Raw genomic sequence first — 121,896 nt, forward strand, 5'->3', positions numbered from 1 at the left:
TGACCTAGAGGGCCCCCTGCCCTGAGCCTGTTCCCAACCCAGAGGAGCCTGGGTCCAGGCAGGAGGGGGAGGAGGCTCCACCCAGCCCACGGGCAGGACTAGGCTTCCCAGGGAGGGAGTGGAAGGACAGGTGCACTCCCAATTTGAGCCTCGCTCCCTAGTTGCTGTGGCTCTGAATTGCCGAGTCATCCTCCACTCCTGCCCCTCCTGCCACCCCCAGCCCCCGGCCTGCTCCACCTTAGGAGGAGTCTCCAGAAAGTCCACGGAAAAAGCTAAGCATGTGTTTCAAAATTTTTGCAACAAGATCAATTTATCTTTTAACCCATTTTTCCATGAACATTCTTGAAGTACCCTCATATTTCCTTTGCTTTTCTTTTTTTATATATATATATTTTCATTTGAGAGGTAGAGTCAGAGAGAGAGAGAGAGAGAGAGAGAGACATAGAGAAAGGTCTTCCTTCCGTTGGTTCACTCCCCAAATGACTGTCACGGCCGGAGCTACGCCCATCCAAAGCCAGGAGCCAGGTGCTTCCTCCTGGTCTCCCATGCGGGTGCAGGGCCCAAGCACTTGGGCCATCTTCCACTGCCTTCCTGGGCCATAGCAGAGAGCTGGCCTGGAAGAGGAGCAACCAGGACTAGTACCAGGTGCCCAAATGGGATGCCGGCACCTCAGGGGGAGGATTAACCAAGTGAGCCACAGCACTGGCCCCTCCTTTGATTTTCTACAGAGCTCCACTCTGGTCGGATGCCCCGTGCATTGGGCCACCTGACCCTTAGCTCATTCCTCCCTATTGAAGTTTTAATCCTTCTCCCCCTGCTCCGCCCCACTGGGACTTGTGTACTCAGCCAGCACCTCCTCCAGGGAGCCCTTCCTGACTGCCATGCTGTCTCCCCTCTTTGCAGTCCTGTTAGACTTACTTTGGGCTGGGCCAGCACTGGGTCTTGCTGTGACAGTTTTAAACCCTTTGAAATCAGTCAGCGTGTGTCTCTTAGGCCCTTACTGAGCCCAGCGCACAGCTCTCACCTGGTCTGACCACTCCCCATGAGCAGCATCAGGCACCAGATTCTGTTTTTTGTTTTTTTTTTTTTTTTAATATTTATTTATTTGAAAGGCAGAATGTCAGAGAGTGAGAGAGAGATTTTCCATCCACTGGTTCACTCTCCAAGTGATCGTAATAGCTGGGTAATGGCCAGGCCGAAGCCAGGAGCCTAGAACTCCGTCAGGGTCTCTCATGTGGCTGCAGAGGCCCAAGCACTTGGGCCATCTTCCCCTGCTTCCCCAGGTGCATGAGCAGGGAGCTGGATCAGAAGTGGAGCAACCAGGACTCGAACCAACTCCCATATGGGATGCTGGCATTGTAGGCAGTGGCTTAGCCTGCAGGGCCACAATGCTGGCCCCACAATGGGAAGAATTTGTACTAGACATGGTTTTTTAGCATTGAGCTCACTTGAGTGAGCCCTGCCTATCTGGAGCGCTGTGACACTGTGCTCTCCAGGACCTGGCTGAGGCCCTGCCGCCGGGTGCCAGCAGGATTGCAGGGGAGCATGTAGTTTGGAGCTGGGCGGACTGGTACAGGAAGCCCACCCTTGCTGGGCTGGGGGCTTCTCTGTCCAAAGACATTTCCCTTCTCTAGATTTGCACACATCGTGGAGAACATGGGCACAAAATGCATGCCACAGAATTGCTGTACGACTTGGAGACGCTGTTATAAAATGCCCACCTAGATGAAAGGGAGCTTTTCAACATATTTGTATTATGTTCCTGTTTTACTCATTTTTTTTAACTTGAGAGGCAAATGCAAAGATCTTTAGGACATTCTGTGGATTTTTAAATCAAAATGTCTGACATTCAGTAAAAAAGATCAAGGAGCACCAAGAGACAGGGTCAGAGATGACCTCAGTCAAGAGAAAAAACCTAATGCACAAACAGACCTACCAGTGACCCCGAGCCTAAAGATATTTAAATGTCTACGATTAATATGTACAAGAAACAAGAAGACGAAAAGCATTGTCAAACGTGACATTTTGTCAAATCACAATCTATAAAAAACAATCAGAGGTGGGCATTTGGCCTGGCAGTTAGGGTGCCCTGGTCTGGGTTGGGTGCCTGGCTCTGGCTCCCGGCTTCAGCTTCCTGCTAATCAGATCCCAGGCAGCACTGGTGATGGCTCAGCTGGGCTCCTGTCACTCATGTGGGAGGCCTGGATTGAATTCCTGCCTCCTGGCTTCAGCCCCAGGCCTAACCCTGGCTGCTGCAGGCATCTGGAGAGTGAAACAGTACATGAGAGCAAATAATTTCTAAAAAAGAATCAGATGGGAATTGTGCACGTGAAAGTAAAACTCCTGGAACCAAGAGCCGGGCATGTGGGCCTGCCAGCAGCCGGCCACCAACAGAACAGGACTGGGGGTTCTCCGTGGGAGCAATCGGCCTGCAGCAGGAGCCAGAGCCGGGGCCGGTACCAGCCACTTGCCTAGAGAAGCTTTGGAAGGATTTAGCGCGATGCCTGTGCACGCGAGGGGAGAGCGGGACGGGGCGCTTGGGATGGTGAGCGGACTTTCGCCGGCAAACCTGTCTGGGTCGCTCTGCGTTTTGAGTCAGGCGAATGAATCCCTACTCACGAGAAGCAAACGGAGGAAGAGCCTTGTGCTTATTTTCCCTACCGCGACAGCCAGTGTCATTCCTTTTGGAGACAGTGTATTTCGGTAGCGGCGGTAAAGCTAAGCCTCCCTGTCTGTAATTTGCATGCAGGTCGCGGCTCATTCCCACAGGATGGCGGCGATCTGTCCCCGTGACAGCTCACGTGGCTCCCAGCCGCGTCTCACGTGTTTAGGTCACACACCCTCCTCTGAGGCGACTTCCTGCTTCTTCTCGACCCCCAGTGCACTTCTTACTGACGCCAGCACGGAGCGTAAGGGGTGAGCTGGGTCCTTACAGCAGGGGGACTGTCACCTCCTGTCATCCCGTGGTTTTCTTTCTTTTAATATAACCTAAGATGGAGCAAGATTTTCCATCTCATCAAATGGTTAGCAACTGTGGCGCTTAGGGTCAGCCAGAACCAAGTCTTTTTCACACACACACACACACACACACACTTCTGTTGAACCTCACACCTTCACTCTCTTGCAAATGTATGCAGATCTTACACACAAGGCTATTTTCAGTCTTTTTCATCTTTCTATACTTCAACCCATCAAGGCCTTTCTCAAATGGAATCTGTCAGCTCTCGGGGGGCCCTGGTGAGCTGGACAAGAGCCCCGAAGGGCGGTGTCGGGGGTCACAGTGGAGGGGCTGGCACTGCACTCGTAGATGAGGTGCCCACGGTCTCTCTCGGATGTACACGGTTCTCTTTCCATGACCCAAATGAAAAGGGCCCAAGTCTTTCCTGCTCTCTCTTAGGTTAAACAAAAGTAACAGCTCTCATATATCATAAGATCCACCTTCAGGTATACAGTCCTGTAGTTCCTTAGTATATTCAAAGAGTGTGGAACCATCACCACCACCAATTCTAGAACATTCTATCACCCCTCAAAGAAACCCTGCACGCATTTGGACTCCCTCCCCATTCCAATCCCCACCCCTACCCCAACTCCTCAGCCCTAGGCAATCAGTAATTTACTTTCTGCCCCATAGATTGGCCTGCTCTGGACATTTTATGAAAACGGAACATATGGGGCTAGTGCTGTGGCGTAGTAGGCTAAGCCTCCACCTGCGGTGCCGGCATCTCATATGGGCATCAGTTTGTGTCCCAGCTGCTCCTCTTCCAATCCAGCTCCCTGCTAATAGCCTGGGAAAGCAGTGGAGGATGGCCCACTTGGGCCTCTGCACACACGTGGGAGACATGGAAGAAGCTCTTGGCTCCTGGCTTCGGATAGGCCCAGCTCCAGCTGTTGTGGCCATTTGGGGGGTGAACCAGCAGATGGAGGACCTGCCTCTCCATCTCTCCCTCTCTCTGTTTGTAACTCTGCCTCTCTGTTTGTAACTCTGCCTCTCAAATAAATAAATAAAAGCTTTCTAAAAATAAAGAAAAAAGAAAATGGAATATACAACATGTTGACTTCCGTGGCCGGCTGCTTTCTCTTCGTGTGTAATGAAAGATGCATAACGCTTTTAAAGTTCATCCACATTGCGGTCCCTCTCACACTGAGCCTTCCATTGTTGGCTGTACCATATCTATGTGCTCTTCAGTGATGGACGTTTGGGCCCACTTTTTGGCTACCATGAATAACGCTGCTGTGAGCATCCCTGTGTAGGCTTTTGTGTGGACGTATGTTTTCATTTCTCTTGGGTGTAGACCAGCAGTAGATTTTCGGGGCAGATGGCAACTGGGACTCTCAGAGGAGCTGCACAGGTAGCTGCTGCACCATTGTACGTTCCCATCGGCAGTGTATGAGGGTCCCAGTCTCTCCACATCCTTGCCAACACTTGCTATCAATCATCCTTTTGACGACAGCCGTGCCAGGGAGTGTGACATGGGGCTGTGACACACCAAGGGCTTTCTCCAAATCAGCTTTTCTCCCAGTCTTCTCCTGCACTACCTGGTCTCTTTGCATATTGTTTCTTTATGTAAAGATTTATTTATTAATTTGAAAAGCAGAGCATGAGAGAGAGAGCGAGCGAGAGAGAAAAATCTTCTATCCACTGGTTCCACTTGGCTTTATGGCCACAACTCCGTGCAGGTCTCCCATGTGAGTGACAAGGACTCAAGTACTTGAGCCATCATCTGCTGCCTTCCCAGGTGCATTGGCAGGAAGCTGGATCAGAAGCAGGGCAGCTGGACTTGAACTGCTGCTCCGATACGGGACGCCAGCGCCGCAGTCGTGGCTTCATCCAGGGTACTACAATGCCTGTGCAGTCCTGGCTGAGCGTGCTGAAAGTTATGAAGCTGGCTCTTGGACATTTCCTGGTCAGTTCTGTGTGTGAGATCTGCCTTTCAGTATTGCACCTCCATTGTACCTTGTTGACCCATACTGCAGCAATGGTTCAAAACCCAGCTGTTCTGCTTCTGACCCAGCGTCTGGGAAGGGCACGGGAGATGGCCCCAACACCTAGGTCCAGGCCATCCACGTGGGGGACCCAGAGGAGTTCTGGACTCCTGGCTTTGGCCTGGTCCAGTCCTAGCTATTTCAGCTCCCTGGGGAGTGAACTATTGGATGGAAGATCTCCCCCCCTGCCCTTTCAAATAAAATAAATATATCTTTAAAGAACAACCAGCCTCAGTGTTGAGGTGTGGCTGGATCTTTATAGGGGTCTCATCTCTCCCCAGTGGGCTCCTCTAGCCACTGATGAACACCTTCGTGAGGCCCATGTTCCCGCCCACACTGCTCCCTCTCGGGAGGTGTGGATACAGAGGGTCCATGTTGGAGGCCTGGCCACAGGCAGGGTGGGCCTCAGGGGTGTCTTTGTGGTGGCAAAATCAGAGAAGGGCAGGGGGCATGCATTTGACCTGGTAGCTAGGACACCTGTGTTCCATGCTAGGTTGAATAACTGGCTCTGGCTCCTGATTCCAGCTTCCTGCCAATGCACACATGGGAGCAGCAGGTGATGGCTCAAGTTCTTTGGTCCCTGTCATCCTCGTGGGACACCTGGGTGGAGTTCCCTGATCCCAGCTTTGGCCAGGCTCAGCCCTGGCCTTTGCAGATGTTTGGAGAGTGAACCAGAAGATATGAGCACTCATTTTCTTCCTCACCTCCCCTGTGTCTGTCTGTCTGTCTGTCTCTCCCCCCGCCCCCAAACACACACACAAATAAATAGAATAGCAGTCAGGACTCTTGGCTCTGCCACTCACTTACCGTGGGACCCAGAGAGAGCCACGTTTCCTCCCCGTGGCCACATTCACAAAGCCTCAGGGGAACTCTGGGGTTGCGGTGGAACATAAGGTTAGCTCCAAAATAAAATCCACTGCACTTACAGTCCCCGAGCAATAAAGGTCAGCTTGGCCCTTGCTGCCAGGGACTGCCTGGGCCTGCAAGAAATCCTGAACACAGTTATGGAGAGGAATGGGGTTCAGACAGGGCAGTGGAGAAAGGATGGAGAACCTCGAGTGACCGGAGCCTGGGGTCGGTGCTGCCCGTGGGTGGGGGTGGCTGCCTGCGGGGGCAGCTGTTCAGACCCTGCAGTGGCATAGCCCGTGAGCCCTCAGCCCCTCCACAGCACCCAGGGCTCCTGCCACCTACATGGGACATCCAAATGGAATCCCTGGCTCCCAGCTCCAGCCTGGTCCAGATCCGGCTGTTGTGGCCATTTGGGGAGTGAACCAGTAGTTGGAAGACCCCTTGTTCTCTGTCTCTACCTCCCTCTCTGATGCTTTGCCTTTCAAATAAAAATAAATCTTTTTCGAAAATTTTTTAAAAGAAAGCTAGTGGGGCTGGCGTTGTGGCGTAATGGGTAAAGCTGAGACCCGGCCGCTCCACTTCCGATCCAGCTTCCTGCTAATGCGCCTGGGAAAGTAGCAGAAGATGGCCCGAGCCCCTGGACCATTGCACCCACATGGGAGGCCCAGAAGAAGCTCCTGGCTTGGGCCTGGCCCAGCACTATCCAGTGTGGCCATTTGGGGAGTGAACCAGTTGATGGAAGACCTCTCTGTCTCTCTCACTCTGTAACTGTGCCTTTCAAATAAATAAAAAATAAATGTTAAAAAGAAAGAAAGCTAGTATCCATATGCTGTTTCCAGTGGGGAGACTGGGCTCAGGGATCTGAGGTTTTTACTGAGGCTCCCACCAGGTCAGGGGCCGAGCAGGGACGGGAAAGAGAGTCTCCAAATTCTGCCGTCTCTCTCCCCGGCCTCGCTGGTCACAAGCCCGTGCCAGATCACCACAGAAGCCTGAAGCTTAAACTAGCTCCTTCTAGAAGCCGAGCCTGCTGGCAGGTTTCACGCTCACTTGAGAACCTGGCAAGAGACGGGATAGAGCAGCTTAGGAAAGAGGGAGAGGCCGGGCCAGAGCAGTGCCACTGTTCGCGTGTGGTTTGTGTAAGTGCCATTTGAGGACACCAAGAGGGGGACAGCGTGGACCTTGGAGCGGTGACCAGAGGACTCATCCATGCCTGTGATTCGCGCATCCTGGCTGCCGGGCCATCTGCAGAGGGGGTGTGCTGTAGAAGCCGGCTTGGCGAGGTTTCCCCCAGGTACCCTGTCTCTCGCCATGTGCTGCCCTCCCTGTGCTGCCTCGGGACTCTGCCAGCAAGCAGGCCATCCCCTTGACCTTGGACCAGACTGTGAGACAAAGGATGCTTCTTTTCTGCAGAGCTTACCCAGCCTGTGGTATTGCATTATCAGCCAGACACAGTGCGACAGGGAGGTCTCAGTCGTGGTCCTAAGCTCAGCCTGGTTCCACAGGGAGCTGTAGAACACAGACCCCACCCCCGGGTGGGCCCTGCTGTGGTGTTCCCCGCCAGTCCCCGCCACGGTGGCCTGCACGTGTGTGTGCAGGGGGCAGGAACACAAGTACGTGGACACTTCCAGGTCTCTTTAGGGGTGAGGCGGCTCTGACGGCCCAGGGGAAGCTGCTGGAAAAGTCACAGTGCCACAGGTTGGCTGCTGAGTGCCAGGGAGCCAGGGGTGAACACGCAGAGCAGTTACAGCATCGGGAGGGGGCGGTGCCCCGCACTCAGCTTTGCCTGGGTCCTGCAGCCAAGTCTGTGTGGCCCCCTGTGAAGTGAGGGGCTGGAGGAATAGATAGATGAGGATGTGACACGGGGCACCCAGACTATGAACAAAAGCATTGGGTCTGGGGAGGTGAGAAGGGCTGGGTCAGGGCGCCGTCACACGTTCAGATGTGGTCATACAGGGTGAAGGGGGAGAGGGGACAAGCTCTGCAGATCCCAAAGGGGAGTAGCTTCCCAGGTGGGGGCAGCCAGTGCAAAGGCCCTGGGGTAGGATAGGGCTTGAGGAGCCATCGGGGAGAGAATGTAAAGCCAGAGGGGCAGTGAGACTTGGGTTGCAGTGAGCTTGGAGCCCCCTGGAGAGCGCATGCCTCCACTCAGAGTGCAGAGAGCAGAGGAGGGGTACTGCCTGCCCTGTGCTGAGAACAGACCACAGGCCCTGCAGGATGTGAGGAGCTAATGAAGACCACCAAGGGCCGGTGTGGACCCCAGGCCAGTGTCCACCACTGTAACAGGCCTGGGGGCCTCCTTTCCAGGGCCCAGACCCCAGCGTTCTCCCCAGTACTGCAGGAGATGCCTCCCTCCCCGCTCCCCCCGCCTCCAGCCCTTGCTCTGTCCCTGGGGTGAGGGTAAGTGCTGGGAGCTAATTCTGAGCCCTCACCTGTGCGTTCAAAATAGACCCACACTTGTTTACCCTCAGCCTGGACTCATGGCCCACACAGCGGCAGACCCCGCTCCTGCCCACCTCTCCCCAGCCACCCTGCCACTAGCCTGTGCCCCGGAAGCTTCCCTATCCTCCCCACCTCCCTCTCTCTCCCCCAGGAGATCTTGTGGGGTGAGGGGAGAAGGGGAGCAGCTCGCACAAAGCCCTGGGGTTGGTCAGTGAGACCCCTCCTCCCCCAGCCTTGGGCACCGTGATCTTCCCACGGCACTCAGCCTCTGTCCTGGTCCCGCTTTACCACTTACATAGGCACACGGGCTCAGGGTCAGAGCTGGGATCCAGGACCGGCTGTTCCATAACTGGGACGTGATTGCCTCCTCACAGCCTCCGTCTTCTCAGCTCTAAAATGGGCCTTTAAGATTCCCTTCCAATGGCAGGGGGTGGGAGAAACAGTTACTATTAGAGACCATATAGATTGCAAAGCAGCACTGGCCCAAATCTCAGCTGGCAGAACACTGACACATCCTAAAACAACACACCCATTACACCGGCAGAAAGAAGCTGAAAGGGTGCGGGCTTGTGCTGTGCCGGCCGGCGGGGAGACGGGACGCAGGCTTGTAGATCCTGCAGAGCCCTACAGCTTGGGTCCAGCGACACGGCCACAGCTACTGCCAGGGAGAAGGAGCTGCACCCTTCAACCTGGCAGGCTATTCCACATTTGGAAATAAATCTCAACAAAATAACACAGACCAAGAAAAGCAATTTGCACTAATGTGGTTACCTGGAATGTGAAAACAATTGGAAAAGGTCCAGCTCAGTTATTAAGCCATGGAACTTACACGGAAAGAAATAACACCCGACCAGAAACTACCAGGAGAGTTGCGTCCCCGGATCCATCTCTCTTCCTGCCTTAAAAACCTTAGCCGACTCCTCAGCTTCTCAGACACCCCGTCTCCCAGCTTCATCTATACTGGAGTGTGGCCTTGTGGCCAAATTCTAAATGGGATAGGAACAGAGCAGTCAGGGCTGGCGCTGTGGTGCAGTGGGTTAAGCTGTAGCCTACAGCTCCGGCATCCCATGTGGGCACCAGTTCGAGTCCCAGTTGCTCCACTTCTGATCCAGCTCTCTGCTAGTGTGTCTGGGAAAGCAGCAGAAGATGGCCAAGTGCTTGGGCCCCTGCACCCACGTGGGAGGCCCTGGAGAAGCTCTTGACTCCTGGCTTCTGGCTTCAGCCTGGCATAGTCCTAGCTGTTGTGGCCACACGTATCATTAGAGAGCAAGCCTTCCTTCTTCCCGCTGATGGGAGTGCAGGTGTGACTGCTTGAGTCCCAGCAGCTGTCTTGAGCCACTTATAAGCACCCACCTGTTGAGAAGGCAGAGCAAGAAGGAGCCTGGATCCCTCACAGTGTCAGCCCTGGACCGCCTACTAAGAGCTCGGTTCTTGGAGGATGGAAGTAACCTCAGGTGTGCAAGTCATTGTGTGTCTGTGTTTCTGCCATCCCCTGGGAAACTGAATCCAAACCCATCCGAATCAGCACATCCGAGGCTGCAGGGGCTTGGCTCATTTGAATGCCTTGGGGCATGGGCTGACGGGAGAGGCTGCAGACGGAAGGAGAGGGCTAGAGGGGCTTGCGGCCCCCCCCTGGCGGGGACACTCTCACTGTGTTCACAACTCTTGGGCCAGAACCAGTGCTGTGGAGTACGACTCCACCTGGGGCTCACGCTGGACACCCACGGCCCGAGGACGCTAGTGGTGCTCCCAGGTGCACTGCGCGGGGCGGAAGAGTTCCCAGCAGAAGCACCTGGGGGCAATGTTGAGGACTGTCTTTCTGGAAAAAGAAGTCCCTGTCCCTGCAAGCCTTTGGACTTCTGCGAACAAGCGGGGTCCCTCCTTCCCCAGGTGTCCCCCGGGACTGCTACAGGCTGGCCCACAGGAAGCAGGGGAACAGGGATGGTAGTCAGGATCCCGGCTGCTGCCTGTGGGCCACGGGCATCCGTGTCACAGCATTTAAGGAACTCGTCGGCAGTGGTTCTCCACGCCTTCCACGTTCACCCACTGAATCCTCGCAGAAGCCCTCTGAGTCAGTACTGTCACTATTCTGCTTTACCAATAACGAAGGTGAGGCACAGATGGACCAAGCGATGTGCCCAGGGTCACCACTAGGAAGAGGCAGAGCCAGGGGGCTGGAGCTGTGGCACAGCAGGTTGGGCTGCCACCTGCAATGCTGGCGCATCCCATATGGGCACCGGTTCCAGTCCTGGCTGCCCCACTTCCAATCCAGCTCCCTGCTAATGTGCCTGGGAAAGCAGTAGAAGATGGTCCAAGTGCTTGAGCCCCTGCACCCACGTGGGAGACCTGGAAGAAGCTCCTGGCTCCTGGCTTCAGCCTGGCTCTGCCCTACCTGTTATAGATGCTTGAGGAGTGAACCAGCAGATGGAAGATCTCTCTCTCGGCTGTCTCCCCTCTCTCTGTTACTCCATGTATCAGATAAATAAATCTTTAAAAACAAAAAGAAGAAAAAAATGAATGCAAATGCAGACGTCTCCAGAGCCCAGGGCACCCTGGGGTCCTGTACAAGCTCTTGGAGGCAGTGGCAGCAGGGAGAAAAGACACGACTGTGCCCTCCAGGGCCTTGCCATCTGGTGGAGGGCCCTGCGGGAGACCAAATAAAGCTCCCTGCACCCCCAAACACCCACATCCAAATCCCTGGAATCCGTGAACGTTACGGTATCTGGCAAAAATAACATTGCAGGTAAGGACCTGGAGACAGGGAGAGGACCCTGGATAAGAGCCCTCCTACACAGGCAAGAGACGCGGGAGGCTCAGAGACGTGACCGAGGAGGCAGGGACGGGAGCAGTGTGGCCCCAGGACGACCGTGCCGGCAGCCTCTGGAAGTTGGAAGAGGCACAGACTGGGCTGTCCCCTGGGCTCCGCCTCCAGCAGCCCGAGGTTAGCCCCATAAGACTCACTGTGGACTGCTGACCACTAAACTTGTGACCATTTGTTGCAGCCGCCACAAGGAAACTGGCCCCCCCATCCCTGCATGAGAGGCAGAACCTCCAGCACACCCCACGGCCCCAGGCCCCGTGAGGCCGAGAAAGGGTCAGGAAAGGGACAGGAAGAATTGTCCCATCCCGGTCCCCTGGGACACGACAACCCCTGTTCCTGGGGTCCTGGGCAAACCGTGGCTCCATCTCAAGAACAGGACTCCCCACCACCTTCCCCGGCCGGGGGCAGCCTTACCCCTGGGCCTGCCCTGGGGATCTTCGAGGCCTTGATGCCATAGGCCGGGTGCACCACCTGTGTCCACAATGAGGCCCTCGGCATTGTCTCTGCGGGGCTTCCTGCAGGTGGGGAAGGTGCGCCCAGAGAGAGGCAGGAGCAGGCAAGGGCAGAGGCAGTGGGAGTGAGGCGCAGCAGGAGGAAGCGGCCAGGGACACGCGGGCAGCAGGTGCCTGTTTCCGCTGGTCCTCAGTAGAAGCAGCTGTGCGTCTTCCTCCTGATGCCCCAGCCTGTGCGCCGTTCCTGGCAGGCGGAAGTAAGTGCAGAGCTGGGCTGGCCAGAGTCCGCTCAGGCCCAAGTCCTGGTCCAGCAGCTGTGGCAATGGCCACGGGCTTCACCGCACAGCAGAAAGCCCACACATCTCTCCGGGCCGGAAAGACCTGCCTAGCCTTTGCCCCCGGGTCCCCGGATAGCATTTCCTTCCCCCACCCCAGCCCCACGAGCCACGGCAGCCCCTTGGTTGCCCCAGGAGAGGCCTCCGCAATGCAGCCCCCTCCGCCTGGGGAGTCCTTGCTGGGTGTTGGGGGACCTGGAGTTCTCCCCGGCTTTCGCTTGGGCCTCGGTGCAGGTGGCCTGCTCACAGGGGCCTTTCTAGATTCTTCTCCATGGCGTTTATCACGGCCTGACACTAGGCCGCTGCATACCGGTGCAATGCCTGTCTCCTTCTGCGACTGGAACACAACATCTGGCTGTGTCCCAGGGTGTCCACCCTGCGCTCGGCTGGGGGGCCCAGGTGGCTATTTAAATTCGCATTTATATTAATATGAATTACAACGCCATAGAACTTGAAGTCCAGCTCCTCAGTTCTCACCACATTTCCAGCACCCAGGAGCATGGGTGGGGCAGTGGCCACCAGAGCAGCACACCGTAGCTGGGTGTCGAGATTCGAGTGATGTGAAACAGGGGAGAGCACTGTGTAGGGGGAACTGGCAGTTCGGGACTGCGCAGGTGTCATCAGTAGGCCCTTGTGCCCGCCCCTCTGGCCCCTCATCCAGTGCCTCCAGTGTCCCCTCCCTGCCCTCTCCCCGGCCTCTGCCCCAGGCTCCCCACTGTTCTCCCTCCCTCCCTCCCTGCGCAGGGCAGGTGTTTCGCCAATGCTCCCATTTCCTGTGCTCTACCCCCCCACACCTGCATTCACTAGGGCATGATGGCTTATTTGTTGTGCCTCTCCACAAGGGGGAGCACCTGAGGAATGGGGGTGGACCGCCCACCTTGACTCCTGGAGGGGCACAAAGGGCCTCAGATGATGCTGGCCTCCGTGGGGTTCCCGCCCTTCATTCTCCATGCTCCTGGCATCCACGGTGGTGCACCCCCATCTCCACGCCCCTCCCCCGGCTGTTAGAGCTGCTGACCTAAAGAGGGCATAGGAGGCCAGGAAAAGGTGGTGCCTTGGACACTCGCGTGGTCTTGTTTTCACTCGGCTTTCTCATGAAGTCCCGGCAACAGGGCATGGTAGTCTGATGTCTTTAAAATCGAGGAGTAACCTTGGTTGGTATTTTTTTAAGGAGCCAGGAACTCCATCCTGGTGTCCCACATGGGTGGCAGGGGTCCAGGCACTTGGGCCATCATCTGCTGCTTTCCCAAGCTCAGCAGCAGGAAGCTGGGTTGGGAGCGGGGCAGCCAGGACGGGAACTGGTGTTCTGATATGGGATGCTGGTGTCACAGCTGTGGCTTAACTGGCTGCACTACCATGTCCACTCCTGTATTTATCATCTTTCTGATGAATGTGCTCAGGGAGGCCCTTTGCTGCAGGGCAGGTGACCAGCTGGGTCCCAGCACAGCCTGCTGAGTCAGGATCTGAGCTATCCACCTGTGATCCCCTGCTCCATTCTCTGGGACTTCAGAGAGCCACCCTGGGGCGCCCCCACCTTGCCTTCAACTCCCCCAGAGCCCTTGGGATGTGGGCCCCTCCCACCAGCCCTTGGGACCTCCTACCCTAGGTGATTTCAGCAGGGAGTCCACACACACACACACACACACACATACACACACATACACACACACAGGAGGGCTGGGGAGCCCAGAGCCAGGGATGGGGTTCAAAGGCGCAGGTGCACACACACATCCACCCGAGCAGCTCTCCGGGCCTGCTGTCCAAGCTGAAGGACTAGGAATCGCCCATTTGCAGGGAGGCTCCAAGCTGGGAACCAGAGTGGGCTCCAGGTGTAGACACAGGCAGAATCGGTGGGGATTAGCACAGGCCGGGGGAGTACTTCAGGGGGTGGGATTCAGAGTTGGGGTGTATGAAGCCCCCTGTGAGAGGCCCTCCACTGCCCTTGGGGCATGTCTCGGGGGACACAGGCCCCATGGGCCTAGGCTTGAGGAAGCTACCGCACCTGCTACCTCCCTTACCGCCCCCCCTAAAAAACCGTCGGAGCCTGCACTACAGGGAGGGGGCCTGCCCAGATTGCATTCCTATTGGTGGGAGGGGTGTGGCCTCGTTTTGGCCAGAGCGTCCTCCTGTGGCAACAGCTGCTCCTCATCTGGGGACCCTGGGGCTTTCCTTGTGACGTCAGCAGGTGGTTTTCTCCACGCCCCTGCAGTGCAGGACGGTGGTAGGGACAAAGATGCACACCAGAAAGCCAGGCTTCCCGAGAGCCGGTTCATTCATTCTGCGGCTGCTTGCCCAACTCCACTGAGAGGTCCTTCATTCCACACAGAGGGTGGGTGGGGGGAACATTGGGGCACCTCAGGTCGCTGAGACGGCCCCGGTGGCTGGCTGGGGGCATCAGAACACGCCTTGGAGCCCTGGGCTGTGCCTTGCTCTGCGTTTACGTGCTGTCTGCAGGTGCATGTTGGAGTGGGCGCCAGCGTTGCCCCGTGTCCTCCGCATCAGGAACCTGCTGCTCCTCCAGGAGCTGTGGGTCTGGCTGAAGCGGAGGCCTTCGCGACGGCAGGCATCTCCCAAGCGCCCGCCTGTGCCCCTGTCGGCTGCTGCGCGTCTCAGGGGGCGAACCCGGCTGGGAGGCAGGGCCCAGCCCCTCCTGAAATCAAAGGGGTGCAGGGAGCTCTGGGCCCTGACTGGCAGCTGTGCGCCACTCGTCATCTTGGCCCAGAGCTTTATTTTCTAAATGAACAGACAGTCAAAGTGATGACCGGTGGGGGCCAGCCTGATGTGACGTTAGCACATGCCCAGGTTCGCGTCACTCAGCACTGCCACTGGCAGGACGACCACGGGCTCCATCACCCAACACGGGCACCGGTCCTGCCGGGAGTGAACGGGGACGTGGGAACTGTCACAAAGCCTCCTTCCCCGTGGACCACAGTCCAGAGGAGGCTGTGCCCTGCCAAGGCCCCCCCTGCCTCCTCCTCCTCCAGCCTTCTTGCTTCCGGCCAGTTTGCCGCCCTGATCCTGCTCCTGCACCCTCCCCATCAATTCCAATTCCACCTCGCGCCTTTCTTACCGGAGCTGGACAGAGGCTTTTTTTTTTTTTTAACAGTTTGCAGCCATCCCTCCTGGTGAATTCGAGGGGGGGTGGTGCTGGGAGGGAAACTCCCCAGAGATGAGCAGGACCAGAGACCAATGGGGTCTTGGGGGACATCCTGGGCCTTCCCTGGAGACACCCTGCCCCCCTTCCCAGCAGCCTTATTTCTCTCTTGCTGAGTACCCAGTGGCCCCGCATCTAGGCCCCAGTGCCACAGCCAAGCAGAGCTCCTACTGGGAAAACCTGGGGGAGGGGGATTATTTTCGACTTGGGGCCCCCTGCAGGCTGCAGCCGAGGCAGTGCGGGGGTGGTGGGGGCGGGGGCGGCTGTCCAGCTCCTCCTTCTGAAAGGTTGGCGGGGAAGGTTTCCATGGCAACAGCAGCTCCCGCATCTCCAGAGATTTGGGGGAAAATTGGCTTTAAAAATCACCATCTTCGTTTCTGGGGGACGGGGGAGGGAGCGTGGGGGGTGGGGTCCTGTGCGGCAGAGCTGTTGCCCCAGGGCCCACCACCCTCCTCCATTCACCCCCAAACCCCACAGGCATCACCAGCACCTCCTGGCTCAGCCCCCACCTTCTCCAGGTAGGGGCAGAAGGCCTTCCCCTCCTCCCCCCCCCAGCTCCCGCTCCACCCCTCCCCCAGCCCTCGGCTCACTGTCCCCCATCACAGCCTTGGAGAGGGAAGGAGACGCAGGCGTGGGGACTCTTGCTGGGGAGTTAATCAAAGTGTCTACAACTTCTCATGCTCCTGGCCTCTCCCTGGGGAAAGCCTGGCGGGGCGAGGACCGGTCTGCCTGTGACTGGAGGGGCGGGATGCAGCCGGCCAGCCTGCAGGCCTGCGCCAACAGGAGCGCATCCCCCGCACTCGCTTTTCCTGTGGCTTCCTCCCTGGCCAGGGCCCCTGTGGGGTCTCTGCCGCGAATCTTCCAAAATTCCTGGTGTGGCAGTGGCCCTGGCTGGCCAGTTCTGGGCAACAGAATTCATCCCTGGCTTTTTCCACCTTCGGGCCCCTCCCACACAGATACCCATTCATTCATTCATTCATTCAGCAGTGAATAACTGCACTTATTTTGTGCCAGACAGGGTCCTCAGTTCTGGCGACACCAACTGACAGGGCGTGGGCTGGGACGTGGTGGAGACGGAGGAGGCTCCCAGCCCCGGTGGAGCTTGTACTTCAGAGAGAGAGACAGAACAAATAGATAAGTCAGCCAGCTCATGTCAAATGTGGTGAGTGTTCTGCCGAGAAACCAGCAGGAAGAGAGCTAGAGAAGGGGTGTGTGGGGAGGGGCTGCATTTTAAACAAGGCTCTCAGGGAGGGTCCCCGCAGGAGGGGCTCTGGAGAGCTCTGCAGATTTCTGAGGAAAGGAGCTGCATGTGCAAAGGCCCTGGGGCGGGGTGTGCCTGGTTTGTGCAAGAAGACAGGTGGATGGAATGGGATGGGTAAAAGGGAGAGAGAAGCCAGAGAGAAAGTGAGTGGTGTGAGAGAGTGGGTGGGGCAGATGCCCTGGGCCTGTGGAGTGTGGTAGGGGCTTTCTGCTGGAGCAACGCTCTACCGTGTCACTGCTTTGTGCAGGTCGTGAGGCTGCTCGGGTGGGGAAGGATCACAGAGACATCCTTAGCCTTCCCACGGCCTGATCGCCCCCGATGAAGAAGCGGGGGCCTGCACTTGGGGTTTAGCTGTAGCTCTGCATGATTCTCTGTACCCCCTGCCCATGTGGAGCCGGACTCTGCAGGCTTACTAGGAGTGTCTGCTGGTCACACCCCAGAGAGGCCCCGTGGCTGTCCCCAGGCCACATGGGCGGGCCGCCCACCCGCCTGGGCCCCGCCCCCGCCTCCTCCCTCTCCCCGCCCCCACCGTCACCTGCGGCGCTGTGATGCCGCAGAGTCTGTATAATTACGGTGATGATTTCACAACATGCGGCTTTCCCTTCCCTTATCACCTCCCAGTGCGAAGTAAACCGTTCAATAATTAATTGACAGAGATGAACTTGTTGTCCTCCTCCGGGCGGGAGGGGGTGGGGTGGCCGCAGCCTCTACAGACACATGATGTGCGAAGTAATTGCCCTGGGAGAGGAGGCGAGAGGTATTAGGAGCAGATTTGCAAGGTCCCTTCCAGGAGCCCGTGGGCACCAGGCGATGGTGACTGCTGGGATTTGCGTGTTAATTCATCACTAATTAATGTTCCAAATTGGGCCCCGACAGGAGGAGCAATAGACGCCGAAGCATCTGTGGAGACAGAGAGGCAGAGGGACCGGGAGAGGAAGAGGTGAGGAGGGGAGAGCTCACGGGGTGCAGGAAGATGCCAGGACGAGAGCTTGGAGCAGAGGCACTGGGACTCATGCCGGCTCTGCTTCCCCCGCTGTGCGCTTGGCTTCCTGTCTCTGGGCCGCCATGTCTGTCAAAGGAGGATGAGGGGTGAGCTTCAGAATTCCTTCTGGATCCGACAGCGCCCTCTGCCCTTGATCTAGAACAATCTGGTGAGTGCACACATGCCACAGATTCCATTGCCAGCACCCTGGTCCAGGCCACGGCAGCCTCCTGCCCGGCGCCTGCTTCTCCCCTTGTCCCTCTGTAGTCTGTTCTCACGGCCGCCCCAGGGAGCTTTGAAGACAAGCTGGTGGCCAGGAGCTGTCCAGATCCTTCCCTCTCGCCCAGCGTCAAAGGCAGAGCTTCCAGGCAGGTCCAGAGTCCTGCCCGAGGCCCCCGCTGCCTCACCCACTCCAGCCGCACTCACCTCCGAGCTGTCTGGCCTGTCCCAGGGCCTTTGCACTCACTGTTCTCTTGGCCTGGAAAGTTCTTCCCGCATGGCCTCTTGATTCTCTTCTCTGTTCAGGTACCTGCAAGCCTCCTCCAAGAGGCCCTCCTGGCCCACCCCATTTGAATCACCAGCCCTCCTCCTACCCCTACCCACACCCTCACGGAGCTCATCTGTCCACTCTTTTTGGGGAAAGAATGAGGTGAGATGCACCAACAGACCCAGGGCTGGGGGGTGGGGCAGGGGAGGTGCAGCCGTGGCCAGGACAGCCCAGGACTTGCCAAGCCTCTCCCCAGCGGGCCTGGGATCGCAGCTGGGCTTCCGGGCCATGGTCCTGGCACCTCCCGCATATTTAGCAGGCGATGGGAAGCCATCCAATTGCTTCCCATTCGGGGCCCGTTAAGGAAACTGGAGTCAGCCAACAGAGTGGAAAATGATCGCGGCGTTTAGCAAGCTGACACGAGGGTCTGTGGATACTCTGAGCCGCGTAGGCAAAACGCTGGCGTGAGAGCCGGGGAGGCACTGCGTTGCCAGCACGTGTGGACTCGCTTCGCCCACCTGCATGTAGGGAGCCCCTGCTGTGTGCGTGACACCCTGCTCAGCCCTGGTGTAGGGTGGCATAAGGAAAGGGTTTGTTGACAGACGAAATCCGACAGGTGGGAGGGAAGGGAGGTAGGAGCAGCGAATCCCATTAGGGTGGGGAGTGGAGCTGACACCGGTGGCTGGGCGATGGGGCTTAGGACCGAAGCCCACTGTGCAGTGTGGCTATGAGGGCCAGAGCCCAAGATGGCGTCTGGGGCATAGATGGCACCACAAATGACAGCTCCATTTCACTAACACCCCGGGCATGGAGACCGGCATGACCGGCTTCTGCCCTGCCAGGCCCGCACACCTGCGTGGCCCAGCAGCGGAGTCTGTCTGTCCCTGCTCGCAGCACCCCAGAATGGACCCTGGTGAGCCCCGAGGCTGCGTGAGGTAAGGGCCCCACGAGTGCGCTGGTGCCACGGAGCTGCCGCCACACGGTCCTACCGACTGGGTGACTTCAGCACGGGCACTCATCTCACGGCTCTGGAGGCCGGGTCGCATGCCAGCAGGGTTGGTGAGGAGCACTCACAGGGCTGCTGTGGCTGGGTGGCAGTCGGGGTGTCTGGCCAAGGCTTGGTTTTAGGGTGGCGCTGTTGGGAGCTGGGGACCTTTAGGTGGGCCTGGTGGAGGTCCTCACGGACATGCCCTCAGGTCTCCTCAGGTTAGGAAGCCTGTGTCTGGGCCCAGCCCCGCTCGGCTCCCTGGCTGGCCCTTCCCTTGCACCGCCTTGGCCACTGCCACCTGCTGCCTTCACCAGAGGCCAGACCAATGGGGCTGCCCAGTCCTGACCTTGTGCCTACAGAACTGGGAGCCCACATAAACCTCTTTTCTTTATAAAGTTAGTTGCCTCAGGGTCCTTGTTGTAGTCCAAAGGCTATCGAATACTCCCTCTTGGAACTAACACTGTGGCACAGCAGGTTAAGCCTCTGCCTGCCACACCAGCATCCCATACAGGAGCAGGTTCGAGTCCCGGCTGCTCCACTTCCCATCCAGCTTTCTGCTATGGCCTGCAAATGCAGTGGAAGATGGCCCAAGTGCCTGGGCCCCTGCACCCACGTGGGAGACCAGGAAGAAGCTCCTGGCTTCAGCCTGGCCCAATCTCAGCCATTGCAGCCTTTTAGGGAATGAACCAGCAGATGGAAGATCTCTCTCTCTCTCTCTTTCAAATAAATAAATAAATAAATCTTTAAAAAGACCTCCCTCCTGGCTTCTGTGACTTTTCCTGGGGATAGTAGCTTCCCTTCATCTTCCACCGTGCCCGGCTCTTTTCTCTTCACATGATCACCATCACGTTCTAGGTGTTGGGGGATGGGGGGAAACCCAGAAACTGGGGGGGGGGGGGCGCAGGGCAACAGCTGTGGCTACTGAGGGCCCCCGAGGGAGAGCGCATCTGTCCAGGAAAGCCGGCGAGGCTGACCGGGGGAGGGCTGGAGGATGAGGAGGGTGCCTTGGCAAGGTGGGGGGGTGGGAGGCCACCCCGGCTGGGGTACAGGAAGCGGAGCCCTGACGGAACCCTGCTCTCAGGCGTCAGGCGGTGCTGTCGTGAACGGCTGGAAAGGTTATTTTCGTGCCGGGTTATTTTTGTGCTGTCTAAACATCAGGTGGACATTCGCGAAGCTCGTGATGAGGCTGCACCTGGCTCCCACATTAGTCTGAATGTGTTTCTGTCCGCATCCCACAGCGTCCGGTGGCCCTGGGAGTCAGGAGAGGGCGGGAGGTCAGGAGGAAAGAGGGAGGGTGGGCAGGACTGGGCGTCTGGGGGGCACTAGGGATGAGCCAAGCCCAGACTGGGAGGTCCTGTGAACTCTGCCCCCTACCCTACCTCTATTGCAGCTCCCAAAGTCGGAAAGGCCTTGGGTTTTCCTTGTGTGGCCGTGCTGTGATTGACTGGGGCGGGGAAAGGCTGTCGGCTTAGGTTTGGGGCCAGAGGCAGCAGTGGGAAGAGAGAGGGTGGAGGCTGTGCTTGCTCTGAGAGCCGGGACCCTGGAACTTGGCCCCCTGGGAAGGCTCCCTGTCCCTCTCATACCACCTCCACCTCCATCCCATACCAGGCCCAGGAGCTTGGATCCCAGATGGGGTCAGGAGAGCTGGGCGGAGCCCTGTCTGTGAGCCTGATGCGTCGGTGCGGTTGGATGGGCCACGCACTATGAAATGGTCCACTTGCCCAGCCGTGCAGTGGGTCAGCCTTCAGAGGAGGAAGGTTGGGCCGGGCACAGGTGGGCACGTGGCGAGGGCAGTGTTCTCTCTCTTCTTTGCTCCTCTCCCTCTATCTCTGCCTTTGAGGAGCCCACGGTCCTCACTGCCTCCATTCCAGCTCCACAGGAAAACCCTGGAGCGCCCAGGGCACGGTGAAGGGACAGCCAGTGCTGGTGCGGGCTCACAAAGTGTGCAGCCACCCTCTCTGCTGTGCCTGCTCGTCCCCCTCCGGTCCCCCCAGGAGAGCATCTGAGCCGCCACGGCTCAGCTTCCACATGTGGCGTGACGGCCCTGCCTCCGCCGTGCCAGCTGCTGCCCCGACTTGGGCCAGGAGCCCCCTGCCGGCTCAGCTCCCCAGCTGCCAAGTGCTAGGACCGCCCACCCTGCCCGCCACATGGTGGCTGTGCCTGGAGGTCCCATATGACCACTGCAGAAAAGCACCAGCTAACCCGGGGTAGGTGGGAGAGAGCCATCAGCAGTTCTCGCACACCTACTGCATCCGTGTGCTTTGAAATCCACCCGAAGTGTAGACTCTTAGAAACACTGCCCTCTGATTCCCCAACCAGGAGTTCACCACACCGCGTCAACTCTCCGCCTCTGACTGAGTCCCCCACAAACGGTCTCTGAGGCAGGGTTCCCTGGGCAGGTTCCCCGGGGGATGGGTGGGGGTGGTTGACAGGGAGGGAGGGAGCTGGGCTGAGGGAGGAGCTGAGTTGCAAGGCTGACCTCGAGGGAGCTCGGGGCTGGGATATCCCCACCCCCCACACACACCTGACGTTCCTGAAGAACTTTGCAACCTGATGTTGACCGGCCGCCAACACTCTGCTCCCCAGGGTTGGGGGAACGGGTGCCCCGGTCTGAGATGGGGTCTGAGCATGTGATGGCCACTCTCCCTGCCCCCACAAGGTAGACACAAGCACCAGGGCTTCACTATAGCGGAAGTCGGACAATCGGATGTCCATCCGCAGGGAACCTGGCTGCAACAGTGTGGCACATCCGTCCAGGGGGATTCTACGCAGCCGGAGAGACAGCAGAAGCTGTCGGAGGACTGATGGGGCTCGGTCCCCCGTCGGCCTGCTACACAGCCAGATACGGCTGGATATAGCGGACACAATCAGATACAGCCTCATACAGTCTGATACAGCCAGATACAGTGTGATGCGGTCAGACCCGGACACAGAAATGGTCTGATACAGTCAGATAAGCCCGATATAGCCTGAAGTGACAAAAAGAAGAGTAGAGTGGCAGAAATGCTATGCTGGCATTTGTACCAGAATGGGGGGGAGGCCACCAATGAACATACTTTCCTGTGCGGATAAAATGCCTCTGGGCGGGTTCCTAAAATACTGGCAATGGCACCTGTTTTCAAGCTGGGGCGTAGTGTTGGCAAAAAGGGAGACTCCAAAATTCATGGAAGACTGAAATTCATGCATATGAGGGATATTCAAAAAGGTATATTGTGAAAAAACTATGCATGCATTTCAAGGTTTTTTGAACCAAAATAAACTTTAAATTCCATTTCCATGAACTTTTTGAAGTACCCTTGGAGCTTTCATATCTCCGATATTTGTTATGTGAGTATGGAAACACACACTTGTATTTTCTATTAAAATAAACATGCAACTGTGCTATTTATTTATTTATTTATTTATTTATTTATTTATTATTTTTTTGACAGGCAGAGTGGATAGTGAGAGAGAGAGACAGAGAGAAAGGTCTTCCTTTTTGCCGTTGGTTCACCCTCCAATGGCTGCCGCAGTAGGCGCGCTGCGGCCGGCGCACCGCGCTGTTCCGATGGCAGGAGCCAGGTGCTTCTCCTGGTCTCCCATGGGGTGCAGGGCCCAAGCACTTGGGCCATCCTCCACTGCACTCCCTGGCCACAGCAGAGAGCTGGCCTGGAAGAGGGGCAACCGGGACAGGATCGGTGCCCCGACCGGGACTAGAACCCGGTGTGCCGTATATTGCCTAGTTAAATGTTAGATATTGTAAAAGCAATCCACCAAAGAGGTTTAGAAGAAGATAAGGTCTTCTTTATTTTAAAAAAGATTTATTTATTTGAAAGAGCATCAGAGAGAGGGGGAGAGTCAGATAGAGAAAGAACTCTCCAGTCCTGTGGTTCAACAGCCAGAGGTGGGCCGGGCCAAAGCCAGGGGCCGGGAACTCCATCCTGATCTCCAATGTGGGCGGCAGGGGCGCAGCACTTGGCCATCATCCTCTCTTCCTGAGAGCACTAGCAGGGAGCTGGATGGGAAGCGGAGCAGCTGGGAGTGAACCAATGCTGATGCAGGATGTGGTGTCGCAAGCAGAGATTTCACCTGCAGGCCCTCAGGGTGGGGCACCAGGGTAAGTCGTGACTGGGAGACCAGCAGAAGCCCAGGGAGACCGTTCCCTGGCCAGAAACAAGCAGGTATGGGGCCGGCGCTGTGGCGTAGTGGGTAAAGCCGCCACCTGTAGTGCCGGCATCCCATATGGGCACTAGTTCGAGTCCTGGCTGCTCCTCTTCCCATCCAGCTCTCTGCTATGGCCTGGGAAAGCAGTAGAAGATGGCCCAAGTCCTTGGGCCCCTGCACCCACATTGGAGACCTGGAAGAAGCTCATGGCTTTGGATCAGCCCAACTCTAGCTGTTGCGGCCAATTGGGGAGTGAACCAGTGGATGGAAGACCTTTCTCTCTCTCTCTCTGCCTCTTCTTCTCTCTCTGTGCAACTCTGAATTTCAAGTAAATAAATAAATCTTAAAAAAAAAAGAAGAAGAAGAAACAAGCAGGTGGATCCAGGGAGTCTGTTAGCAGAGGAAACAAGGGGCCCTCTTTCAAACCATGAAGGGACAGAGGCCTGCCGGGAAGGCTCCGACCAAAGCCAGCCTGTCACTGTCTGTGTGACCTTGGGCAAGGTCACGGAGGCTCTCTGAGCCTCTGTCACTTCCCCTGTGGATCGGGGACACTGGGTACCCTGGGGAATGCCACACAGCAATGAGAAGCCACGTGCCAGATGGACAGACCGACGGAGGGACTGCCATTAGCAAGATGGTGTTGAGTGGGGAAAAAGCGGAAGGCAAGTCAATAGCGCAGTGTCATTTATGGCAGTTATGGGAATTGGAAACACAGTCTCCCGTAAACTGACACCGCGTGTTTAACAAGGGCAGATGCCGGCAATCAAGGACCCAAATTAAGAGCATCAGCACGCGCGCGGTGGTGTTAGGAGAGGAGGAGGGAGGGGTCTGAGATAAACCAGGGGAAGGGAAATTGAGACAGAGGGAGCCTTGCACAGTGAGGAAGCACCTTGCGCTGGGGAGGGGCGGGTCTTCTCACACCCTGGCCCCCACGTCCCTCCCCCATGACGGCCACTGCGCAGGGGTGTTGCAAATATGGAGCACAGAGCAGGCACTCAGGCAAATGTCTCACAAACCAGAATCCCTACAAGGGCCTCTTCTCATCCTCCTCATTCTATTTATTTATTAGAGAGAGAGAGAGAGAGAGAGAGAGAGAGAGAGAGAGAGAGGGAGAAACACTCTCATATGCTGGTTCATTCCCGATGCCTGCAACTGGGCCAAAGCTGGGAGCTGGGACTCCACCCAGCTCTCCCATGTGAATGGCAGGGACCCAAGTACTTGCGCCATCACCGCTGCCTCCCAGGGTGTGCATCAGCAGGAAGCTGGAGTCAGGAGCCGGTGTTGGCGCTGGGAATTGCACACAGGCGTTCTGGTGCAGAACACAGGGGTCTGAACTGTCAAACACCAGCCTCCACCCTGCTCTTTGGTATGCTTCTTGTCTCTGTGAAACCACATTTGTAGTAAGACTCAGAGAATTCCCAGCCATGAAAGTTCATGAAAAAATAGAATTAAAAGATAAGCTTGGCCTATGATTCAGACACCTGCAGCCCCTAATGGAGTGCCTGGGTTTGAGTCTTAGCTCAGCCTATTACCAGTGTGCACCCCGGGAGGCAGCAGGTAATGGCTTAAATAATTGGGTTCCTGCCACTCATTGTGGGAGACGCGGATTGAGTTCCCAGCTCCCGGCTTCAGCCTGACCCAGCTTTAGCTGTTTCAGGTGAAGCAACACCTGGCAGAAGGGACTCAGTTCTGGGAATGTACCCCACCACCCCACACCACCATCGTGAGACTCTGGACAGGGTTCTTGGGTGCTGCCTTCCTTCAGCGAAGCCTGCAGTAGAGCTGAAATCGGCTTGCTCCTTCAGGGCTATGTTGGAGGTCCCTGGCTTTTCCCATACTCCGGTCCTTAAATATGGCTTATGAAGGATTTTGTGTATCGTAGAAGGTCTCTCGCCCAGCATGTAACGGGTGCAGCCTGACAGCTCTAGAGGAGTCTAAGGCCAGCATCTGCAGGCCCCTCGCGTGCACGTCCTGTGATGCTGCTGCTGCTACTGTGTCCACTTCTAGAAACTCTGGGCCCGTGGCCACCAAAACAGGCTTCGTGGAGAAACTGATTGGATCAGATTCTCAAAGGAGTTCAGCGGCAGGCAGTGGAGAGAAGGACCCAAAGTGGCCCAATGGGCCCAGCGTGCAGGATCCTGTCGGAGGTGCCCCAACAGGATCTGAGAGCTACAATTTGGGGCGGTCTCCAGGCCACAGAGAGCTCTGGGGGGGAGGGTAGGCGGTGACGAGCTCAGAGTGGGATTTTGGGAAACCAGGGAGCTGGGTGAGCTATCTTCCTACCGTTACTTATAAACCACGCTGTTACTTTAATAGTCACGTTGGTTTAGAAAGAGGAACAGGGCTTGGCTAACACTCAGTGTTTGGGCTGTCGCCTCCCGCAGGCTGGGGGAGAAGGCTGGGCAGGTGCAATGACGGGGCTTCCACAGGCCCCACAATCTGCCCACCAGGCCGCCCGCATTTTGTGGGTATGGGGCCCGGCTTGTCCTGCCTGGCTTTCTAAAGATGAGCCTTGGCTATTAAAGGGAACCCCTGGGTTGGGAATTGTCTTTCTGTATCGAGCCTGGGTCCCAGAGCACAGACATCATCCTGAGAGGGACCCTGGAGCCTGCCACCATGGCAAGGGCGTGGTAACAGCTCCTGGAAGCAGCCCACTGTGCTCATAGGACGGCCGCTTTCACTGTTTAACCCCACAGCAATGCCGGGAGGTGAGCGCTCTTCCTCCTTGATTGAGGAGGCACCGAGACGCAGAGAGGACCATGCCCGTGCCTGGAGTCACTCGGCAATCGGGAGCAGAGCTGGGGCTGGAGCCCAGGCATCCTGGGCAGGGGTTCTTGCGAGGTCCCATAGCTTGTTCTCAAGGACAGCGCTTCCTTACAGTAAGGAGGCTTTAGGGCCGGCGCCGCGGCTCACTAGGCTAATCCTCCGCCTTGTTCTAGTCCCAATCGGGGCGCCGGATTCTATCCCGGTTGCCCCTCTTCCAGGCCAGCTCTCTGCTATGGCCCAGGAGTGCAGTGGAGGATGGCCCAAGTGCTTGGGCCCTGCACCCGCATGGGAGAAGCACCTGGCTCCTGGCTTCGGATCAGTGCGATGAGCCGGCTGCAGCGGCCATTGGAGGGTGAACCAATGGCAAAAAGGGAGACCTTTCTCTCTGTCTCTCTCTCTCACTGTCCACTCTGCCTGTCAAAAAAAAAAAAAAAAAGAGGCTTTGAGGCGCCGGCATTGTGGCATGGTGGGTAAAGCCACCTCTGACATCGCTGATGCCAGCGCTGGTTCGAGTCCCCGCTGCTCCAATTCCAACCCAGCCCCTTGCTGACATACCTGTGAATGCAAGATGACCCAAGTCTTTGGACTCCTGCACCCATGTGGGAGACCTGGATGGAGTTCCTTGCTCCTGTCTTCCCTGGCCGTTGTGGCCATTTGGTGAGTGAACCAGTGGATGGAAAACCTCTCTCTCTGTCTCTGCCTCTCTATGTAACTCTGCCTTTTAGAAAAATAAATAAATTTTTAACAAAAAGAGGTTTCGAAAGGTGCTCCCCACCCAACCCCCATGATGGCTGTCACAAGCATTAAATGAGTGAGAGGGAGGCTACCATGTGGGCAGATCCTTGAGGTTCCCAGCCTTACCCATTTTCCATCGCCTGCACCTGTCACAGGTGGCAGACCTCCCTGCTTCGGCCTCTGGTCCTGCACTGTCCATGCAAACAAGAGTCGGCGGGTCCTCACTGCCACCCCGCTCTGCACAGGTGCTAGACGCTGGGCTCTCCCGTATCCCAGCGTGCACCTAGTGCAGAGCTGACAACCAGCCAAGCTAGGAGCTCCCCTCGGACTAAGAGGGGTGTGAGAGCAGGAGCTGTGCCTCCTCCCTCACACTGGGGGTCCCCAGCATTCTCTCCTCGGTCCCATCCACGGGGGGCTGGTAGAGCAGCAGCCTGTCTTGGTGCTGTCTCTCGGCCCTGGGGCCTGGGCTGCTTGCATTGTCTTCTGTGTAAGCCGGCTGGGCCCAGAGGGGGAGGTGGGAGACCGGCTGCACCAGCAAGGGGGCGGGTGACTTGACTCTGGAGGGGGTATCTGCACCTGAAGGCCCTCCCTCTTGCCTGTAGCAGGTTGGCTGAGCCTGGGACAGGATGGGATTGTAGGAACAGAGACAAGTCTGGGCTCTCTCGTCCCCTCCCAGCTCTAGGCCAGGTGCTCCCGACATGGTGCCCTATATGTAGAGCCCTGCCATCATGGAAGGTCTCGGTGGTCTCCCCTCATCGGGCCCGCCCTAGCCCTCCAGCACAGGCATGTCTGTATTCCCAGCTCTGCCATCCAGCAGGGGCTCCCAGACTCTCTTCCTGGGTGTAGCCACCCACCCTGGGCTGTGCAGTGTGTGCAGGTCAGAGCAGGGCCCATGGTCTAACTATCTGTGCAGCTTCAAGCCCAGCCCTTTGCCACCCTTCGCCCCTGAGTGTGGGGCACTGGATGACAGCCTCGCTCCTCAAACGTGGTTTAGCCACTGGTAGTTGCACTGATATCACCGGGGCTGGTGAGAAATGTGCGTTCCCAGCCACACCCCAAAACTCACTGGATCAGAGTCTGCATTTTAACAAGATCCCAGATGATTCGCCTGCACAGGCAGGCAAAGGCTTGATGTCCCTCCCATTAGAACATTCCAGAAGATGGCTTTAGGGATCATAACTAAAGAAAGCTCCTGGCTTTCAGAATCTGGTCTCAGATGGTGCGGTGTTAGGTAGGAAGCTGGAAATCAGCCCACGTGTGCGTGAGAGGGGCCTGCGGAAAACACAGCACCCGCAGAAGCCCACCTGGGAAGCAGCTCCGGATGTCACACTTCAAAGTCCTCCCAGACCCTGATAACTTTCCCGGTGGTCTCAGCCTCCCCCAAGGAAAGCTCCCAGGAGACTCCTCTCTCCTCAGCACCAAATGGGCCACCTGGCCTGGTAACAGAGAGCCCTGAAACCTCCCCAGCCTTCCTCCTGGGCAGACACCCTAGGGGACGCTCCTGTGCCGGTGCCAGGTGGGCCCCAGTCCTCAGCACTGAGCAGTGAGACCTGGGAAGGAATGTCACCCAGCTCACACTCAGCAAGCCCTTTGTCTTGGAGGAGGAGTGGAGGAGGGGAAGGAGAAACGGAAGGAAGAACAAGACCTTTTCCCTTATAAGCCCCAGTCTGAATACAGACTGCGCGCTCAGCTCTCAGCTCGCTCCTGAGCCACCCACCCCCTGGCTGTCAGCTGTATTCTCTCCACTAACAGTGATGGGGGACTAAACAGGAAGGGGCGACAAGGAACCCTCTAGGCCAGAAACTCCAGAGGCAGGGGGACCCCGACCCCATGCTGCTTTTCTCCAAGGCAGCTTCCTCCACTGTTCGGCTCCAACCCCGCCCCCGCTTCTACAGCCCAGCCCAGCAGTCAGAGAAGGGCCCCCAGTGCCTGGCTACAAGCAACCCCTGGTGGCCAGAGACCCAGATGGCAGGAGGCATTAACTATCCCCGAGGCCAGCTCAGAGTGCCCCGGGAGTGTGTGGCAGTAGGCAGCTGAGAGGAGGGGTGTGTGTGTGTGCGTGTGCACATGTGTAGGGGGACCCTCACCCCTGGGGGCGAGGTCCGTGTCCCCATGCCAGCAGGCCTGTGCTGCTCACAGCAGGGGGCCGGGCCCCGGAAGAAGTCTATGGGCTCAGAGGCTTTCTCCGTTCCTCTGGGGGAGGGACAGAGGACCGGACACCTTCACTCATGCTCTGTATCACCCCAAGGCCACCTCTGTCCCCCAGCCCCAGTGGTGTTTGCCTACCCTTCCCAGAAACCCATGGGAACCAGCGGCATATGCAGGGACAAGGCAAAGGGAGGCAGGACCCCTCCGAGGTCCCCATGAGAGTCTCCCTTCTCCCTCAGCAGCCCCGCAACAGCACACACCGAGTTCTTGCTGTGGGCTCCCGACTGCCTTAGGTGTACAAGGCGGGGCTGCAGAAATACAGGAGAAAGGACGATGGAAGAAACTAGACGTTGATGCGAGAGGACTGGAACCCACCTAGAGATGCACTGCAGTGTGATGCTCCCATAGGACGTGACGTCCCCGTCGCCACTATCTGTGGCTGTAATAAACCACTCAACGCTCAGCGGTGTCATATGACCACAGTCCTTGGTTCTTCCCACCTGTCTGCCATCTGGGCAGCTCTGGGCTCTGTGTGCTCCAGCTGGGACAGCTTGATTCAAGCTGGGCGGGTCACTTGAGGGCGACTGTCTCGCGCAGGTCGTGCTATGGCTCGATGGGAATTGTGCCCCAAGAGTTCATGCGCTGGGGCTTGGCCCCAGTGTAGTGGGACTGAAGGTGGTGGCGGTTGGTTCTGTGGGCCGGTGCTGTGCTGTAGTGCTTTAATCCTCTGCCTGTGATGCCAGCATCCCATATAGGTGCTGGTTCAAGTCCCGGCTGCTCCTCTTCCGATCCAGCTCTCTGCTATGGCCTGGGAAAGCAGTAGAAGATGACCCAAGTCCTTGGGCCCCTGCACCCATGTGGGAGACCGGGAAGAAGATCCTAGTTCCTGGCTTCGGATTGGTGCAGCTCTGGCCATTGCAGTCATCTGGGAGTGAACCAGCAGATGGAAGACCTCTCTACCTCTCTCTCCCTCTCCCTCTTTCTCTCTCTCTCTCTCTCTCTCTCTCTCTCTCTCTCTCTCTGCCTCTGCTTCTCTGCCTTTCAAATAAAATAGTTAAATCTTTAAAAAAAAAAAAAAAGAAAAAAAAAAAGGTGGTGGGGCCTTTAAGGGGTGGGGCCTTGTAGGAGGTGGGATCCCGACTGCTCTCAGGAAAGTATTTGTACGGGTCAGAGGCTGAGCTGGTTTTCCTGATTGACCACCAGCTGTAAGACTGAGCCTGGCTAATCCTCCACCTTGCGGCGCCGGCACACCAGGTTCTAGTCCCAGTTGGGGCGCTGGATTCTATCCCGGTTGCCCCTCTTCCAGACCAGCTCTCTGCTATGGCCCAGGAAGGCAGTGGAGGATGGCCCAAGTGCTTGGGCCCTGCACCCGCATGGGAGACCAGGAGAAGCACCTGGCTCCTGGCTTTGGATCAGCAAGATGCGTCAGCCGCAGCGGCCATTGGAGGGTGAACCAGCGGCAAAAAGGAAGACCTTTCTCTCTGTCTCTCTCTCTCACTATCCACTCTGCCTGTCAAAAAAAAAAAAAAAAAAAAAAAAAGAGTGAGCCTGGGCCCCCCTCATGGTCTCTTGGAGACCTCGGGGGCTTTCTGGCGGTGTGGCGGTTGGGTTCCAGGAGCAAGGGCTTCACGAGGACAGGGTGGGCTCTTCTCACCTAGCCTCAGGTCACCGAGTGTATAGTGGTGGGGGCAGTCACAAAGGCTGGCCCAGGCTTGGGGGAAGGGGACATAGACTGCTGGCTGATGTGGCACGGAAAGGTTCTAGAGATGGGAGAGCCCGTTGCAGCCTCCCTTGGAAAACACAACCTCCCATCACTCCTAATATGGAATACTGTGATCAAGCAGAGAGCTTTAGATGTCTGTTACCAGTGAAAAAACCAAGTTATTGAACATTTATGAGAAAGAGAAATGCATGTGCATTTTGATGAGGGAAAATTCTGGAAGCATATATCCTTTGTTGTTTTCACTTTTTTTTTTTTTTTGTATTCTGATACATTGCCTGTTCCTATTTGAAAACAAAACAAAACACAGGAGGAGCACCTAGCCTAGCGGTTAAAGTGGCTGTCAAGACACCTTTAACCCATATTGGAGTATCTGGGTTTGATACCCAACTCTAGCTCCTGACTCCAGCTTCCTGCTGATACACACCCTGGGAAGGAGCAGTGAGGGCTCAAGTATTGGGTGCTGGCCACCCATGAGGGAGACCTGGATGGAGTTCCAGCTTTTGGCTTTGACCTCAGCCCAGTCCCAGCCATTGTAGGCATTTGTGGAACGAAACAGATGTCACTCTGTCTTCAAAAAAAAAAAAAGAAAAAACCCAAATAAATAAATAATTTGACGAAAACACACACAAACGGTTGCTACTGTTGAAAACCAACACCAAGGACACAATTAGGAAGTAAATGATGTGAAACAATGAAGAGTCCTAAACAGATGGAAACGGGTTTGATAATCTGGTGTGCTCTGGGAATTCACAAGGCAGGATTAGACTCTTTTTTTTTTTTTTTTTTGACAGGCAGAGTGGACAGTGAGAGAGAGAGACAGAGAGAAAGGTCTCCTTTTGCCGTTGGTTCACCCTCCAATGGCCGCCGCGGTAGGCGTGCTGCGGCTGGCGCACCGCGCTGATCCGATGGCAGGAGCCAGGTGCTCATCCCGGTCTCCCATGGGGTGCAGGCCCAAGGACTTGGGCCATCCTCCACTGCACTCCCGGGCCACAGCAGAGAGCTGGCCTGGAAGAGGGGCAACCGGGACAGGATCGGTGCCCCGACCGGGACTAGAACCCGGTGTGCCAGCGCCGCAAGGCAGAGGATTAGCCTAGTGAGCCTCAGCGCCAGCTAGGATTAGACTCTTATCTGTCCATGGAAGACGGGGAGTTTTGTTTTGTTTTGTTTTAATAATTTTTTTTTAAAATTTTTGACAGGCAGAGTGGATAGTGAGAGAGAGAGAGACAGAGAGACAGAGAGAAAGACGGGGAGTTTTGTATGTGATGGGCACACATGGGTGTGGACATGTGTGTCTATTGTTGTGTACACATGTGTTTGTGTGTGTGTGTGCTTATTTATATACCAGAGCACTTCAAAAGTTTCAAGGAAAGTGGAATTAAGACATGTTCATTTTGGTGCACGTACACTAAGGCTCTTCAACAGGTTTGTGGGAAATGCAGACTATGTAAAATGTAAGCACGTGTTTTAAAAATGTTTATTCCAAAATAAAGTTATCATTTAAAAATTTTTATTTATAAAAATTTTATTTTTTTAGGTAGAAAGGCAGAGAGAGAGAGAGAGAGATCTTCCATGCATGGGTTTGCTCTCCAAATACCCACATCAGCCAGGGTTGGGCCAGCCTGAGGCCAGGAGCCAGAATTCCATTGAGGTCTCCATGTGGGGGGCAAGAACCCAAGTACCAGGGCCATCACTGCGGTCTCCCAGGGTGCACATCAGCAGGAAGCTGGAACCGGGAGCGGAGCCAGGACTTGAACTCAGGCCCTCCCCTATGGGATGGGGGCATCCCACGTGGTAACTTAAGCCGCTGTGCCAAATGCCTGCCCCCACACTAATCTTTTCATTCCATTTCCTGGGAACGTCTGGAAGTCCCCTAGTGTGTGTTTCTGAGCACACGGCGTGTGTGCTTGCTGATATGGGCCTGCGTGTGGTTGTGTATGTGTGCGTTGTGGCATCTGGGTACCTGTGTCGCTCACGCACACTTTGGGTACTGTAGGTCCAGAAAGAAAGGTGGCTGAGCTCTGCGGAGAAGGGGCTTCCCAGGTCAGACACGTCCAAGAAGGTCCCCAGCACCACTGTTCGTAAAAGCAACAAAACTGGAAGTGAATGAAATGTTTCTCAGTCAGATGAATAAGTAAATTGTAGCATTATCTTACCAGTGGTTACTGCTATATATTAATGTTAGCCGTCACAAAACACACGGAACACCGGAGTAAGGGAAAGGGTTTATTGGGGAAAACCCAGCAGACTGGAGGGGAGGGACAAAGAAGGATAAGAGAGAGAAAGTATACGAGAGAGAGAAAGCCAGAGGAGAGGAGCTAGTGAGGAGAGAAGATAGAGCAGAGACGAGAGGAGGAGGAGAGGAGCCAAGAGAGAGAGCCAAGAGATTCATGTGTTCAGGAACAGGTCCTTTTTTTTTTTTTTAATTTTTGACAGGCAGAGTGGACAGTGAGAGAGAGAGAGGTCTTCCTTTTGCCGTTAGTTCACCCAGGAACAGGTCCTTTTAAAACTTTGCCCAAGGGCGGGCAGGGAAGCAGGAGCAGCAAATCCCATTAGGATGGGGGTGGAGCTTGACAACAGAGGTTGGGCCATGTGGCCACCTGGCTTCCAGCAATGATGTGGGGGGGGGGGCTAGAACTTGGGATGTAAATCAGGGTGTAGATCGCACCATAGATAAAACTTCCCCAGTTTCCTAACAGTTACTACACAGCAGTAGGGATGAATGAGCAAGATCTATTCAGAGAGCATGGATGAATCTCACAATACAATATTTAGAGAAGAATAAAGACCAGAGGAATTGCACACAATGTGAGATCATTTGTGTAAACTACGCCATCTATGTAAAATAAACCCTAGGATTCAGAGGTATATGCATATGGAGTAAAAGTATAAAAATAGGGGCTGGCTTGGTGGCGCAGTAGGTTAATCCTCTGCCTGTGGTGCCAGTATCCCATTTGGGCACCAGTTCTAGTCCCGGTTGCTCCTCTTCCAATCCAGCTCTCTGCTTTGGACTGGGAAAACAGTAAGAAGATGGCTCAAGTCCTTGGACCACTGCATCCGTGTGGGAGATGGGAAGAAGCTCCTGGCTCCTGGCTTCAGATCGGCACAGCTCCAGCCGTTGCAGCCACTTGAGGAGTGAACCAACAGACGGAAGACCTTTCTCTCTTCTCTCCCTCTCACTGTCTGTAACTCTACCTCTCAAATAAATATATAAAATCTGAAAAATAAAAGTATAGAAATATGGAAAGGAGAACACATTCAAGCTGGTGATGAGCCCTGGGGAGTGTCGGGTGGCTGAGGAAGGAATAAGAGAGGAAGAAATGGGCACAACCCCATTGCCGAATATCAGGTTGTCACACGTTTAAAACAACACGTCTGTTATCTCAGTTTGGTACGACAGTACGGATTTTCTCCTTCAGCCTGTGAATAGGCTGATTCTGAATACTGAACCAGTCTGGCGTTCATGGAATAAATCCCACTTGGCCATATATACTATTCTTTTCACATGTTGCTGCACTCAACTCTCTGGTATCTGTAAGCTTTTTGTTTCCATGTTCAGGAGAGATGCTGGTCTGTCACTTTCTTCTGTCTTCATCTGGGTTGGTTATTAGGGTGATGCTCCTCTAGGATGAGTTAGGGACCCTTTGTGTCTCTTCTGCTTTCTAGAAGAGATTGTGTTATCTGTTCTGTGATTGCTTGGTAGAACTCACCTAAGAATCTGTTTATTTTGCTTTTGGGGGTAGAAAGTGTTAAACTAAAAATCAATTTTTTTAAGATTTATTTTATTTATTTGAAAGAACTACAGAGAGAGGTAGAAACAGAGAGAGGTCTTCCATCTGCTGGTTCACTCCCCAAATGGCCACAATGGCTGGAGCTGCGCCAATCCAAAGCCAGGAGCCAGGAGCTTCTTCCAGGTCTCCCATATGGGTGCAGGGGCCCAGGGACTTGGGCCATCTTCCACTGCTTTCCAAGGTAACAGCAGAGAGGTGGATCAGAAGAGAAACAGCAGAGACTAGAACCGGCACCCCATATGGGATGCTGGCGCTTCATGCCAGGGCTTTAACCCGCTGTGCTACAGCGCCGGCCCCTAGAAATTGATTTTTTAATAGGTACAGGATTATTCTGATTACTTCTTCTTGGGCACCTTTTGGTATTTTGTAGCTTTCAATGGCTTCATCTACATAAAAGTCAAGAACCACTGAACTTTTTCTGTAATGGGACAGACTGATGAGATTCTAGGTGGTTGGGGCCACACAGGTTCTGTTGCAATTACTCAGTTCTGCCACTCAAGCATAAAAGCAGCCGTGGGCAATATGGAAATGAATATAAGACTTCTATTGGATTTCTGCAACTGCCGTAACGCATTACCGTAAACTGGGTGGCGCCAAACAACCTAAGTATGTCCTCTCCGTCCTGGAGGCTGGGAGTCTGAACTCAAGATCGCCCTGTCTCTCCCAGCCCCAGGCACGCTTTGACTAGTACAGCTGGAACTTCTGCTTCGATCCTCACATGACCTTCTTCTGTCTCTGCATGTCTACCTCTAAGTCTTCCTCTCTTCTCCCCACCTTCAATCAAATATGGCTTCAGCTAAACTAGGTACATTTGCAAAGTCTTGATTTCCAAGCTAGGAGGTTGCAAGGGGATATGAATGGGGGAGGGGAGATACTACTGACCCCAGTCTATCTGTATTATAATAAAAGTTATCTACATGAACAGGTAGTGGGTGAGGTTTGGTCCACGGGTGATAATTTGCTGAACCCAGATCCGTTGTCAAGTGTGTGGATGCAGAATTGTTTGCAGTGTTTCCTTATTGCTTGAAGGCCTTTTCTGGTCTGTAATGCTATTCACTCTTTCATTCCTGATACTGGACTTTCTGCTGTCTCTTTTTCTTTACCAATATAGCTATAGGTTTATAACTTTTCTTGATCTCATTAAAACCAGCTTTTAGCCTAATGATTCTTCTCTATTGTTTTCTTTTTCTTCTACAAATGTATTCCCCTATTCAAACTGGGCTGCCACAAAGATAGAAAGTGCAGGGATTTTTCCTTGGTATCCTAGTGCAAACCATCTATTGGTTTTTGTATTATTTACTCTTTCTGCTTGCTTTGAGTTTGTTTTGAACACTTTTCCAGTTTCTCAAGGGAGGAAATTTAGATAGTTTATTTGTGACGTTTTTCTTAAATACATGTATTTAAGATTATAAAATTTCCTCTATACCCTGCTTGACCTGCGTACCACAGATTTTGATATTTTCATTTCCATTCCTTTCTTTCTTTTTTTTAAAGAATTATTTTATTTATTTGAAAGTCAGAGTTACACAGAGAAAGAAGGAGAGGCAAAGATAGAGATAGAAATAGATAGAGAGAGAGAGAGAGAGGGGGGTTTTCCATTCTGCTGGTTCACTCCCCAAATGACTGCAACAGCAAGAGCTGAGCTGATCTGAAGCCAGGAGCCAGGAGCTTCTTCCAGTCTCCCACATGGGTACAGGGGCCCAAGGACTTGGGCCATCTTCTACTGCTTTCCCAGGCCACAGCAGAGAGCTGTATTGGAAGTAGAGCAGCCGGGACTCAAATTGGCGCCCATATGGGATACTGGCACTGCAGGTGGTGGCTTTACCTGCTACACCACAGTGCCAGCCCCCATTTCCATTCCTTTCAAAATATTTTCTCTTTAAGATTTCCTCTTTTGCTTGTGGATGGATTAGTTAGAAGTTTATTGTTTAATATTCCAGAATGTGTAGATTTTCCAATGATCTGTTATTGATTTCTTGTTTAAGTCACCATGATTAGAAACCATATTTTGAATTTAAATTATCTTAAATTTAACACAGATATTCAACTTTTGGTATTGTCTCTTAAGTCCCCACTATCCATTCATCTTTTTTCAAAAGCCATTTTCCTATGCATGGTTTGAATTAAATGGCTATGAATGTCACTCTTGGGCTCATTGTCTCTTTTTTTCTGTGCTACTGGGGCCACAAAGGGAATTTTTATGTCTTATTGTATTTTTCAGTTCTAAAATTTGTTTGGTCTTTTTCTTTCTATCTTTTATGTTCTTCCTGACATTTTCTATCTTTTCATTCTTTAAAGAGTATTCCCTAACTTCTAAAGCAGGGTTGCAACACCTGCTTTAAAATCTTTGATAGGGGCTGGTGCTGTGGCATAGTGGGTAAAGCCGCCCCCTGCAGTGCCGGCATCCCATACGTGCACTGGTTCGAGTCTCGGCTGCTCCACTTCCGATCCAGCCCTCTGCTATTGCCTGGGGATGCCATTTAATTCAAACCACGCATGGGGATGCAGTGGAGGATGGCCCAAGTCCTTGGGCCCCTGCACCCACGTGGGAGACCCAGAAGAAGCTCCTGGCTCCTGGCTTCAGATCAGTGCAGCTCCGGTTGTTGCAGTCAATTGGGGAGTGAACCAGCGGATGGAAGACCTCTCTCTTTCTCTGCCTCTCCTTCTCTCTCTGTGTAACTCTTTCAAATAAATAAATAAATATTTTTTTAAAAATAAAGTCTTTGATAATCCAACATCTGTGTCATCTTTGGGTTGACACCTTTTCCTACATCCATTAAGATTTTCCCGATTCTTCACATATCAAGCATTCCTGGGTTTTATCCTGAGCCTTTTTAGTATTCTGTTACTTATTCTTGGACCTTGTGTAAAGCCTAGGAGGTGCATTGAGCTTTATTTTTAAATTGTGTGCAAGCATTCAGTGAAACTGTGTTTAGTCTTCAAGATCTGACCTGCTTCTGTGGTCTGTGGTTTCAGTCAGTAATTAGTGTCTGCAGTGCTTTGAGAGTCAGTTCTGCAGGTGCACCTCCCCGTGGCCCATACATACCACCCACGGACTAACCTGCATTGCAACTCAGTTCTAAAATCCTGAAATAAACTGTCCTGGGTGATATCCAGGCCCATAGCTCAGAGGTGAGGCCTGGAGCTCATGCAAAACTTGGTGCGATTACTCCCTCAGCTCCCTCTTCTCCATCCACCAAATACTCTCCAGATCCCAAGAGCTTCCATCCCCAGAATTCCAACCAGAAAGCTGAGACTTTAGTTTCCCGTCTGTGCTGCAGTGGGAAGACAAAGAAAATGAACAAGGCCCAGAGGCTTCATGTTTGCTCTTGAGTTCACAGTTCCTCTCTCAGCAATGAGACTTTCCCACCCTCTAAGGTTAATGCACCTGCCCAGCTGCCAAATTTTTATAAAAGAGGGAAAATCCAACTCCTTTAGCTGGCATTTGAAATCTCTTGAGTAGGGACTCCCCTTGCGATGTCAGTCTGTGTCTAAGGACCACTTTGCCCATACCCTCATCCAACAACCATCTCAAGACAACAGCCGTCACAAACATACACTGATGCACACACTTAGAACTCCCCTCCCCCACACACACACACACTCAGCCCCTTTCTCACCCTCTGGTGTGCTCAAAGGGGAAAAACTCCTCTCCCCAAAAAGCTCCTCCCTGCTGGTGTCTCTACACCTCCCTGGTTGCTGGCTGGCAGAGTCAGAGCATGGAAGCGGTCAGGACCTTGGAGAACTCCTGCCACCATCCTGGAGAGAAGCAAGGAGGCATGAACCGTGAACGAGGCTGGGCCTGTGGGCCAGGGCTTTCCACCCAACCGGCTCTCACTGCTTATCTGTCGCTATGGCTGCAGAACTTCAAAGGGATCAGAGCTCAGCACCGTGCAGACTGTCAATCAAGGATGGTGAGTGGACACATGAATGAATGAACGAACGAGGTCCAATGCTTCTCCCTTGGCCTCCCGTCCCCCATTCATCTTTTCTTGCAACTCCAGAAGCTAAATAAATTACCACTCACTGGGCATCCTCTATGTGCCAGGCATTTTTAATATTTAATATTTCATTTAATTCCCCAATGGGGGAAGTAGTATCATTCCTCTTTTAATTAAAAAGTAAAGGCTCAGGAACTTCATTGAATCAAATCATTAGTAAAATGGAGAAGCCAGGATTTGAATGCCGGACTGCTTTTTTCTAGTCGGTCACTAATTTCACTTTTCCAAATCTTAGGGCCACCCCTGAGGCTTAGGCCCCACTCCCCCTGTGGAAAAGACCGTAGATTATCCCCTAGTCCTCATGGTTCCAGGCTCAGCTGGCATCTAAGGACAAACAGAATCAAGGCCAAAATGTCCAGCATCCTCTGTAGCTATCTGTGTTGATCCTGGCAGTGGAATCTGTACAGACTACTTTTTTTTTTAAAGACTTATTTATTTATTTGAAAGTCAGAGTTACACAGAGAGAGAAGCAGATGCGGGGGGGCGGGGGAAGGGGTCTTCCATTGGCTGGTTTATTCTCCAGCTGGCCACAATGGTTGGAGCTGCGCCAATCCTAAGCAAGGAGCCAGGAGCTTCTTCCAGATCTCCCACGGGTGCAGGGGCCCAAGGACTTGAGCCATCTTCTAATGCTTTCCCAGGCCATAGAAGAGAGCTGGATCAGAAGTGGAGCAGCTGGGACTCGAACTGGTGCCCATATGGGATGCTGGCACTGCAGGCAGCAGCCCCACCCCTACACCACAGCGCAGGCCCCCGTACAGACAACTTTTGTGCAGTGTTTCTCTCTTCCTTGTTCCTTCCCTCTTCCTTCCTGCCAGAGAGGAGACGCAACTCTGCTGGGGCAGAAGCAGCCATCCTGGGCCACGATGCAGAAGGCAGCTCACAGAGCTGGCAGAGCAACAGCACGGAAGCGGCCTGGCTGTCAGCCCCAGCTGATGCTCCCAGACTTCATTACATGGGGTCAACAAGGGCTTGTCTTGAGGAAACCACTGTTTTGAGGAGGGGGGTTTCGGTCCATCTGAACTTGATCTTATTTAATGTCACCCCTTGCCTGGTGACCCTGAGACCCTCCAAATGGCCTCCTTGTTTCTCATTGCAACCTAAGCTCTCCTAGAAACCACTTATTTTTTAAACATGGCTTCTTCATGTTATTCCCAACTCACAAGTCTTATGGGGCTCCCCCTTCCCTATTGGAAATAAGTCTGGTTTCATGAAGCTGACACTCAAAGTCACACCGTGAACTGGATTTATCTTTTTTTTCTTTTCTTTTTTCTTTTTTGACAGGCAGAGTGGACAGTGAGAGAGAGAGACAGAGAGAAAGGTCTTCCTTTTTGCCGTTGGTTCACCCTCCAATGGCATCTGCTGCCGGCGCACCGCGCTGATCCGATGGCAGGAGCCAGGTGCTTATCCTGGTCTCCCATGGGGTGCAGGGCCCAAGGACTTGGGCCGTCCTCCACTGCACTCCCTGGCCACAGCAGAGAGCTGGCCTGGAAGAGGGGCAAACAGGCAGTATTGGTGCCCTGACCGGGACTAGAACCTGGTGTGCCGGCGCCGCAAGGTGGAAGATTAGCCTATTGAGCCGCGGCGCTGGCCGAACTGGATTTATCTTGTCTGCATGTGCCCACCTGCCTCTGTGCCGACTTTGGGGGTCTATATCACATCCTGTAATAGTCAGGGGTGCCTGCTACTTTAACAAACAACCCCCGAGTCTCAGTGGCTTGGCACAACCACAGGTCATTGTTCACTCATGTCATATTTCAATGGCGCTCGCAGTGGGGATACAGCCTCACCCCGCAGTCACGCAGGGATTCAAGCTCTCTCTATCTGGTGACAGTGCCATCTTTTTACATTGTCTCTGTGCCTGTGTGGTGGCTCGGCAGGTAAAGCTGCCACTTGCAATACCAGCATTACATAGCGGAGAGCTGGTTCAAGTCCCGGCCGCTCTGCTTCCAATTCAGCTCCCTGCTAATGCGCCAGGGACAGCAGCAGTGCTTGGGCCCCTGCACCCACGCGGGAGACCTGGAAGGAGCTCCTTGCTCCTGGCTTTGCCTGGCCCAGCCCCAGCTGTTGTAGCCATCTGGGCACCGAACAAGAAGACAGAGGATCTGTTTCTCACTCTGTCACTCTGCTTTTTAAGTAAGTTAATGTATCTTTTTTTTTAAAAAAAAAAAGCATAAAAAATAAATTGTGGTACCCCAGGGCTGTCAAGCAAGGAAAGGAGAGCGGGGAAGCCCATGCAGGATTTATGAGAACCCTAAAAACCGTGTCCATTATTTTCATTCATATTCTGGTGTCTGGAACTCAGTCTCATGGCCCAACTGAACTGCAAGGGAGTCTGGGAAATGTGGTCTTCCCATGTGCCCAAGGGGGAGAAACGTCATAGCTGTGCTGAGTACGTGACACTGTCTCTGTCGTACTTACTCTTAGCTCGGAGCCTTCGCACATACTCTTCCTCCCACCCTACGGTCCCCGCTCTTGGTGGCCACGCTCGGCCTCCGTCTCCTCTCTGGAGCCCTCTCATCACTCTGCCCTGAGTGCGTCAGACCCGGAATTGCCTGAAATAGGCGATAGTGCACAGGGTTCCCCTGGCTTCGTGTGTGCAGCCACACGACATTTAGAGAAGTCACGTGTTCAGAATCGTGTTTGCGGGGAGTGAACGGCATCAGAAGTGAGGCCATCGAAACGGGATAGGGTGCTCTAAGAAGAACGGAGCAGCCCTTCCGGGACAGTCTTGCCTTGGACGCGAGCAGGAGGAAATGTTAGGAGCATCCACGCGGAGGGAGGCTCTGCTGAATCATTGACCCGTAATCTTCTAGCGTGTTGGAGTTATCAAAGTTCAGGGAAGATCAAAGAGCCGAGTGGAGAGAGCGAAAGAGGCATGACAGCCACACGCAACGTGTGATTCTGGATTAAATCCTTTGGCTTATGAAAGCCTTCCAGGGGCAGCCGTCAGAATTTGAACGAAGTCTGAGGATCAGACACTGGCAACGCAGGCAAGCGTGTCGGCATGCGGGACGTGCACACTGGGGGTTAAAGGGCATCCTGGCCACGACTCATTCTCAAATGGTTCAGAAAATGAGACGTTTGCATGGCACTGGCAACCCTCCCGAGAGTTTGTCGTCTCAAAGAAAAGCAGGATGCTTGTTGGAGGGACTCCAGTAACCCTCAAAGCGCACACAAAGGCAACTTTCCCTTTTGTGAGCCCCCTCGGCCGCCCCCTGGGGCCCTTCCCCAGGGTTTCTGTACTCATTACCACCCACTGTGCCATGGCCCCCCACTGCAGCCATTTCTCCTCCCCCCTCTCCCAGAGGACCCTGGTTTTGTGGGGGTTCGACTGTGCACCCTGCCTGGAGGCTGACTCACCGGTCTGGGCCCAAGCTGGCACTGCCCGCCCGAGTGCCGGGACACTGGGCTCCTGGTCCCAGGGAAGGAGGCCCTGGCCCTTTCAGTTTAACCCTCTATCTGAAGACAACACAAACCATGTCTGAAGAAACAAACTTAAAAGCTCCAAGAAGATGAAAAGGCAGCAGGGAGCCCCAAGTCCATGTGGGCGTGACCGTTTAGAACCAGCGAGGTAGGTAGGCACCAAAGTTCTTCATCTCGAGGTTACTTGCAGATAACCTTGGGCTTCTGTTTAGGAAAGATTCAGGACGAAGGGGACAGCAGCCAAGGGCCACCAAGGCCTGGTCTTCCTGGAGTCCCTCTCTATAGCAGGCTGGATCTCCAAAGGGTGCACCCTGGGGTGGGCGTTCGGTGCACTGGTTAAGAGGCCACTTGGGATGCCGGCGTCCCGTATCAGAGTGCATGGATTTCAGTCCCAGCTCCTCTCCCGATTCCAGATTCCTGCAAATGCAGACCCCGGGAGGCAACAGCGGGCAGCTCAAGTACTTGGGTCCCTGCCACCCACATGGGAGACCCAGACTGAGTTTTAAGGACTCCTGGCTTTGACTCGCCCAGGCCTGTCTGCTGCAGGCATTTGAGGAGTGAACTAGCAGGTGGGAGATCGATCTCTCTCTCTCCTTCCCAGCCCCATTCTGCTTTTAAGTAAATAAATGAGTGCACTATTAAGGTGAAGGCTCCAGAACCCCCTGGCAGCCAGGGGCTCTGTGTGACTCTGTCCTAGCCACTGAGACCCGGGTCAGTCTGCTGGACGGTCTCTAGGAAAGACCTTTCTCCCTGATGAAGTGCGGTATAAGGAGGGATCCCTCTTCCCTCTCCTTCCTTTCAGTTCTGGCTGAGGCCACACGAGACTGTGATGCAGTGCTCTGGCAGCCGTCTTGTGACCATGAAGTAGACACTGCACAGACTGAAGGCATCTGGTGAGGAGCCTGAGCCATGGGCAGGCTCAGGAACCACCCAACTCCAGACTTTTGTACTTGAGAAAGACCGTGACAGCCACCTGGGGTCTGATATTCTATTACTTCTATTGGAAGGTGTCTCTCCCATCTCTCAGGCGAGAAACCATGTGCGCCCCACAGCTGTGTGGCAGGGGGCTTGCCTAGTCTCACCTCTGTCACTCACTCATGCAAACTCAGGAGCCAGAGGGCTGCACTGCCTCCCAGCTCTGCTGCTTGCCAAGTGCATGGGTCGCAATAAAGTCATTGAGTGCTCTGGACCTCAGCATCTGTAAGATCTGTAAGAAAATGCGGCTGATAACAGCACACCTCTCACAGGATGGTGCTGGAGATGGACTACATCTCGGGTGAGCCGCCTCCAGGGCCTGGTGAGTGTTGCGATCCCAGTTGTCCTGCTCTGTAGCCCTCCCTGTCCCCTGCAGAGCCTCTGAATTCTAATTTATTGATTTTCACTGTGTTTGAAATGTAGGAAGACCCAGAGAGAGATAGAAAGGATCGTGCATTTACTGCTTCACTCTCCAAATACCCAAACAGCTGCGCTTGGGCGAGGCCAAAAGGAGGGGGCGGGAACTCAATTTGAGCCTCCCATGTGGGTGGCAGGGACCTAAGCACTTGGGCCGCCACCTGCCACCTCTCAGGGAGCACGTTAGCAGAAAGTGGGAATTGGGGGCCGAGCCGGGACTGGAACCCAGATGCTCCGATGTGGGCTATGAGTATCCCGAGCAGCCTCTTCACCACTACCCCGAACATTCTGGAACCCCCCAGGGCCTCCTCGGTGTGCCCCACCCTTAGGGGCTTTGAGCTTTCCGCTAGCCTGGGCCTCCACCCACCCCCAGCTCACCCCAGCCCTCCTCTTCCTTCCCCCCTTGTATGTGGGGGAACGAGAAAGATAAGAACCAGCAGCTTCAATTAAAACCGAGTCGCTTGAACAATAATGGAAAAGTAATTGAGCTAAATTGAAATGTAATTGGAAAAAAAAAAAAAAAACCCAGCCGTGGCTTAACATGGATTTAGAAACCAGGCTGGAGGCAGGGGCCTCTCCACTCTCCTGCCTCCAAATCTTATCTCTTCCCCATCCCTGGGGGCCTCACTCAGGCCAGGGGCTCACAGGCTCCTCCCATCTTCCCCAGGCTCCTCCCTCTCCCCAGTCCCCCAAGTCCCCTCCCCAGTTTTCTTAAACAGTGCTTTGCAATCTGGGTGAGTGTGTGTGTTCACACACACACACACACTCACACACACCTGACGGTGGACAGGGCAGCTCCTCTCTCCAGCATGGGACCTTCCAGCCCCAAAGGCCAGCTCTACCGCACCCCTCCACGGAAGCCCCCCAGCCTCCAGGTTTCCTCTCAGCACCAGGCACACCCTCTGGGGAGTGCCCCTGGAAGCCCCCAGACCTCCGCAGTCAGGGGAGAGAGAGCAGGTGTCCTTACCCCCGGGGGGTCGCATCCCACTTGTCACCCTGCCAGGGGCACTTGGTCCCCCCTCGGGGCTCCCCTTCCTTCCTCTCCCCCTACCCCTGCCCCGGCTCCTCCCACGGCCTCGGCCAGCGTGACCTCACCCAGCTTTCCGCTGGTCCCCACCTTGTCACAGGCCCTGCAGACCCTGCTGGGAAAAGGCCACGACCGGTGGCGGACAGGGACAGCGCTGGGGCCTCCCAGGCCCCAGTCTCCCGTCTGGCCCCGGCCATGGCCCGTGGGAGGGTGTGTCCTCAACTCCTCTTCCCTGCCGCCACCCCGGAACTCGGCCCTGCCACCCCCAGAAGCCAGGCCTGGCCCTCTGCCTCTCCATCTCCTCTCCGCTCTCCCCTTCCAGCCCCTCCCGGGTGGGGACTTATTTGGGGGCGGGGGGGCACGGAGGTGAGGGGGAGGTGCCTGTTTGGGTTCCCGATAAACTCAGGAGTCAGCCGGCGTGAAATGAAGAAATATGGCTCCCGGTAAATATTTATTTTCTATCAGAAATTAGCAAACCAAATGTAATTAAAAACAACTGTGTGTGCCTTCTCCACTCCCGGCCCCAACCCCGAGTCTAGAAAATGACATCTCGGAATAGTGAGTCATAAGGAGCTAGTCCTAATTAGCGGGCTGCGGCGGCTGCTCAGGCCGCCCCCACCCCAGACTCCCGGGGAGGGGCTGGCGGGGGCGGGGGGCGGGGGAGCCGCGGGGCCTTTCTCTCCTCTGGCCCCCACCCAGGTCTGAGAGGGTCAGGTCCTGGGCAGGGCCTGACCCGGGCGGAAGAACCAAACAAACCTCTCACCACTGGCCCAGGCCTCCGCCTGACCCCGCGTGCCCAGGGGGTTTGGGGGAGTGGGAGACGTCAGGGTGTACTGGTGCTGGCGGGAGGCAGTGGGCTTTGGGAAGTCTGCAGACTCGATGCCCTGTGTGGCCCTGGGCAAGTCTCTTTTACGCTGCGGGCCTTGGTTTGCTTGTTTGCAAGGCTGGCCCCGCAGATTGGACAGAAGTGTAGTGAGCCCTACTACGCGCAGGGTTTTGGGGCGGGGCAGTGGCCTCCCCTCCCACCCCCCCAGCATCTGGGGCCCGAGAGCCTGGTTTGTAGGAGGTGCTCAGGAGTCAGGAGTGGTCTTTCCCACGATCTCTGTCCCCACAGAAGCCCTGGCAGTGTCACCATGGCCTCAGCTGGATGCTCGTCACTCCTCGGATGAGCACCTGCTGTGTGCCTGGTGCTGTCCTAGGCGTTGCTCCCCCAACATGGCTCAGCGTCAAGCCTAAGTCCTGTACAGCCTTGGGATGGGGCACAGGGTGGCCTCCTTTGTCCCTCCCTTCTCCGGCAAGTGTTTAAGACACCCCCCCAACTTCAGTTTCCCTCCTGCCGGCTCCCCTGTTGGATAACCCACGCTGTGCCAGTGCCCGCGGGTGAAGTCCAGCCCTGGTCACAGGGCCTATGCGCCTTCCCAGTCGGTCCACATCCTTCACCTGTACCCCTGTGATGCACCAGCCCAGCATTTGGATCTCTGGCCCAGTCATCCTACTACGCTGCTAAGTACCACCTCCTGCAGGGCGCCTCTCTGGAGTGCTGGATCCTGCTCAACTCTGGCTCCTGGACCTGCTGCTTTCAGCCGTGTGTGACCTCTGCTTTGGCTGCTTGGCCCACGAGGCCGGGGACTCCCCTGCCTGTTCTCGTTTGACTATGGGAGGAAGTCTGGATCCTTCCCTGAAACGCCCTTTTCTGCTGTGATTCCATCATTTGACTCAGGTCTCCCGCCTGCTCCCTGTGGAGTCACAGTCAGGTGCCTACCCCCCACCTGATGGGCGGAAGGCAGAAGGGAAGGGGAGGGGCTGGGCCTGCCCCCCTGCCTCACAGAGGGTGTGACAGGGAGGAGCCACAGCCCCGGAGAAGCAGTGAGATTGTCAGGAACACCCCAGCAGCGCAGCACCAGGCACCCAGAAAGTGAGGCGAAGCTGGGTGGGCAGCCAGGGCCGGGGACACCCTGGGGTCTCAGCAGGGCTCTGGGCACTGGCCCACACCCAGGTGGTGGGAGGTCTCCGGAGGCGAGGGGGCCTCCTGCAGGCCAGCTGGACAGGACGGCCGCTGCTGTCCCGCCTGTGGCTACAGCTCTGCTCCATTCCGCAGCCGCTCAGGGAAATTGCCTCCTTAATTGGCTCTCCTCTCCAACAGGCTGTAATGAGGCCCAACTTCATTCCAAGGGTGCTTAACCACCCTCGAGCATCGCCGGATGCCATCTGCAGCCCCGCCACAGTCGCTGCCCACGTCACGGGGGACCCAGCTGGGAGGCAAGGGAGGGAAGTGCAGGAGGGAGCCAGGCGGGGGGAGCCCCAGTCTGAGGGGGGAGACACAGCCCCATCCTCAGGAGCCCAGTCTGAGGGGGGAGACACAGCCCCGTCCTCAGGAGCCCAGTCTGAGGGGGGAGACAGCCCCATCCTCAGGAGCCCAGTCTGAGGGGGGAGACACAGCCCCGTCCTCAGGAGCCCAGTCTGAGGGGGGAGACACAGCCCCGTCCTCAGGAGCCCAGTCTGAGGGGGGAGACACAGCCCCGTCCTCAGGAGCCCAGTCTGAGGGGGGAGACAGCCCCATCCTCAGGAGCCCAGTCTGAGGGGGGAGACACAGCCCCGTCCTCAGGGGGCCCTGGTCTGGGTGGAAGGTGCTGTCTCAGCCCTCAGGAAGGTCCCGGTTTAGCCGGGCAGCACAGCCCTCTCCTCCGGGAGCCCCAGGACGGCGAGGGAAGGCGCTTGTGCCTCCCTCCCCACAGCTGCGTGTCCACCGAGCAGCTCCTGTGCGTTGTGCTCTGTTTCCAGCACTGCACTGGGTGTTAAAGCTGTGAACACAAAGAACAAAACGCCCTGCTCTGGGGCAGCTCACCATCCAGCGCCACCTCCCCCTCCGCCCGCCCCAGCTCCAGCCCAGGGTTCCCGTGTGGAGAGGAGGCCTGGGCCCCGCGGGCCACTAGCGGCAGGAGCTCGGGGGTTAAATGGTGTAAAACCCAGTTTCCGGGGCTGGTGCTGTGGCTTAGTGGATAAAGCCGCCCCCTGCAGTGCCAGCATCCCATATGGCTGTCAGTTCGCTTCCCAGCTGGTCCACTTCCAGTCCAGCTCTCTGCTACGGCCTGGGAAGCAGTGGAAGATGGCCCAAGTCCTTGGGCCCCTGCACCCATGTGGGAGACCCGGAAGAAGCTCCTGGCTCCTGGCTTCGGATTGGCGCAGCTCCGGCCATTGTGGCCAGTTGGGGAGTGAACCAGCGGATGAAGACCTCTCTCTGCCTCTGCCTGTAACTCTGTAACTCTGCCTTTCAAATAAATACATAAATCTTTAAAAAAAAATAAAAATAAGAACAGTTCCCATGACAGCCAGCCCAGAACGCAAGCCCCCATCACATTGACGCCTTCTCTACAGCAGCCTGCATCCTGGCTGCCCACGTGGCCACCCTGACGGCCCAGGAACCTCTGGGCTCTGGACTGGGGTGGCCACCCTCACCTCCCCCACCCCCACCTCCATTGCTGGGAACAAGGGAGGCTGGGAAAGGAGGCGGAGCCAGGCTCCCAGTCCCTCAGCACAGTGAAGGGAGAAGGGACTTGGCTGGGCACTAGTGCTCTGCCCCCGGGGACTTGGCTCCCCCACGGTTTATGTCCACGGCCAACTCCATGTGGACAGGGTCTCGTCTCCTCCTGTGTTCACCCCCACAGGAGGCATAGCCCTGGGCATGAAAACTATTCCTAGGTTGATCTGAAATCAGAGGTTGATATTAGCAGTTCTGTTTTGGCGTGAAGCAAGCACAGTGGCTTAAGGCAGGATCATTTAATTTGCTCCCAGTTCTCTGCTCAGCAGTGTGTGCTGGGCTCTTGCCTGGGACACCCACGTGCCTGCAATCCCTGGCCAGCATGGGGAAGACTGGGGTGAAGATGGACTCCACCAAGACTGGCCAAGAGTTCTCTGGCCAAGGAGCAACCCAGGCGGTTTACCGGGGCCTTGAAGACAGCACCTGGGAAGAGGTGCCCCCAGCTGGCTCCCTGGAGGGAGCTGAACAGGTGTTTTACTGGGTTGAGGTGGCATGGCCTCCTCCTGTGTCTCTAGCTTGTCCCCTTTGGCACAGGACTCTTCACGTTGCACCCATCTCACTGTTCTGCCGTTGCTTCTATAGCAAACAACACACTCAACGTGGTGCCATCCCAGGGACGCCATGGATCAGTCACAAGGGGCTCCTCTGGGCAGGCTGGGCAGTGCCTAACAGGGTGGCAGTGGTTCTTCCACAGTTACGGTCCGGACACCTCCAGCTCCTGACTGCCTGGAGCTGGAGCTGGTGGACAGCCCGGGAGAGGCTCACTGCGGTGAGTCCCGTTTCTATGCCGGCTCAGCAAGTCTGCAGTTGGTGCTGGCTGTTGGCTGGTCTCTGTGTTCCCAGCATCCAGCAGGGTAGTTTGGCTCCTTCACATGGAAATCTCAGGGCAGCAGGAGAATGGGCGTAGGAGTGGCTGGGAAGTTGCACAGCGTCACTCCTGCTGCATTCTATGGCTCAAAAGCAGCCCAGGGGCGGGCATTTGGCCCAGGGGTACAGATGCCAGTTAAGAAGCCCCGAGTCCATATCAGAGCCCCTAGTTTGTATTTTATTTTATTTTTAATTTTTTTGACAGGCAGAGTGGACAGTGAGAGAGACAGAGAGAAAGGTCTTCCTTTGCCATTGGTTCACCCTCTAATGGCTGCCGCGGCCGGCATGCTGTGGTTGGCGTACTGCGCTGATCCGATAGCAGGAGCCAGGTGCTTCTCCTGGTCTCCCATGGGGTGCAGGGCCCAAGCACTTGGGCCATCCTCCACTGCACTCCCGGGCCATAGCAGAGAGCTGGCCTGGAAGAGGGGCAACCGGGACAGAATCTGGCGCCCCAACCGGGACAAGAACCCGGTGTGCCGGCGCCGCAGGCGGAGGATTAGCCTGTTGAGCCACGGTGCCGGCCAGAACCCCTAGTTTGATTCCCAGCTATGATCCCCAATTCCAGCTTCCTGCTAATGCGGACCCCGGGGAACTGTGGCGATGACTCAAGTAATTAAGTCCCTGGTACTCACATGGGAGACCTGGATTGAGTTCCTGGCTGCTGGCTTTGGCCCCAGCCCAGTCCTGGTTATTGCAGGCATTTGGGGAGTGAAGCAGGGACTGGAATTCTCTGTCTATCTCTGTCTCTTAGAAAAAAACAAAACAAAAAACCTCTGAGATGGGCACTGTGGCACAGTGGGAGAAGTCACTGCTTGGGAAGCCTGCAACCCATTTGGGAGCACCTGTTCGAGTCCTAGCTTTTCCACTTCCCAATCAACTTCCTACTAATGTGTCTGGGAGGCAGCAGATGCTGGCTCAAGTACCTGGGCTCCTGCCACACATGTGAGAGACCCGGATGGCACTTCTGGCTCCTGGTTTCAGCCTGGCCCGTTCCTGGCTGTTATGTGCATTTCGGGAAAGAACTAGTGGATGAAAGGCCTCTCACTGTCTCTCTGTCTCTCTCTGTCACTCTGCCTTTCTAATAAATAAATATCTCAAGAAAAAAAGAGCTCAACTTCAAGTAGTGGGGAAACAGGCTCCATCTCTCGACAGGAGGAGCTGCAAAGACCCTGCAGCCATGTAGAAGCCACCATGCTGCCTGTCCCCTGTTGCTGCATATCAAGCCCCCAGAAAACTCAGGGGCTTAAAACAAGACAACAGTTCTTCTGCTCAGGAATCTACCCATGGTCTCAGCACATAGCAGCCAGTGCCTTCTCGCAGAGTGGCGACTGGGGTCCCAGGGTGGACGCCCCGAGAGAGGGGGGGGGGCTTGGCGGAGCTGTGCCGCCTCTCACGACCCAGTCCGAGCAGCAGCCAGCGATGCTTCTGCAGCACTCTGTGGATGGAGGCGGTCACACATCTGCCCCATGTCAAGAGAAAGCGGACCCAGTGTTTGACCGAGAGTCGTCAGGTCACGGAAGAACGAAGGTAGGACCTGAAATGTTTCTGAGGTCTGTGTTGCAAAACGGAATCTATGGCACATCCCTTGGTTCTTTGCCCAGGTGAACATGGAGTTCTTTCACAGAGGTTCTCCGATTCCCAAAGGCACAGAGCCACCTAGCTGCCCCCAGCATGGGAGCCTGACAGCTCCTCTTCAGGGGGGGCAAGACCACCCCTTGGAGGCTGTGCCTTCCCCGCTCCCTACAATGTCGGCATGTGCGGAAGCTCCGGGGAGGGGCCGGCACTAATGCAGTCATGTCCAAGGACAGAGAGGGCGCGCGCATTTCTGCGGGTAGGATTGTTGGTAGACTTTGAGAAGCGGTTTTCCAAGTAAAGACTCACCTTGGGGGCTTGTCGCCTTTGTCTTGGCCACTGTCTTCTCTCCCTCCACATCCTGGGTGCAGGCAGGGGCAGATGGGCTAGGGGGACCGTGACAACCCAAAATGTCATGTCATGAGCGCTCCCCACTTCTCAACTTGGGTGCCTGTCTGGGCAGAGCAGGTGCTCACCAAGGGTTGTTGGGCTTGAACATCTGTTCTTGCCTTATCCTCCTGCTGGGCCATGAGGAGCCTGGACTCTATGGCCCTGGTGCCTCGCAGCCCATGTGTGCAATACCATGCTTGCAGAATGAATGAATGAATCAGGGAATGAATGAATGAAAGCATTCAAAACCACCCATCCCACATTCCAGCCAATATCTGTTCTCATCTTCTTTTACAGCAAAACCTGAATCATAATTTATAGCTGACACACAGCAACCTCAAATCAAGCATTCGTGTCTCAGCCTCTTTTGCAGCTAGGAGTGGCCGTAGAAGTCAGGTTTGGTCAGTGGAGTGTGAACCAAGTGTGGGATGGGCAGCCACTGGGTCCTGTCTGTCCAAGGGAGGATGAGGCTGAAATGTGAGGCGGTGGTCAAAGGTCCTGGACCACCTGAACAACAGGACACCCAGGAATGGTGCAGTGACCGGCTGGAGGGGTCCTGGGCCCCTGACATCTCGGAGCTGCCACCCCAGCCCCCAATGGCTTACAAGAGAGAGAGGCACTTCTGTTAAATGCAGCCACTGCGATTTGGGGTCTCTGCTAGAGCCCCTGACCCTCTATCCTAATCAATACGGCGAGGAGGTGAACAGGTGCAGGAGTGAGATTTGAGTAAGTAAATGACCGACCGAGTGAATGTCTAAAGTGTTGCTGTTAAGGTGACAGCAAAAAACACAGCCCGTCATTTATAAGCTTTAAGCACATGACATTTTTATACTTCACGCGACGTGTGGAGGGGGTGGCTTCAGTGATGGCTTGAAAGCAAATCATTCATCAAGGATCCTTCTACCTTTTTCTTCCCTGTCTTCAGAATGTTGATTTTCACCTTGAGCTTGGAGCCTCATAGGTCACAAGATGACCACGGCAGCAGTTCCAGGCACAGGCACGCCCCAGAGAGCCCAGCGCAATGCAATAGGATTATCTTTTGATGCTCCTTTCTTTCTAAACCATTTATTTATTTTATTTACTTGAAAGATAGAGAAACAAGGAGGGATTGTCCATTCACTGGTTCGCTCCCCAAATGCCAGGCCAAAGCCAGGAACCTGGAACTCAATCGAGGTGTTCCGTGCTGGGGGCAGAGATCCAAGTAGCAGACAGCAGAATCAGGACTCAACCCCAGGTACTCTGATATGGGACGCCAGTGTCGCAAGCAGAGGCGTAACTGCTGTGTCGAGTGCCTGTCCCTTGAGTCTCCTTGAAACAGGGAGAGCAAAACTTTCCCCAAAGCCCTCAGCAGCCTCCCCGCTGGCCTGACTGGGTCCCTCCTCCAGGAATTTCAAGCTCTATCCTGGGAGGCAGACAAAAAAGAGAAGGTGGGACAGGGCTATGGCTTAGGAACCACCAGGGGGTAACTTAGGGGAGCGGGGTCAGATGAAGGAACAAAACCAAGTAGCAAAACAGCAACTGTATTCCCTCCAGCCCTGGTGGGTGGATGAACTCCCGGAGCCAGGTTCCAGGAAGGGAAAAGTCATCAATGCAGGGCCAGGGGGTTACAGCAGGAAGGAGGTCGGTGCCCCCCGGGGCAGGGTAGGCAGGGAGGGCCAGGGGGAGCTGGGGGGACAGGGCACCCGGGAGAAGAAGGGGACAAGGCTCCATCAAGCCTAAGAATCTGGGCAGGGCCTCTGGGGACAGACAAGGCCACGGGGTCCCGGATGCAGTGGTGACCCCGGAGTAAATGTGGTTAGCAGGAAGCCACCCCTGCCAACACAGAGACGTGGACAAACCAACAAGCAAAGACATTTGTGGCTCTTGCTGTTAGCTTCGTATCCCCAGTCCTCTAACCTCAAATAAAGCAGAGGACCCAAAGGCAATCATTCACTCCAAACTCCTCCCATTCTGTAGGTGAGAAGACCAAGGCCTGGAGCCTGCAGCTAAACCAAGTCCGTAGCAGGGCCTTGTAGGGCCCCGGGCTCTGCCTCTCCCACTGGGCATTGCACCATTTTTCAAGTCAGAGTCGCAGCCGCCACGGAGGGAATCAGGGGCCAGAGAGCATCCTGGACAACTGAGGCGGGCAGGGCTGAGCGCCTGCCTCCATCCTGACATGGCCTTCCCCCTAATCTCACACCACATGCAGAGGGACGGGGGTTAGTAGCTGGTCAACAGTGAGCAGGCTGGCAAAGCGGTGAGCTCCCGGTCACTGGCAGAGCTCCAGGGCGGCTGGAGGGATGCTGCGGGGAGGGCCTCGCTGCTCATCGGAGGGGTGACCATGGGGTCCTAGCGCTGCTCTAAACCTTGGCAGCCCCTGAGGCTGAGTCGGTTCTCCCCACGTTCCCCTGGAAACAAGGGCAAGGTGTGACCCTTGCTGGACAGGCCCCGGGGGACAGCAGTGCCCCGGATGGCAGAGATCTGGACCCCACCTCCCTCTAGTGCCCAGGCCAGAAGTTTCCAGGATGACCCCTCTTCCCTCCCCCACATACAGACCCCACTGCAGTCCCCAAGGGAATCGTGTCCTCTCAGGGGAGGGAGGGGCAGACTGGCCCATCCAGAACCTTCTGTACTCTTAGTGGGTTAGACAAAGGAAAGAGCCTCACGTGCTCATTCCGGGGAAGGGCAGGGGTCTTCCCACCTCTGCGGCACTGGGTGCAGGGTGGAGGGAGTGACTGGGTGCAGACCCCACCTCCCCCAGCCTCTACCCTCACTCCTCACTCCAGGAGAGGAGGCCAGGACCAGGCCAATGAGCTCCAGAGAGCCTCCTGGATTTGTGGGGTCACTCCTCTCCCAGGGTGGAGGGTCCCAGCTGAACAGGGACTCTGGTGCCTCTAGGGGTCCATGGAGGTAGGGCTGCCCCACCTGCCACGGCCACTCCTGCCCGAGGACCACCTGCACCTCCCCCCGACATACCACAGGAGGCCATCCCTGTCCTTCTCTGTCTTTGGCTCAGCCCTCTGCTGTTCCTGACCCCCACCCCAGCCCGCCAACAACTCCCTGCTTCAGGATTCAGCCAGCCCCTGCCCGCCTGCTCTCTCCAGCCCGAGGCCACTGGTGCAGAGCAGGCCGCCCGCCCCTGGGCACCGAGCCCAGAGCCTGCCACCCCTCCACCCACGGGCTCCGTGCCCCCTCCTGCTCGGCAGCAGCCAAGGTGCAAGGGTGTCTTGGCTCTGCTGCTTGCCTCTCCTTGGAGGAGGTGGGACTGGGTTCCCAGGCTGGGGGTGGAACATGGAGAGCAGGTGGACTAGCTCCTGCCTGGGCCTGGGTTACCGGTGTCTCCAGGGCTGGGGAGGAGACAGAGACAGATGGATGCTCTGACCTACAAACAGAAACCAGACTGTACTCCATGTGGCGGCCCCCTTTTCTCAGCATCACTTAGGACCACCCCACTCCCTCTTGTCATTGAATCCTGAAGCTGGAAGAACCCACAAGCGCAGCCTCCCCACTCCCTCTGCAATCTACAGGAAAACTCGGGGCAGGTGGAGGGCTGCCTCATTCCTTGTTGCAGCTGGAGTCGGGGACCAGGCACCCCTATGGCTGTGGCATTCTTCCCCAGCCATGGCCTCTGTTTCTCTCCGCTGTGCCCTCCCACCATGGTCCTGAGGCTGAGATCAGCAGAGGCCTGCGGGGCCAGCACGGGGCCAGCGATGTGCAGAGCTCCTGGGGGCACGGGGCAGGGGGTCACAGAAGCAGAGAAGCCAGCAGGGCAGCGCTGGGGGCGGGTGCTGCAGGCGCCAAGGAGCTTGTGGCGTAACATCTGCTCAGACCACAGCAGGAGAGATGCAAGCCAGATTTTAAAAAGAACTTTTTCTCCAGGAGTGAGGCAGTAAGACAAAGGAATGTGGGATCCTGGAAGGTTCTGGAACGCTCCTCGTCTCCTCTTGAGAACTTGAAAGAAAAGCCCTGGATACTTCTAGACAAGGATTTAAGAGTTCCGGGGGGGGGGGGTCTTTCTGCCTGTGGGGTGCAGGAGGGGTCTCCCAGGCTGCCCGTGGGGTGAGTTTGCCCACACCCTCAGTCCACCATTCAAGAGAGGGTGGGAGATGCCAGCACTGCACAGGGGCTGCCAGGAGCTAGAGGAAGGGGGAAGAGGACCCCTGGTCCACCCCCAAGTGCCTGGATCTCCTTCACAGCCAGGCGGTCACAGCCCCCCCCCCCCCATCTGTGTCCTGGACCTTTCTCTGCCAGCACCTGCTCCCTCCCTGGAAGCAGCAGCTCCTGCAGGAAGCCATGGTGGGGGCCGCAGTGGACTCCCTGGGGTTTTGAGACAGCATGACCCCTAACACCTGCTGTCACCAGCTCTGCGTGGCCAGAGGCTGTGCCAGGTGTGAGGTAGGTGGTCTCATTTCATCTCTAGCTGCTCTTCCCCTCATCGGAAGCCGGGGACAAACACCAGGCTCAGAGAGGTGAAGTAACTCGTCCATGGTCACAGAGTGAGTAAGAGGTGGCACGCGAGTTTCAGAGACTGTACCCCCAGCCAGGCTGCTCCACCCCGTGTGGAGCAACCCACCAGCCCCCTCCAGAGCCCCGTCCTGGATTAGCTTCGGAAATAAAATTCAACCTGAGGTTCGGCCAAGGGGCTCCCAGCTCCTTCCTGCACAGGCACCCCCATACCTCCTCCCGGAAGCCCCTAGAGCCCATCCTATGGCATTATAAATGTTTCCATTCTTCCCCTACCGTGAACACAAAGTGGATGTGTAATATTACTTCCCAAACAGGGAATGTATCAGGGTGGGCAGGTAGCTCTGGAAGGCTCGAGGGGTGGTGGGAGACCTGGCTCCGTGTCCGAGCTCCAGTCTGCACGGCGGCGGGGCCCCGGGCCAGGCCGTGCTGTCTAGCTCTCCCACCTGCCAAGTGCAAGGGCGGGAGACACAGCCCACGTGAACCAGGAAGGACTGTGTGCACGGGACCACTGTTTCACTTTGAAATGGTGGTCTCTTCTCTCTGTCTCTCCACACCCTGCCCTGACTCTTGCTTTTGGGGACTCAAGAGACCTGGCGTTCTTGAGCCAAAAAACAGACAGTGCTATTGAGGCCTGGGACAGAGCGACAGAACACCAGGTCCTCTTTCCCACTTCCTCCTCTCACCCCATGCCTCGGTTTCCCTTCTTTACTCTGTGAGTAAGATCAGGAGGGCAGGAGAGAGAGAAGCAGGGAAGGCCGAGGACCTGCAGTGTGTGCTCCTGCTCCGGCCCTCTCCGCTTTGACCGCAGGAACCCCCGACCCCAGACACCCCAGCCGGGTGCTCACTTCATAGTTGATTCCACACCAAGGTTGCTGCAGGCTGACATGCATGGGCAGGAAGTACACTCCCACGTGTGTAAACATGCACACACAGGTGCACGCACACACATGCATGGGCTTCAGGCATGACTACATGTTTGCTGTTTGTTTCTGGAAGTAGCAGTATCCCCTGGGATTTTTCTTAAACATTGGTCTGACGCTCCCACCTCCTCACCCCTGCCTGGCTCAACCCAGGTCTTCTCCCTCCCCTCTCAATTGTATGAATATTTTTATTCAAATAAATCAGCATGAAGATATTTCAAGTTCAAAGCCCTTTCCCAAATTCAGTGATGCATGGTTATAAAAATAATGCTAAGAAGAGAAAAGTGACCTTTATTTCTAATCTATAGTCCTTGATGACTTCTGGCTTTTCTTTTCTCAAGAAAATAGATTTTTCTCTCAGTTATTAAAAATAATACAGGTTCACGTAAAAATACTCAGACAATGCAGGGAGCCTGGAGCTGTGATCGGAAGCTTGCAAAATTTCGCTGTGCACATCACAACCACTCACCCTGGTGAGTGGTCTTTCAGACCAGAAAAAACACGCACGCCCTCACCTCACAGCCTCACAGACATTTTGATATAGAAACGAGGCGGTATTAGGCGACTTCTCCCCTGGTCTGCCATTCTCTCGCAACAATGTAGCATAAGCATCTCCAAATGGCATCGCCAACTCCCACTGTGGGGACTCTCAGTGTCTCAGATTTGTATTTGAGCCTGCTTCTTATCACCTCTTGGAGCAGAGTGAATTGGTGGGTGGTCCTGAGGGATTGGGGAGGGGGACTGAGAGCAGGGCTATGCCTGGGGCTGTGTGTTTGGATGGAACAAGGCGAGGCACTGAGTCAGGGGACCTGCAAAGAGTGGGAAGCTCGCTCCACTTTGAGAGAGGAGCGAGGCAGCTGAGAGATGGGATGGCAGATTCGGTGGCAGGAGCTGCCCTCGAGGGATCTGCCAGGTTGACCTCGGAGCAGGAAGCCACGCCTGGCGCTGGCGGGGCTGCACACCTGGGGAAAGATGGATCTGGAAGCAGGAGGTTGGAGAAGCAGGATGGAGGGAGGTGAGGTGTCCACCCGAGTTTGGGGTGACTTCAAGGAGAAGTTTCGACTTTTTTCTTGGATTTATTTCTACCCAACCTCCTTCTCCGGAGGTGTTACAGTAGCTTTCAACAGAGGACACACGTAGAAAGGTCAGGAAGCTAGAAATAGAAAAGCTGGACCAGGGGCGGTCTCTGCCTGGAGCACAGGACCGGAGCCGGAGCCGGAGCCCCGCAGGAAGGGGCCCTGCTCCCCCCAGGCCCCGGGGATGAGCTGGTGAGAAAAGCAGATGAAAGTCAGAGGACCAAGAGGAGGACAGGACACAGCTGATGCCAAGGACACAGAATCAGAATGAAAAACTCTACATCCAGGTTCTTTCTCTTCTCGAGGGTATGAGCTGGCGGACCATGTCACCTTTCCCCTCTCGAGGGTATGAGCTGGGGGACCATGTCACCTTTCCCCTCTCGAGGGCATGAGCTGGGGGACCATGTCACCTTTCCCTTCTTGAGGGCATGAGCTGGGGGACCATGTCACCTTTCCCCTCTCGAGGGCATGAGCTGGGGGACCATGTCACCTTTCCCCTCTCGAGGGTATGAGCTGGGGGACCATGTCACCTTTCTTAGACTCTGCTTCCCCATCTCCAACACCGCCATGACAATATCTGGGTCAACATCTTTTGTAGGTTACCTGACCTTCCCTGTGAACACCTTGCATGGGCACACATCCGAGGGCCGGCCATTTGGAGGACTCTACTGGTGCATACACAGCACAGCCTTGCCCCAGCAAGGTGGGGGAGTGGAAGAGAAGCCGCATTTACGGTGCCTGCCAGTCCCTGAGCCCACCTACCACCCCTCCAGGAGTACCCACAGCTCCTTCCTCTAACCCAGGTGATTGGATCAGGGGTGGCGCCTGACTCCGGGGCAGCCAATCCACAATGAGGTGTGTGTTGGCTGGACACAGCATGCTGCACCGGCCGGCCCATTCTCTAGTGGCGCTGGCCAAGGGAGGTCTCAAGGAGAGAGGGAGCTGGCATGAGAAGTGGTGAGAGAGCAGGCTCCATGACCCGGCAGAGGAACCATGCAAAGACACTCAGACGCTGGGCGTGGCCAAAACACACCTTACTGCTGCGGAAACAAACTACCCCAACCTGGCGGGCCTCAGACGGCAACCCCGTGAGTGTCTCCCTTGGCTCAGAGGGTCAGGAAATGAGGAGGGCTTGGCCAGGCCCTTCCGCAGCACGTGACCCTGACAGAGGCGGCCAGGGCTGGCTGCTCCCAGGTGCTTTCACGCTCACATCTTCTGGGGTGTCAGTGGGGACGGCTGGAAGCCTCCGCTCAGCAGGGCCGGTCAGCAGGAGCCGCCTTCAGTGTGGCAGTCCCCGGGAGAATTGGACATCTTGTGTGGTGGCCTGGGGCTCTGGCGCTACGACGGGGTTGGGTGCTAAGAAAGGACGTTTTCAGCACCCACGCCAGCTTTGCGCCTCCTGCTCCCCGAGGCTCCCAAGCATCACCCTCCGGGGTTCTGCACACCCTGCCCTCTGCTTGGAAGATGGCCCCTGCCCACCGGCTGACGCCCGAGGTCCTTTCTTCGAGAACCCCCCTCTCACCTCCCTCCAGTCCTCGTGCTGGAGCCTTGGGGAAGACGGGCGGTATCCCTGTTTGGCTGTGAAGGCAATTCTGAACTCCTGGGGGGAGGAGACCAGGCTCCATGGTGGCAGCCCCCAGCCCCACAGCCCGGCAGGGCCTCTCCCACTCGCGGACACACACAGCCTGGCCCCGAGCTAGAATACTGCAGCTTTATTGATGGAAAGAACCGCGGCCGCAACGACAGGTTACAGTGGGGGCTTGGGGGCGGGACAGGGGCAGAGGGAACAGAGGCTGGGGTGGAGACAGAGAGCAAGGCAAAGGGGTGAGGACGGGGTCGTGAGACTCAAAAACAACCCCGCTGCATTTCACCCGTGAGGAAGGGGTCTCCGTTGTGCTTTTACCTTGGTGGGATGGGCTGGGGCCTGGGCACGAGGGGTTTTGGCTTTTCTCCCGAGTCTGTGAGGCCTCCGGGCTGAAGCAGTCCCCTCCACTTCCCCTGCCCCTCCCGTGGCCCGGGATAAGGCCTTGGTGAGCAGGCCGCCCCCGCCCCGGGGCAGGATGGGGGCTCAGGCGTGGGACACAGGAGCCTGCAGAGTTGGGCGGAGATGGTGTGGGCAGCTGTGAGGAGGCAGGGGGCTCCCAGCAGGGCCCCTGGGGAGTGACCACAGGCACCACCAGGGGAGGAGGCGGGGCCACGGCCATCTCCCTGGGCCTCCACTTTCTCACCTGTTCCATGGGCACTGACTAGCCACCAGCAGGGTCCCTTCCAGCTGCGAGAGTCAAGGGCTCTCCAGGAAAGAGCAGCTCTTCTGCTCCGACACACACACACACACACACACACTCCCTTAAACTCATACACACACACACATCCACTGCCCTCGCACACACCCTTATACACACACACACACCTATTCATATCCTTACACACACATACACATCCCACACGCACCCTCAGATACGGGAACCCTTGGACACACACACCCTTCCTATTCTTGTTCTTACACACACACTCATTCACACCTTCTCACACACCTTCAGACACAGAAACCCTTAGACACACCCTAGTTTTCCCATTCACACCCTCACACACACACCTAGCACCAACCCAATAGAGAGGAGGACTTCCCTGAACCCAGAACCCAACCTCAACCAGTGGCCCTACAGGGACTCTCCAGAGCAGGTGCACCTGGGACCAGACCCCAGAAATACCCCCACCCCCAGAGCCATGCCAGGAGGAAAAGAAACCAGCAGTGGTCCTGAGGGGCTCAGGAGGATGAGGATGGATTTTGACCTTCGTCTGCAACCCAGGCTGCGGCGGCAGAGAGGCAAGGAGGGAGAACGGTCCCTCCTGTCTAGGCGTGTGTTGGGGGCAGGCAGCAGCTGCGGCCAGAGGTGACATCTTCCACGCAGCACCCGGGCCTGCCTCGTGGCCTGGAATGAGAGGCCAGGATCTGAGGCAGGGAGACCCTTGGCTATCCCAGTGCAGAAGCTCAGAAACACCTGAGATTGCTCCACCAGTGCCCTGGAGACAAGGCAGTTTGACCAAGCTCCTCGAAGCGGTCTGGCCGGATAGCCCAGGGGCAGCGCGCAGTAAAGCTGCAGAACCTGGAGTCCAAGGCTGGCTCTACCTGCAGCTGGCTGTGTGGCCTTGGCCGTCCCTCCCGCAATCGGCTTTGCCATCTCCTCTTGCACCGTGCAGGGTCTGGGCTGCTGAGGCCAGGAGCTCACAGAGCACACAGAACAGGAGAGTGCACGGGGAAAGGTGCAGGGCCCCTCCCAGAGAGGGCAAGGGCGGGAGGAGTGTGGTCCTCAGGCCACCTCTGCACCCCTCAGAGGCTGTCCGGGGTCCCGGGGGGCAGCAGGAGGGCCAGGCTGAGGCGCCCCACTGCTGTTGTTCAGTACCTGGCTCCAGGGGTCCTCTCCAGCCCCTGACCCCCACCTGGAGGGGTCTGAGTGGAAGGAGTCCACCACGCTGAGGGCTGCCCCTGGACACTCAGCTTTAAGGCCACGGTATGCCCCAGGCACCCTGCCCCAGATGGCGAGCCCACCCATGGGAGAGGTGCTGGTCCAGCCAGCCTGGTCTCCCTGGGACTGGGGTTTTCATGGGTCCCAAGCCAGCGCAGACAACACCGACACGGAAGCACACAGTGACATGCGTTCCTTGCAGACCCACTGGCACACACGCGTGCACGCACAGAGGCAGTCACAGCACCACTCACACAACCTCCGCACACGTGCACGCATGCACACGCCAAGGGCGCTGGTGTCCCTGCAGTCACGCCAACCAACCACGTGCTCGCGGCCTCGTGCGTGCAGTTCCACTCAGCTAGCGCGTTCTGGGCAATTTGTCTGTGCCGGGCTGAGTGGGGCAGTGGGCAGGGGGCGGATGAGGAAGCCCGGGAGGAAGTGCTCGGGGCTGTTCCTCTCTGGACCCCAGGCCCTCCCCTGCAACGGCAGAGGAAGCATGGGGTGGGTGACGGGCCGGAGGGTGCCCCCTGGGTTCTCTGAGGAGCTCTTGAACCAGGCTCCATCAGTGTGTGGGGGGGGGGGGGCAGCATGACTCAGCGTTTCTAAAAGATGGGGATGGGGTTGGTAGGCTCCAGGCCAGGGGCAAAGCCACAGCGAGGCTGCATCCCAGGCCTGTGCATGCCCGGTGTGAGCGCAGGGAGGGGAGCGGGTTGGAAGGCTCGGAGGAGGAGCTCACAGTCTAGTTGGGGGGGGGGGCACAGATTCGGCACAGATGGGACAATTAAGGAACAGCTCCCGGCAGATGTGAAGGAAGTCTGTGCTGGGGGCTTGGAGTGACTCATGCGGGACCAAGGCCTTGGCCGCGCCAGGAAGGCAGCCCCGCTGGCTGGCGTCAGGAGGCCCCGCCGCAGCCTGGCCCGGCCACCCACCAGCTGTTGGTGATGATGCTAATGCAGGCCTGGTGGATCAAGTAGCTGGGCAGCGTTGGCCCTGGTCCCTGCCTGCCGCCTGGCACTGCGATGTTGCCCGCATTCCGAGCCTCTTCTCTGCAGCTGTCCCCACCGTGGCTCCAGCAGGAGCCTGTGACAGCCCCCACCACAGGTGCCTGCCTTCAGTGGGGTCATCTGTAAGCTGTCATCCATAGGGGATGGAAGGCGGGATTTCAGGCAGCAGGAGGCAGCCGGAGCCTGCAGGACAAGGCAGGAAGTGGTCCATCTGGCCAGCATCCCACCTAACACACCAGCCACTCGGGAAGATGGACACGCACGCTCTCACACACACTCACAGCGATGGGGAGAGACCCGGCCTCACTGACAGATACATGACATTGCACACGCAGGCCCACACTGCACACACTCCTCCTGCCCCGTGATGCACCCACGGTGTGCACAGATGCAGACACACACACACACACACACACGGCTGCAGGCACACACGCAGAGACTCATCCTGGAAGGGGCTGGGCATCCTCTCTCCTGGGGACAGCTGAGCTGGGGCTCAGAGACCATGTTGAGATCCAGATCCCATGACGACCATCTCAGACGCCCAGCCCAGGACCCGAGGACACAGAGCCCCTTCACAGCTCCCGGGGAACCAGAGGACCAGCCACTGCCCCTACCCGTCACCCTCAGCTCCTCCACAAAGCCCTGCTCCTTCACCGATCCTGGCTGGAAGAGGGGAGGGCCAAGCAGATGCCACACACCCTGCTCTGCAGGGCAGCCTGTCAGGCCCAGAGCACAGACAGAGGCTGCACGGCACTCCCCAATGCAGCGTCCTACACGGAGGCGGGAGGGGACAGAAAGACATCTCCTCCGCCCATTGCCCCCCGCCCCCGCTCCTCTGAGACCCAGCTGGGGCTGTGTTCTGGGAGGCCAGCTGCAGGCCACAGGTGTCAGTCCTTACACTGCCCAGGCCCCAGACCCTGGGCCGTGGCCCAACAGAGTGGTCACAGGGAATGAGGAATAGGGAGTCTTGGGGGAGGGTCCTCCTCCAGCCGGCCCGCTCTCTAGGAACAGTGGCCAGCAACAGGTGCCCACCTTCCTTGTTGTCCCCAGGGTGGGGGACGGTCACACAGCTCACACAGCCACACCTGGCCCTCCTCTGGTCCCTGCCTCCCCATCCCGGGGAGTCCCAGTCTGTCCAATGGCAGGCGTCCATTCAGCAAAGCCACTGGGCTGGAGTCGGGGCTTGAGTTAGGGGTGGGGGAGTCAGGAACACTCCGCAGGTGCAGCCGGGGAGAAGCCTGTGTGGCGCCGAGGTCCCTGGGGTGGCAGATGCTGTTCCGACTGAGTCCCTGGCTGCACCATAAAGGAGGTGCTGGCAGGTCAGATAGAAACTTGTGCTTTAATATCTGTGTGTGTGCGTGTGTGTGCGCATGTGTGTGTCAAACAACCGTCTTCAGGGCCTCGGTGCCGGGTGCCTGTCCTTGAACTCTGCTCATCCTTGCAGCCGACGCAGGCCCCTTCCCTGGCGGGCTGGCCCTACCCCTGGGCACCCCGGCTGGCGGGGGTCAGTCTTTGGTACGATGTGGACACTTTGGTGTGCCGGGGGCGGGGTGGGGAGCACACAGCTCTCATCATCTCTGCATTGCCAAGAGGAAGATGGCCATGGGCCCCCAGAGCTGCGGGCTGCACTGGCGGGGGGCTCTGCTGCCGGGCATCACCACCACTGTGAGGGGAGAGAGAGAGAGAGAGAGGAGACAGGCCAGGGCTCCGGTCAGCTCGGGCAGGGAGTGGGGACAGGGTAGCCATGGGGGGCGCCTGGCACTCTGCCCTGGGTCTCTGGGGGACACAGACACACTCGTATACATACATATAGGGGTTAACCCGGCCTGCTGGGGGGCTCACAAAGGTGCAGAGCAATTTATTCAACCTCGGCAGCCTTCAGTGTCCTGATCTGTAAAATGGGTCTAAAAGGACCGTGGCGAGAGCGAAGTGAAACACGCTTATGCAGGCTTTTGTAGCTTGCTTGGTACGCAGTAAGCTGCTGCTGTTGCTGTTGGGAACACCTGGTTCCCGGAAGGCCCACGTTCCTGTCCAGGGCCGCAGGTATACAGAGACGCTTAGACACTACAAACACTGCAGTCAGCTCGCAGGGAGGGCGGGCCCTACAGTCTGAGTCAGGTGGGGCCAGATGGGTGCACACTCGCAGTCACAGACACACGGTTCCCGTCACCCAGGCAGTCCGAATGCCAGGCAGACAAAAACCCCCTTCCACGACAGGCGCCCTCCCCCTACAGCCTGCCGCCCACAGGTGCAGCCCCATGCTGCCACCTGACCCGCCCTGCACCTTTGTTGGGATCCATCTGCTTCCGGGGACACTCTCCCTTCTTCAGTGTGACATCATCGATGGCGATATCCCCCAGGTAGCCGGAGCCTCGAACGCCCTCAAAAATAATCTGGGGCGGGGTCAGAGAGCAGGAAGCAGGAGTTTAACAGACTGTGACAGACACAGAGGCTGCCCCGCCCCACCCAGCCTGTTCCCCTCAATCCACCTGGAAACCCCCCAGGCGCTAGCATTAGGGCCCACCCACGTGGCCCTCCCCGGTGCGCACAGCAGCCTCACCTGGAAGGGCCCACTGGGGTTGATGGGCACGTGGGCCTGCTGCCACACGTTGCCCTTATTGCCGCTCAGGGACCAGGCGTGCGTGTCCAGAGCCCCTTTGTTCCGGGACCGCACCAGGAGGTTGAGGGAGCCTGGGGGAGGGGTACAGTGAGGTCTGGTAAGGGCACCCTGAGCCTTCCCCACCTGCCACAGACGCCCTCCTCCCCTGCCCGCCGCCAACCCCTCCCCTCTAACAGCGGTGCTGGCTGTCCCAGGGCACTGGGACCCACGTGCGAGCACAGAGCAGGAGCCCCAGGAACACAGCGCGCGCCCCTAGCCCTGCGCAGTCTCTGGAGGTAGAGCAAGCGGTAGTAACAATTTTAGTGCTAATTTGCATATTTTATATGGTGAATAAAGCTAGCTCTCCAAACCCAGATGTCTCTAATAACCATGCTTAAGACAATGCTAAAAGAGAGAATGACATGATCAGCAGAAAGGTATCAATACACATGCTACAGAGCTCTGGGGAGAATGAGTGTGAGACTCGGGGCAGGAGCCTAGGGCTGCTCAGCCCATGCTCCCACAGCCACCGGCACCCGGGATTCTGCATCCGAGGACGCTGGAGAAGGAAGGGGTGATGGCTTGGCTAAGAGCACGCAAGCAGTCAGTGCCCCTCCCCGTCCCTTCCAGCCCTGCCCAAACCCCCAGTGACATGAAAGAGCTGGCTCCGAGCGAAGGGAATCAATCTTACACAGCGCCTGGTGGCTGCCATGTGCATGGCACTGCCCACAGACAAAGACGCACCATCTGTGACACCAGACAGACCCCCCGGTGGGGGAGAGCCACCAAATGGTACCTGCCTGGGATGAAAGGAGTTGGCTTGGACCAAGGAGAGCCGGCGAGACACAAGGTCTGGGGACAGCTGGTGCCAGGCAGGGTGGAGGGGAGGGGAGGAGGGGCCAAGACAGCACGGAACGCTGCCTCCCTGACAGCACAGGCAGGCCTGGGGGGATCCAAAGGTTCAGGGCACTTGGGCCCCCCAACACAAGATGGGCCCTGGAGAAGCCTACAACCAGCACCCTGTAGGACAGGAAGAATCCGCCTGGGTTTCCGCAGGGCCCAAGTTCCAGTGTCTTTTGGGCACTCACCAGCCCCAAAAGGACTGCTCTTTCTTCTGGCTCCTGGAGATCTGTCCCCACCCACTGGGGTTCAGCCTCAGTCCCCCTACCCTGTCTTCTCCCTCCCACTTCCCGCCCCTGGTGGGGAAGCCTGCTTTCACACAGCTCAGACAAACAGTGACTTCTTGCCCAACACGCTGAGCACCCCGTCAGGCCCCAGCCCCTCGCTGATTGGGGCTTCCTGAAATCCCACCACAGGGGCCAGCCAGGGCCAAGACCCTGAGCTCCCTGAACCGTGGGCCTGCTGCGGAGCTCCGAGAGCTGGACAGTGAGATCCAGTCGCACGGGAGGGACAGGTTCCCGGGACAGCACAGTCGGCTGACCACAGCTCACGCTGTTCTTGTAAGACAAGAGGAGAGGCCGGCGCCGCGGCTCACTAGGCTAATCCTCCGCCTTGCGGCGCCGGCACACCGGGTTCTAGTCCCAGTCGGGGCACCGATCCTGTCCCAGTTGCCCCTCTTCCAGGCCAGCTCTCTGCTGTGGCCAGGGAGTGCAGTGGAGGATGGCCCAAGTGCTTGGGCCCTGCACCCCATGGGAGACCAGGAGAAGCACCTGGCTCCTGCCATCGGATCAGCGTGGTGCGCCGGCCGCAGCGCGCTACCGCGGCGGCCATTGGAGGGTGAACCAACGGCAAAAAGGAAGACCTTTCTCTCTGTCTCTCTCTCTCTCTCACTATCCACTCTGTCAAAAAAAAAAAAAAAAAAAAAGACAAGAGGAGGAGCTGCAAGAGTCGTAGCTCAGGGGAAGGATGAATGTCCTAGGAGCCGCTCGTTGCCCTGACCTGACCCCCACACACTGTGTACTGTATCAAGTCATCCACTGTACCTCACTAATACTGCAGGTTAATTATCTGAATATATATCAAGCTGACATGCAATTGTATGGGATGTCAAAAAGAAATGATTTCTTTGAGAAAGAACGGTTCTGTTCACGACTTCCTCCACATCGCCCGCCCACCTAAAAGCCAGGTGGACCCAGGCGCTGGTGCCTGGAAGCACTCCAGCTGCCGGCCCCCGGGCCTTTGCTCAGGCAACTCTTCCCTCTATTGGAGACGCCTTCCCCTAGCACCTCCCCCTGGACAAACCCTTCCTGCTCTTAAAGGTCTCTCTGAAATGCCACTTTCCCCAGGAGAGGCTAGGACAAGCACTGCTCCCGCGTGGGTCGGCGCTCGCTGGCTGTCCCCGGCCTCGGCGCTCACCAAGCCCACGCTCGGCGGTGCCCTTCGATGTTTCACATCCGTCTCTCCCGCCGGCCCGGTGCCAAGAGGGCAGGAACCTCACAGCTGCCCGGATAACCGGGCACAGAGCAAGAGCTCCTTCCCGGATGTCACACTCCTACGGGGGCCGTCCCCTCCCAAAGGGCACTCAAGTTCAAGTTCACTCCTGCACTTAGGGAGCGGGACTTCCTCCCTCTGCTCACAAAGCGGCACCCTTCCAATCCTCGCTTTAGGTCCTAGGAAAACCTGAGATGCTGGTGGCCGTGCTGTGTGGTCTTGGGCAAATGCTTAACCTCTCGGAGTTGTTGGTAGGCGCGGCTGTGAGGGTTAAGGAGACCGCAGATGCAGGGCAGCCAGGATGTCACTGGCCCTGGCAGCACTGGGTCCGACTCCTGCCCCCCTCCCCCACTCACCGATGTGCTTCCCGTACATGTGGTAGAAGAAGGAGACACAGTAGAACTTGGCGCTGGCGTTGTACAGGGGACTCACCAGCCTTGCCCGGTCCCCCAGCTCCCGGGGTCTCGACGTCTCAATGAACATGTAGTAGCCTGCAGGTGAGGGGTGATGCGCCAACAGGCTCCCTCCCTCCCACCCGGGCCTCCCCACCCTCTTCCCCTCTGCCCAGTCTTCAGCTGCCTGGACCCAGGGGGCTCACCCATCCTCCCTGCCCACTGTGTAACACAGGAAGCTACACAGCATTCACGGGTTCTCTGCTGTACGGGATCCTCTGCTTCCCAAGCCCGTCAGGACACAGCTGGGCCTCCCCGCTCAGACTGGGGCTCCCTGAGGACGGGGCTGTGTCTCCTCACCCCCACCGCAGCCGACTGGGACCCCTGGGCCAACACCCTCCCTAAAGCGGTGCCCCATTGCCGGCAGCAGGCCAGGTCCTCACCTTCAGGGGTGCCGCTGATGTCGGTGGGGGGGCCGGTGTTGGGGGAGCGCTTGGGGTTCTGGGTGAGGGCATTCTGCCGCGTCCAGTCAAAGTTGTCCGTCAGGTCCTGGGTGTAGCCACAGATCTTCTCATCCTCAAAGTGGCAGGTGTTATCTGCACAGACGGGCTGGGAGGGTCAGCTGCCTCGGCCCCTCCCAGCCCCCAGGCCTCCCTCCATCCCCGGAAGCAGCTCCCAGCATCCAAGCGATGGGCCCACGGTGCATGGGCTTGAGGGAGCAGGCAACAGGGCTCACAACACATTCGCTGCCTGTACCAAACTTCTTAGCCTTTTTTCTGCCACTGAACTTTCTGGCATCTAGGGCAGCCTGAAGAGCCTGCTAGAAGAATGACTGTAGATGTGCAAAATGAAATATACTGAAAGGCAGGTGTATCTCTGAGTTTGTTACACAGTAACAAGTGAGCTCCTTCACTGTCCACTTAAATCACAAGAACTAGGGTGAGGTTTCCTCCCGACTGCTGACGTAAATGACAATAAGTGATCGGCAACAGCTGTAAAGTGAGCTGAAGACAAGGGGCTTCTAGGATGACCAAGGCACAGGTGCTGTTCACACTTCCGGGGCTCGTCACCCAAGTTCGTCATGGAGGGGCACGTTGGATTGCAGCCAGAAGACAGGGAAAATCAAAAACAACGTGCGCCCTTCCAGGGTCTTAGATGTCCTGAATTCAATCTACCGATCCCTGGGGACGCACAGGTCACAAATGCCAGCCCACCTTCCTTCTGTCTGCCGGCCCTGGTGCCCTGGAAACCCAGGAAGTTGTCTCCTCTCTTTGGGTGTCTCTCAAGGCCCCCTCCTCTTACCATGAGAGTGCTTATGTCCCCAAGGGGAAGGGGGAGGCAAGGCGAGTGGGGGGAGGGCTTCTCACCTGACAGGTTCGGAGAGTTGATGGCTGAGAAAGCAAGGAAACCAAGTCAGAACAAAGTGTGAGGCTGTGCAGAAGGTAGCTGGGCTCGGGACCCGGGGGCGGGGTTCTCAGAGCCAAGACTGGGGGCAGCGGGCCTGGCCTGCAGTGACAGGCGGGAGAGTGCAGAGCGGGGAGCCCCTGGCTCAGAATGGTGGGGGGGGGGGAGGGGGAGGATGTCCCTGAGTGTGCGCTGGGCCCACCCCATTCCCAGCATGGCCACCTACGCTCTGTGTAGTGGATGATGCGGGAGGCCATGTCGCCAGCCCCAAAGGTGGTATAGGGCGTGAGGCGGATCTCGTAGCTGTGGGGCACTCGCAGGTCAGCCAGCACGTACTCCAGCAGCTGCCCCTTCTCCACGCGCCGCACTGGGATGGCCTTGACCACGGTGTTGTGCTGGTTCAACTGCAGACACAGGGAGTTCCCAGATACCCAGCATGCTGTGCCCTCCGTGACACCCCAGCCCAGGCCCCGTATGACTTGGGAGGGGGCAGCATGGGGGAGCAGAAAAGCCAAAGACTAGGGAGTTGGCCCTGGGTTTCCTCATCCGGGACATGGGGCAGTCGCCCCTTCCCCGCCTGCCTCTCAGGGCTGTCTTAAAGCAAGAACACTGACAGCAACAAGAACTGAGCAACAGGGGCGGGAGCTGTGGTGCAGTGAACTAATCCTTCTCCTGCAGCGCCGGCATCCCATATGGGCGCCATTTCTAGTCCTGGCTGCTCCTCTGGGGATCCAGCTCTCTGCTGTGGCCCGGGAAAGCAGCAGAAGATGGCCCAAGTGCTTGGGCCCCTGCACCCATGTGGGAGATCTGGAAAAAGCTCCTGGCTTCGGCCATTTGGGGAGTGAACCAACAGATGGAAGACCTTTCTCTCTGTCTCTCCCTCTTACTGTCTGTAACTTTACCTCTCAAATAAATAAAATCTTAAAAAAAAGAAGAAGAAGAAGAAGAACCAAGCAACAGATGCGCTGGACACCACTGTGAGTGTTTTGCCGTTACTCGCTCACTCAGTCCTCAGACACCAGTCTAGTGAGGTAGGGTATTAGAATTACTCCCATTTTACAGATCAGGAAACTGAAGCCAAAGAGATGTGGCTTCTCCAGGCTCATACCAAGCTGACGCCTCACCTCGGCAGCCTGCCCCGGAGCCCTGCTCTACCCACACAGCCCCTGCCTTGGGGCTGGGCACCAGAGACTACACTGGGCATGGGAGCAGGTGACATGAGCGGTGCTGGTTCTCCCACGGAACCGGTGGGTCCTGGCTCAGTTCTCAGCGCTGTGCCCAGAGGGAAGGTCCCTGAGGCTGCCAGCATCTCCTTGCTACGAACCCAGCACGCTGCCCACCTCCAGAGAGTTGTCCGGAAGAGTGAGCGCGTCAGAGTCCCTGCCTCCAACCCCCTCCTCTGGCCTCGAGCACGTCCAGCATCCCCGCTGCCCGCGGCCCACCTGGCGGACACTGAGTCTGTAGCTGAGCACAGGGTCTACTGCGTCGGGCTCCCTCTGCGTCCACTGCAGCACGTACGAGTAGTTCTTGGACAGCTTGTGGCTGCGGGTGGGGTTGGGGGTGTCGAAGTAAAACTCCGGGCTGTAGGCTTTGGCTGAGAGGGCGGGCAGGGGGCAGGGGGCAGGGGGCCGGGGAGGGTGGGAGGGTGGGGAGAGACACAGAGAAAGTAGGCGTGGGAGAGGGAGGCGAGAGGAAGGGGCAGAGCAGAGAGAGGGCGTGGGGGAGACAAAGAGAAAGGGGACATTGTGAGGAGGGAGGGGAGGCGTTGGGAGAGGAGGGGTTCGAGCAGAACGAGGACCAGGTAGCAGGGAAGGAGGAGAGATTGCAAATTCCAGGAGGGGATATTGGGGAGGAGTGAGGAGAGGCCCCGGAAGGGTCAGAGAAGTTTGGGGAGACACAGAGGAGGGATATCAAGGAAGGCACAGGGAAAGAGGAAGGGGGCAGTTAGACACAACAGAAGGTCAGGGGTATTGAGAGGGAAGGAAGGGGAGAGAGGAGAGGGACAGAGAGAGACAGAAAGGTGGGGAGACAGGGACACAGGAGAACAGGGGAGGAGGGAAGGAGGTGGGAAATGTCACAGGGGCCTCTGGCTGGCAGGGCTGAGGACATGGTCAGCGACCTGTGGTCCTGGCCCCCTGCTGCAACAGCAGCTGAAGGGACCCCCGGCCAGCTGGGGGTGCAGTGGACCAGGGGCCAGGCACACCTGCTGCTGCCACCAGCGCTGGCAGGGAGCTCTCCCCAAGGGCAGGAAGGAGAGGCTGCGGGCAGCCCCCACAGCCCCTCCATGTGCCCCTCAGCCCTCACCACGCCCTCCACTCCCTTCTGACCCTCACAGGGCCCGTGCAGCCCCAGACAGTCCTCTGGGGAGTGATGTGATGAAGAGCCGGGGCAGAGAGATTTCTGGGCAGCTCCAGGGTGACAGCCTGGGAAGTGTGCGCTGGCTGGCTCAGAGCCACCCCTGACATTTCACAACAGCTGCTCTCCAAACTACAACTGGGGCCCCTGAGGGATTCTCCGTCCTGTAGCTACCGACGCCAGACAGGGAGCAAGGGCTGGAAACCCCAAGGCTGAGACGGGATGGTGCCCAGGCTGAGCGGGTCTAAATCAGAGTGTGGGCGGGAACGGAGGGCTGGAAACCCAGAGCTGGCATCCGACCAGGCTTTAGGGGTGGGACTTAGGTTTACGTGGGCGTGGCCTCGCCCTGGTACCTTGAAAGGGTGTGAGTGGGGAGGTGTGGCCCCTGCCCGGAGGGGGCTGAGCTGGAAGTCAAGGATTGGGTCTGGCTGAAATGGGGGCGGCATCTAGACCCAGGTGAGCGGGCCTTGGAAGGACCTGGGTCTCCGGTATCGATCTCGAAGGGGCGGGGCCCGACCCGGGTGGGCGTGGTGAGCTGGTGGGACCGACTGGACGCTCACCCGAGACGTGAAAGAGGCAGGTGGCCGAGCCCACGTCGTTGGAGACGCTGCACTCGTAGCTGCCGCTGCTGTCGCGGGTCACGGCTTCGAGGCGCAGCTCGGCGTGGTCGGAGGTCTCGGTGGCGGCGGCAGCGACAACGGGCGGCAGCGGCAGCAGTTGCCCTTTGAAGCGCCACACGGCCGAGGCGATGCGCTGGGGGCTCCCTCGCAGCAGCGTGCAGCGCAGGAGCACTGGCCGGCCCAGCGCCTGGCGCACGTCCTGGGAGCTGGGCTCCACCTCCGGCGGGACTGGGGGAGGGGGCGGCGGTCAGCGGGGCCCGTGGGGTCTGAGAGTGCCCTGCTACCTCCACGCTACCTCCCCGACCCCCAGGGCCCACGCCCTCCAGGCATGCGTCCCAGACTGGGTCTTCGGCATGCTTTAAGGGGGCCCCTCACCCCCACGAAGCATCAGGGTTGGACGGGTTCGGTTGGGATCCCAGCCCTGCCTCTGTCCCGCTGCCCCTGAACCGCTGCACCTGTTTCCCCATCTGTAAAGACGGGGACAACAGAATCTACTCATGGGGCTGTGGCGGGGCCACTGGGTTGGCGCATTAAAAGGCTCTTGTGTCTGGCACAAGGTGGGTTAATTTCATCATTTTGTTATCAGGCAATGTGCTCCCCTTGAGGGGCCTTCCTCCTTCAAAATCCCATTTCCACCTGTCAAGATCAAGTTATTTCTTTGTTCGCCGGGGCCCTGAAAGGAAAGACGGAGGCGCACTGGACGGTGGAAGCGAGGCCAAGGACACGCGGGGGCGTGGAGGGGGCCGGGAGGGTAGGAGCCGTGGAGGCAGCGGGGGAGGGTGCACAGGGACTCACACTGCACGTTGAGCTGCACCTGGGCCTCGCGGGGCCGCACGTTGAAGCCATTGTAGCGGGCCGTCTGGCAGCGGTAGGTCCCGCTCATGTCGCGGCTCACGCGCTCCAGCCGCAGCTTCCCGTCCGGAGTCTCCTCCAGCAGTAGCCCCGACGGCAGCAGGATGGCCTCCTTGTCCACGCGGGACCAGAGCACGGGTGGCCGTGGCTTGCCCCGCACCTCACACTGCAGCTCTGCGGGCGAGCCCTCGCGCACTGTCACCACGGCTCTGCCCTTGGGCACGCTGATGGTGGGCGGCACTGCAGGGTGGGGGCGTGAAGAGCAGTGGAGTTAGGGCGCCACGGCCCTGGCCCCTGCCGGGGTGCTCCTGCCTTCCTCCCTCCTCCCAGGCTTCCCACAGTCCGGCCCCCAGGGGCTCCCAGCTCCGAAGGAGCCCTGCCACCTTTCAAACACTTCTACTAAACATCTCTTTTCTCAGCCCCCTCTCTCCTACCCTGGCCCTCCCTATCTTCTTGCCATGGTCTGCCCCACATTCCCCTTCTTCCTCCCCAAGCCGTGCAATGCCTGGCTCTCTCAGGGCACTCAGAATAAAGACTTCTTTTCCCAGCCTGCCTATGGCTAGCGGTGGCCACACACCTACACTCTGGCCAGCAGTAGATGAGGGGCAGTGAGAGTCTTTAAAAGTAGCAGCTGTTGCCGGTCGCAGTAGCCATTGGAGGGTGAACCAACGGCAAAAAGGAAGACCTTTCTCTCTGTCTCTGTCTCTCTCTCACTATCCACTCTGCCTCTCAAAAAAAAAAAAAAAAAAAAAAAAAAAGCAGCAGCTGTGTCCCTCCCCCCACCGCCAAGCATGCAGACAGCTGCAGCTGGAGCTGCCATCGTGGACAGGGTGGCCAGTGCTAAGGATGATGGAACAGCAACCCAGACGGAGCCTGGGGCCCTGAGGGCTTGGTGGAACAGAGCCACCAGCCGGCTTCCCAGGAGGAAGAATTGCGGAGCCAGCTTGTGAGTCACAAAGAGGGATTCATAACTGAATCTGACCCAACCCAGCACCCGGCTCAACCTGAGGGTCTTTGCAAGACCTCCACGGGTCCCATCCTGCACCACTTCAAGCAAAGTAAAATGTACTCATGCATTAACATTAAAATAGCTAAGCCGCTGCCTATAATGCCAGCATGTCCTGGCTGCTCCACTTCTGATCCAGCTCCATTTAATGAGCCTGGGAGAGCAGCAGAAGATGGCCCAGGTGTGTGAGCCCCTGCCATTCCTGGATCCTGGATCCTGGCTTCAGATTGGCCCAGCCCTGGCTGTCGAAGCCATTTGGGGAGTGAACCAGCAGGTGGAAGATCTCTCTCTCTAACCCTGCCTTTCAAATAAATAAATCTTTCAAAATGCCTTAAGTATAATCAAATATGAAGTGATTTTTAAAAAAAAAAAGATTTATTTATCTGAAAGTCAGAATTAGAGAGAGGGAGAGACAGAGAGAAAGAGATCTTCCATCCGCTGGTTCACTCCCCAAATGATTGCAATAGCCAGGGCTGGGCTAGACAAAAGCCAGGAGCCAGGAGTTTCATCTGGGTGTCCCATGTGGGTGCAGGGGCCCGAGGACTTGGGCCATCTTTTGCTGCTATCCCAGGCCATAGCAGAGAGTTGGATTGGAAGTGGAGCAGCCAGGAACCAAACTGGTGCCTATACAGGATGCGGGTGCTGCTGATGTCAAATTAATCCACTGTGCCCCAGCACCAGCCCCTGGAGTGATTGTACAGCTGTCTGTAGGCAAGCTGAGGCCAGTTATCTAATTAGCATAATTTAAGCTCCATAAACACTTACACACTTACTGACTTTAATTCTGAAGTCTTTCTCCTTGTCTTTTGGAGCCAATTAATTTCTCTTCCCCGGTCTAAATCATTTGCACGGGTCCTTAGAAAGCTTCCACGCTGCGGGCAGCGGCCCTCACCTGTCTCTAAACCTCCCAGCTCCCGACACTTCCACACCCCCCGCAGCTCAAGAGCAGTCTCTGCTTTCGAGGCCTTGGGTTAAGGCACAAACTCCCCAGCTCTGCAAAGAGGACTTTTGTGCCCGGCCTCTGGCATTCCTTGGCCTCATGTGCCTGCCATCTCTTATCCTGTGTCCCAGCCAAGGGACCCATTTGTAAGGAATGCCCTCCCTGTACACAAGTCTTTTCCACAAAAGAGGCTGCTACAGCCTCTCGTGGGCTTGTCCGACCCCAGCTGGCCAATTCCCGCCTCCCCCCCCCCCAACTCACTCGCTCCTGGCCGGCGTCCCCAGGAAGCCTGTCCCTCCTCCTTTAGCATCTTCCAGGATGCCCACAGGACCCTCCCATGTCACATGTCCGAGGCCTGCCTCGCCCCTCCCCTCTAACGTGGCCAGGCAGCGAGCTCTTCGAAACAGCTGGCATCTGTGCCTGAGCCTCCAGCTTCTCACCCAGGGCTCAGCACACAGCTGTTTCCAAAAAAAGAACAGTGGAATCGATGGAGCTCTAGTCCTCTCCCACTCCTTCCTACCCTCTCCAGTTTTACCCAGCCTCTCCTTGTGGAGGTCTGATCCAGTCTCACCAAGACAACCCGAGGCCCAGAGAGACGACGGGCCAAGGGAAGAAATACCGCCAATACTTATTAGTCTTCCTTCTGCCGGTGGGCATTGGATGACAGCTGCCAAACTCAGCCTGCCCCTCGGCACGCTGCTGGGATGCAGACAAGAGGCTCCGGCCACTCCTCAGGGGTAAACTCTCCGCTGGGGGCTGACAGCAGGCTCCGCCACTTACTATCGTCCAACCTGGCAAGGTTCTCAAACTTCCCAAGCCCAGGTCCTTCATGAAGGACAAACTACGGCACGGCGAGGGAAATCACAAACTCGAGACAGATTTCTGTGAGATCAGCACACACAGTAAACGCTCAGGAAGCGCTAGCCATCATCACGCCATCATTACTCCGGGACTACAGAGCCCAGTCTGGGGGCAGGGCATTTGGCCAGTGGTTGAGACGCCACTTGGGACATCCACATCCCAAACCGAAGTGCCAGGCTGGCTCCACTTCCGATTCCAGTTGCCTGCCGATGCTCGCCTGGGAGGCAGCAGGTGAGGGCTGAAGGACTTGGGTCCCTGCCACCCCCATGGAAGATGTGGATCGGGTTCCTGGCTCCTGCCCCAACACCACTGTTACAGGCATTTGGGGAATAAACCAGCAGATGGGAGATGTATTCTCCCTCCCTCCCTCCCTCTCCATCTCAAATAAATAAATAAAATAGTTTCCAACAAACCGAGTCCTAACCACAGCCTATGTTATGATCGTGTGCCCCCTAAATCTGCATGTTGAAGCCCCAGTCCCCGGCACCTTGGAATGCGACTGCATGTGGCAACCCTGCCTTTAAAGAGGTCATTTAAGCTATAAGAGGTGGCTAAGGTGGCCCCGACCCGGTCTGATGCAGATACGCACAAAAGACCACTTGAAGACATGGGGACAAGAGGCTTGCCCCTTAAGCCAGGGGGAGCCCTCGGAAGGAATCAACCCTGCCAACGCCTTGATCTCGGACGTCTGGATGTAAAAACTGTGAAAAACTGATTGCTATTGCCTAAGCCACCCAGACTGTGCTATTTTGTCACAGCAGCTTCCACAAACCAAACAAGCCTCAGTGCCTTTGCACATGCTCATTCCTCAGCCCACACCGCCTGACCCTCCCTGGCTCTCCTTTGCCTAGAAAAATCCTAGCCTTCCCTCTCGGATCTCAGCTCAAACGCGTGATCTCAGGGACCCTTTCCAGACTCTCACGTGTCAGGTTTGTGATCATCCACTTATCTGTGAGACTTCCTGTAGCATGCTTGCCTTCCTGCTGAGTTCAATGAGAACAGAACCTGCTTCGCTCACCGTTCCACTACAGAGCCTAGCACAGCGCCTGGCAAATAACAGGCTCAACGGGTGTGTGCGGCTTGAAAAAACGCCCCCATGTCCCCACTCGGGGACTCTCCAACGCCTTCACGCCTCCCCCACGCCGCCCACCTGTCTCGGAGGAGATGTTGACCTCGACGCTGAGGTCCGGCACGGACGCCCCGGGGAAGGAAGCCATGCACAGGTAGGTGCCGTAGTCGCTGAAGTGCAGGTCGATGAGCTCCAGGCTGCTGGTGATGGCCGGCAGCTCGGGGTCATTGCGGGTCACCAGCAGCCGCTTGGACATGCGCGCCGGCTTGCCGTTCTTGAACCACTGGTAGGTCACCTTCTCCTGGGGCACTGCGTCCACGTGGCACGACAGCTTCAGGTCCTGGCCCAGCTGTATGCTCTCACTCTCCTTGATCATATCAGGAGTGATCTGGAACGTGGCGTTCTTCATGGCTGCGGGCGACAGGAGGGAACAGTGGCCGGGGCTGGCCCAGAGCCAGGGGGCCACGTTCTAGCTCCACCTACCCAGCTCCTCCCCTCAAACTGGCCCTCCCGGGTGCTAGAGACTCCCCTCTACCAGGAGAGCCCCCAGCACTTTCCTCGGCTTGGAAGCTGTTCTGTCTGCGCAGATGTTTTAAAAAGTTGGACAAAGCTCACTGCAGGAAAGCAGGTTTCCTGGGAACCATGACCCTCAGGGCTCGAAGCTCATCACACGGATTTACTCACTCAACACAGCCTGCAATCGTCAAGGCGGCTTTACTGTCCCATTTTACAGAGGGGGCAACTGAGGCTGGAGCTATTCATTTAACCTGCCCCCCCCCCACGTCACCATTTTCGAACTCCAAGTCAGAGCCTGCAGACTCTTGATTACTATGCTGCTTTATTTTTATTGTTTTAAACGTTGAATATGCAAATTAGAAATATGGAAGAATGTACCAGAATATAACAGTGGTTCTAAGCAGAGAGTTGAACTGAGGGTAACTGAATTTAATCTGTACATTTCACCCTTTGTGCTGTTTGATTCTTTGCAACTAGTTGGTGTAACTTCTATGTATAAAAGGTCAATACAATCATTTACATGCAATTGCATAAAAACACAGGGTTGGGAAAGAAAAGGGCCTGGCCTCTTTAGAAAGACTTGGATTGTGTTTGAAGCAAGCCAAGAGTTAAGAGCTCTTAATGGGCTGGATGGGACCCTGGCACAACAGCCACAAGCCAGGACTGCACTTGGCAAAGCAGGCTGCACAGGCACCCCGAGTGTGGCCTTAGCACTGGGTGTCAATTAGAGCCAGCAGCCCGGGTTTTAAAGGCTACACAGCATTACGTGGAGAAAAGTAGCCTTCCTTTGGGAAAGGACCATTGGTGGGAAAAGCAGTCATTAGAGAGCCACAGTCTCACTCTGATTAACAAGTCATGGAAAGGGGCCGGCGCTGTGGCATAGTGGGTAAAGCTGCCGCCTGCAGTGCCGGCATCGCATATGAGCACTGGTTCGAATCCAGCTGCTCCACTTCCGATCCAGCTGCCTGCTAATGCGCCTGGGAAAGCAGCAGAGGGTGGCCAACATCTTTGAACCCTTGTACCCATGTGGGAGACCCAGAGGAAGCTCCAGGCTCCTGGCTTCAGACCGGCCTAGCTCCGGCCATCACGGCCACTTGGGCAGTGAACCAGCAGATGGAAGACCTCTCTCTCTCTGTAACTCTGCCTTTCAAAAAAAGAAATAAATATATTTTTTTACAAAAAGAAGTAGTCATGGAAAGCTAGCTTCTCTCCGTGAGGAGCGTCAGAAACAGCCTGGTCAGTCAGTGGGGGATGAACAAAGACCCTGTCCTCAGAGGTGCTCCACTGAATTCAAAAGCTGTGCTTGCAAGTACTAAAGAATTGGAAAGTAGCCTGGGTCTTTAAAAGAAAGCAAAAAGACCTAAAGCTGCAAAAGCAGAAGAATTTAAAGTTTTCTTCTTAAGTGACAACAGCGAAATCCAGATCAGAGGGAGCAGCTAATGATGACTCTGAGGCTGAGGTTTAGTAAGGAAAATGTGCGTCCTTCGGTAGTCCAGCCTCCAAGTTTTGTGTAATTTCCACACCTAGCAATTATCTTCAGGTCTAATTAAATGCTTTGCTCATACAGATTTATCTATATGGAACTGTGTGTTCTTTTCACTTAAATTCAGTTAATAATGAAGAGACCACTGTGCAAGGAGAAAGCCAAGAAATTTCCCTGCAGGTCCAGAATGTGCACATTTAGCTTTTACTGTAGCCTCAGTTTCCCTATTTAAAAACAAAAAGTAGGTAATTACCACCAGCCCTTCCTACTTCTCGGATTGCTGAGGTTAAGTAGGGAGATACAAATTGCAAACTATAAACAAACTTTTACACCTTTCTGGATCCTCCTGCCATCTGCTAGCAGACAGCTGAATTGTGGGTAGAGTTTGCCTCCTCCACATATGTCCCCTACCAAAGGAAAGCAGGCAGGCCCCCGTCCCAGCTCCTGATGGCTCCTGGAGGCCAGGTCCCCACCTGCCTCACAAGGTCCCTCCCAGCCCTCCCAAGGCCACGTACATCGCACGAGCAGGTTGACCGTCTTCTTGGCAGGGTTGCCCACGTTGTTGGTGGCTGTGCAGTTGTAGTAGCCAGAGTCCCGGGCTTGCACCGAAGGGATGCTGAGGATGCCACCCTGGGCCAGAGCACCCAGGGGCAGTGGGCCAGGCCCGTGGGACCACTGCAGCTGGGGTAGGGGATCGCCGCCCATCAGCAGACACTGCACCGTCACGTTCTCCCCAGGGTTCACCACCAGCGTCTCGTTCACGGACAGCTTCAGGGCTGGCGGTGCTAGGGGAACAAAAGGAGGTGGGATCTTAGGAAAGATGGGAGGCGAGAAGACTGGGAGCCAGGCAGAGGGGCCGGGGAGGCACCATCTCCTAGTCGGGAAGTTGATCCCAGTAGGCAACGGGTACGAGTGGGCAGGTGCCTGTACCTGTGGTGTTGGTGAGCCGGAAGGTGATGGCCTTGTCGGGGATGCCACACACATTGCGCACAGACACCTGGCAGGTGTAGCTGGCGTAGTCCTGGGGCCGCAGGTTCTTCAGCTTCAGAACCTTGGTTTCCCCCTGCACAGCAAGGACCACTGGGCTAAGGGGCTGCTTGAGTCTCCAGGGAACCCTGCCATTCCCTCTCCGGCATCAGAGGCTATGGCCAACTCCTGCTCTCAATCCCATCCCCACCTCCACCCACCGCGGGGCTCTGAGCCTGGGCTTCTCTGCACCTGAGGCTGCTGGGGTGTGCTCTGGGGGGCCAGGACTCAGCATTGCCTTCTGGGACATGTTGGGGTGAGGAGGCAAACCTGCTGTGTGTCACAACCCACACAAATACGGGGCTGACCCTTGGAGAACCTTCCCTGGCAGGATGGCATCACCCCCATTGCTTGGGGCTGCAGGGGCCATGGGAAGAGAATGCATCTCTTTGTTCCCAGCCCTTGTGTGTCTGTGCACAGCTTCCCAACCCTTGGCCAGCCAGCGGTGGGCAGGGATGACTGGCCTGTCCCCAGGATGCCTCTTCCTAACCAGCAACACCCCAGGAGCACATGCTTCCCAGGGGATGCTCCTGTCCTCATTGCTGCTCCCTGACCGTTATGCCCTGGTTTTCTTCTGCCCAGGCTGTGCGAACTCCAATCCAAATGTGTGCTTCCCACGTCTGGGCCCCCAGGATTCCCTCCCTTGTGGGTGCACCATCGGGAGGGTGGGGCGAGCCAGCTGCCCATCCTGACCTGCGTGTAGAGGGGCTCGTAGATGTCGACCCCATTGTCCTGGCTGTGGGACAACGTGTCGGAGCCCCGCTTCCAGATGAAGCGGGCGGGCGGGTTGGAGTTGACCGTGCAGCGCAGGAACACCGTCTTCTCCTGGTAGAAGTTGCCCCGCACGTCGCTCACCGTCTGGTGCACAGTGAGCACCGGCTCGTCCAGGTCTGCAAGGCGCGGTTGGCATGCAATCAGGACGGGGCAACCCCAAGGAGGCTCGGGTACTTGGCAGCCCACAGCCGAGCTGCCCCCAAGGGGGCACTTTCAGGGAGTCATGTGTCCCCCCCAAGCCCTATGTGCTGGACCAACCCATTGGAAGCAGGGGTCTGCATCCAATGGTTTCCCCAGACTCGCCCCAGCCATCCCTCCCCAGAGACCTGCCTTGGGGTGCCTAGCTTTATGCCTTCCCACCACGGGATGGAGATAGCTGCTGCAGCCTGGAAACCAGGAAACCCCAGTTCCTTTGTAGTGGGACTTGCCTAAGTCCCTTATCTCTCTGGGCCTTAGTGCCCAAGTTGGAAAATCAGACAAGTTTGGTGGCTCTCAGCCCTGTTTGCATGCAAGAATCACAGGGAAATGTTCCTTTTGCTACTGAGGCCTGGCTAAGGCCATTGATGATGTCAGAGGCCAGAACACGGCTTGTCTCAGGGGGTTACTGATGGGAGAGGGCACGAGGGAACTTTCCAAGGTCCTGGACATGCGTTATGCGGCGTTCACACACACACACACACGCATGTGCACACGCACACACACATGCACACACAACCAATGAAATGTACACTTGAGGTGTACTCTACTGGATGTAGGTTAATCCTCAATTTTTAAAGAGTTTAAGGAAAAATGCTGATGTAAGTCCCCATCCTCATCAATTCCATCAGAATCCTGGGGCGGGGGAGGGCTAAGCATCACCGTTTTTTACAGATTCCCCCTAGAGATTCTCCTGTACGCCAGGGTTGTGAACCACAGGCACCAACAGTCCACATCCCGACACCCTACAATGGATGTCCTACATCCTACCATGGAGAATCCCACAGCCCATCTGGACAGAAGCCTTAGCCAAGTCCAGGACTGCAGGTGGTCAGTGGGGAGGCTGCCAGTCCCTTCCAGCACCAGTGACCCTGGAAATGACCTCAGTCGCTGATGAGGGACATGAATGAGACCCAGGGCACCACTGTACATAGGTAACAGGTAGGATGGCAACACAGGTGGTGGCACGTAGCGACAGAGGCTCCTGGGGCTAACACAGGGCAGGATAGGGGCTGGAGGACTTCCATTCAACCAGCATCGAGGACTGAGGGTGTGTGGTCCTTCCTATGTGTGGCAGGGAAGGCTCGGAGCTGACCCTGGGGCCAAGCTGAGATGTGAGGACTGTGGAAGGAGACCCCTGTCCTCAGCTAGATCCACGCCTGCAGATGTATCACACGCCCATGGTACCTTTGGTCTCCTCATCTGTGAAAGGAGCAGTATCCAACCCATCCTGCTGCCCTGGCCACCTTACCGGGTGTCCCAAGGCCATGCGGGATTAGGTGGGACCGTGTAAAAGGTACAGGGACGTACACAGCCGACGGAGAGCAGAACCACCCCTCTGGGCTCCAACAGAGAAGGGCGCTACTATCTTGCTCTCGCCAATTGCCCCTTCTCCATGCCCATTCCTCAGTTGAGCCCCCCACCCCACCCGACCCTGAGTGGCCCCGGGACCCCTGGAGGGCCTCCACTCACACTGCACGTCCACGCGGATGGACTTGATGGCCGGCACGCCCACGCCGTTCTCGGCCTTGCAGTAGTAGCGGCCACCCTGCGTGCGTGCGATGCGCTCGATGCGCAGCGTCTCGTTAAACACCGACGTCTCCTGGAACTTGTCGGACGCGCTGCCCGCCGTCTTGGTCCACCGCACCTGGGCCAGTCCGGGCGGGGCAGAGTCAGAGCCTGCAGGAGGTGGGGGCGTCTCGGGGCTGGACACCCTGCAACAGCCCCCTGCCACGGCTGCCTGTGGGGTGCAGGCAGGCCTAGGAAAGAGACCCAAGCAGACTGGCCACGATGCACAGACGGGTCAGGCGGCTGCACAGGGAAGGGCCTGGGGAATCCAGGTTGGACTACGGGAGTGCACACCACACTGGCTGGCTGCAAGGGTAAGGCTCTGATAACATTGTTTGTGATTCCACTTCCTGGCTCAGAGGCCTGGGGTAGCTCACGTGTCTCAGCTGTGACAGGCGGCTGTGCTAGCCAGATTCCAAGATGGCCTCCTGGGCCTCACACCCTCCTGTACTGGGCGGGGCTGTGTGTGACCAGTGGTACATAACAGGAAAACAGCAATAGTGCGTCACCGCCAACATTAGGGGTCAAAGGGGGACTTCCGCCCTGGTGCCTCTCTCAGGTCACTTGCTCTGGGGAAAGCGGACTCACACGTCCTGCATGGCCCTCTGGAGGGGCACTTAGGGGGAACAGAGTTGGCATGGACGTGGGTCCTCCAGCCCTAGGCATCCTCAGCCAACTACATCCCTGGTGGACACCTTGACTGTAGCCTTGGGAGAGACCCTGGTTCTGGCCAAGTGATGCCCAAATTCCTGTCCTTTCAAAGGATCTGTGGGAGACAGAGTTTGTTGCTTTGAGCTCCTGAATTTTGGAGTATTTGTTATGCAGCTTATGTAGCAATAACTAATGGGAGGGTACCTCAAAAAGTTCACAGAAAATACAATTAAAGCTAAGTCTGCGGCAGGCATTTGGTGCAGTGGTTAAGAGGCCACTTAAGGGGGCCGGTGCTGTGGCGTAGCGGGTAAAGCTGCCACCTGCAGCTGGCATCCCATATGGGTGCTGGTTTGAGTTCCAGCTGCTCCACTTCCGATCCAGCTCTCTGCAATGATCTGGGAAAGCAGTAGAAGATGGCCCAAGTCCTTGGGCCCCTGCACCCACATGGGAGAACCAGAAGAAGCTCCTGGCTTCAGATTGGCTCAGCTCTGGCCACTGTGGCCATTTGGGGAGTGAACCAGCAGATGGAAGACCTCTCTCTCTCTCTCTCTCCCTCCCTCCCTCCCTGTGTGTGTGTGTGTCTGTAACTCTGTCTTTCAAATAATAAACAAATAAATCTTTAAAAAAAAAAAAGAGGCTACTTAGGTCACCTGCATCCCATATCACAGCGCCTGCGTTCAAGTCCCAGCTCCACTCCTGATCCCAGTGCACTGCTAATGATCACCCTGGGAGGCAGCAGGTGATGGCTCAAGCACTTGGGTCCCTGCCACCCACGTGGGAGACCCAGATGGAGTCCCTGGCTCCTGGCTTCAGGTTGACCCAGCCCCCAGATGCTGTGAACACTGGGGGAATAAACCAGAAAATGGAAGCTCAGGCTCTCTCTCGCTCTTGCTCTCTCTCTCTCTGTCCCCCTGCCTTTCAAATAAATAAATAAATTTTAAACCTAAAAGGTAAGTTCATTTTGTCACCAAAAAGAATTTTTGAAATCATACGTATGAGGAGTCTATGGACAATGAGTATTATAAGGAGCTGCATGGATTTCAAAAATGTTGGAAGGGGCCACAAATATGGTTTTTTTTTTTTTTTGTATGCGATGTTTTAGGGCTTTGTTGTGGTTTGTGTGGATGGAATTTGTTTACGCGTCACTCAAGGCTAGTTCTCTCCATCTGAGAGTTCCTAGCTTTCTTTAGTTCCACACAAATCTCAATCTTTCTCTCTGTAAACACAGCTGCTTTTCTGTCTCCCCTAGCCTCCTTCTGGCGTGCCTGCATCTACGTTGTAGCTCCTCGTTCATCACTTTTCCACATCTTCCATCTCTGTCTTCTCCAGCCTGCATAATGGCTGACTTCCCCAGACCATCCAATTCACTAATTTTCTTTTTAGCTAGCTCTAGGGTGTTGAGGCCAAATTTTGAAAGTTTATTTATTCATTTTTATCTGAAAGGAAGAGAGAGCGAGAACAAGTCAGAACCACTGGCTCACTTCCCAAAATGCCTGCAACAGCCAGGGCTGGGCCAAACCAAAGCCAGGAGCCAGGAGCTCCATCCAGGTCTCTTAACAGGTAGCAGGGGCCCAACCACTTGAGCCATCACCTGCTGCCTCCCAGGATCGCATTGGCAGGGAGCTGGATGGGGAGCAGAGGTGGGACTTGGTATGGGCAATATGCATGTGGGTGTCCGAGCAGCAGCTTAGCCCACTGTGCTTCAACGCCCACCCCTGAGGCCGCATTATCTTATGGACTGTATCATTCTTATATCTCAGAGTTCTATTTGCTTTGCCTGTATCTGAGTCATCAGTTTTATCACGTCCTGCCTTACAGATTGCATTCCTTCCAGGATCCCTCCTAATATTTCAAACAGTCTTATTTTGAATTGCCTTTCAGGTTGCTTTATTTTCCCTACTGTAGCTATGAATTGGTCGATTTGCTGGGTCTATGGACTGGTTCTCCTAGCAGTGTATTTTAAAATGTGTTTCAAAATGTTCTCTGTGGGCTCATATTCCGTGGGATTATCTTCCACGGAAGTCCCACTGGGGCCCTTCCAGGCCTGTCTGTGATGTGGTTTTTTTGGTTGCCTATGTCCAAGATAATGGGTTCAAAGGTTCTGGCCAGTTTTCATGTTAGTTTCTCAACATAGGGCTCCCTTGCCATCTGGATACTGCAAGGCCCAGGTGTAGGATTAAGCTGTCTCCTAGGTAACTTTGCATCCACGCCCTGGAGCAGAAAGTCTGTTTCCTGCTGGGACCCTGGGCTGTGGGCCAGAGACCTTCTGGTCCCACTCACAGGTGGTGCCATTCTTGTTGTGCGTCCAGCTTTAGGCCGAGTCCAGTTCTACCTCCCATGCAGGGATGGACCTGTGGCCTCAACCCCAACTCCCCTCACGTTTGTATTAATGGACTATGGTGTGGGTGCAGCGCCAGCTTCTCCACGGCCCAGCTTCTCCAACAGCTGCTCACTGCCATTGCTATAGATGCCCTCTGCACTCTCCCCCGCTCTTGTTCCTCGTCTGGAGTGAGGAGTTCCATGTCCACTGGGCCCCCATCCTGACCATAACGTGGGCCAGGAGACGATGTGTCCCCTATGAGGCTGGATGCCACGCGAGGGCAGGAGCTAGAGCCACATCTTCAGGAACCACGCAGCAGGTGCTCGACACAGACTGGTGGTCACAAAGCAAGCAGAAGAGAAGGCAGAAGGCAATTCAGGAAAGGTAAGCACAGTGGCTAGCGCAGGAGCAAAGCAGGTGCACCTGGAGCAGCACATGTGCTCGCAGCACAGAGCATAAAGTGGGTGGCCGTGGGAGACGGGACAGGAGAGGCAGGTGCAGGCCAGATTACAGAAGGCCTTCAACCCCACGCCAGGAGCGTGACTGGGTTTGGTTAGTGACAGGGGAGCCTCTGAAGGTTTCTGAGCAGGGAGCGATAGGACAGAGTAGGCTGGGTGCAAGCACACTCCTGAATGCGAGGTGGGGAGAGGCAGGAGGCTGGGAGGCCAGTTCTGCGCCTTCTGCAGTGGTCCTAGGGCCAGGGGCGGAGGCCTGACCTGGGGGTGTAATATGAGGAGCAGAGAGGGAGGAGAGCCGTGCAAGAGCCTTTGACAGAACACCTGTGAGCCCGCTGAGATGTGGAGAGCGAGACGGGCAGAGCCAAACGTGAGCCCAGGATGGAAACACAAAGTCAAGCTCACGTGCACAGAGTCATGGCCGTGAATCGCTCATGCATGGGCACAGCCAAGGGCCACCTTCCCTGCCACCCCGACCTCTATCTGCGGCACTGGTTTCACTTCTAGACAAGCTTTGAGAAGCAGCGGGCAGCGGTTAGAGTTTCAGGTGCAAAGAGTCTTCCAGAGCTTCCTCGTCTCTTTGCTTGTCTCACGGCCAGATCTACTGACGCCACTCCTCCCCGCCCCCCAATATCCAGAAAAAGGACTTTGTACTCCACTGTCCTGCCAGGATCCAACTGCCACCTCTCCTGCTGCTCCGAATATTAAAGATCCCATCACATTCCCTCCCTCCCTCCACACCCCCCCCCCCCGCTCGCCCTGCCCCCTCCCGTCAGCTCTCAAGCACAGGACCCGCTGCCTGTACAGTGCACTTGGCCAGCCGGTCACACACTCCACCGAGCGCCCCCAAATACTTCGATACTTGGCTTCTGGGTCTCCGAGCCTCCGAAGCACAGTGCGTGCCTGCCAGAAGCTTTGGCAAGCAGACCCTGGGTTGCTTGTCACCCGTGCAGCCCCCAGCCCAAAGATGGAGACGCTGGGAGGTGGGGTCCTCGGTGGCAGAGAACTCTGGTTCTGGCTTCAGCCTCTGCTCCCACCCTCTCAAGGGCTGTGTGACCTGCAGCGTTCACCAGACCTTCCCCTCGCCAGCCTGCGGTGACATGGGGACACCAACACTGCCTTCCCCACGGCTAGGCTATAGGGAGAAAGCAGTTACCAGGCGGTGGCCGAAGGAGGAAGGAGCATCTAGGGAGGGGTCTGCTCCCTGCAGGGCTCACAGCGCCCCCCTCCGCCGCCATCAGGGTTTGCAGCTGAACCAGCCCATGGCCGCCAGCCCCTCCCCAGGGAGGTTGGGGAGGTCATGTCCCAGCCACTGGCCTTCTTCCCTGGGGGGGGGGGGGGGAGGGGCGCTTACCTGGGGTCGCGGGTGGCCGGTGAGCAGGCACTGCAGCACGAGCGTGTCCCCCTCCCTGATGGTGTAGACGCGCTCACTCACGTTGTCCTCCTTCACCACGCACGCCTGGCCTGCGTGCACGATCTGCGCCTGCGCTGGAGCTGGTGGGACCGAGAGCCAGGCCGGAGGTTTACACCCGAGGCCGGGAGCGCCGGGCCTGAGCTGCCCTCCCAGGGCGTCCTCTGCCCAAGGTAGAACCTCCGGGCCAGGGTGCAGGCCAGCAGCGGAACTGGGGAGAGACCCGTGCTCCCCAGCGAGCTTCGGCGTCTGCACATATCCATTACTGCTCCTGCTGCACCGCCCGGGGGGTGGGGGGGGGGGGGCGCAGGGTGCAGTGGCGCCCCTTCCCCAGGGGATCGCCCTCGGCCAAAAGGAGCTGCTCTAGCCACAAGGCCAAAAGGAGCTGCTCTAGCCACAAATGCCTAGCGGTTTGCATTAGAAAAACAGAAGAGGCCGCGGCTCACTAGGCTAATCCTCCACCTGCGGGTTCTAGTCCCGGTTGGGGCGCTGGTTCTATCCCGGTTGCCCCTCTTCCAGTCCAGCTCTCTGCTGTGGCCCGGGAAGGCAGTGGAGGATGGCCCAAGTCCTTGGGCCCTGCACCCGCATGGCAGACCAGGAGGAAGCACCTGGTTCCTGGCTTCGGATGGGTGCAGCACGCTGGCCATAGTGGCCATTGTGGGGGTGAACCAACAGAAGGAAGACCTTTCTCCTCTCTGTCTCTCTCTCACTGTTTAACTCTGCCTGTCCAAAAAAAAAAAAAATCTATAAAAAAAAAAAAGAAAGAAAAACAGGAGAAGAAATAAGAACGCCCCAGGAGGTGACCCCCTCCCCCAACACACACACACACACACACAAGCACGCTCGGGCACACTCATGTGCACACACTCGCACACTCACGCACATGCACACACACACTGAAGGTGGGGTGACCCTGGCACTGCCGCTGTCCGCAGGCTCCCCCGGGGCACAGGCTGAGGCTGACCCTCCTAGGCCCCAGCTGCGCTCGCCTGCTTCGCTCAGTTTCTCCTGAGAGCATTTTCTCCGCAAGTCGCTTGCCGCAGCCACAAATCCCAGGCTGCCCCAGCCACGTCAGACAGCCTCACCCAAAGCCCCGCGCCGCAGGCCGCACCTTCCTCTCCCCTTGGGGCCTGCTCCTTGTCTCTCGGGGCTCCCTGAGCCCGTGCCCAGCTTCAGCACCAAGGCACAGAGTCCCGGGGGCAGGGGGAGGCTGGCAGCTCTCAGGGTACTGTAGCTCCACCCCTTTGACCTCTCACAGCACCCAGGGCTGGGGGACCAAGCCTAGGACATGGCTAGGAAAGTGAGTGAATTTGCTGGTGTCACAGCCCCTCCCTGGTGTCCAGCCCCATCGTCCTAAAGGCAGACCAGCCCCTATATCGCAGCACCCAGGCACTGGGAAGGAGGGAGGCAGCCCCAACCACACACCCGCACATTCAGGGCTGTCACAGGGCATGAGGGACACAAGGGACTACAGAGAGGCCGTGCCCCGCAGCTGTAAGATACCATACCTCCAGGAAGCATGCCATGATTGACAGGCATGCTCCATCCCTCTGTAGCCGGAATGGGCAGCACTCCCATGGTGCAATGAGGAAGAGTCAGGCCTGTGTGTCCAGCAGATTCAGTCTGCCTCTCTTTTAGCCCACCAACCCTGAGCACAAGGCCTTGACCATGGCAGGCCATGGAGACTCCCACAGGGAGATCCTTGAGAAGGTACCAAAGGCCAGAGGAGAGAGACGACCCCCACACACACACCCCGTCTGCTGGAGGAGGAACCATAGAGGGCTCCAAGGAGGAGGCAGCCTTTGAACCAGGCCCCAAAGAGCAGGAAGACCCTGTGCTAGTGACGGGGCAGAGGTCCACACTGTGCGTGGCCCAGGGTAAGCCACGGGGGACCTTTGCACTTCAGTTTCTGTGCTGAGGGCACAGACATGAACCAACCACAGAGGCAGCCTGGCAACACACTGGGAAACTTCCTGTGGGGCAGCAACGGGGGGGTGACACCGGCCATGCTTCTCCATGAAGCCCTCTGCCAACAGAAGCAGACTCTGCAGCCAGTGACAGTTGCCAACCACCCAGAATCTGGGCTCCAAGTGCCTGGCTTCCACAGAGAGGCTGTGTGACTCCTGGGAGGTCCATCTACCTCTCTGAGCCTGTTTCCCCACCCATAGGAGGGACATGGACTGGATGACTTCTGGGGTCTGCTTGAACTTACTTTGCATTTTGCAGTCAGCTCACAGTCCCTGTACCAGATGCACCCTCGGGTCTGAGGACTGAGCCTGAACCTGTCGGCTCCGGCGGGGAAACTGTGTGAGCATCACCACGCGTGGAAGGGACAGCCATCTGCGGCCAAGGACCCCAGGCAATCTCGTCCAAAAAAGACCCCCTAGGAGAGGACGCACATGCCAGTCGCTGATAAGACCACGGCCCGTGTGGATGTCTGCGCGAGGCCTGGGGTGCTCCTCGGTGAGGAACACATCTGTTTAACAGGCTCTGGTGTGAGATAAGCCACAGTCTCCGGCACTGGGGCTTGCCCGGAGCGAGGCAGCGTTGTAATGACAGAAGCTCTGGTGACTGATAAGGAACACTGAAAAGGAGCTGGAGAACGGGGCTGGGCGCAGGTAGCATGGCACCATTCCGCTCTGAATTGCACAGCCTCCAGGAAGGATGGTTCCCAGTGGCCACTGCAGCTGACCGAGTATGATGCACTCCTGGGGATGCACCCCAAAGAGATGCGCGCATCTGACAATCCCACAGCAAGGCGCAAGAATCTTCACAGCAGCTTTATTTCTAACACAAGGCCCGATCGACACGTCCCTCAGAGTGGCAAGGGCAATTCAATCCGGGTATTTCCATGTAATGGAATCTCACACGCAAGTGAGAGAAAAAGGCACTACTGAGCTGGTGTTGTGGTGCCACAGGCTAAGCTACTACCTGGGATGCCAGCATCCCATACCTGGGCGCCAGTTCAAGTGCTGGCTGCACCACTTCCAATCCAACTCCCTGTTAATGCACCTGGGAAAGCAGCAGAAGATGGCCCAAGTATCTGGGGCCCTGCTACCCACATGGGACACCCAGAAGAAGCTCCTGAATGGCACCGCGGCTCACTAGGCTAATCCTCCGCCTTGCGGCGCCGGCACACCGGGTTCTAGTCCTGGTTGGGGCGCCGGATTCTGTCCCGGTTGCTCCTCTTCCAGGCCAGCTCTCTGGTGTGGCCCGGGAGTGCAGTGGAGGATGGCCCAAGTCCTTGGGCCCTGCACCCCATGGGAGACCAGGAGAAGCACCTGGCTCCTGCCTTCGGATCAGCGCGGTGGCCGAAACCATTGGCAAAGGAAGACCTTTCTCTCTGTCTCTCTCTCTCTCTCTGTCCACTCTGCCTGTCAGAAAAAAAAAAAAAAAAAAAAAAAAAAAAAAAAAAAAAAAGAAGCTCCTGGCTCCTGGCTTCAGCCTGGGCTGGCCTGGCCCTGGCCATTGCAGCCATTTGGGAAGTGAAGCAGCGGATGGAGGAACTCTCTGTCACTGTCACCGTCACTGTCAATGTCTCTGTTTCAAAGAAAATAAAATGAATCTTTTTAAAAAGTGAACTACCAATAGAGGGGACTCTGGGCTCTCCCAGTCCCAATCTGGGTCACAGACCCCCGACGGAAAGGAGCATAGTGTAGGAACGCATGCATTCAGAATTCAAAACTGGACAAAGGAAGCTTACGGCAATAGAGGCCCTAGGATTGGGCGGGGTGGGAAGGGCACAGGAGAGCCTTCTAGGGAATAGCTGGGGTCCTGTCTGGCGGATGTCTCGACACGTGTGGTGGCGACACGGGTGGCTGAACGCATGTGTAAAAACATGCCCAGGTATTGGCTGAAGATCGCGCCCTAAGTGATCGTTCCATTTATGAAAGAGAGCGCCTTCTGTCACCGACGGAGAGACTGTGCACGGTGGTCCAGAAGCCATCACAACGATCGCTCCCTTCATCCTGGTTTCCACCTGACGAGCCCCTTCCCACTACCGACTTGGCTCAAGGCATGGATTCTCCTTCCAGAAGGAGCGCTTGCTGGTAGGAGACACCTGCACCCGCTTGGCCCTGGCATTTCGGCTTGCCCCACCCCATACACACACACGCAACTCGGCCCCTCCTTGACTCTGCTCGCCGTGGGAATGGCAGGGAGGACCCCACACCTCAGTGCCCCCCTCCACCGCAGCCTCCAACACCACACACGGTGGTGGCGGCAGCGTCTGATTGGAAAGGCAACCAGACAGGGCTCTAGAGAGCACTGGTCGGGAGCCATGGAGCAAAGGAGGGAGCACTCTGGACGGCTTTGCTGACTCCAGGGCAGGGGCGAGAGCCTGGAGCAGTGCGCAGAGGTGAGGTCTGCCCCGGAGAGCCGGAGGGAGCAGGGCTGTGGAGTCTGACATTCCGGGACTCGATCCTTGCTCTGCTGCCCTCTGGCTGGGTGACCTGGGGCAAGTGCCCTGACCTCTCTGAGCCTCAGCATCTTCACTGGTGAAACACGGACAATGGTGCCTTCTCCTGTGGCTGGAGTGACGGTTGAATGCCATGTGGGTAAGACAGCTGTGCTCTTTCAATAAATGACGGTGCTGGCAGCGTTTAAGATAGGAGCTGGAGGCGGGGAGAGGAGACCGCGGAGGCCTGCCCCAGCACCCTCAAAGCAGACACTGGCAGACACGTCCCATGAAACATTCGAGATTCACACTGAGGGCTAAGCAGGGCTGCGAAGTTGGAAGAGAGGTGAGTGAGAGGGAGCCCCTTCCCCGTCTCCCTCTTACAATCCCAGCACACTTAGCTGTTCGGCAGCTCACACAAGCCTCAGTTTTTCTCATCTGTAAAATGGGGTTGTTGTGGGGACCAAAGAAGTAACCTGGCATCAAGGATCACAAACAGTGCCTGCTCTGCTGGAAGCAATGTGGACACGCCAGCCTGTGCTAGCATCCCACAGACGACCCTGCTTCCCGGGGTCCATTGCCCACCTCGAAGCTCCAGACCTGTTATGAGAGGTAGAGAAGCAGACACCTAATCGAGTCACTCTCTCCGACAGCGGCAGAGCCGGGACTCAAACCCAGGTCCTCCACCTGCTAGGCTGGGGCTCTGGTCACTGTCCCAGTCCTCCAGGGACCACCGCCTCCAACCTCCCTTGTATTCTCAGTGGGCTAGGGGTGGGGGTGGGAAGAACGTGTTGCAATGCAGATTCCCAGGCCTGGCAGCAGCAATACCTCCTGATCTTACTCTTTAGGGGAGGGGTCTCTGAGTTTGCGCTGGGAACAGGCTCCCGGGGGGACCTCGGAGGCACCCTTGGATCTGACCCTCTCTGCTCGGTAGCACACTGGTAGACAGGAAACTGACCAGGATGCTGGAACAAAATATGGGTTCGAGCCTCTGCTCCGTGAGATTTTCTCCCCCACTCTCCCAAGCTCTGCTGGCGAAGGGAACCAGCATCTGACAGCCAGCGGCCAGCCACCAGGGTCACCACGCCTTCTGCCTGTCGGAGGTCCGGCTCGGAACGTGTGTATTAAACTCCGACAAGTCCCACAGTGAACCCAGCCGCGGAACACGGTTTCACCCAGTGCTTTCCACGTTTATTTGACCACAAAGCCCTTCACAGACACCTCTTCACATCCTGAACACCTCTTCCCATCTCGAGAGACGGCAGTGCTTTGTAAAATGAGTGGGGAAGTGGGATCTAAAGCTTACTGCGAAACTAACAGCCGCAGCCAGCCCACGCCCTCCCCGGCTCCTTGGCTGAGAACGGGCGAGTGGCAAGTGGCTCCAGCAGCGTCACCCGTGGGGCTGAGGCAGGGCACCGATGGTCTGTCAGCTCACTCTTACCTCCCCTACACAGTGTGTGCACCCCAACTGGTGGCTGAGGCCCGGCGAGGACCCACAAGCTGATGGGACTGAGCCCAGCCCCTTGGGGTGCTCCAGAGGGAATCCCCACCGGAACTTAGGGCGTTTCCTAAGCAAGGGGCAGGAACAGGACCCCCGGCGCAGAAGCAAGTGCGACGGGGGTTCCGTGAGGAGACGCCCATGAGCCCTCCTGCCCACCCTGCATTTACGAAGGCAGATCCCAGCCGGGCCACGCCGCAGCTGCAGTGTGCCTTCCTGCTCCAGGCTGGGGAGCCCCCGAAGAGCAGAGTGCGTGCGAGGGGGGCAAGGAGACAGAAGGAGGGGGCGCTGCAGACTCGCCCCCCTGAAGCTGGCTCTGTCTGCCCTCAGACAGCAGAGCAGGTGCCACCACCCTACCTGTCGCCCCTCAGAAGTCCCATGGAATGTCTTGAGACCAGGTGATACAGAATTGGGATCTGTGTTTGGGTCCTGGGTTCCATCTAGCAGTCATTCAACAAACTTCCGTCGGTGTGAGGCGCTAACCCTGATGCTGGGCATGCAGGGAGCCACGGCACTTGGGTACCACATGAGGGAAGCATACGATCCGGAAGAAGCAGGATAAGACTGGCACCTGCTGAGAACCAAAACCCCGTGCTATGAGTCAGGCCTCCTTCCACCCCATCCCCTTAAGATGACCATAACGGTTCCTTCTTCGTCTGAGTGCTCTCTATCTGTTAACTCATTTGCTGCTCACAGAGCCCCATTTTTCAGAGGGGGAGGCTGAGGCTCAGCATGATTTCCATAAGCTGCAGGAGGACACGCCCTGGCCTGCAATCTGTCTGGCCCCCTGACATTCACGGCAGCCCCTAGCTGTGTCCACATCCCGAGTGCCTGCCGGGCACCACACGGGGATTCGGGGCTCGGGCCACACACCCCGGCGCTGGCTGTGCCAGTCCCGTGTGGCATCCTGACAAAGCAGGCCTCCCTCACCGAGGCACCTCTGCCTTCCCAGCTCCTGGTACGCACATGTTTACCGAGCCTTTTATGCATGTAATGCAAATGGACACTTAATAATTTAGCAGAGTTAACAGTGCTGAAATATTAACAAGCTTTTCTCTTTTAATTAGCTGCTCAGAGAATGGCGGCTGGGGGCCTGGGACCAGGTTTTCCTGGGCCGCCTCCTGCCAGGGATGTTGCTCTGAGCCTCTCTTAGGGACTGTGGGCCTCTCTGGGAAATCAACCCTGCCCTATTGTGCTTTAGCAAAGCCCCAGATGTAAGCCTCGGTGGCGCGTCTTGGGGAGCCTCCACTTCTGGGCTCAAAAAACCATCCCCCACCATCTCCTCCAGCCTGGCCCTAACACAGGTCTAGAGGGGAAGCACCTGCAGTCTCTCTTTTTTTTTTTTTTTTTTGAAGATTTATGTATTTATTTGAAAGAGTTACACAGAGAGAGAAGGAGAGGCAGAGAGGGAGGGAGAGAGAGAGAGAGAGAGAGAGAGGTCTTTATCCACTGGTTCACTCCCCAATTGTCTACAACAGCCAGAGCTGGGCCTATCCAAAGCCAGGAGCTTCTTCTGGGTCTCCCATGCAGGTGCAAGGGCCCAAGCACTTGGGCCATCTTCTACTGCTTTCCCAGGCAGAGAGCTGGATCAGAAGTGGAGCAGCCAGGACTCGAACCAGCGCCCATATGGGATGCCGGCACTGCAGGCGGCACCCTCACCCACTACGCCACAGCACCGGCCCCACCTGCAGTCAGTCTTTTGACCCTTGCACCTCGGGTCACTCTCTCTCAGGTCATCAGCCTCTCCCTCTCCATCCTCCTCTTCCCTTGCCGTTCTCCCAACCCTTCCAGAGACACACAAGTCACCATCCAAGCTGCCACTGAGTCACCGACCCACACTGCTGCACCTGCTCTCCCTCACGAGGCCTTTCTCGCCAGCCTAAACCGAACCCACACACAGCTGATCTCTCCCCGGCCCGGGTGCATGTGGCCCTGGCCTTGGGGTACAAAGGGTGCTGTCCCGGAACACGGCGAGGAGCCCCAGCTGAAAGGGTTAGCGTACCAGCTGCCACACCATCACCATCGCCACAGCTGAGCATAAACACAAGCTCTGCTTCCCTCTGCAGGTGCAGGCCTGGCCCTGTGTGTGAAGCTCACGCCCCCTGCAGGAGGGGCCTCTAAGAAGCCGCTGTGTGTAGCCGGTCCCTGTGCGCCCAGCCCCGGGGGCGTCCCGGCAGCACCGGAAGGCAGGCGGGCATGGAGACTGCAGCTCATGCTCAGAGGACCCTCACTATCTGCGGGCGGGTGGAGCCGCGTCTGCACAGTCGCTTAGGGAGTTCTGGGATTCTACCCGAGGACTGTCAGGTGCCCTGAGGGCGCCAGGACACCAGGATCAACTCTCTCAACAAGGGGAGGACGTCGGGCTGAAGCCAGCGCAGGCAGAACAGTCCTGGGTGAGGATGCACAGTGGCCCAGGCCACCAGCTGGGTGTTGCCTCACGGAAGTCTATAAAATGCCAGTCTGGGGGCCTGAGCCAGCCCCAGGGCCTATGCAAAGCAGAAGGTAGGGCTTCACCTCTTACGGAACGACCACATGACATTGGGTAAGTTGTGTGACCTACTTAAGCCTCAGTTTCTTCATCTGAAAAATGGGCATAATGCTACATCTCAGGCTCTGGCAGAAATAGCGTCCGGGTTGCTATGAGGATTAGATGAGATGATCCCATGGTGTCCACAGCACGATGCCCAGGACCTGGTGTGTACTCAGAACACTGCAGGTCCATTGTTATCTGACAACGTAGCCCAGGAGCCTTTGGGAAAACAACACTGAACGAGCAGGTCTACTTTGGGGAAGCCAGGAGCCTGGTGGGCTGAAAGAGAGAACATCCCCACAAGGCTGGTGGAGGGAGGGGCTGCCACCCACAAGGGCAGACGATGGCTGCTGGAACCCCGGACCTGAGCCCGCCTCGCTCCATCAAAGCTCCACAGCCCTGGGGAGCAGAGACCTCGGTGCCCAGCACGGCCCAGAGTCCAGATCCGGCCAAGGCCCCAGCAGCCTGTTGCGGCGATGGCTGTGTTGACACGAGGTGGATCATTCAACCCTGCAGGCTACAGCCTCAGTTTCCTGACTGCAAAAATGGTCTGGCAGAGCTCCCCAGACTGAGCAGGAAACACATTGCCTGGGGGGGGGGGGGTGGCATCAAAAAGTTGTGCAGAGGGGCCAGTGCCTTGGCGCAGTAGGTTAATCCTCTGCCTGCAGTGCCAGCATCCCATATGGGCGCCGGTTCTAGTCCCAGCTGCCCCTCTTCCGATCCAGCTCTCTGTTATGGCCTGGGAAAGCGGTGGAAGATGGCCCAAGTGCTGGGCCCCTGTACCCGCATGGGAAAAAGGGAAGAAGCTCCTGGCTCCTGGCTTCGGATTGGCGCAGCTCTGGCCACAACAGCCATTTGGGGAGTGAACAAATGGAAGGAAGACCTTCTCCTCTCTCTCTCTCTCTCTCTCTCTCTCTCTCTCTCTCTCTGTCTCTCACTGTCTGTAACTCTACCTCTCAAACAAATAAATAAATCTTAAAAATAAAAAGTTGTGCAGAAACAAGAGGGAAAGTACAAGTTTATTTTGGTGCAAAACCAATTTTAAAATCCATGCATAGCTTTTTTTCATAACATGCATTTTCATTATATTATGAAAAACAATTATTTTTGGACCACAACATTTTCTGCACCAAAATAAACTCATGTTCCTCATTCCATTTTTCTACAAACTTTTTAAAACACCTAGTGAGAATGGGACTGGGACACTATTGAGCATAGTATGGACACACAGTAGATATTCTAGAAGGGCAGTTAGAACAAAGTGGAAGGGGCCAGCACTGTGGTGTAGCAGGTAAAGCCGCCGCCTGCGGTGCCAGCATCCCATATGAGCGCTGGTTCGAGTCCCTGCTGCTCCTCTTCCAATCCAGCTCTCTGCTATGGCCTGGGAAAGCAGCAGAGAATGGCCCAAGTGCTTGGGCCCCTGCATCCATGTGGGAGACCTGGAGGAAGCTCTTAGCTCCCAGCTTTGGCCTGGCTCAGCTCTGGCCATTGTGGCCATTTAGAGAGTGAATCAGTGGATGGAAGATCTCTCTCTCTCTCTCTCTCTTTTTCTGCATTTCCTTCTCTCTGTAACTCTGACTTTCAAATAAAATAAATATATCTTCAAAAAAGAAAAAGAAGGAAGTGGAATATGGGGCTGGCATTATGGTGCCAATGCCTACGACACTGGCATCTCACGTCAGAGTGCTGGTTGGAGTCCTGACTGTTTCATTTCTGATCCAGCTCCCTGCTAATACACCCGAGAAAGCAGCAGAAGATGGCCTAAGAGGTTGGGGCCCTGCACCCACGCAGGAAATCTGAATGGGCCCTTGGCTCCTGGTTTCAACCTGGCCCAGCCCTGGCCATTGTAGCCATTTGGGGAATGAACCAGTGGCTGGAAGATCTCTCTTTCTCTGTCTCTCTCTGTTTCTCTCTCTCTGTGTCTCTCTCTCCCTTTCTCTGTCACTCTTTCAAATAAATAAATATTTTTTTAAAGGAGGGTAGGGGGTAGAATAAAACCCAACCCACAGCTCGGGACATGTCTGCCCTGAAAAGGTCCTTTGATCCCAATGCAGAGGGCCCCCGGTGTCTCTGGCCTTAGAAGCCTGAGGCACAGTTCCTAATAGTGGGGCACCTCCTGGGTGCGGCCAGAGACCCATCCCTCCCATGTAGCCCAGAGTGCACAGCCTGGCCAGCAGTAGAGTGAGCCGAGCCGTGGCTTTGCTTAGGCAGGGAGTTGCCAAAGCCCCACCTGACCAAAAGCCCAACCATGCCAAGGGCACAATCCGGCTGCCTCTGCACCCCACACAGCTGAGACCCTGCCTCGAAGCACAGGGCTCAGCTCGGGGTCGCGGCTCAGGCCCGGCTGTGGCCACCACAGGGAGACGATGGGCTAGGGCGCTGGACTGGAGCTGAAATGGATGTCTGGGGACCCTGATCCCTCAGATGAGAAGGGGATGGGTGGTGTGGTGGGAAGGTCACCAAATCCATAGGGAGACTCCAGAGCAGAGGCCAGGCCCTCTGGGCTGGTCACCTCAAGCGAGGAGAGCCACGAGGAAGTGCCGTGTAAAGTTCTGCCGGCCTCACTGTTACCAGGCGCTGCGAGGCCCAAGCACGGCTTCCGGGAGCGAAAATTGCAAGTTGGAGCGCAGGTCATAATACACCTCTTACACCAGTGAAAATAAATTAAAATCATAAAATCCGTTGTGGCTGGGCTGTGTGCAACGCCAGCTCAAACCCTCCGGAGCGCAAGCCGGCGGTGCGAAATGAGAACCATAAAACTGTTCCCATCCTGTGACCTATTAGGCAATCTCACTTTGGGGAATAGGCCCCAAGGAAATAATTTAAAAGGAAAAAGTAATTCACATAAGGATATTCACAGCAGAGCTATTTAAAAGACAGGGGACTTGGCTCCTACCCAGACACCCAGAAGCAGAGACACGGCGACCCAAACACATCCGTGCGGGAGGTGCCCGAGGCCATGAAAATGACAGGTCTGAGAGCCCGCTCAACAGCAGCAGACTGTGCTGGGGACGCGGCCAGCCGAGGAAGCACAGGGCCCGCTGCTTCCTGCTCCGTAAAGATAAACGGACCGTGGGGCAGGGAATCCGGAGTGAATGGCTCCTGTCTGGTGTCAGTGGGCGGCTCTTTCCTTCTATGAAGTTGTTTAAGCGGATAATGATAACAGTAACAATGCTGAAAGGAAAATCGATCTCCCAGCTTGAGAGCAGGGTGGCCTTCGGCCCCAGGACGGAAGAGGAGGGGGCGGGAGGATAGGTTTCTGGGGGCCTCCTGCTGCTAGGCGGCATGCAGCTCCCCTTTCCCAGGCCACTGCAGATCCTGGCCCCAGCTCGAGTTCCTGGAAGGCACCCCACGCTCCAGCTGCAGGGTGGGAAGAGGGGTGCTATATAGCCTGACTGCTAGGAGTTTCTCAAGGCGCCCTCTGTAGAGGAGTGGCACGGCTCCTCCAGGCCAGACCTCATCCCCAGCCTGGGGAGAGGGGGGTAAGGGGGTGGTAGCAGGAGTCAGCAGAAACGCAAAGGGATGTTGGCTTTATCGGCTCCCTGTCCACTGACCCCTGGTAGCCAACCTTTGCACCTGCCCCCTGCACACACACACATACGCAGACACTTCCAGGACCTGAGAGCCACTCCCCCCTTCCACAACTGGATCCCCAGGAATATGCTGTCTCTGTGGACCCCGTGTCAGGGAGAAATCCGAGTCACTTCCGGCTTTTCCCTCTCCCACCCCAAACCCTGCCCACCAACGGCCCCGGCTGGCTTTACCTTCAGGATTGACTCCGCAATCCCACCTGCCGTGCCACCCCAGCCACGGCCACCACCTGCCACTGAGCGAGTCTTCCCTGCTTCCTGCCTCGCCTGGCATGGCCCGTGCCCCGCGGGAACCTTTCGGGACCCTTCGGCAACCCTGAGTCAGCCTTGGCTTTTCCTCTGCTCGGCTCCCCATCGTGGCTCCCATTCCGCGCAGAGTCAAAGCCACGGCTTCTCCAACAGCCTGCCTGTCACCTGCTCCCGAGCCAGCTCCTCCGTTCTACTGCCCTCCTCCTCCCCACTGCGGCCGGCCACATGGCTCTCTTTACCCGGCCTCAGGGCCTGTGCACCGCCTGTCCCCTGCCTGGGCTGCCCGTCCTGCCCAGCTCTCCGGAGCCTGCTCCTTTACTTCCACCAACTGTCCCGGGACCACCCCAGTGAAGGCAGTGCACCTGCCCTAGCCCCATCACTCCCAATCCCTGCGCCTGCATCGCGGGTTCTTCATATCAGAGTCACTGCTCCCTTCCTTGCATCCTTTTTTTTTAATTCTTATTTTTAAAAAGATTTATTTATTTATTTGAATGTCACAGTTACACACAGAGAGAAGGAGAGGAAGAGAGCGACAGAGGTCTTCCATCCGCTGGTTCACTCCTCAATTGGCCTCAATGCCCGGAGCTTTGCTGATCTGAAGCCAAGAGCCAGGAGCTTCTTCTGGGTCTCCCACAGCGGTGCAGGGGCCCAAGGACTTGGGCCATCTTCTACTGCTTTCGCAGGCCATAGCAGAGGGCTGGATCGGAAGTGGAGCGGCTGGGAATCAAACCGGCACCCATATGGGATGCTGGCACTGCGGGCGGTGACTTCACCCACTATGCCAAGGCACTGGCCCCATGGGTCCCTTTCAAAAGGTGACCATCCTGGCTGGCGCTGCAGCTCACTAAGCTAATCCTCCACCTGTGGTGCCGGCACACCGGGTTCTAGTCACGGTCTGGGCGCCTGATTCTGTCCCGGTTACCCCTCTTCCAGTCCAGCTCTCTGCTGTGGCCCAGGAGTGCAGTGGAGGATGGCCCAAGTCCTTGGGCCCTGCACCCGCATGGGAGACCAGGAGAAGCACCTGGCTCCTGGCTTCAGATCAGCGTAGTGCGCGTGGCTGCAACGCGCCAGCCGCAGCAGCCATTGGGTGGTGAACCAACGGAAAAGGAAGACCTTTCTCTCTGTCTCACTGTCCACTCTGCCTGTAAAAAGAAAAAGAAAAAAGAAAAAAAAAAGGTGACCATCCCTTGGGGGGGAGGGGACACATTCAATCCCCAAATGGCATACACAATCTTTTTTTTTTTAACAAGAGTCAGTTCAAGAAAGTTTAACTACCTATTTTCTTTAGCACCAGGTATATTTATAAATCAGGAAATGCAATACCTGGCCTCCTTATGTGTAAGTATTCTTTTTTTCCCCCTCCATCTCTGAAGAGTTTCTCCTCCTTTTATGGCTAAAATCTGAGAAATCACATAAGTGGCGCGCGCTGTAGGATGTGATTACAATGCTGAGCCTCTGAACAACTTGAAAGTCAGCAGTTTGGGGGGGAAGAGTGAAGGACTTGCGCACGGAGGAGGCCAATTGGATCGGAGTTCCAGCACAGCCAGGGACCGAAATGTCGCTGCCATTAGCAGGCTCCTGGGGGCTGAGGACGAGGGAGGGGGAGGAAGGCCAGATCTGCCACCGAAAGTGGACAGCAAGGCAGGGCGCACAGCACCCCATCCCCAACCTACGGCAGCCATCAGGGAATGCTCTCACTATCAGATCTCCAAAGCGGGGAGGGAGGCAGGAATTCTCTCCCCCTGCCTCCCGGCCACCGGCTCTGACTCGGTCTCCTCCCAATATTGTATCGCATGCCTGCACACAGGACCTCCTGTGCCACTTCCCCGGCATCAGCTTCTGTGACAATAGTCACGGTGACAGCATCCTGAGCCACGGCCTGGCACTGGAGACATGGCTCACCTAGCAGGGCCTCCTCCAAACACACAGGCGCTGGGCTAGGAAAGCGTCCCATGGGGCCGCTGCCTGCTGCACCGGCATCCCAAATGAGCACTGGTTCGAGTCCCTGCTGCTCCACTTCTGATCCAGCTCCCTGCTAACGCCCCTGGGAAAGCAGTGGAAGACGGCCCAAGCACTTGGGCCCCTGCACCCATGGGGGAGTCTTGGGCTGTCACATCTGTCCTGCACCCCAGGGTCCCCCCGCGGTGAGTGGTTGAGGCAGAACTGGAACTGAACCCAGATGCATTTCTGGAGCCTCTGCCCCACCACCCCATCCCCGTGGCCACACCGCCTCCCTGCCTCCCACTCAAGTGACTGGGCTATATTTAGTGACTCGATCCTGGAATTAGACCTTGTGGTGTCATAAAGGCCGGCAAGTCATGTGCGACAGCCCACCTCAGAGTGCTAGCCGCTGACACCTCACTGTGAAAAATTTCTCAGGTTCCTCCCTCCCTGGGGGCGTGGCCGGGGAAGTCAACAGTGGAGACAAGGTAGGCAGGAGCGGCAAGACCACCTGGCTGGCCCTTCCCAGAATCCTCCTCTCCGGTTGCCATGGCACCACCTCTGCTGAGGTGGGGAGGGGAGAGCCGTGTGAGACCAGAGGGAGCAACCTGGAAGGAAGGAAGCTCTCTTGCCCCTAGGGTCCCTCTGGGAAAAGGGGCTGCAGAGGGATCGATCCGAGCCCCTCAGCTACCAGGGCCACCTTGGCTTGGAGGAGAGAAGCCACCCTCAGCAGGAAGTGACAAGGACTGAGCAGGGGCGGGGAGGAAGTAACAGAGACAGAGGTTCCTGCGAGGGTGGGAGAAGCACCCATGAGGATCCCAAAGTATAAGAGGGCAACAGAACTACACCCCTGCAGCACCACGAGCTCAGTGTCCGGCAAAGAGCAGGCACTTAACAGATGTCGGCCAGCGCTGTCACTACTGCGGGTGCGCGGGAGCCTTCCTAGTTAGGACCCCAGTGAGCTGGGGTCTGCTCAGACAGGAAGGAAGCCTGAGTGGGGAGCCAGGGCCCCTGGGAGCTTCTCAGGGGTGCCAGCTCCCTCCAGCTGGGGCCGCTGCCTCTGCCCAGCCCAGCCCCCAGCCTGGCAGTAGCGCACCACACGAATGCACGCCTGGCACAGGCCCCTGGGCCCGGGAGAGGCTCCGAGCGGGCGGCTTTGTGTTTTGTGAAAACCAAATCCACAACCAAGCTCTAGCCAAGCAGGGCCTGCTGGGAAGCCTGGCAGGCCTCCTCTCCCGCCTCCCTCCTGCAAAGGGGCTTGCCACGGAACCCCGGGGAGCACCAGCTGCCACCCCAGCTGGCACGGGGGACCCAGGGGAGCAGGCCTGGCCCGGCTCTGGCCACGCCAGGGCTCGGCCTCCCACCCTGACCCCCTTCCTGCCTGGAATAAATTGGAATACAAATCAGAGGGAAACGCTCTCCTCTGTTGGAACAAATTGCTATGGATCCTCCCTGTCTCAGGTCAGGGCTCTCGATGGGGGAGATTTTCACTCGCCGACTGCTAATAGACTCAGGAGAAGCTGCTGGATCGATAGAGGCTGGGAAAATTAGCCAGGAGCTCCAGGCCGCCCTCGCCCTGCCCTGCCCCCACATCAGGTCTCCCGGGTGGAGCGGAGAGCAGCCATGCCCAGGCTGGACACAAGCCTCAGACAGACACCAGGCCACTGGATGTCCATGCCCAGCCCCCTGCCTGTACTCCAGAGCTAGCAGACCAGGGGCTGCCTGGCAGGGGGCCAAAGGTGGACTCAGGGGAGCCCCCATGATGTTTGCAAGCCCCCCCCCAGACATTTGTGTTCTTGTGTGAAACATCTTCACACATACACATGCGTGCCATGTACCTCTGCGTGCACAAAAAAATGCAAAGTGCATTTGCACAGGGTAGAGAGTGCACGGGACTGTATTTCAGCTCCTGTCAAGGGACCAGTGAGAGCAGTTCACGTCATGTCAACGGTGTACTCACACACACACACATCTCTAACCGAAGGAGGGGCAGAGACGGGTGGGGGCCAGGAGCTGCAGCCCACCCTCGGTCCAGCCGGCCTCGGAGCCTCTGGTTCAGGAAACGAGGGAGTCAGCTGGACAAGGGCACTGGTGCTTTGGGCACGTCAGGGCATCCTTCAGTAGCAAGCATCTCCTGGTATTGTCCAAGGCCTCTGTGCCAGGGACAGTGTCATAGGGAGGAGCTAGGGGAAAGCGGCATGGAGGGAGAGCACCTGCAGCCTCTGAACATTCCAGGAGCAGGTGGAATGGCTTGGTCAGGAGGTCACTCAGTTCTCCTCCCTGCTCTCCTGGCCCACATCTCTCTCTGTCTCCCCCTCCCCCCTTCCTCTCTCTCTCTCTCTCTCTCTCACACACACACACACACACACACACACCCTTCCATAAAGTACAGCCCAGGCCAGGCAGAACAGAGCCACTTCACCTCTGGCCTTGGTTTCCAATTCTAAAACCTGAACTGGTAACCTCAAACTCCCTGATTCCAGACTTGCGGTGTAGGCTAGCCCAGTCCTGACCCATGGGAGTGGACCTTGTGACCCCTCCCCCAAGCCCAAGAGCCCTCACGCTGACCCTGGCTGCAGAGAGAAGGGGCAGTTGTCCAGTGCCTGACGCCCTCCCCGCCGGCATCTGGATTCTGAGCTCAGCCAGGCGGGGAGGGCGGGGAGGAAATGACCGTGGCTCTGTGGCAGTGCCCCCAAAGAGCCCTCGGATCCTGGGTTTGACTGTGCTGATTGCCCCAACTCTGTCCTCTGCGGGTACAAGGCCCCATCAATCCTGCAGGAAGAACTTGAACCTTATCAGGGACGTCTTAGGGAAATCGATGCGGTGAGTCCTGGTCAGTCTCCAAGGAGGCAAATGAGCAGCTCACAGGTCTGCTGGCCACAGGGGAGGGCTCGGAGAAGGCAAGACTTCGGCGCCTGCATGAGACAGCGCGGGCGTCGGGCCCCACCAGCCCAGCCTGCGTGCTCCTCTCTAGTGGCCACAAGGACTGGAAAATTAACACTCGGCAGCAGCCCTCACCCAGGACAGGCAGGAGTGGGTGTACGCGTGCCCCAGCCCCCTTGCCTTCTGCGGGGACAGCCCCGACGTGTGGGCCGCACAGTGTCCCAGAGCTCCCCAGTGGGACACGTGGTAGCCACTCTGCTGAGGCACTTTCCCCTCGTTGCCTCGCTCCCCTGTCCCATGTCCCCACCCCTCTCTCAGAGCTTCCTGGGGCTGACACCCCCACATAAACCGCCTGAACTTGACTCCTTATCTCAGCGTTTGCTGCAGGGGAAACGGAACTAAGACCACAACCCAAGGGAACCTGGATAATCCATGGGCTCCACTGTTAGAGCTCCCACATGGCCACAACCCAGAGTGTGCACACTGCCTAACGACACCCCGCCCTGACACACACACACAGACATACACTCCTCTCCCTCCACCCACCACTCCCTGGGTCCAACGATTCAAGACCCAACACATCTGATCAAATACTCTGGGCCACCAGGCTGAGAGCTGCCAGGCATTCCTAGAGGAACCTTCTGGAAACAATGGCGGTCTTGCCCCTGGCTAACAAGTCCAAGATGCAACTTACAGGCAGTGTGACAAGATGTTGGGCCTGGAGAGAGCTGGCAGCAACCTGCAGCCCACGCCACCAAGCCAGCCACCTTCCCAGCCTCCGGGGGTCCTCCCTGGGTGGCTCCAACATTTCCTTTGAGGGCTTCTAACATCTAACCCGGAGTCCCAGACCCAGAGCAAGCCCCACGTGCAAGACGCCTGAGAAGAAGAAATGAAGTTTGCAAGGGCGAAGAAGTGTTGGAGCTCGCCGACACTGCACAGGCCTTGCTTCTCTCGAGCCGGGAAATGAGGGGGAGAAACAAGAGACCCCCAGCTCTGGAGTGTCTTGACCCAGCAGCTCGGCTCACCCCTCGCCGTGCCCTGCAGCTCCTTCTCACAGCTTTCTCTGTGTCTGCTTTGTGGTCTCATCCTAGAAAGGAGCGCGGGGCCAGGCGACAGCCAGCACAGGCCTCCGGCTTGCCTCGTGGGCCTGGGTGCTTTGCCAGAAGGCAAGCTGGCCCCCGAGGGCTCCGGCACAGGACCAGAAGAGCAGAACCAAGATCCAGTAGGCGAGGCCTCAGGGTTGATGTCACAGCCGGCTGAAATAAGGTAAGACATGGAGAATGTCTGCTGGTGAGGGACCAGAGACAGCAAACCGTGTGTGGGCGTGGCCTGCAGGACACCGCCCCCCGCCCCCGCCCCCTAGCTCTCTGGCCCTGCCTTCAGGTACAACTGGTTCGGCTCCCAAGATCAGGAGGCTGCTCACTCTTCCACAGCACTCCACTGCCACTGGAACCCAACGAGACGAGACAAGAGGTGCCAACCAGGGAACTCAACAGCCCACGCAAGTGCCAACAGGCAGACACGAGCCCAGGAGGGCACAGACAGGAAGCTGGGTGGCCCCACGCCGGTCACTTCCCTGGTATTGGTCTTAGTCTTCTCCAAGGTGCCTTGTGGGCATCCTCAGAGCAGCCAGAGCCACTCCAGCCCCCCCCCCCCCCCCGAGCTAGGCTGGCAGGAGGGGCGCTGTTCACATCCACCTGGCTCTCCTCTTATTCAAGAGCCTCCGGGGGTATGGGGGCAGTGTTGTGGTGCAGTGAGCTAAGCTGCCAACCGTGATGCCAGCATACCCTAAGAGCGCCAGTTCAAGTCCCAGCTCCTCCACTTCCTGATCCAGCTCCCTGCTAATGTGCCTGGGAAGCAGCAGCAGATGGCCCAAGTATCTGGGGAGACATAGATGGAGCTCAAGGATTCTGGCTTTGGCCTGGACCAGCCCCAGGCATTGCAGCCATTTGGGGAGTGAACCAATGGATGGAAGCACTCTCTCTCTCTCCACACCCCCCCCTTCAAATAAATAAATGGAAATTGAAAAAAAAAAAAAGGCCATCTGACCCCCAGGTGGAATTGTGGCAATGACTGCTTATCACCTACCAGATATCCAGGCTCCCCTTCTAACAGAACCTGCACACTTCCTTAGGTGAGAATGTGCCAGTCCTCAGAGTTAAGAAAGGCCAACGTGGTCCAAGTAGGAGTCATTGGAGGGGGCTTCTGGGAAGTCTCTTTCAAGAAACCCACCCCAAGGCCAGCACCGCAGCTCATTAGGCTAATCCTCCGCCTGCGGCGTCGGCACCCCAGGTTCTAGTCCCGGTTGGGGCGCCAGATTCTGTCCCGGTTGCTCCTCTTCCAGTCCAGCTCTCTGCTGTGGCCCGGGAAGGCAGTGGAGGATGGCCCAAGTGCTTAGGCCCTGCACCTGCGTGGGAGACCAGGAGGAAGCACCTGGCTCCTGGCTTCGGATCGGCGCAGCACGACAGCCACAACGCACCAGCTGTAGCGGCCACTTGGGGGGTTGAACCAATGGAAAAAGGAAGACCTTTCTCTCTGTCTCTCTCTCTCTCACTAACTCTGCCTGTCAGAAAAAAAAAAAAAAAAAAGACCCCACCCCAACCAATAGGTCTGTCCTTTGAAATGCTCCTCCGTTCCTCTGGCCTGGAACTCATGATCACTGAGTTCCAGCAGCCCTTGGGTGACCTTGAGGTCAAATTCTCCAAGCCAAACTTGGTAGCCCCTGAGATCCTTACATTTAAAGTGCCGATGCCCGGTTCCCAGCCCCTGGACATTCCCTTCTAATTGCACTTGGGCCTTGGGATGTTTCAAAGCCTCCCAGGTGAGTCTAACGTGCAGCCAGGGAGAGCAGAGCGCCGAGGTGAGAGGAGCCTGGATGGCCCAGCGACTTGGGAAAATCAGCTTTCACGTGTCAAAGGCTCCGAGCTCGGGTTTGTTCCCCACGGTGCAGCGTGACTCTGACCTGCCCCCACCCCAGCACAAGGACCTCACTCTGGAGACACTGGGCGGGACTGAGTGCGAATCCTGACTCCGCCACCCGCTGATTGGAAGCCCCTTGGCTAGAAGCAGAGAGGGGCCGCTGCTCCTGAGAGCTTCCAGCCTGGACCTTCCAGTTAGCACCGTTCAAAGTCTGCCTGCTCCTAATTTAAAAATAATAAGTGGGATTTTTTTTAAGATCCAGACGAGCTTGGGCAGTGACCTGGAACACCCAGACATGCCCCCAAAGGCCCGAGGGAAGGAAACGCGCTTTCCTGCAGAGCTTGGGAGTCAAGAAGCCCTCCGGGTGGTTCTGTGCCGCCTCCTCCCCACCCCCCTCCCTCCACCTCCCTCCGCCTCCAGCCTCCAAATAATCAAGCAGAGGTTTCCCACCCCCCTTCCGCAAAGGACCCAAAAAGAGCCTGGAGTAGAATCTTCTGCCCCCACCCGGTCATCTGCCCTGCAGGCAAGGGGCTGGGCTGAGCTGCCTGCCACTCATCCCTCCAGCCACATTCCTCCTGCCTCCTGCTCCCTCCCCTGCCCTTCACCGTGGGCTTTACAGGGTGCTGTCCGGTGCAGGCTTCTCCGTTAATGGGCGGCTGTGCCTGAAGCAGCCAGCCGGCTGCAGAAGCCCAGGCTGGGAGAGGTGAGGGCTGCTGGGCAAGTAGCTCACAGTGGCCCTCCTGGCCCTCCAGCCAAGCCTGCCCATTTGCGTCCACTCCTCCTTCCTTTGTGAATTCATGATGCCGATACAGCTCCCTGCCAGTGCACCTGGGAAAACAGCAGAGGATGGCCCAAGTGCAGGGGTCCCTGCACCCACATGGGAAACCCGGATGGAGCTCCTGGCTCGGGACCAGCCCAGCCAGGGTTGCTGCGGCCACTTAGGGAGTAGATGGAGGATCTCTCTCATTCTGTGATTCTGTGTCTCTCCTTCTCTCTGTAACTACCTTTCAAGTAAATAAATAAATCTTAAAAAAAAAAAAAAAAAAAAAAGCGGAATCAAGGCCCAGCCCCAGCCCCAGTGAATGGCATCTGGCATCGTGCGCTTCCACAGGGTCCCCAGTGCTCTTCTTGGTGCTGCAGCCGCCCAGGCAGCCTTCCTGAGCCGGCTCCCCAGCTCCCCACTGCAGGACAGCCCCACCTGCCAGGCCCTCAGCCCCACCCCCGCCCTCTCCTCTCTCCCCACCCACTCCCTAGGCTAGGGCACCCTAGGGCCCTCCCGGCTCTCTCTCTCTCCTCCCACCTCTCTGATCCTTGACAGTTCTATTCCACCTCGAGATTTCAACCCATGCCATTCTGTGCACGGAAATCCAGGTGTGCAAGGTCTCTCCAGAGCGGCACTCTCTCCTGGCACCAGCCCCTGCGTCTGACCACCTGCAGGCATCCGGGCACCCCAAGCGTGCTCATGCCATCACTAGAATGAGCTTTTGCGGGCTTGCTGGGTGCCGGCTGCGGGCTCGGCGCACAGCTGTCACAGACCCACATGGTGGGTACCAGCTCAGTAAGCAGGGTAGCTTCTGGGCCTCTCACAGCGCCGTGGGCAGACCCAGACCCCTCCTCCCAGAAGCTCAGGCTCCCGACTGCTTCCACTCCCTGCCTCAGCCCCGTGGGACTCCCAGGGGGCTCCCGCCCTGCTCACAGCCTCTGTGTGTCCTTGGGGGCGTCAGCAGCTCCCAGCCCTCGCCTGCACACTCTCCCCAATGCTTTCAGGGCCAGTCTCCTTTCTCGCCTTTTGCAACAGCCTCTAACTGGCTCCCTTTGCCTGCCTTCAAGCCCCAGGGATTCTATTAAAAAGGTGTCAGTGCTCGTGCCTCCTCCACTCAAAACCCTCCCGAGGCCCCCCCGTGTCACTCAGAATGCAATCCGAAGTCTGCACATCGCTTTCAAGACTCCAAGAGCTGTCCCCACTACCTCTCCACCTACCCCCCTCCCCTGCTCACTCTGCTCCAGCCACACTGCGTTCCTCACTGTTGCTCAGACAGGCCAGGCATGCGCCTACCCCAGGGCCTTTGTACTGACTTTCTTTGCTCCTGCCCGGAACACACTTCCTGCAGATATCCACAAGGACTCTTCCCTCAGCATCTTCAGGTCTCTGCTTTGGACGGCACCTCCTCAGGAAGGTCCCTCAACCACAGTACGTGAACTTGAACCACAGTATGTGAACTTGAACCACAGTTCTTCACTCCTCGTCCCCCAGACAGCTCTGTCCCACATAGGCTGCACGGAAGACTAACTCACTGACACCTTCACCGCCGGTGTCCCCTCAATTTGCACAGGAACTCTAGGACAGTGGCACTCGGTGTTGCTTGTACCTCCAGCAGAGCCCATGTGGCTGCTGAAGAGTGATGGGGACCTCTCCCTCCTGTGCGTTCCCACAGCCACGAGCAAACGTCTGCGTGGCTGCCCGGCCCGAACACAGCTCACGCCAATACACTTCGCTGCTTAGGACCCTGCTACCCATCCTCCCAAAGCCAGGATCCCAAGCCCCCCGGTGCATGGGCTCTGCAAGCCACAGATCTGGGTTCGAGCCTGGCTCTGCCACTGGGCCCAATGATTGCAGCTCGCTGACCCGCTCCATGGGCCACAGCGAAGCCTGGAAGATAACGTACGTCCGTGATCTCAGCCTGGGCCCCAAGTGCACGGGTTTGAACTGCTCCTTTCCCTTGCCACCCCTAATCCAACTTCCGCCCCAGCCCAACGAGGAAGCTGCCACTCCCTCCACACACCCAGTTTCTTCAGCCTCCACCTGGGACGCCTTCCCCAGCACTTAGCTGTTGGCCGTCAAGGCCAGGCCGAGTGCTCCCTCCTCCTTGGGGCCTTGGAGCGGTTTCCTCCCTCTGCACAGGCCCACAGCCCTCCACCTGCCCTTGCCGCCTGCCATTCATCAGCCCCGCTCGTCTGTGAGGCCCCTCCCCTTCCCATCCAGCTTCGCCATCTCAGCCGCACTGGGTCTCGCTCCAGGTAGGTGCTCAGTAAACATTTGACAAATGGTGAGTGGGAGGGACACCCTGCTTTCCCTACCTCCAAGTCAGAGATGCGCGAGGATGGAGACTCGGAGACACTTGTCACCGGCTGCGCAGTGTCCTGGCCTCAGTGACCTCCCATGTTAACTGGGAACCGTGAGCCCTGGCCTGCTGACCTCTCACAGTCATGGGAATCAAAGGCCACAGAGGTGTGGACAAGCTGAGGAGGCCCCCGGGCCTTTACACACCCATAAGGGCTTATTGTTCTAACCAGCAACAGTCCTCGCAGGGGGTTCATTCCTCTCTGCACCAAAGAACCATCACACGCATGGCCGCACTCACAAGCGCTTCACTTCCTTACACTTCTATGTCCTTCATTGTTTTGCAAAGAGCACGTGTTACTCATAGACTTAGGGAAAAGGAGATTGCATTATCAAAAAAAAAAAAAGACTCAGTCCCTTGAACTGAGCATGGCTCCGGCCTCCCATTTCAACATTTCAATGCCACAGGGACCCTGAGTTCCCAGCGCCTTCCATGAGCAGGTGCATGCCTGAAAAGCAGGGGGAAGAAGATGCCTAAGAGGCCCTGCCCCGGGCTTAGAGACAGGCAGCTCTCTGCCAGGGCTCAGGCCATGCGCCAGAAATCCCTCACTGCGCAGAAGCTCCTTGGTCTGAGCTGAGCCCCTCCAACCTACGGCTGCATGGCTTCAGCTCCAGGCTGCTGCCCTAGGGCACCGGGGTGAGCGACCTAGGAACCAGAGGGAGGTCTGGATCCAGAAGGCCCTAAGGAGTTCCCTTGGGCCCCAGGCTGAAGATTTAGAATAACTCTCCTGCCTCCAACAGGGCGAGGCCCAGGGAGCCCTGGGAAAGGCAAGCAGCAATGTGGCGGCCAAGCCCTCCCCCTGCTGGCCACATCTGGCGCAGCAGTGCCAGCCTCGCAAGGCAGGGGCTCTGGGCAGCTATCTACAGGCTCGGCTCTTTGGATCCGGTCAGGATCAGGCAGCAGGTGGGCCAGGGCTCTTGGTGGACTGAAGAGCTCAAGGTTCCCTCTCTCAGATCCCTCGTGTTCACCGGGTGGGCCAGCTCCCGCCCCAACCACTGGGAGTCCAGCTCCAAGGAGATCAAAGTCAGGAAGGAGGGAGGAGGAGGAAGATGAGAGTGGGTGGGGGAGGGGGTAGTCCTCCACATTCTGCCCCTGTCTTGCTCCTCCCAGGCCTGCCCTTGCCTCCTGGGCAGCCAGGAGAAGCCAGGGCCGCTACCACGGCCGGATTTCCACTCCCGCCCCCAGGTATTGATTTCCTGCATCATTCATTTGCCAGGCCTTGGCGGCTGTGATTAGCTCCCTCCGTTCTCCCCGCGGAGCCCCCCGCCCGTCCTTCCATGTTCCAGCAAAGCAGAGCTAATACCAGGCTTGAAATGAGGCTTTGCCACCCAGCCCCAGCAGCTCACAGCCAGGCCTGGGCCAATTACACGTAGGCCCTTGGACGGCCCCAGCTCAGCCCCCAAGGGTGCTTTCCTGGCGGATGAAACCCCCTCCAGCCAACCTCCCCCCCCCCCGTCACCTAGCACCCCCTCCCATTCAAGAAGCACCGGCCCCCAGCCTGCCACACAGGAAGGGACATCGCGATGGGGGTGGGGGCGGACGGGGAGCCCACAGGCTGGGCTGGGGCCGGGGAACACTGACAAAGCAGGCGACACAAACCACACGGGCCTGGCTTTGCGGACAGCAAGCTCCTGCTCCCCTCCCACAGGATGAGGCAGAGGCAAGGACGTCCCCAGGCGTTCAGAGAACCTTCCGTTCACCTCAGGGCACCGGAGTTTCCCGAGCCAGATGTGGACAGCAGCTGTCGAGATGCAGGTGGGGACTCCGGGGGAGCAATGCCAAGTGCCCACGCCCAGACCAACGCCCACGAGGAGGCGGCACTAGGAGCCCTGCTTCCTGGAACGCCCTCTCCGCACTCCCCTGAGGAGGGGAAAAAACCTGACTTGGTGATAATTCTGTAAGCTATGTTGCTCTTGTCAAATTATTCAACATCTGTCTTCATGTTCCCACAAAAATTAGCATAGGATAGTAGTTTCTGATGACACCTTTGGTGAAATATTTTGACTTCCACCAGTAAGTTGCAAACAACCTGTCTTAAGGATAATGTCAATTCCCACGCCTGCATATTAAATAAGCTAGGGGCTTGTTGTGTTTTTGTAAGGGAGAGGAATCCCACCAGCCTGCCCCTGGCTGGAAGTCTTGCCGCCTGCCGTGGAGGCCGGAGTGCCCAGGCGGGGGGGTCTCCTGAGCTCTCCCTTACCCAGAATGAGGCCTCTGAGGCCAGCCCAGCCCCCTAGCCGGCCAGAAAGCAGATTACACACCCACCCGGAGGACAACAAACTGGGCCAGGAGATCGGGAGGCGAGGCGGGAGGGGGGACGGGCTCCAAATGGACCATCTGGCCCGGCACTCGGCTGCTGTAGCATCTGTGCCCCCAAAGAAGAATGGAGCCACCTGGCCAGACTGAGGACACCTCACCAGCGCCAGGGCGACCGCAGCCCCTACAGCAGCAGGTAGGTGGACCTCCGCGGTGGCAGGCAGGGGGCTCCCGGCACCTGGTAGACAGCCACAGCCCAGGCCACCATCTGCTGGCTGGCCCTCCACCTCCTGCCCTCCTTCCCTCTTGGCAGTTCAGCCTCCCTGTTGATCCATTCTGCCCTCTTCCACCCAGGCCTGGGGGCAGTGGGGCAGTGGCCAGGCTGCTTGCTCAGGGCATCTTCCCCCTGTGCCTACAATAAGACCCGAGGCCGCCCTCTTCCCTCCCCATAGCCAGGCCAACGCCAGGCTGCCAGCCTACCAGCCTACCGCTCCTTGTCTTTCCATAGAAAGAGACCCTTCCGGAACCTGGTCCTGGAGAGACTTACTGCTTGGACAGAACCTTCCTCCAACCATGGTCCCTTGCTCATTCAACAAATATATGCCAAGCTCCTGCTGTGCGCCAGGCACCACGCTGGGTGCTGGACACAGTGATGGACATGACTATCCATCTCTGGCCTCCATGTGCTCTCCTTGGCCTTTCTCAAGCCACTTTGTCTGCCTCGGGGGTAGAGAGAAGCTGGGGCTCAGAAGCCCGAACCCCAGCCCTCCACCCGACTTCTTAAACCTGTGTCACTCTAACACAGCTGCCGCTGGCCAAAGCCTCTCGTATCCCAGCCTCTCGCTGTCCCTGACATCCTCCTAGGAGATTGTCCCCTCTCCCCACCCTGCAATCCTAAAGCCAAGCTCCTGGGAGGAAGGTGGAAGTAATGTGACCCAAGAGCCAGGGGTCAGCCCCAGTGCAGCCCCAGTGACAGAAGCTGGCACCTGGGCACAGGAGGGAGGGAAGAACTTTCAGAGAGAGAGAAAGAGAAGCCCGAGGCTGAATCCTGGCCCCACGGTACTCTGAAATGAGGGTCACAGAGACCACTGCCCCATTCCCCAGCCCTTGCCCAGAGAAGCCCCCGCCAGATGGGTTCTGGACAGACCTGGAGATGGTTGGAGAGGCAGGAGGGGGTGGAGAAGAGGGCCGGCCAGGTCTGCCCAAGGGCACAGAGAGCATGGGGCCACCCCTGCTGCTTCCTTCTTAGGGCACCTCCAAAGAGGCAGTGGAGCTGTAGGGAGAGCTTGAGGAGGAAGAAGAGGGAGGAAGGCCCAGGCCCCTGGCGTCTTCCTCTGACCTGTGGAGGCCACGGCCTCCAAGAACAGCTCAAGGGCCTCCTCCCACAACCCAGCCTCTCCCAGTCCTGCTGCCTCCCTCCTACCGCCTGCCTCTCCCGGGCTGTGTGCAGTCAGACACACGAACTAATTAAGAAGCAGAGTTTGGCCAGATGCCTGGGCCAGCCTCACCAGGGAATGAAGCCCAAGTCAGCGGACTGTGCAGGGCCAGCAGCCCACCACCTCCAGTCACCTCTCAGGATACCCCTTCCTCTGGCCAGGCGCGGGCCCAGGCCCAAGCACCAGGCATCTCCGGAAGGAAGCACCTCGCATCAGCACCTGAGGCTAGCAGCCAGGGACAACGCCTCCGCCAGCCAGCACACCACAAGTCAAACTCTCCCCTGATGTCTGTCCGGGGAAACTGGAGGATATTCCCCGGGGGAAAAGGGAGCCACCAAGGCTGCCCAGCCCAGCTGCCCAGCATTAAAGAGACCGACGGAGGCCCCCCTGGGGTCAGATCCCTGGAGGGAGGGCCGCTGGACCCGGTAGACTGGGGGAGGAGGTCAGGGCACTGCGGGAGCAGGGCCTTCCCTGGAAAAACCCTCGGGACTGGATGGGGGAGTGGGAACCAGCGGAACAAGGCCCGGAGATGTGGGAGCAAAGCTGCCTGGCGGGGAGGTACAGTTTGGACACGCAGCCCGAACAGTGCGTGCCGTGTTTGCGTTTCCCGGGGACCACGGCGGAATGTGCCTCTGTGTGTGTGTGTGCACGCGCGCGCACGCAGGGAGAAGGAAGGTGGGGCAGGGGTTCTGTAGCTGGGAGCTTGGGAGAGGTCCAGAGATGCCAAGGTCCTAGGCGCCAGAGCCAGAGGATGCCGGCATGCGCTCCGGCTGTCCAGACACGAAGCCGCAATAGCAGCAGCAGCAGCGGCACCGAAGGAGGCAAGCCCGGCGCCCGGCCGCGGTGCGGGCAGCCCGTTCGCCCGAAAGCCGCGCGCAACTCCGGCTCGCGCCGCGCTCTGGCTTCCACTCCAGAGGCCGACCCAGGGGAAGGACGCGGTCTCCACGCAGGTCGCTGCCCCAGCCTCGGGCTCGCGGGCGGTCGGGGGCTCCCGAGCCGGCCAAATGCTCTCAAGGACCCCAAGTCACGCCCGCCCCTTAGCGGCGTTTGAAAGTGGGTCCCTCCCCCCATGGCACACCAGCCAGACCCTACGACCCGTCCCTGTGCCACGGAGCAGCGAGCTCCGTCTCCCGTGCCCTCGGGAGGGCGGGGACGCGGGCACTCACTCCGGAGTCCGAGCCGAGGTCTCCACCACACCCCGGCAGCGCGCGCTTTGCGCCTCTTGTAAAGTTTCCGCGCGGGGCTAAGCCAGCGTGGAGCGGGAGGCGGGCTCTTACCGTAGACTCCTTGTCCCCGGCAATGGAAGGGGATCAGCGCCAGAAGTAGAAGGCAGGTCACCTCCATCTTCACGGCCGGTGCTTCATCCCCGCGAGGCGGCGCAGCCCAAGAGGCGGCGGGGGGCGCATCCGCCGGGGCCCCGCGATGCTCCCGGTGTGTCCCCCTCTCCCGGAGAGGCGACAGAGAGGGGGCGGTGGCGGGGACCGGGAGACTGAGGCGACGGCGGCGGCAGCGGCGGCGGAGACCCGGGTTCCTACTCTGGCGGGGTCGCTGCCCGCGTGGGGACGCAGGGGGCGCTGGCCCGGGCCCGGGTGCCTCCGCGCGCCCCGCGCGGCAGCCAGCGCCCCGGCCCTCGGAGCCTGGCGGCCGAGCCGCCCGGGCGCCCAGGGCTGTCCGCGCGGAGTGCCGGGCGCCGGAGCTCTCTCGGCCGCGGCGGCGGCGGTGGCAGCGGCGCTCGGATCCAGCAGCCACCGACGACTGACAAACTTGTCGCTTCCCTGCCTGGGGGACGCCCTCCGCGGAGCCGGGGCCGCGAGGCCGGGCTCGGCTCGGGTTAATCCGCCGTCTCCAGTCCTGCAGCCGCTGTGGAGGGTTCGGCGGCCCGTCCCCCGGCGAGCCCGGGCCCCGGCCCTCTCGAGCGGGCGAGCGGCACGCGTGCCCCGGGTCCGCCAAGTTAGCCGAGCCGCGGAGGGCCCTGGAGGACGAGTCGCAGCCCGGCGCCCCGCGGGAATCTGGAGAGCAGTTCCGGGCGAGAGGAACCGCGGAAAGCCGGGAGAGGAGGAAAGTTTGACAAATACTCGCGCTCTGGCCGAGGCCGCGGCTGCGGCGCGGGCGCCGCTCGCCGCCTCCGCTCGCCGCGCTGCGCTCCCGCCGTCTGGCCGCGGCCGCGGCGCTCCCGGGCTCCGAGGCGCGGCGGAGAGGACTGCGCCGCGCCCCAACTTGGGCGTCCCCGCCCCCGCCCGGCAGCCTCGGCTGGCGGGGGCCCCGAGCGGGCGGGGCCGGGCCAGGCTCCCGGGCGCGGCGGCGCTGGGCTGCGGGCCGCGGGAGCGCTGCGCTCGCTCGGCAACTTGGGCTTCGCTGTGCTGCTTTTTCGCCCCTCGGAGCTTTTCATTTCGCGCTCCCCCGCCTCCCTCCTCCCCCCACTCCTCCTCCCTCCTCCCCGCGTCTCCTCGTTCGGTCTCTCGCTCTCCCACCCTTTGTCGCTCGCTCTCCTGTTTGATTCCCCTCCAGTTAAAAAAAAGGAGCCAATTAAAGGCAGCCCAGCTCGCCCGGCCCAGCCTCTGTCCAATTTCCTTGCCTCCCCCAGGACCAATTAGAGAAAACAAAACAGGGCTGGGGGAAGCAGACTGCTTTCTCTCTCTCTCTCTCTCTCTCTCTCTCTCTCTCTCTCTCTCTCTCTCTCTCCACCCCCCTTCTCTTCCCCTCCCCCTCCCCCACGTCTCTCCCTCTCCCCGCCCCCCACCCCGGCAGGAAAATGTCAGAAAGCAGAAATGGATCCATCTATCCCGAGGACAGTGGCGGAGGGACGTGGGTTTCGGCGCGGGCTCTGCAGCCGCGCGCTCGCACACTCGCTTTTTCGCCCGCCCTTGCACACCCAGCCCCGCTGCCCGAGCCGGCTGCACCGATGCCCGCGCGCTCGCGGGGCAATACGGCCGCTCGCTCCGGGGACGCAAGCCTGCAGGGCACCGCACACTTCATAAATGTTTTGCACTTTGGAGAGGCGGGACCGAAGCGCCGATCTGAAGCACAAGCCGGGGCGCCTGCAGCTCTCCGGTCCTGCAGGCGCGGGAGCCGGCCGCCTGCTGTCGATGTGCGTGGCGATCCACCCGGCTCCGGGCTGCCCCGGAGCCCCCCGCCGAGCCCGCGCCCCGCTCCAGCCGCCTGAGCCTCTCGGCGGGTCTGGCGCGGGCAGCCAGGGCCGGAGCGGCTGGTAGGGCCGGGCACAGACAGGCGAGCTTAGAGCTCGCGCCCTCGCCGCGGCCCACAGGTTGCCAACAGGTTTGCCAGCCGGACGCCTCCGCCAGATCTCCCGCGGGCCACCCCGGGTTCTCCCCGGCTCGCCCCTGCCCCTCAGAACCTCAGGCGCCCCCAAGCGCCCCGGGAGCCAAGCCGGGGCCCTGCTCCAGCCACCGGAGTCCCGCACTCGGCGAGCAGGGATGGGGCGAGCGCTTCTCGAGAACGCCCGCGGGGAGGGGCGGAGGCTGGGCAGCGAGGCGGGCGGCCACCCCCGCGCACCAAGGTCCTGCGCATCTCACCTGCTCCACCTGTCGCCGTTATTTATCTCGGCGTAAGCGCGAGGATTGTATTAGGGCGGCCGGTGGGAGCGCGGACAACCTCGGCAGCTTAGGAGCCGGGAGACGGCAAGCCCTACCCCCCACCCCCGGAACTGTACGTCGTCTTCGTCTGCGATGCTGGTGCCACGGCTCGGGGCATTTCTCAAAACTCAGACTTGCACACCGAAAAGGAGTTCATTTTTTCTGCATGTAAATGAAAACATGACTTTAAAAAAAAATAATATGTCCCGCCCTCCTCCGGTCCATTTCCTGCCCGGGCCGCCCTCCCTGTCCATGCCGGGCCCCCTGACTGCAGGGAGACATAGGGGCACAGCGGGGTGGTGCCACCAGCGCCCTGCCCATCCCCATGCTTCGGTAGGCTCTCACTCCAGGCTCTCCAGGCCATCCTCACTTGCTGTCACTTCCCTCCCCCGCGTCCCCCTCTTTTCTCACCTTCCCGCTCTGTGTGTCCAGGAACCAAACATGGGTCCAAGCCCAGCCGATGCCAGGTGACACTTATTAAATGAACTGGTGAGGGATGCTCACCACAGGCCATATAGCACAGAACCTAGATACCCTCTTTATAGTCACCCTTTGTACTCTCCTCCCCCAGCCATTACAACTGAGAGAAACAGCACTTCCTGCTCCACAGAGATCCAGCGGGGCTCTGTCTCTCCGCACCCACCTCCCCTACCCCTTCTGAGAAGAAAGTGGCACCATTTGAAGGTGTGATGGTGAATAACTTATTTTATTTGAAGGTCCCTAGAAGTCCTCACCTCCTCCAGGAAGCTCTCAGGGAGTGATCCCAGTGATTAGGCTGAGCTGGATGACCATTTCCCACTTGCTCCTATTTTCCAACCCCGAACGGCAATGCATGGCTCCTCTTTAGCTTTGGGTTGTGTTCCTGGGGGACAGGGACACTGCCCCAGCAGACATTCTCGAGTTTGCCCTCTGTACACACACACACACACACACTGGGGGACAGAGAAATTCATGATGGGGGAGGGTCAGCCAGGAGCTGGGAGCAGAGGACCAAATTGGAGCCAGGCTGGGACTGAACATTTGCTGTAGCTAATCCACTTGTGACTGCTCCGCAGCTAATTGTATGCAGTGTAAATACCTCGACAGGCTGTGTGTGATGTGTGTAATCCAGTCATCTCCTCCCTGAAGTGTGCCCAGCCTCCTGCCGTGACACAGCCCTCCCCTCCCGGGGAGGAAGCAGAGAGCGCTAGGCGGCCCTTGGCCTGGGCTATCGCAGACAGTGAGATGGGATCCCTATCTGGAAGAATGGTTAAGAGACCTGAGGAACAATGAGACAGCTGACACTGTGTGCCAGGCACCGTGCTGTGTATGGATCACCAAATCCCCAAGGCAACTAGGTACCACAGGGCGGGGCTGCTGTTCCCGCAGAGCATAGAAAGACGGAGTACTCCCGCGGCTGCTAAGGGACCCAACTGGACTTTGGGCTAGGTAGCCTGGCTAGGAGCCCTTGCTTTTTCCCACTGTTCCAGACTAGAGATTTAAGGGCCTAGGCACTTAGGCAATGTTTTCATAAGAGCATTTCCTGGGGCCGGCACTGTGGCATAGTAGGCTAAGCTCTGCTTGTGGTGCCGGCATCCCATATAGGCGCCAGTTTGAGTCCCAGCTGCTCCACTTCTGATCCAGCTCCCTGCTGATGGCCTGGGAAAGCAGTAGAAGATGGCCTGAGTGTTTGGGCCCCTGCACCTGCGTGGGAGACTCTGAAGAGGCTCCTGGCTCCTGGCTTCAGATTGGCCCAGCTATGGTGGTTGTGGCTATTTGGGGAGTGAACCAGTGGATCGAAGACCTCTCTTTCTCTCTCTCTCTCTCTCTCTCTGTAACTCTACCTCTCAAATAAATAAATCTTTTTTTGAAAACAAAGAGATTATTTCCTGTTCTTTGCATACACACACACGCACACACACACAAACAATTCTCTGAACTCCAAACTGGGCTGTTAAGGGCAGGAGCGGGACCCAAGCGCCCAGGAGGTGGGCCGTGGGGCATGGGCTCAGACAGAGGCCAGGCCGACCCGCGGCTGGGAGGTCAGCACAGGCTGCCTGGTGTAGGGCTGCGTGCCTAGTGCTCTACGCTCGCTCACCCCATGGGAAGAAAGCCCCATTCTTGTGCTGCCAAGACTGCCCAGCACCTGGACCCCAGGTCTCAGAAGCTGGCTGCTGACCCAGCCGCTGGGTACCAGGCCGGGAGCCAGGAGCCTCGGGTCTTGGCCAAGCGGGGCAGCGCGTAACGGGAGAGCGCGCCCATCCTCTGCGGCTTGCTGGCCTCCTGCAGCCCGGAAGAGTGCAGAGGAAGGGTCGTTGCTGGGATGGTGTCGGCTTGCGAGCAAAATCGTCTCTGAAAAGCACAGGGCGGCGGGTATCGATTCAACCTCAGGGCCAGACGCTTTCTCGCCAGGTAGGGGGAGGCTGGGGCGGGGTGGAGAGGAGGAACAGGGGGAGTTATGACCCTGCTGAAAGACCAGTTTCTTAATTCGGCCTCTAACAAATAGCCAATTACGGGTTCCAGCCGCTAATTAGTAAGCACTTAACTCCGGTTATAAATTGGGCAGGCAGTTCAAGACCAGTGACAATGCAATCCCAGGATGAGAGCTTTGGAAAGGAGAGGCCCACAGACACCTGTCACCTGGGGTCTGTAGCCCTACCGCTTCCTCCCCACTCCACACCGCAGGCACAGGCTCTACTAGTAGAATGCAGGCTGCATAAGGTTGGGGACGTGATCAGTACACTCACCATTCAGTCACTCAACAAACGCTTAGTGAGCACCTACTATGTGCCAGGCGCTGCAGCCACCAGATGAACAAAGCAGATAAAGGATCCCTGCCAGCATGGAGATTCTATGCTAATGAAGAGACGGACAACAGACTACACAAATAAGGATGATGCACAGGATTTAGATCGTAAGGAGTATTAAGGAGAATACTTAAGCTGGGAAGAGGAGTGGGAAACATGAGAACTGAAATGTTAAGACAGCCAGAGATGACCCTCAAGAAGAGAGGGATGGAACCCTGTCCACATCTGGGGGGAAGAGCATTACAGGAAGCAGGGAGAGCCAGTGCAAAGGCCCTGTGGTGGCTGCAGCCAAACAGGTGAGGGGAGAGCGGTAGGAGCTCAGGTCACAGAGGCCTGCAGGGCAGGTCTCTGGGGCCTTGGGGTTATTTCAGGGTGTAGGGTTTTGCTCCAGGTGAGATGGGAGCTATGGCAGGGTCTTGAGCAGAGCCGGAAAGGCACCCGACTCGCTCAGGCTGGTGAGTGGGAACTAGACTGAAGGGTGTACTGCAGTATGCCCAGTGCCTGGCATCCAGCGTGTGCTCAATGAATGCTATGATACGAACTGACAAGCGAGTGCTGAGAAGGCTAGCGTGTGAGGCTGGGCACCATGCCCACGCTGGAAGTGCCAATTTGTTTGGATTCTCTTACAAATTCTATCACAAGCCTCACATTTGAACTTTCTAAGGAGTTCCACATCCATTATCCACTTGTCCTGACATGTCTCTGTAAAGACAAGGGACTCTCTCCATTTTATAGATGTGATAACTGAGGCAGAGACATGCACCGGCTTCATGGCGAGTGAGTGCAGATACCCGCTCTGGAATGATCAGTGCAGGCAGGGAGGACCCAAAGGAGATCACGGGCGCCCTTCCCCCTCTGTGGCCTCCCAGGGTGGCCATCCCCTCTCTGGGCTCCAGATTCTCATCTCCACAATGAGCGGGTGTGCCTACGCCACCTCTAAGACTGCGCCCAGCACCAGGCTCCAAAGCCTTGCAGGTGGTACCCAAAGGTCACCCGGACCAGCCCAAGCTCCCATTGTTGGCACTGACCTTGGAGCAGGGAGCGTTTTTGAGCTGAGAGTTGAGCAGGTGACACGCATGTTCATTTTAACACTGATTCGAAAACACACGGCCTTCCCATGCGGAGCAGGTGTAGGGAACAGGTTTACCTGACTCTGCTTCCCCACTGGGGGAGACTGGGGAAGGGGCAATGGCCTGGAACGGCAGCTTCTTTTGGTGATTCACTCATTTAGCAAATATTGGTGGAGCCAGGGTTCTACCGACATCATATATCGGGACCCCATTGTGCTGGAAATACCCAGCAGGTGAAGACACAGCCCAGCTCTGCGGGAGACACAGTCTGATGGAAGAGACAGCCTCTGCCCTGAGGGCTGGCAGCCAGAGGCTGGCAAGACTGCCGTTGTAGGGTTCTGGATCCTGGAGTAGAAACAGAGCTGGGCTGCAGAGAGAGGACCAGGCACACTGTACCTACACCATCAGGTGCTCACAGCACAGGTGCGGGCCAGGAGCAGGGTGAGTGAGTGGGCAGGGGAGGGGGGCCTGGGCCGCCAGGCTCCCACAGCAAGCTGGGTTTCCTCCTTCCAGCCTGGTTGCCTGCAGCCTTCCAACTTTCAGCAAGCCCCGGGGAAGCAGCCTGGCGCTTTATTTGGGTATTTTCTCCTAATGCAAATGTCTCTCCGGGCTGCTGGGAAACAGGCCTGTTTGAAGGCACTGACTGAAGCTGGCATGCAGCCGGGCGCTGCTCTCTCGGGACCAGGCCGCACCCCAGGAAACAGACTGCACAAGCCTCTCCTGGGCAGACGCCCCCTCCTCCCAGAGCTCTCTGAAGCCCTCCCCAGTGACTCCTGCCTCGAGGGTGGTGCCCCTCCCCAGCGGGCAGAGTGGGCGCGGTGCATGGCAGTGGCTAACAGTGCCCAGTGCGGGCTAAGCACGCAGCAGTGTCACAGCAAATGAGCAGATCCGCTTACACTCACCGAACTCGGCTTTGGTCCCAGTGCTCAGGGTAAAGGGGGGGGGGGGGGGGCAAATTGTCCAGAAGAGAGGTTGAGTTCCGTGCAGCCTTGGGGGGGGGGGTGTTGCCGGGAAGGCTTTAGGGAAAGGAAACAGACAGGTGAAGGGCGGAATAGATCCCTGCGAAAAAGAGGGGCGGGGGGGGGGGGCGGGGGGGGGCCGAGACCCCCACCGCTGCCTCCAACTGGGATGCGGCCTGGGAGTTTGGGGCGGGGCGGGGGGGGGTGCTTCCTGAGGGGTGTGGGGCTCTGCCAGGCTGCAGTGGCTTCGTCCTCTGGCATCTGCCCCACCCCGGCCCCAGCAGCCCCGGGGGGAGGCGTCAGGTTTCGCTGAGCTGGGCCTTCTCGCCTTCCCCCCGGCTGCCGCCGCGCGCGGGAAGCAGGATCAAATGGTCCATGTTGCAAAGACTGGCTGGGGTGGGAGGAGAGCGGGGAGGGGAGTGCGGAGAGGCGGCGGCGCTGAGGTCGGGGGAGGCGAGGGGGCCGGCGATTCTCGCTTCTCTCTTCTGTTTAACCTCCGCAGCAAAGTCGCTCTCCTTTAGTGATCGCTCCTTTTTCATCCTCGTGAACTGAGGGGCTGGGGAGGGGGAGGGGAGGGGACAGGACATCTGGACCGGAGT

At 57.5% G+C, this 121,896-nt stretch overlaps 1 protein-coding gene and 1 pseudogene across 1 annotated transcript; both read right to left on the minus strand.

The window, feature by feature from the left end:
* Positions 1-35,249: 35,249 nt before the first annotated feature.
* LOC133757248 (small nucleolar RNA SNORA31) lies at positions 35,250-35,330 on the minus strand (annotated as a pseudogene).
* Positions 35,331-58,416: 23,086 nt separating this feature from the next.
* MDGA1 (MAM domain containing glycosylphosphatidylinositol anchor 1) lies at positions 58,417-114,391 on the minus strand. The gene is made up of 17 exons (XM_062186047.1): positions 114,167-114,391; positions 86,013-86,152; positions 81,137-81,311; positions 79,388-79,584; positions 78,599-78,731; positions 78,184-78,453; positions 75,751-76,080; positions 71,737-72,033; positions 70,882-71,169; positions 69,409-69,560; positions 68,193-68,370; positions 67,930-67,953; positions 67,006-67,158; positions 66,527-66,661; positions 63,741-63,871; positions 63,465-63,573; positions 58,417-62,843 (listed from the first exon to the last, which is right to left on the minus strand). The coding sequence occupies exons 1-17, from the start codon at positions 114,231-114,233 to the stop codon at positions 62,752-62,754; spliced, it is 2,871 nt and encodes a 956-aa protein (XP_062042031.1). The 5' UTR covers positions 114,234-114,391; the 3' UTR covers positions 58,417-62,751.
* Between the last annotated feature and the right edge of the window lie 7,505 nt (positions 114,392-121,896).

Source organism: Lepus europaeus, chromosome 3 (genome assembly GCF_033115175.1).
Source record: "Lepus europaeus isolate LE1 chromosome 3, mLepTim1.pri, whole genome shotgun sequence".
NCBI classification, from domain to species: domain Eukaryota; kingdom Metazoa; phylum Chordata; class Mammalia; order Lagomorpha; family Leporidae; genus Lepus; species Lepus europaeus.

Excerpts from the sequence above, each read along its gene's own strand:
- MDGA1 (XM_062186047.1), bottom strand. The coding sequence starts at position 114,233 with ATGGAGGTGACCTGCCTTCTACTTCTGGCGCTGATCCCCTTCCATTGC. Across the intron at positions 81,312-86,012 it reads CCGGCCACCCGCGACCCCAG|GTGCGGTGGACCAAGACGGC; the intron begins GTAAGCGCCCCT and ends GGACTGGCCCAG. Across the intron at positions 71,170-71,736 it reads GGTGCAGCTCAACGTGCAGT|TCCCGCCGGAGGTGGAGCCC; the intron begins GTGAGTCCCTGT and ends CCCCTCCCCCAG.